This window comes from Microcaecilia unicolor, chromosome 5 (genome assembly GCF_901765095.1).
Source record: "Microcaecilia unicolor chromosome 5, aMicUni1.1, whole genome shotgun sequence".
Lineage (NCBI taxonomy): Eukaryota > Metazoa > Chordata > Amphibia > Gymnophiona > Siphonopidae > Microcaecilia > Microcaecilia unicolor.
Genome location: NC_044035.1, coordinates 110,890,067 through 111,011,962, shown reverse-complemented (window position 1 = coordinate 111,011,962; position 121,896 = coordinate 110,890,067). Strand labels below are relative to the sequence as shown.

Sequence of the window (121,896 nt, the reverse complement as noted above, 5' to 3'; positions counted from 1 at the left end):
CCCCCCCCCCCCCCGGGTGCAGCACGGCGCCCCCCCCCCTCGGCACGCACCCTCCCCCCTCCGGAGCGCACCCCCCAGAGCACATTCTTACTTCAATTAGGAAGTGAGGGGCGGGCGAGAGGGCCGATCCGCCCCCGAGTGCACGTCGCTGGGAGCTGCATCGGCTCCGCTGGTTCCTTGCTCTCTCTGCCCCGGAACAGGAAGTAACCTGTTCCGGGGCAGAGGGAGCAGGGAACCAACGGAGCCGACACCCCCCCAGTGGCGTGCACCCGGGGCGGACCACCCCACCGCCCCCCCTTCCTACGCCACTGCAATGCAAGAGAAGTTTGACAAGCTGTAGCCAGGTGTGCAGTATCAAGAAAACCAAGATTTCTAGTATACCATAAAAAAAGACAAATTCCCTATAACATGCAGCAATAGGTAGATCATAAGGAAGGTTTCTTCTGTAAAACTAAAAGCTTTGAGATTGACACAGAGGCTACAGTTATGGTCGAGAGAACCTTGTCCTATTACACAGAAGAGCGGGAAGATATAACACTCAGACAGCAGATATTAGGAGCTTTTGACTGGGGTTGTTTTATCATCATTTTAAGCCCAGAACACAACTTCCAGCATGCCCCCCATGCACATCACAAGTTCCATTTTGGCTTTTACATAGTAATGAGCTCCTTTACATGCAGTTACATGCTTGCATCTCATTATGATGTAACCTACGGTGACCTAAATATCACCACAGTAGCTCACGACAAACTGTGTTAGAGCTCTTTAAGTCACATTAAAGGGTAAATAAGATGACTTTGAGGGGCATAATCGAACGCGAATGCCCATCTCCATTGCTGTCTATCTCCAAGAACGGGTAAGTGAAGGGGCGGGACAAACTGTATTTTAAAAAAAAATGGGAGTCCATCTTTTTTCCGATAATACGGTTTGTGCCAGCCAAATGCATCGGATTTGTGCGGATTTGAGCTATCGTTGTTCAGCGATAATGGAAACTGAAGGCGCCCAGCTCAAAAACGACCAAATCCAAGGCATTGGGTTGTGGGAGGGGCCAGGATTCGTAGTGCACTGGTCCCCCTCACATGCCAGGACACCAACCGGGCACCCTAGGGGGCACTTGTAACAATTAAAAAAGCAAAGCAAACTGCCTCTGAAGTCCATAGCTCCCTTCCCTTGGGTGCTGAGCCCCCCAAAACCCACTCCCCATAACTCTACGCCATTACCATATCACTTGTGGCTGAAGGTGGCACCTAGATGTGGGTACAGTGGGTTTTGGGGGCAGTTTGGAGGGCTCCCATTTACCACCACAAGTGTAACAGGTAGGGGGGGGGGGGTGGGCCTGGGTCCACCTGCCTGAAGTCCACTGCACCCACTAACAACTGCTCCAGGGACCTGCATACTGCTGTGATGGAGCTGGGTATGACATTTGAGGCTGCCATACAGGCTGTAAAAAAAAAGTTTTTAAAGTTGTTTTTTTTGGGTGGGAGGGGGTTAGTGACCACTGGGGGAGTCAGGGGTGGTCATCCCCAATTCCCTCCGGTGGTCATCTGGTCATTTAGGGCACTTTTTTGGGACTTGTTCGTGAAAAAAAAGGGTCCAAATAAAGTGACCCAAATTCGCGCTAAAAACGCCTTTCTTTTTTCGATTATCGGTCGAGGACGCCCATCTCTCCTCGGCCGATAAACACGCCCCAGTCCTGCCTTCACCACGCCTCCGACATGCCCCTATCAACTTTGCCGTTTCCGCGACAGATTGCAGTTGAAGACGCCCCAAATCGGCTTTCGATTATACCGATTTGGATGCCCACGGGAGAAAGATGCCCATCTCCCGATTTGGGTCGAAATATGGGCGTCTTTCTCTTTCGAAAATGGTAAAATTATGTATCATACCTGATAATTTTCTTTCCATTAATCATAGCTGATCAATCCATAGACTGGTGGGTTGTGTCCATCTACCAGCAGGTGGAGATAGAGAGCAAACTTTGCCTCCCTATATGTGGTCATGTGCTGCCGGAAACTCCTCAGTATGTCGATATCAAAGCTCCATCCGCAGGACTCAGCACTTAGAGAATTACACCCACAAAGGGACACTCTGCCCAGCTCACCACCGCCGAAACGGGGGAGGGGAATTAACCCAACTCATCCCCACACAAGTGGGGGAGGGGAATCCGTCCAGCTCATCCCCGCGGAGCGGGGGAGGGACACCACTCCGCCGATGCGGGGGGATCTGGCTTATCCTGCAACCGCAACCGCGGGAGGAGCTGACTGACCCTAACACCGCCGAAGCGGGAGGGGTACAAAGCTGCCCTACAGCCGCACGAAGCGGAAGGGAGTGCCGGCAGAATTTAAGTCTCAATCCAGCCCCGTAAAACGGAGGGGAGAGGAATGCAGCAGCTCACTGTAACACAAACTCGTCTCAACTCTTGAAGAATCCAAGTGAAAAAACTTGAACACGAAGTCCTCCTGAAGTAACTGAAGACTAAACTTGAACCTAAAATTCAACCAGAATATAAACAGTACAGATATCTGGGAGGGGCTATGGATTGATCAGCTATGATTAATGGAAAGAAAATTATCAGGTATGATACATAATTTTACCTTCCATATCATCATGCTGATCAATCCATAGACTGGTGGGATGTACCGAAGCAGTACTCACCCAGGGCGGGACATTGAAATCCCTGAACTCAACACTGAAGCTCCAAACCGGGCCTCCGCCCGAGCAGCCACAGTCAAGCGGTAATGTCTGGAGAAGGTATGGGCCGACGCCCAAGTTGCCGCCTTGCAAATCTCTTCCAAGGAGACGGACCCGGCCTCTGCCATCGAGGCCGCCTGAGCTCTAGTGGAGTGAGCCTTCAGCTGGATAGGCGGCACCTTCCCCGCGGCCACATAAGCCGCTGCAATGGCTTCCTTGACCCATCTTGCCACTGTAGGCTTAGCAGCCTGCAGACCCTTACGAGGACCTGCAAACAGGACAAACAGATGATCCGACTTCCGGAAATCATTGGTCACTTCCAAGTATCTGATGATGACCCGTCTCACATCCAGATATTTGAGAGCAGAATACTCTTCTGGGTAGTCCTCCCTACGAAAGGAAGGGAGACAGAGCTGCTGACTCACATGGAAGCGAGAAACAATCTTGGGTAGGAAGGAAGGCACTGTGCGAATAGTCACTCCTGCCTCAGTGAACTGCAGAAAAAGCTCTCGACAAGAGAGTGCCTGGAGCTCGGAAACTCTTCTGGCTGAAGTGATAGCCACCAAAAAGACTGCTTTCAACGTCAGGTCTTTCAGAGATGCCCTCGACAAGGGTTCAAAAGGCGGCTTTGTAAGGCTCTTAGCACCAGGTTGAGATTCCACGCAGGCACCACTGAGTGCAGAGGAGGGCGCAGGTGATTAACTCCCTTGAGGAAACGCACCACATCTGGCTGCAAAGCCAGGGAAGCACCCTTCAGGCGGCCCCTGAAGCAAGCCAGGGCCACTACCTGGACTTTCAGGGAACTGAGCGACAGGCCTATCTCCAGACCTTCTTGCAGGAACGCCAGCACTGAAGAAATTGGAGCAGTAAATGGAGAAAGTGAACCTGCTTCACACCACGCTGCAAAGGTATGCCAAACCCTGGCGTAAGCAGTAGAAGTAGAGCGCTTCCTCGCTCTCAGCAGAGTGGTGATGACCTTGTCTGAGAAGCCCTTCTTCCTCAGACTCTGCCGCTCAATAGCCAGGCCGTAAGACCAAAGGGGGAGGGATCCTCCATCACCACGGGACCCTGATGTAACAGGCCCTGCTCCACTGGCAGCCGCAGAGGATCGTCCACTGAGAGCCTGATCAAGTCCGCATACCAGGGATGCCTGGGCCAATCCGGACCCACCAGGATTATCCGGCCCGGATGCTTTGCCACCCGGTCTAGCACCCTGCCCAACATGGGCCAGGGCGGGAACACATAGAGAAGCTCTTGTGTCGGCCACTGTTGGAGAAGAGCATCTACACTCCCAGGGATCGAGGGTCCCGTCCTCTGCTGAAAAAGCGCGGCACTTGGCAATTGGCCGATGACGCCATCAGATCTAGGCTCGGCTGGCCCCAGCGCTTCGTGATGTCCAAGAACGCCTGAGCAGATAGCTGCCACTCTCCGGGCTCCAAGGTATGGCGACTGAGAAAGTCCGCCTTGACATTCATGACTCCGGCAATGTGGGCCGCTGACAGCTGTTCCAGGTTCGCTTCCGCCCACTGGCATAGATTCATGGCCTCCTTGGCTAGAGGGGCGCTCTTGGTACCTCCCTGGCAGTTGACATAGGCCACAGCCGTGGCATTGTCTGACAGGACCCGTATAGGCTTCAACGCCAGTACCGGGATGAACTCCAAAAGCGCCAACCGAATGGCTCTGAGTTCCAGGAGGTTGATAGACCACTTTACCTCTGCAGGAGACCAGAGCCCCTGCGCTGTCCTTCCCAAGCAGTGGGCTCCCCAGCCCGACAAAGAGGCGTCCGTCGTGACGACAATCCACTCCGGGGTCACCAGAGGCATTCCTGCAGACAACTTGTCTGTCTGCGTCCACCAGCTCAGCGCCTTGCGCACTGCTGGGTCCAAGGGAAGGCGCACAGCATAATCCTCCGACATCGGAGTCCAGCGCTGTAGCAGAGAGTGTTGTAGTGGTCTCATATGAGCCCTGGCCCAGGGCACTACTTCCATCGTGGCCGTCATAGAGCCCAACAGCTGCACATAGTCCCAAGCCCGAAGAGGAGAGGCTACTAGGAACTGGTCCATCTGAGCCTGAAGCTTGACAATCCGATTGTCTGGCAGGAACACTCTGCCCACTTGGGTGTCGAATCGAACCCCCAGATACTCCAGGGACTGAGTTGGGCGCAGCTGGCTTTCCTCCCAGTTGATGATCCACCCCAGGGAGCTCAAAAGAGCAACCACCCGGTTCACAGCTTTGCCGCACTCTGCATAAGAGGGGGCTCGGATCAACCAGTTGTCCAGATAAGGATGGACTTGTACTCCTTCCTTCCTCAGGAAGGCCGCGATGACCACCATTACTTTGGAGAAGGTCCGCGGAGCAGTAGCCAACCCGAACGGGAGGGCTCTGAACTGGAAGTGTCGGCCCAGTACTGCAAAACGCAGAAAGCGTTGATGAGGAGGCCAGATGGGAATATGCAAGTACGCTTCCTTGATGTCCAAGGATGCCAGGAACTCTCCTGCCTTCACTGCCGCTATAACAGAGCGGAGGGTCTCCATGCGAAAGTGCCTGATTGAACCCTTTGAGGTCGAGGATAGGCCGTACAGAATCTCCTTTCTTTGGTACCACAAAGTAAATGGAGTAACGTCCCTTGCCAAGCTGATTTTCTGGCACCGGAACGACCGCACCCAGGCGGATCAGATTGTCCAAGGTCTGCTGCACTGCCACAGCTTTGACCGGAGACTTGCAGGGAGAGAGTACAAACCCGTCTCTTAAGGGTCGGCAGAACTCTAGCTTGTAGCCGTCTCTGATGACTTCCAGCACCCAAGCGTCTGAAGTTATTGTGATCCACTCGCCCAGAAACGAGGACAGCCGTCCTCCAATCTGCACTGGGGCGTGGACCAAGGCCCCGTCATTGGGTACGAGACCCTAGGGGAGGACCGGAGGGAGCACCTCCGGGACGGCGGTCTCTGCGAAAGGAATGCTGCTTGGGGGAGAAGTTCCTCTTGAAGGAAGAGGGGGCAGAGGAGCCCGACCTGCTCGGGCGGTACCGACGGGCTTCCTGAAACCGTCCTCTGGAGGTACCGGGGCGAGCACTAGCCCGAGCCCTGACCTCTGGTAACCTCTTGCCCTTAGACGTGCCGAGATCGGTCACGATTTTGTCCAGCTCGACCCCAAAGAGCAGCTTGCCTTTAAAAGGCAATCTAGCCAGGCGGGATTTAGAGGCGTGGTCAGCAGACCTTTGCTTCAGCCAAAGCCACCGCCGCGCAGAGATTGTCTGAGCCATGCCTTTAGCTGAGGCCCTCAAAACATCATACAGCAAGTCTGCCAAATAGGCTAAGCCCGATTCCAGGGCCGGCCAATCAGCCCTCAAGGAATGATCCGAGGGGGAAGCCCGCTGCACCATAGTCAGGCACGCCCTGGCCACATAGGAGCCGCAAACTGAGGCCTGCAAACTTAAAGCAGCCGCCTCAAAGGACGACCTTAAGGCCGCCTCCAATCTTCTGTCTTGGGCGTCCTATAGGGCCGTGCCACCTTCCACCGGCAACGCCGTTTTCTTAGTCACCGCAGTGATTAAAGAAACCACGGTAGGCCACAGATAGGCCTCACGTTCACTTTCAGGCAAAGGATAGAGGTGGGACATAGCCCTAACCACTTTAAGGCTCGCTTCCGGGACATCCCACTGAGCCGAAATTAAGGTGTGCATGGCATCATGCACGTGGAAGGTTCTATGCGGGCGCTTCGTCCCCAGCATAATGGCAGAGCCAACAGGGGCTGAGGGAGAGACGTCCTCCGGAGAGGAAAACTTCAAAATGCCCATGGCCTGCATTAACAGGTTGGGCAAATCCTCTGAGCTAAAGCCGCGCTGCAGAGGGGTCATCCGCTCCATCCGAGCGGGGATCCGTCTCCTCCAAGGAATCCGCAAAGGACCGTTGGGAGAACTCAGAAACGCTGCCCTCATCTACATCGGAGGAGACAAAGTCCTCCAAGGCCTGGGAATCAACCCGAGGGCGTTTACCTCCGGGGACCTCAACCTCTTTACCAGACGAGGGAGCAGGGGCAGCGTTTTGCATAAGGAAGGCCTGATGCAGCAGCAAAACAAACTCGGGGGAGAAACCCCGCATACTGTGCACTTCCGCAGCCTGGGCTACAGCCCTAGACGCACCCTCAACCGGCGCTCGCAAGAGCGGGGGAGAGACATGCTGCGCATCCAAGATGGCGTCCGGCGCGACACTCCGCGAAGGAGCCGCGCGGGAAGAACGGCGCTTAACTTTAGCCGCTTTTGTGCCGTCGCCCAAATTAAGGGCGTTCATGGCATCAATGTCTCCCACCTCAAGGGCGGCCCAAGAAGAAGCCGTCCAAGCCGCGTGGCCAGCCAATATGGCGGAGGCGAGCCGCGGGGGATGGGCGTTTATGGCGGGAAAAACCGCCACACCGGAGGAAGGACCGGGACACTCATCGGTCACGAAACTGTCACCCAACAAGGGCGAATCAGACTTTAAGAACCCCGCATCCCCTCTAGAAGCGCCCAAGCGATCAGGGGAGCGACTCTTTGCGCCCTCGCCCTCCGACGCCATAGGCCACGTGGAGATCAATCGGGGAACCCCCTGCCCGCTATAAAAAGGTAAAAATTACCTGCTTTCCGCTCCGAGCTGTAACGACCTGGTGTCCCAGTGAGTAGCTGCAATAAACGTTTAAATAAACATCGAAATAAACGCCTTTAAGGACGTTCAAAATTTTTTTTTTTTTTTTTTTAACGGAGCCAGCGGGAGGGGGGAGAAAAGGAGGGACCTGGCGCCACCAGGTTTGCACTTGCTCAAGAAGAGCCCTCAACCCCAGGCACTCAACAAAACCTAAAAATTAGGCTTGGAGGCCTAGCCAGAGCTGCTGCTGTGTGTGACCACCACCTGCTGAGATAGAGAACATACTGGGGAGTTTCCGGCAGCACATGACCACATATAGGGAGGCAAAGTTTGCTCTCTATCTCCACCTGCTGGTAGATGGACACAACCCACCAGTCTATGGATTGATCAGCATGATGATATGGAAAAGCTGGATACAGTCCTAACACAGCTTAATAATACCCCCCCCCCCCTAGGCATTTTGACCTGAGCCAACACATTTATTTGGTCACCTTGATTATCTACAAAGGCAACAGATAAATAAATGAATACCTGCAGTCTGAGCTAGAATGTGGAGCCAGAGCTAGGACTTGGAGCTGGAACTGGAGATTGGAATGTATGCCTGATTCAACCTGCTTGTCAATTGAAAATGAGCCACTTTGCATGATTTTGCTTCACAGCAGCTCATTACTGGCACATTTTAAAAAGCTTTCACGTGAAAGTTTATTATCGTGAAGTATACTTTTCTTCAGTACATAAAGGCCACAGTCACCCAAATTAATTTCAGTCTTTATGATTTTGTTTGAGAATCAGTGTCAGCTCCTTGGAATCTTGAAGAATAATCACTGGACAGGGAACAATTATATATCTGGATCCTCCTTTTAATGTGGAGCACTTCTTAATTTTGATAATATGTTTTCAAAACAATTGTATCATTTGTTATTTTTTCATTTTTTATTGTTGGAATTATAGGAAAGTCTCTTATATTCCAAAATCTCTTCAATCTCAGGTTAAATCTGTGCATTATTTTGATATGAAGACAATGATGAATCTATGATTAAAGCAGTATCACTTAAAAATTAGGGCTGGTCTTCTGGAGCTATCACACCTTTCTTAAGGATGAGATTTCCATATAATGCAGTTTCTCTGAAAAAAAAACATATAAATCTAATTATGGCTTTTTAAATCCTCACCATTCCAATAATCAGGAAAACAATATTTAACCTTACCTTCTTTATTAGGAGCTCTGATTCTCTATTTTCCTTCCTTTTATTTCCAAGTTACTTAAGATTTATTATTTGCATGGCAATGTTAACTATTAAGATTAAATGATTATTGTAACTCTCTTTATGCCAGCACCCCTCTTCAATCTTTTACACACCTTCAGCTCATTCAATCTACATCAGTCAAGATGCTCTACATTGCAAACTGTTTTGACCATGTTACCCCTCTGCTTAAGCTTGAACATTGGCTTCCATTCACTGCATATGTCACTTTTAAACGTCTCACTTTGGTTTACAAATTGCCCTCTGCTCCTGCTTATCTCAAACTTCTCATCCCCTACATTCCCCTCCGCTTCCTCCGCTCCGCTTTTCATAATGTTCTCTGGTTGCTGTCACCCTTAGAACTTCATCTAACTTCTTTGCGCTCTACTGTCTTCCACTTTATTGGCCCAAAACTGTGGAATGACCTCCCACTTCATATCAGGAACCAATCAACTCTCTGAGCATTTAAGGGATTGCTCAAATGTCATCTGTTTACTCAAATATTTGGTCCAGATAGCAACTAGTTGTGTAGGGCTTTTTTCCTTTCTCTTCTCCTCCATTTCTCCCTTTTTTCTTATTGAATTGTAAACTGCTTTGAAGTCTAATACAGGCCATATAGCAGTATATCACATGGAAACAAATAAATAAATACTTTCTGTAGTTGGGATGGATTGGAATGAATGATCCTTGAGTTTAAGTATACAGAGAATCCCCTTTCTTTAGAAATGGTAGAATGGTGAAAAGAGTATTCATCTTGATTTTCAACTTGTTCAGAAAAATTTGGACTGTGGTCTGGAAAGGAATGGAAAACAAGAGAAACCTCTTGGTTGACATAAGATTTGGGGAGTTGGGTCCAGTGCAAAAGGTTGATCTGGGTGCCGCCTGAGAAGCATGAAGTGGTAACTCTTTTCAATTACACTCTGAAATCAGGAATCTGTAGTAACAGTCTGCCCCACAGGAAAAGCAGGATACATATTCTGGAGGGGTTGTGACTGTTCAGCAAGAAAGTAGACAAATTACTTAGGTTGAGCCCTCTCTCTATGTTGTGGAGAGGCATTTTCGATATGGCGTCTAAGTCCAACTCTGGATGTTTTGCTAAAAAAACAGCCAAAATTCAAGTTGGGAATATAGCCTTTTTCAAAACAGAAAAATGTCTTCTTCTTTTTTTTTTTTGGAAAATGGCTATTTGCTAGATGTCCATTATGGCAGAAAAACATTCAAGTACTGGGAACACCCAGATCCTGCCCTTAACATGCCCGATACGCCCCCTTGTGATTTGAATGCACTTCTAATGGACTTCATAGAAAAACATCTTAAAACTGGTTTCAAAAATACCAATTTGGATGTTTTTGTGGGGAAAACGTCCAAAACAGATTTGTGCCATTTTTGGATTTTTTCTCTTTTGAAAATGAGCCCCAAGGTCTTTTAATGAACAGGTTGCTGACTTAATTGTGGTTGTTTCTGATACAAAAACTTTAAGTTGGTAGAAATCTTTGTTGTACTGGTTGAAAGATCATCATCTGCCTGATGATCCAGAAGAGGAAGGTGTCACAGCCGAAAGATGCTGAAGGATGGAGCAATGATCCATTATAGTATCAAATATCTAGGTGTTTATGTTTATTAAAACATTTGATACTGCATAAACTGTCTGACAGATCTAAGCAATGTACAGTCTAAAATGTTATATACACATAGAGAGAACTCCATAATCAAACTAGGAAAGATGTGCCCTCAAGTCAAACCGACTCCTGATAACTGCATATTGAAGGACTCCCTGCCCTTGGGTTTGCTATTGACTCCTCCCATAAGCATGGAGGAGACTTTTCCCAAGGTCACAAAGAGCTGCCATAAGTGCATAAGTAATGCCACACTGGGAAAAGACCAAGGGTCCATCGAGCCCAGCATCCTGTCCATGACAGCGGCCAATCCAGGCCAAGGGCACCTGGCAAGCTTCCCAAACGTACAAACATTCTATACATGTTATTTTTGGAATTGTGGATTTTTCCCAAGTCCATTTAGTAGTGGTTTATGGACTTGTCCTTTAGGAAACAGTCTAACCCCTTTTTAAACTCTGCCAAGCTAACTGCCTTCACCACGTTCTCCAGCAATGAATTCCAGAGTTTAATTATGCATTGGGTGAAGAAAGATTTTCTCCGATTTGTTTTAAATTTACTACACTGTAGTTTCATCGCATGCCCCAGGGGCGTAGCTACGGGTGGGCCTGGGTGGGCCCAGGCCCGCCCAATCACAAACATCGCGAGTTCGCGACAGCAGCAGCACGGCAGGGACGGCACCCGCACGGCGCACCCGCTAGCTGATCTCGGGCTCCGACGGACAGAGTCTCCAGCCGCACGGCAGCCCGATTCATCTCACTCAGGCCCGCCAGTCCCGCCCACACCACCCAAGCGCACACACGCGTCGCGGCCTAGCGCTCAGCTGATCAGGCTCACTGCAACATCAGCCCGGCCCGCCTACTAGGCGCCCTACCTTCGGGAGTGCAATGCAGCGCGCCAGTACCACTCACTGACTGGAGGAATCTGGACATTGCTGTGCGCGGCCTTGCTCTCGCCTCTCCTTCCGCTCGTGGTCATGGCATCTGAGGGCACACAGGGCAGGCAGGCTAAAAAAAAAATTGCTGCACGTGCACGCACGCACGTAGGTGCGAGGCGAGCCTCAGCTGGCCCTACCTGCATGTGGGGGAAAGAAAAGTTCAGAAGATCATTCCAGAAGGCAAGGCAGAAAGTTCCAGTGTCTCCTCCTCCTCTCTTACTGCCAGTGCCAAGAGGTAAGCAGCAGCCCAGCCCAGCCCAGCCCAGCAGGAGCAGGTAATAAAATTGAAAATGCTTTCTTTTTCATCATAAAAATCATCATGTATATTTTTTTTAATTAAGCTGGGGCCTGGGCACTATTAAAATTTATTGTTGTGGAATTTCTGGGTGGGGTAACCACTTCACTGCCTAGGGCAAAAAATGTATATATTTAATGATTAAAATATACCTTTTTTTGCCCTGCAGTGAAGAGCCCACCCCGAAGCCCACCACCATGACCTGCCAGCATTTTGATTATTCTTTTGTAATCAAAATGATGGCTGTGGTCTGGTAGTGGGCTTCTGGATTGGGGGGGTAGACATTTCACTGCCGGTGCCTAGGGCAATGAGGAGCCCATCCCCACCCAAAAATTCCCCAACAATAAATTTTAATAGTGCCAAGCTAGCTTAATTTTTAAAAAGTTGTCTTTCTCTCATTTTGGTGGGTTTTTGGGTGGGGATGGTCTCTGCAGTGCCTAGTTTAAAATTAAAATTTAAAAAAAAAGTGTAGGCATCGGCGGTTTTCTCTGGGTGGACCGGTGCGTGCAGAAAAATTCCATAGGGGGTGGGTAGGGAGTAGGACAGGGCTGATGCTAGGCTACAGGGAGGAGTGGGGTGAAGGATAGAGCTGATGTTTCGCTATGGGATGGATGGTGGGGAAGGGAAGGATTGATACTGGGCTACAGGGATGGATGGGGAGGGGGGGTAAGGTAGAGAAGGGAAGGGCTGATGCTGAGCTATGGGGATGGATAGAGATTATTGAAGGGAAATGCTGATGCCAGGTTGCTGGGATGAATCTGGTAGGGTAGGGAAGGTCTTTATGTTTTTGTAATATGTTTTAAAATTAATGTGTGTTGAATTGTGATCTGTTTAGTACTGCAGAGATAATGTGGCATAAAAATTTAGTAAATAAATCAATACATTTATAATTTTTGCTCCTTTATTCTGTAATTGATGAGGGTTAGTCTGTGGTCTGCATGTGACCACGAGCAGATGAGAGTTTCTGCTGGCATGTGGCTTTTTCCCACTCATGGCAGGCTCAATGCGGCAGGCAATGGAGGGTTAAGTGACTTGCCCAGAATCACAAGGAGCTGTGCCTGAAGTGGTGTCTAGCTTTTCCAATGGGATGTGTATTGCTGTTGTGTTTGTTGTGTATATTCACTGCTGCCTTTTTAAAGGTACTGTTATTGGAACTGGTGCTATCGTTTGCAATATAGGCTCTAAGAAGCCTCTTTGCAGGATCACAAAGTACTTGGCAACAAAGTGATTTTGTGTTACTATTATTGAGGTGCTACTACAATTTGAATACATTGTTCCAGGATTGTGGGGGTGCTAAGCTTTAGTAAAAGGGCAACTTTATTATGCTTCTGCTACCTATGTTGTTGGATGTGTTATTATTATTTGTTACATTTGTATCCCACAGTTTTGCAGGCTCAATGTGGCTTACATGTAACCGTCAATGGTGTTAACCAATTCTGGTCTGAACAAATACATGGTATGAATGAATACAAAGTGATACTGTTGTAGAATGAGATGCATGTATGGTAGGTACAATTGGGAGAACTTAGAGAGGGAAGGGGGGAAGAAGAGTCAGGTAATGTCTGTTACGGTCTTTGGTTACATTGTGTTGCAAGTGTCCAGGTATTTTTATGTTGGGTCGGTGGGGTATGCTCTTCTGAACAGGTCTGTCTTTAGTGCTTTCTGAAAATTTAGGTGGTCAAGCGTAGTTTTTACTGCTTTTGGCAATGCGTTCCATAGTTGTGCGCTTAGGTAGGAAAAGCTGGATGCATATGTGGATTTGTATTTCAGTCCTTTATGTAAATGTAAACTCAGAAGATCCTTATCACAAAACTTACTGAAGTTATTATGATTTTAGCTTCGAGGAGAGAAAAATCCCGGAAGTGTTCCAGAGATAAATATATTTCCTGATAGTGTTCCTTATTCTGCCCCCATGGCAAAACAGAGTTCATTACTATACTACTTCAAAAAACCACGTATAGAGGAGCATGGTGAGGATGCAGATAGAATTGAAAGACCACATCTAGAGGAGCATGGTGAGGATGCTGTTCCCTCAACAAGTTCTACTTTATGCTCACAGATCAGTAAACCTGGTGTGCAACCAATGGAATTACTTTCAGATTTATCTGACATTGATGAACCACCAAAACAGCCAAAGTTACAGGCTTTCCCAGTTTGTACAATTAGTGGCAAGTCCCGAAGTTTTTCATCTCACTGGTATGATAAATTTTGCTGGCTGGAATACAGTGCAAGCCAGGATGCAGTGTTTTGCAAAGCATGCAGACATTTTTCTGATACCCGGGCTGAAGAAACTTTCACAAGAACTGGCTTTAGAGATTGGAAGCACATGAATCAGAGCTGCTCAAAACATGAATCCAGCAAGGCACACTGTCTTGCACTAGGAAAATTTGAAGACTACAGACAAAATCACTTACCAGGAGGTCGGGGAAACATTTTCAATCAACTAAACCAAGATGCCATGAACCTTTCTTTAGTTGAAAGGAATCGTGAACACATCAAAGTAGTACTTGATATTGTGATATTCTGTGCCAAGCAAGAAATCCCATTACGCGGACACAGAGAGACAGAAGAAGCCTTAAATAAAGGAAACTTTTTGGAAATGTTCAAACTCCTTAGCAAATATGACGACAGTATCAAAAGTCGTCTTGAAAAACTTCCAAAGAATGCAACTCTAATGAGCCCAGATATTCAGAATGAACTGTTAGAATCTGCCACTATACTACTGTTACGCAAAATCAAATCCGAAATACATGAAACCGATAATACATACTATGCAATCCTGGGTGATGAATGCAAAGATCTCTCTAAACGTGAGCTTGTTGCAGTATGTGTCAGGTACCTACACAAAGGGATAATAAAGGAAAGGGCAGTTGGATTTCTTGATACTGCAGACATGACAGCAAATGGGATTTCTGATAAAATCATAAAAGTGATTGACGTGCTTGAACTAGATCCAGAGTTATGTGTTGGCTTCAGCTTTGATGGAGCATCTTTGATGTCTGGAAACAAAGGAGGTGTTCATGTCATTTTGAAACGCACGTTTCGGCGGGCTGTTTATGTGCACTGTAATTCTCATCGCCTCAATCTGGTTCTCTGCACAGCATCTAAAGCATGTCCCTCTGTTAGCACATTTTTTGAAATTCTGAACTCCTTGCATAGTTTTATGACAGGTACATATAGGCATGCTCGTTTTTTGGAAGTACAGAAACAACTGCATCCTGATAGACCATGTCTTGAACTTGAACGATCAACAGACACAAGATGGAGCTCAAAATCTGGCTCTGTGAAAAAATTATTGATACTTTTTGATGTTATTCTTGAAGTACTTGCTGAATTTTCAAATGCTGCTGGACAGACAAAACTAGATTCCTTATCACTTCTACAGCATATAGAGACAAAGAAATTCTTATTTCTGGCAGTTACATTTGGGAAATTATTTGAAAGCAGTGATTTTGCCACAAAAGGACTACAGAGTGCCACGTTGTCTGTTACAGATTGCATAAATCTTATAGAGTGTCTAAAAGAAACTTTTGTTCAGTTTAGGGAGAACACATCAAATGACTTTGATAAAGTTCTTAAATTAACAGAGGATCACATGGAGAAATATGATATTGAAAAGTGGGATGTTTCTTCCTCTCGAAAGACAAAGCTACCTATAAAGTTTGGTGATTCATTGTTTTTTTCCACTTTGGGTAAATCTTCTTCTGTGCAAAGCAATGAAGATTTGAGACATCTGTGGAATGAGATTATTGACTGCCAGCTAAGTGAACTGAATAATCGTTTTCAAGATGATGCTTATGGAATGATGACTGCTTCTGCTGCCTGTATGCCAACATCTGAGGCCTTTGGCCGAAGAGAGAGTCTACTGCCCCCGTCTACATTATATGGCATTACCATAGAGGAGGCTGAATTAACAGTGTTTGATCAGCATCTAAAACGCAAAGTAGTAGAAGGTATAAATTTTCCATCTTTAATTGAAGTACTAGACAGCTGCAATGTGGACATTTTCCCAAATGTCAGTGCCCTTTTAAGAGTACTTATCACTCTGCCGATGTCAACTTGCACTGTGGAATGATTGTTTTCAACTGTAAACAGGATCAAAACGGCATCAAGAGCCTCAATGCTTACCAGTCGCCTCCATAATCTGTCACTGTTATCATTTGAAAGAGAACTGTGTGATTCATTGGACTATGACAGAATTATTGATATATTCAACACCAAAAGACGGCGCCTCATTCTTTAGTGAGCATAGTTTCATTCTTTAGTGAGCATAGGTTCTCAACTTAATTTGCTACATACTATTATACAGCTTTGGAATTGTACGTTTATGCACTTACTGTTTTTATATTAAAGCACACTACACTGTTCTATTTAAATAGTTACACTTCTTGAATATATATAACCACACCTGTACTTTGTTCTTGGTTTTTATTTTAAACTGTTTGTTTTTACAAATGTCCCTAGCCTTCAGGCGAAACATGGTCATGTTGGATCATTTTCAATAAAGTATTTTTGGTTTGTTCTTCGTCTGTGATTCGTTCTGTCCTTTGATATACATTTCTTTTATAAAGCAAAGTTGAAGGATATGTGCCAAACTGGCAATTTTATTTTGTCAGCATCAGAATAGAGAGAGAAAGCAGTAGAGCCAAAGGAAGGGAAAAAGTCTTCCAAGGTTTTCTTCCTGTTTTGCTTAATCAGGCATTTACATTTGTTAAGCAAAGTATATGCCATTGCTGTGATTATACTGTTATGTGTGTTGACATATTTGCCATTATAGTAGACATATCTGATCAACTTTGATATGGCATAATGTAACTATATTTAAAACTATTGTTTTTTCCCCACATTAAGTAAGTGGTTTATGTTGATGCAGGGCAGCTGTTGGGCAGAATACTTAGAAATCCATCATCAAGTGCATTCTAAGACATTATTTTGTAGTATCCCAAGAAACATTACTCATGTCTCTCTCTCTCTCTCTCTCTCTCTCTCTCTCTCTTTATATATATATATATATATATATATATATATATATATAGTGCCCACCCATATTAGCTCTGGGCCCACCCAAAATCTCAGGTCTGGCTACGCCACTGGCATGCCCCCTAGTCCTAGTATTTTTGGAAAGCGTGAACAGATGCTTCACATCCACCTGTTCCACTCCACTCATTATTTTATATACCTCTATCAAAGCAATGAAGATTTGAGACATCTGTGGAATGAGATTATTGACTGCCAGCTAAGTGCCAGCCATCTCTTCTCCAAGCTGAAAAGCCCTAGCCTCCTTAGTCTTTCTTCATAGGGAAGTCGTCTCATCCCCGCTATCATGAGATTTGAACATGGACTTTCCATTTCCCAGTCCGCTGCACTTCTCCACTCCAGGATCAAATATCTCTTTTACTTTATCTTCAAAGAGGGAATCTCCCATACAAGGAGCATCTACCAAATTAGAATGTGCATTCTCACACAACCTGGAGGCACGCAGCCAAGTGTCTGACCGCAACTGCAAAACTGGAAATCCTGGACGAAGTCTCAAACATACTGAGGTGGTATGTGTAAGGTGAGTACTATACTCATTCACCTCTGCCAGTATGACACCAACATCTGTTTGAGACTGCAAACAAAGGCTCAGTGAGAAAAGCTAGATTTCAGGAAGACAGTATGTATGTACCTGACCATATAGATTTAATGCACTGTTATACAGACTGATAACATCGCCCCATGAAAAACTTTCCTGCCAAAGTGATCTAACATTCATAGATCTCTTTCAAGCAGAATGTTGAAGAAATTCCTGTACTCCTTGGCTTTCCTCACAGCTGTCTTAACTATGACAGATGCATGAGAGAGTTGGATCTTATTGAAACCTGGAGCTGTTTGGACTTTATACTTCATATCAAACTAGCTGAATAGTGAATGGATTCTGCCACTTATGGAATCACTGGTCCAGCAATAAGCCAGGGATAGGAACAACAACAGTTGCTTTTGGTGCCTCGATGTATTTTAAAAACCAAATACGTCCACTCTTGGCTCAACATCTTGAAGTAGAGGAAAAGGTACTTCCTTAGCCATCTTCTGAACGAACTGTGGATAAGAAATATCCTCATATAGAGATTTGTTCCAGGCCAGCAGGTCAAATGAAATTCCTGTAGAATCTTTTTCAGTACCACTGAACAAAGGTGGGCGAGTATCAGTCATCTAAAAACTTTTTGATTGAAAATCAATGGAGTCTGGAAAGGACAACAGTAGTAAATATGCTGGTCCCTGCTCCAAATCACATGTAGATTGCAAAGATTGTGAGGGAGTGAGTGGGTATAGCAGCAGGTGTCCCTAAGAACACTCCCTCACTGAGGTTGAGGCTTAGCCTCCTTACAGCAGGTGGTGCTAAGTCAGCCATGCCAAATAAATCCTAATAAATAATAATAAAGGTTGAAGCTGTTCAAGTGAGCATAGGGTCTGGCCAGGAGGATGGGGCTCAACAATGAGCAGGAAGTAAAAGCTCTCTGGCAGAACAGAACAGAGAGGTCCTAGGAAGAGAGAAGCCACCCTGTAGTGTAAGAACTCCCCTGCTGATGTGTACACTACCAGAACCTGGCTGAGGTAAGTCAAGTTTTAACTCTAGAATCCTATTCTTGAGGGCTGGCTGGAGCCAGACCTGTGTTTGTGCAATCCTGCAAGTAGCTGTATGTACTGTGGGTTTGGGACCTGTCAGCTACAGACATGGATGAAGTTTGCTTTTGAAACTGAAAAAGACCTTATTCATTATTTACTGTACCTGTGATGTAACAGGGGTCAGTATTTGTTTAATAAAGAGGGTTTGCTTTACTTTTATTGTTGTCTGGTTGTATTTTGTGAAAGCCCCCTGTTCCAATCACACTCACACTATCACAAGGATCTTGGGAAGGCCTATCCTCTTTCTGTATAAGGGTAACTCCCAGTTGAATGTAAAGGTATTTCCAAGGGCTCCTGTTGGCTGATGCTTCCTTTCAGTACCCCTTAACAAATTCAATGAATATTTTTTGCAGGAACAATAAAATTGTTACAGAGGAAGGAAGCAAAACAGATGACTTATTAGCCAATGAAACCAGCACCAGAATAGAAGTTGTCAATTGCACAGAGGTTTGAGCAGGAGATGAATAGAGCTCTTGCACTTTATGTGGGAGTTCTACACACAGGTCAGAAGTGAACTGCACTCGGGCTGCAGCTCTGTGGAAAAATCTAAGTGTTGCTTTTTAGCCTGAGGTGAGACTGTGCTGATACGATTACATTCCTCTTAGGTAGTTTCTTCCACCCATTCCTCACTCTACCTTTCAGGCTTTGGCAGATGCTCTGATGATGGCTGCACTACAGAGACCTGGCAGACTTCAGGGTCAGCCTTTCTCTGCTTAGATTCATTCAGCAATCCCCTTTGACAGCAGGAGTATGCAGATCACATTGCCAAGAGGTTGACAGTCGATCCACAGAAATTGACTTGTATGCACAAGGGTTATGGCTAGCTGCACAAAACTGACACTTTTCTGGTTTTTCTCTTGAAGGAGATCTTTTTCAGCCTTTAAATGGTCATGGAATTGCTTCAGAAAACATTCAAGTATAATGCTTGCAGTCTTCTTCAGCATGATTCAGATCCAAACAGAGAAGACATCTGGAATGAGTGTTGACGTTCTGGATTTTTCTGCTGCACTTTCGGCAAGGTCAAAACCTCAACTTTGACAACAGAAATTTTTTCCTTTCAAAGAAAACAAAAAAGAATTCATTTGTGAGCAGAAAAAGAGTGCTAAACAATTGGAATAGAGCAAAGAATTTTAAATGGAGGAAGAGTTTCAAAAAGGAAACTGAAGAGCTGAGGATATCTCTACATGTGGGATGGGCCATGCATGCTCAGAACTCTGAACTGTAGTTCTGAGCTATGGGAGAGAAGTTCTGTCCATGCACAGTCAGATGACATCACAACATGTGCTTAACTCAATCCTGCTTATCGAGTGAAAAACCCCACTACTTATGCACACCATACAAATAAGACTAGATTCAGTAAATGGCACTCAAAAATGGCGCCCCAAAAATCCGCATGGAGCACTATTCTATAAATGGTGCTCCAAGTCGGGCGCCGTTTATAGCATAGTGCTTACAGCCAATATCTGCACCAAATTTTGGGTGCAAGTTTTTATACCAACTGAAACCTAGTGTAAATCTTGGCACATAATTTAAGCGCAGATCCCTGGTATCCAGTAATACTGTGTATATCTTTAGTGAATGCCCCAAACTCACCCATGGTCATGTCCCCTTTTGAGTTGCATGTTATCATTTGACCACGGATCTTAATAGGATAGAGCTTAGCAAGATGCACACACAATCCAAATTGTTGCCAATTAACGCCAATAATTGATTGTTAGCACCCAATTATAGGCCCCAACTGGCTCATTAGCCAATTTTGTTGCACATGCATCTCAGCATAGTGCGTAATTTTCTGTATGGAAATTTACATGCCATTTATAGAATCCAGGGATTAGTGAATAGTCTTCTTAATTAATAAGTCCAACTTTTTAGAATCATTTCTACCTTAGATACAATTGCATTCTGCCTTTTATAATTTAAACACATTTTTATTTTATTATAAGACTCCTAAAAATGAAGATATAGAATGCCGAGACAGAACAAAGGTCCATTGAACCCAGCATCCTCTCTCTGACATTGGCAGACCCCAAAGAGTAGATTCATTTCTAGTTTCTCATACTCAGGAATAGGCAGAGGCTTTCCCAAATCTATCTCAATAAAATGAGGCTATTCATACCTGTTAATTTCCTTTCCTGAGTCTTGTTAGTTGAGTCTAGACTAGTAGGTTATGTCACCTTACCAGCACATGGAGGCAGAGACTCTAAATCTTCCAGTGACATCATTGATATAATGAGTGGTGTAGCCTGGAACAACTCAGTATGTCAACGTCAAAGCTGAAATTACTCAGACCAATCAGCAACCATAACAATCAGCCAGAACTACAAACCTACCATAGGAACTTTTTGCTAGAGGCCTAATCTCTTAGATATGCACATTAATATGCACAGTCAGAATTAAGAGCAAGGATACCCTTGAACAACCATCCTGAGGCCGCAGTCTTGCCTGGAGCAGTGCTGGACTGGTTTAGCAGGACTTAAGAAAAAGAAATTAACAGATACAAATAATTTCACCTTCCTTATTTTTCTCCTAGGCCAGTCCAGACAAGTGAGATGTACCAAAGTTTTACCTTCAGGGCAGGAGGAAACTAAGAACCCCTCCAATACTGCCCTGCCAAAGGAAGAATCCTCCCTGGTCAACATATTGTTCCTGTTGTAATGACAATCATGTTTACCCTCCAGACTGACCACTCTGGACTCTGCCCGGAACACCACTTGTGACCTGGAGGAATGCACGCAGAGTCCTTCCAGTACTACTTTGTGGTTGAGAATGTATGTAGACTCAATTGCTGCTTTGATCCAGAACACAATAGTAGGCAGATGCTGCTTCTCTTCTGTGAAGCCCATGGGCTGAATATCGGGCCCTTTGTTTTTCATTACCACAGCACATTGAGCTACATAGTAACATAGCAGATGACAGTAGATAAAGACCTGCACAGGCCATCCAGTCTGCCCAATAAGATAAACTCATAGTATGTGCTACAATATAATACAAATATACTTGATCTTGATCTGTCCTTGCGATTTCCAGGGCACAGACTGTAGAAATCTACCCAGCACTGGACATACTTCCCAAATACTGAAGTTGCCATCAAAGCCCACTCCATCTCATCCAGATTTGTCTAGCCATAATTAGGGCACAGACCATAGAAGTCTGCCTGGCACTGACCTTATTTCCTAAGTTTTGTTCTGCTTCCATTCTCTTTCTAGATAGAAATCCTTTGTGTTTATCCCACACATTTTTGAATTCTGTTACCATTTTTGTCTGCAGCACTTCCTGCGGGAGGGCATTCCAGGGATCCATCACCCTTTCCATGAAAAGTACTTCCTGACATACTCCTAAGTCGATCCTCTACAACCTCAATTGATGATTTTAACCTGTTTTTGTTCAAATTTTTATTTTTACACTAGATTTTGGAAAACTGAGCAAAAACGTTCAATGACTCCACAGTGACTCCAAAGTGACTCCAAAACTCCTTTTCCTAGGAGGTGACTCCAAACACGAAAACTAGCATTAGGATTATTTTTTCCCTATAGTTTGGATTATTTTTCCCTATGTGCATCACTGTGCACTTGTATATATTAACTTTCATCTGCCATTTATATGCTCAGTTCCTCCTTTTTACCATATCATTTATGTAAGTGTTAAACAGTGCTGATCCCAGTACGGATTCCTACAGCTGATATCCTCTCTTCTTTCATCTGAAAATCTATAGAGAAACACTGCTGTTTGCTGAAAGTGCCAGTGATTTTACTTAACTCAATGACAGCAAGAAATTACATCACCAACATAATTTAAAATGTGTTATTTTACTCGAATAAATGTCAAACCGTGTGATTATGCATATCCTACCATCTGCAGGATAAGTACATAAGTAATGCCACACTGGGAAAAGACCAAGGGTCCATCGAGTCCAGCATCCTGTCCACGACAGCAGCCAATCCAGGCCAAGGGCACCTTGCAAGCTTCCCAAACGTACAAACATTCTATACACGTTATTCCTGGAATTGTGGATTTTTCCCAAGTCCATTTAGTTGTGGTTTATGGACTTGTCCTTTAGGAAACAGTTTAACCGCTTTTTAAACTCTGCCAAGCTAACCGCCTTCACCATGTTCTCCGGCAACAAATTCCAGAGTTTAATTACGCGTTGGGTGAAAAAACATTTCTCCGATTTGTTTTAAATTTACTACACTGTAATTTCATCGCATGCCCCCTAGTCCTAGTATTTTTGGAAAGCGTGAACAGACGCTTCACATCCACCTGTTCCACTCCACTCATTATTTTATATACCTCTATCATGTCTCCCCTCAGCCGTCTTTCCTTTCCTGAGTCTTGTTAGTTGAGTCCAGACTAGTAGGTTATAGTCACCTTACCAGCAGATGGAGGCAGAGACTCTAAATCTTCCAGTGACATCATTGATATAATGAGTGGTGTAGCCTGGAACAACTCAGTATGTCAACGTCAAAGCTGAAATTACTCAGACCAATCAGCAACCATAACAATCAGCCAGAACTACAAACCTACCATAGGAACTTTTTGCTAGAGGCCTAATCTCTTAGATATGCACATTAATATGCACAGTCAGAATTAAGAGCAAGGATACCCTTGAACAACCATCCTGAGGCTGCAGTCTTGCCTGGAGCAGTGCTGGACTGGTTTAGCAGGACTTAAGAAAAAGAAATTAACAGATACAAATAATTTCACCTTCCTTATTATTCTCCTAGACCAGTCCAGACAAGTGAGATGTACCAAAGTTTTACCTTCAGGGCAGGAGGAAACTAAGAACCCCTCCAATACTGCCCTGCCAAAGGAAGAATCCTCCCTGGTCAACATATTGTTCCTGTAGTAATGACAATCATGTTTACCCTCCAGACTGACCACTCTGGACTCTGCCCAGAACACCACTTGTGACCTGGTGGTATACAGGTGGAATACAGAAATATAGAATCCTCGCAAACTCCATAAAGATTCACTAATAATAATTTAATTTGAGGAAAACTATTTCAGTATCTTCTCTTTTCAGTAGTCTGGAAGAACAGTGGTGATACTATTAATGCTTTCTCCCTTCCATCAGGACCCAGCGTCTCCTGTGCCTGCTGGGAACATGGGAATGAGAGAGAGAGAGATGGGATGCTACTTTTTGTATAGAGAAAAGTGATGTGGACAAGTGCAAAGTGATGCGCATTGGAAAGAATGACCCAAATTATAGCTATATAATACTCGGTTTCACATTAGGAGTCGTCAACAAGGAAAAGGATTTAGGTGTCATTGTGGACAATACATTTAAATCTTTTACTCAGTGTGCAGCAGTGGCCAAAAAAGCAAACAGAATGTTAGGAATTATTAGGAAAGGAACAGAGAATAAAACAAATATCATAATGTTTCTATATTACCGCCCTTGAGCACTGCATGCAATTCTATTCACCACTTCTCAAAAACGGTAAGTTGGAATTGAAAAAGGTACAGAAAACGGCAACCAAAGTGACCGAAAGGATAGAACAACTTTCACATGAGGAACGGCTAAAGAAGTTAGGTCTCTTCAGCTGTACAAAGACTAGGGGACACTCCGTGAAGTTACAGATTTAAAACAAATAGGAGAATTTTTTTTTCATTCAGCATATAGTTAAGCAGTTAAGCTCTGAAACTCACTGTCGGAACACGTGGTAAAAGAAGTTAATCTAGCTGGGTTTAAAAAAGGTTTGGAATCTTGCTATTTTTTGGGACTCTGCCAGGAACTTGATACCTGAACTGGCCACTGTTGGAAACAGAATACTGGGCTAGATGGACCCTTAGTTTGACCCAATTGGGCAACTCTTATGTTCTTATACTGAGCCTAGGAGAAAGAGAGAGTGTCAGAAGGTACAATATACTGATGCTGGGAAAAGGGTTGAGAGGAGATAGAGAGCAGGCAAATTAGTGTGAGGTGGAGTGAGAAGTGTTATATTAGAGCCACTGAGGCCCTCATGATCCAAAGCCCCGCGCTGTTCCAAACAGCGCTCTAAAAATAGCACTGGAACAGCGCAGGGCTTTACTGCATAGATGATCAAAGATAATGCATGCAAATCTAAGCAGCGAAATTATCTTTGATTATCATGTAGAAGTGCGGGCGAATTGTGCCGAGCATGCGCTCAGCACAATCCTCCTGCACTAGTTTGACAGGTCTGGGCTGTCAAAAGCCCAAACCTGTCAAATAGCCTGCCCCAAGGCCCGAACAACGGGGGCTGGAGGTCCAGTGGGTCTCCAGCCCCCCCCCCCAAACCCCCAGAAAACGTCGTGGCCACCGCCGCCGCCGCCAGCCAAACCCTCTCCCACCCAGTGATGGGGGTGGGGCCGCCCCCCCCCCCAAACCCCCAGAAATTGTGAAGTGGCCGCCTCCAGCCAAACGCTCTCCCACCCTCCCATCCAGCAACGGGGAAGACAGTTGTTAAATTAGGGCTGAGATTACAAAGGTAGAAAAAGTAATTCTACCTTTGGTTTAGTGATTCAAATATGTCAGCTTACAGAATGTAAATATGAAGCACAGTAAATGCATTTCTGTTTTTATTTCCCCAGTATTGCACTGCATCCAGAGGTTGGTTTCTTAGGGTTTTAAATTCACTTTTATATATCTGCATATTTCTATTCCTAATTTATGATCCCATATTCTGAATTGGTAAGGCTCTGTCCATATTCTGTTTGTGATTGAACTGATGAATTCTATTAGCATGTAGTTTCTGTGTAGGGATTTACAGAAACTGTGTATATTTTGATATATGTTCTATTTTCCCCACAGCAAGTATGTTATTCTAGGGACCAGTATAAGATTCACGATACTGCTAGGGGACAGGGTACCTAAGGGGGCAGGACTATGCGTGGAAGGAGTCCTGAATGTAAGTACCAGCATCTTCTTTTCTTAAGAAAAGCATTGGGTTTATTTGAGGACATGTTACAATAAGCTTTTTCGCTTCTAGGTTGTGCTGGCCTCAATCAATTTTCCTATCTACAGATAAAAAAGATGGTTCAGTACTGCACAAAGCCACTCAACTCCTATGAAATAGTTACTGATACAAGCAAACTAAGAACCTGTGAGTTCTGTTTTTCCTGTATTTCACACAAATCCTGCCTAGAAACAAATAATCTTTCTGCATCAGCACACCTATGCAAGACTCAGTGTTAACATAAATCAAAATCATTATCACTTACCCTGTTGCCACCACAGCAAAAGCCTTTTTTGACCGTTCATAAAAAGCAAATCTTTCCACTTTTTCTAGAATTGTCTGAAAAATAAATAGCACTGAGTCTGTATCTGTCAGTATCTACACAAAAGTCAAGAACAGAGATGTAAAATTGTTAAAATGTTTATCGGCATAGATTAGACAATGGGACATGAAGCATAAAAACAAGAATCATGAGGATCCCAGGAACTTACTACCCAGTACATCAATCTGTTTGGTTCTTTCTTTTTTTCTTTTCACCTTTTTGTACTGTTCTTATCTCAGAGGTGGCTTCAAGCATGCTTCTCAAATGGTATAAATGAGCCAGCTCCAAATTTTAGCTGCCAGAATAGGAATCAATACCTACCCTCCTGATTTGCTCCACCCCCACCTCACTACACTTCCCATACCCCAAATGAAATCAACCATTCCTATCTTCTTAACACATTATGTCCCCAGTTTCCCCAAAACACTCACCTTTCCACCTCTCTCCATATCCATTCACCCACTTCAATTCCCTAATGCACTCACCTGCCCCAATGCCTCTCTGATGCACTCACTACTCCCTCCCCCACCCCACACACACACACAATATCATGTACTCACCCATTCCCCAACTCCCCCATTCACTTACCTAATCCTGTCACCTCCCTGGTGCATTTTCTGTCCTCCATATCTGCTGATACATTCCCCCACCCACCCACCCATCATCCAAAGCACTCTCCCCGATTATTCCCTTCTGAGGTACTCAGGATTCACCCAACCACATCACCCTCTCACCTCCTTCCTGATTCACTCCCCACTCCCTTCCCCCAACCTTTCTCCCCACAGATGGCTCCCTTTATGTGTGACAACCAGCCTTTTCAGCCTCTGGGACCACCAATACTGTGATGTGCCAACCTCCACAGCATCAAGTACGCTATCACTCATTTTCCCTCTGCTCCCTCCCTTGCAGATTTGAAGATTACAGAGGCTATCCTCTCAAGACCTAGCTGATGCTGGAAGTCCCAGTAGCCATTTTATGATTGGAGTCAGCATAGGTGGCTACTCATACTGGCTGCAATCCCAAAATGGCTGCCATGACCTCCAGCGGCAATCTAGCAAGACTGCCACTGGAAGTCATGGCAGCCATTTTCACTAAGGAGATGGCATGGCCAGGAACAAGTGGGGATTGCTCTTGTCCTTCCCTACTCACCATTAGATCAACCAAGGTGGTACGGTAGGCCCGGGGAGGGGGGCTACAGGAGGTATGGGATGGGGGCATCTTATGCTCAAGAGGAAGAAGGATGTGGGAGCTCTTTTGGTTCTAGGGGCGGCAGCAGAGCAGGAGAGACACTATGGAGGGGACAGAAGAAGCAAAGAGAAGGAATGTAAGACATCACGGCGGACGGAGGGAAGGGGAGGAAGGCCAGACACCAGAAGGGGAAGGGGGAAGGCTCGAATATAAACCAAGATGCAATTTTTGATGGGTTTTTTGGGGGCTCAAAAAATATCTGTTTATATTTGAGTATATACTTGGCGATTGCCTTTATGGTACTATGTAAGCCACATTGAGCCTGCAAATAGGTGGGAAAATGTGGGATACAAATGTAACAAATAAATAAATAATCTATTTCTATAAGGCCCATTACTCCTCCATTTCTAGGAATCTAGTATCTTGGCATAAACTGATATATATAAATTACCTCATGGGCATGAAGGAGTATTTTTTCTTTGTACAACCAGTTTTTCAAGATGTTTAAAAGGTTAGTCTACAACTTCAAAGCTCTATGAGAGTTCAGGAACTGCAAACTGACTGATGGCTTGTATTTTATTCAGTGATGTTACAGCAGTTTTCGATATCAAAAGGATAATTGGTGCTCTTTCCTCTACTACTAGATATTTATGCACACCTTCCTGTCAAAGTTCATTTAATGTTTTTTTCTAATACTCATTTTCACAACAAGTTCGCAGTACGTAAAGCTATCACAATATTTTCAGCGGAGTACAAAAATAATCAAGGGAAAAAAGCCTCAGAACCCTTCTTCCACTTCTGTATTTCAGAAGAAATATGGTAGGAATAATCAGAGTTACTTCACAGACAAAAAAAAACACCTTGAAATTATTCCACTAGAATATTCCACTAGAACCAGCTTTCAGGAAAAGAACACTATCTGAATCCTCACCCCTACTCCCCGGAAACTGTGATGGAAGCTGCACAAAGAAAATAGCATCGTGGAGCCTATTTGGAACTCATGCGCATGCTCAGTCAATGTCTGCCAGTCCAACCTCCCTCTGACCTCACAAACTGCGTCAGAGTGGGCAGGACTGAAGGAGGCCTAGCATGCACTGGAGCTCCGAGGCCCCGCGCTGCCATTTTCAATCAGACCAGCATAGAAAAGGGAAGATTGGGGGGACATGCTGCATAAAGAGGCAAGATGCATAGGGAGATCGGGGGGAATCACAATGAGCATGGAGTAAGGTGAGAGGGGGGATACACTAGCACTGAGGAAGGTGGGAGGGGACATCAAAGGGGCGTGCTGGGCATAAGGAGCGTACAAGGGGACATCAGGGAACATGCTGGGCATAGAGGAAGGTGAGAAGGGACATTAGATTAGAGGGACACACTGGGCAAAGAGGATGGTGGGAAAGGGAGATCAGGGTGTCATTAGGGACATGGAGGAAGGTGGGAGGAGAGATTGAGGAGAAGGAAGATGGGAGAGGAGATCAAGGAAACATGTTGGGCACAGAGGAAGGTGGGGGCAGCATGCTGAATATGGTAGAAGGGCAGATTGGGTACAGGCTGGGCATAGAGGAATGTGGGAGAGGAAATGGGGGCTCATGCTGGGCATGGAGGAGGGTGGAAAGAGATTGGGTTGACATGCTGGGCACAGAGGAGTGAAGGTGGAAAGAAAGATTGGGAGGTGCTGGAGGGGAGGAAGGTGGAAGGAGAGATCAGAGGGAGATGTTGGAAAGGAGGGAAGGTGGAAGGAGAGATAGGGGGAGATGCTGGAGAGGAGGAAAGGTGGAACTGGAGACCAGGGGGAGATACTGCACAGGAGGGAAGGTGAAGGGAAAACCCGGGAGAGATGCTAGGCAAGAAGGAAGGGAAGACAGGAGAGATGCCTGGCATCAATGGAAAGGAAAGAGAAGAGAGGGGGAGATGTTAGAAATGGGTGGGGGAAGGAGGGAGGGCACAGGCTGGATGAAAGTGGGGAGAGAGGGAGGGCAGACACTGGATGGAAAGAAGGAAGAAAAAGAGGGCATGTGTGAGAATGCTGGCTTTGGTGACTGAAACATGTCACCAATTTGCTTGCTGAACAAGCAAAGGCCTGAGGCAGTGGACTCCTTCAGTTGGCGGGGCTTGGGCATGGTGTTGGGGGCAGAGCAGGGCGGAGGAGACCTGAGAGGAAATGTGGCACCTAGGGACGTCGTGTCCCAAAAAGGTTTGGGAACCACTGTATTATAGCATTTAAGTTTATCATTGCTCATTCACTTTTTAAATCTGCTTTTATGGCTCATCCTACAGTATTTTATAAATTTGTATTATAGCAGATTATTACATTTTAGGTCGACATCCTGTGTTTTTCTATAGCATAAATTGATATTATGTCAAGTTCCGATATGTTTAATGTATATTTATACTCACAGTATTATTCTGATTTGATATAGATAGACTAGCCGTTAAGCCCGTAACAACGGGCTAGATTTTTGTTTTCCTATGCCCCCCCCCCCCCGGTCCACCAACCCTGCTCTCTCCCCTGCCCTCCCCCCCCAGCGTGTTTCCCTCAGTTCCGCCCCCTCCTTCCCTCCCTGCTCCCTCCTCCTCCGATTTCCACGCCCATGTCCAAGCCCTCCTCCGTATTGGACTGTATTGCTGGTGGAGGTGGGGCTTGGACTTCTACACTCTTAGCGTTCTGAGTGACTTTACTGCGTATTTGCAGGTGAGTTGGTTGCTTGCCGTTTATCTGTTTGATTGGGTGCGTGTGTTTTTGGGTCAGAGAGTGAGTGAGAAAAAAAGTGTTTCTCTCTGATAAAGAGACAGACAGCGTGAGAGTGAGCTCTCATAGTGTTGGTGGTCAGTGGCTCTGTATATCCATTTGTTATAGCTGCAAATCAGGGTTTTTTTTGTTGTCCCCCTCCCCTTCTTAGAATATTGTGTGTGGGTCTGTGTGTGAGAGTGAGTGAGAAATGAAGTGTGTTTCTGTGAAAAAGAGACAGTGAGTGTGAGAGTGAGCAGCTAGTGTGTATGTGCATGTGTGTCTCTGTGTGTGTGAGTGAGAGAGAGTGCTGGTGAGCTGTTAGTACTCCCTGTCTCATTGAAGGTTCAGTGTCACCTTGTAGTCAGTTGTTGGAGCTGTGTGTCAGTGGAGGTTCAGTGTCTCCTTTGTAGTCGGTTATTGGAGCTGTGTGGCAGTGGAGGTTCAGTGTCTCCTTGTAGTCGGTTGTTGGAGCTGTGTGGCAGTGGAGGTTCAGTGTCTCCTTGTAGTCAGTTGTTGGAGCTGTGTGTCAGTGGAGGTTCAGTGTCTCCTTGTAGGCAGTTGTTGGAGCTGTGTGGCAGTGGAGATTCAGTGTCTCCTTGTAGTCAGTTGTTGGAGCTGTGTGGCAGTGGAGGTTCAGTGTCTCCTTTTAGGCAGTTGTTAGAGCAGTTTGAAAGGCAGGCTCGTTTTTCAGTCGCATGCCGGTCTCCCTCCCCCCCTCCCCGCATACATGTTGTTGTTGTTGTTCCGCCCCTTCTGCTGACTCGTGCTGTTCAGTGAGGCAAAGGGGTGGGACAGCTATGTCTTTGCTTCATGCTGCAAAGCAGGACTTGTGTGTGTGTGTGTGCTGCGAGTGAATGCACCTGTTTACCTTTTTCTGTTGGCCCCAGAACGTTTTTTGATCCCTGCTTGGTTTCTGCTGCGGGTTTTTTTGTTGCCTCGGCCACTTCATCGTTCCTGCTGTGCCCTTACATCCTGGTTTTCTTCTCCATCCTCCCTCCCTCCCCCACCGATGTCCACGCCCCCTCCTTCCCTCCCTATTGGCTGCATTACGTCCTCCTTCAATTTCCACGCCCCCTCCTTCCCTCCCTATTGGCTGCATTACGTCCTCCTCCGATTTCCACGCCCCCTCCTTCTCTCCCTATTGGCTGCATTACGTCCTCCTCCGATTTCCACGCCCCCTCCTTCCCTCCCTATTGGCTGCATTACGTCCACCTCCAATTTCCACGCCCCCTCCCCTCCCTATTGGCTGCATTACGTTTGGTACAGGAACAGGAGCTGCTGGTGGAGGCGGGGTTTGGAGTGTTGCTCCTTGAACGTTCGGTCTCTACTGCGCATTTGCGGGTGAGTACAGTCACTCGCAATTTATATGTTAGATAGATAGATAGATAGACAGACAGACAGACACATAGACACATATCTTTTTCGTCTATTTTAGGGAGATTGTGTCCAACCGTGTGTTCATTATGTTTCCTACTGAAAAATCTGATGTTTTTTATTCTTATATATTGATCTCATGTGGTGTATGATTTTAATTTTAACATTTTGTTATGTATTTGTAGACTGATGAATTCTATTGTAGAAAGTTGGCAAAGTTGGGTCCTTCTCCAATAAAATATTACACTTGCATCATTAGTTGTTCCTCCTTCCTGGACTACCTTTGCTGTTTTTGTGTCTCTTGTAGGTTCTGTCTCCTGTTTAGCACTATCCTACCATCACTTTTAGCCTAGTGTATAAGCTCTGAGTGGACATTTTCTTTTATCTGAGTGACATCTGAGCAGTATGTATTCTTATTTTTTCTTTCTACCATACTTTTACTGTTGTGTCACTTTGCTATGATTTGGTATCTGTTGGGCTATCACCATCAGGTGTTTCAACTCAAGTCCCCTTCCTCCTTTCCAATTAACTGTGTACCTCTAACAGGCTCATTTTCGAAAGAGATGGACGTCCATCTTTCAACATAAATCGGAACAGGGACGTCCAAATCGGTATAATCGAAACCCGATTTTGGACGTCTCCAACTGAAGTCCGTTGCAAGGACGTCCAAAGTTCACGGGGGGGGGGGGTGTCAGAAGCATAGCGAAGGCGGGACTGGGGCGTGCCTAACACATGGGCGTCCTCAACCGATAATGGAAAAAAAGAAGGGCATCCCTGATGAGCACTTGGGTGACTTTACTTGGTCCATTTTTTTTTAAGACCAAGCCTCAAAATGTTGCCCGAACTGACCACATGACCACCGGAGGGAATCGGGGATGACCTCCCCTTACTCCCCCAGTTGTCACCAACCCCCTCCCACTCCAGCCTCAAATGTCATACCCAGCTCCTGGAGCAGTTTTAGTGGGTGCAGTGCACTTCAGGCAGGCGGACCCAGGCCCATCCCCCACCCCCACCTGTTACTCTTTTGGTGGTAAATGTGAGCCCTCCAAAACCCACTAGAAACCCACTGTACCCACATGTAGGTGCCCCCTTCATCCCTTAGGGCTATAGTAGTGATGTACAGTTGTGGGGAGTGGGTTTGGGGGGGGGGTTTGGGGGGCTCAGCACACAAGGTAAGGGAGCTATGCAACTGGGAGCAATTTGTGAAGTCCACTGCAGTGCCCTCTAGGGTGCCTGGTTGGTGTCCTGGCATGTCAGGGGGACCAGTGCACTACAAAAGCTGGCTCCTCCCATGACCAAATGGCTTGGATTTGGTCGTTTCTGAGATGGGCGTCCTCGGTTTCCCTTATGGCCAAAAACGGGCACGGCCATCTCTAAGGTCAACCTACATTTTGCGATTTGGGCGTCCCCGACCGTATTATCGAAACGAAAGATGGACGCCCGTCTTGTTTCGATAATATGGGTTTCCCCGCCCCTTTGCTGTGACATCCTGCGAGGACGTCCTCAGGAAAACTTGGGCGCCCCTTTCGATTATGGCCCTCCACGCGAAGGAAGTCACTGGAAAATATTAGCATTTCCAAGAGACCTTTACAAAGCACACATTTATGTGATGTATTCACATCAATAATGAATTTTCTTTATTGTTTAACTGGGAAGGCCTGTAACCAATTTGTCATGAGACAAATTTGGAATTTCTCTACATCATGGAATGATTGCTCTTAGCAAACATGATAGATAGCATTTTAGCTCCATCCTGAAAGGAAAACATTGCCAACATAAAATCAAGACTTGTTTCTATTTAGCTGATGGACTTTAATAGTTTGTTTCTAGAAAACATATGTTCTTTGTGTTATTTATTTAGAAAATATTCAACAGTTTCTATTGTAATTTGTAAATGTCATCTCTGCAGATTTTTTAAATCATTTACCAAGTGCAGATTCTTAAAGTAAGTGGTAAATTTGGGAAAAGTAGAAAAACCTTAATTTCCCACTGGAATAGACCAGAGACATACAAATGGGAAAGCAGTAAAAGTGTTAGGAGCCTCCATGCTTATGCAGGATAGTTGTCAACTCTATATGTTCAATTAAATTAGAAACCTTTAGCAACCTTGTAATAAACTATCTTATCTATGTACATGGCTAATACACGTGGAGGTTAATTTTTATAAAAAGATACCTGTGTATGCAAGGCAAAAAAAGGAGTCTTTTTGTGACCTATTTTATAAAAGCACATAGGCACCTATGAGTCTTTATAAAATACTAGCACAAATCCTGAAAAAATGCATATAATGAAGACACAGATTTTACACTTGCTTGAAAGCAGGTGTTGGCATGTGTATATGCATGTACAATAAATCATGACTCTGTCCAAACTCCTCCCATGAATATGCCCACTCTAAAGTCATTACAAGTACACAATTAATTTTACCATGAATACATAATCTTTTTTTTTTCCTGGATGAGTATCAGGTGGGTTACTCTAGTAAAACATAAAAGTTTGTAGGGAGATCAGGGCTAGGACCAGCTTTCATTGGCAGGTCACTGACACATAAAATCTACTCACTCTACATACCTCTGGCAGAGAAGAACTCAGACAAGCAAGACAAAAAGAAAAGTGAAAGTGACCACAGTAAGGGCCCTGTTTACTAAGGTGCATTAGTGTTTTTAGCGCACCTACACTTAGCGCGCGCTAACCATGGAAGGCGCCTATAGGGATAATTTAGGAATGTACGTGGTTAACGCGTGTTTAAAACGTTAATGCACCTATAACGTTGCTTCAGTGCCGTAGCAAGGTCAGCTTCCACCCGGGGCGGATCGCCGCTGCGCACCCCCCCCCCCCCCCCGGGTGCAGCACGACACCCCCCGGTGCAATGACACCCCCCTCCCCAGGTGCATTCTTGGCTGTTGGAGGGTACAGAGAGCAGCCACGTGCCTGTTGGCTCTGCTGGCTCCCTGCTCCCTCTGCCCCAGAACAGGAAGTAACCTGTTCTGGGGCAGAGGGAGCAGGGAACCAGCGGAGCCGACAGGCGCGCGGCTGCTCTCTGTACCCTCCAGCAGCGTGCACCCGGGGCGGACCGCCCCCACCGCCCTGCCCTTCCTACGCCACTGCGTTGCTTAGTAAACAGGGCCCTAAGTCTGTTCCAGGTAGAGATACAATAAAAGTTTATTCACAAGTAAAAAAAATGAGTTAATTAATTATAGATGTATAAGATACACCTATGGTACATATAATCATCAAGAGAATGCCAGTCTCAATATTATAGACCATATGTTGTACAGATGGACCCTAAATAGGCCATGTTTCGGCAATTGTGGCTTCCTCAGGAGTCCTATTCATATACAGCACACAATATGGAGTGGAGGAGTGGCCTAGTGGTTAGGGTGGTGGACTTTGGTCCTGGGGAACTGAGGAACTGAGTTTGATTCCCACTTCAAGCACAGGCAGCTCCTTGTGACTCTGGGCAAGTCACTTAACCCTCTATTGCCCCATGTAAGCCGCATTGAGCCTGCCATGAGTGGGAAAAGCGCGGGGTACAAATGTAACAAAAAAAAATGTTTGCAGAACAATTTGTAGCATCATTTGTGATAAGTAATAGTAGTAGTAGTTAACCATGTCATTGGATCTTTGTGACGCTTCAGGGAAGTTGCTTAGTTTGTCTACTTCCTCCTCTATGCCCCTGCTCCTCAAAGGTAAGGCTCTCAGTTTTATGGCTTTTGGTATTTAGGCATTGATGGATAAGTGAGTTGTAATCCAGTTAATAAACAAATTCAGAAATATAGTCCACAGCTGACTTGGTAAGCAAAATATGACTAGGTCTGAGTCAATATATATTTCCTCACACATCCGAAGCCGGAATCATATTGTGTGACTTTTTCATCACAAACTACACTTACAACTACACCGACAAAAAACAACCTCATCCGTTAAACTGCCACTTTTTCCATCTAAGAACAATTTATCTCCTCGTTTACAATCAACCGTCTGATTCTTCTCAACATCTTTAAAAAAAAAAATTTTTGTTAGGGCAGCTGACTAAAATTAAAAGCAAAAAATTCACCCTGGAGCTATGTGCCTGCCACTATAAAGCCACAAATTACAGAAAACCATCTGCTAGAAGACTTAATTAAAATTAAACACAGTACATAAAAAAATCATATGAACTAGCTTTAAGAGCAAGTACTTTGTGCACTCCTTTCACCAAGACCACCATAATTAAAAGGGGTCCCGTGAATATAATATACAAGTGCTCCACGTATGCAGAGGACAGGGAATTATCATGAAAAGATTAGAATAAGTCTGTTAAGATTTTTACCTTTATAACAAAATTCTGTTACAGTAGTTGCTACTCTTATTGCTCCCAATTTCTCCTTGCTGTGTCTGTCCCAATCAGATAACCTATTCCATTCCTACTTGGTACCTGGTGATTCTTCTAATGCACTCACTCTTCAGCTACAGGAAATACTCTAATAGTGTACAGAAAGAGGAGTCAAAACTCAATATAGGTCACCTGCATAAAAAGTTGGAAACTAATCCTGGGTCACTGAAGTGCTTTTATAATTCATAAATTACATATTAGAACTTTGAAAATAAGGATTTAATCTGAATTGTATCTGTTATGAAACGATTAGCCACCCACCTGGGGTTACTCCACGGACACTTAGAGGGTCTATCCCTAGTATGATTCAGGTCCACCTGCACCTGCTGCTTGTGCTCTACACTAGCACCCTCCTCCTACCGACTGGGTCACAACCCCTCTGGGCGAGTCTCCCACTCTCAAATTATCCCCAGTGATTTCTAGGTTGCTGGGGCCACACTCCCAGTAGTCCCACAGTTCCCAGAACCCAACACACAAACCACCAGGATTCTTTATCAGTTCAGACAGAGAGGCAATAAGCTAAATATTGTTTATTGTCTTTTAAAAATCGAACAGTGGAACAAAATAGTGCAATCAGCAAACAATAACAGGTAACTGAAATACGGATCAACTGTAACACTAACTAAACATTTGCATACTTTCTATAAAGCACATGGGGAGATCAAGGCATATATCTGTTCACAGAGCTTCCATAAAGAGATCTCTCTTGCTCTCTCTTCTCCCAGGCTGAAACTGAAGCAACAGCCAGCAACATCTGTTGGGTAATTTCAAACTCCAGGTCCATCAGAGCCCAATCAACAAGTCTTAAAAGTATACTGCTCAGAGTACTGCAGATTCACTTCTTCACTAAGTGAAACTAAAAGAGGGAATGCACTTTTTTATAACAGCTTTAACATAAAACATGCACCATCTGCTGGCCAAACTAGAGAAATGCACTTCAAGAGATAATAAAGGCAATTTTACAGGTTTAAAACACACTGTTTCTTCACACCTCCCCCCCTTAAGAAAGAGACCCCGGCCTGCGGCCTCTACAGACTTCTGATCGGGTGTCGATAGTCCAGTGTCAGGGCAGTTCTGGCTTTTCCTTCTTGGAGAGGCCATCAGCTTGGCCATGTTCATTGCCTTCCGGTACTTATAACAGATGTTTTTACCACATTCAATACATGCTAACAGTTTTAATCCTGTATGCTTCACTTTGTGAATAATGAGGAGTACCTTCTGACAGAAGTTTTTACCATACTCAGCACATGTGAATGGTTTTACTCTTGTGTATATTATCTGGTGCTTCATTACCTGTGATTTATGAATAAAGCTTTTTCTACATTAAGTGCATGTAAACAGTTTCTTCCCTCAATGGATTCTTTGCTACTTTGACAATAATTTCCGGCAACTGAAACTTTTCTTACACTTCATACTTGAAATTGGTCTCCCTTCAGTGTCAGATCCCTCTGGTAGTGTCTCTGCTAGGAGGTCAGGTATGGGCTCACTATCCTGGTAGGCTGCACACAGCCAGCACCATAGCTGTGCGATTTGCACAGGCCTTTAACATATTTATATGAAAAGTACGCTGCTTTCTGTCTTGAGAGTCCATAGATAAAACATAGTTAGTTTGTATCATTCAGGTGCCTTATGACCTTGTAAGCTCCCACCCAATTAGCTTGAAGTTTATTCTGATGAACTGGGACTAAAACAAGTATCTGCTGGCCCTCATAAAACTCTCTATTTCAGACCTTACGATCATACCAGGTCTTTTGCTTAGTTTGGGCTGCCTGCAAGTTATCTCTGACAAAGCCCACAAGTTCTTCTAATCTCTGCCGCATATTAACTACATATTCAACTACAGGGGTGTCAGAGGTATCAACTTTCCCTCCAAATGTGCTCTTATTAGGTCAAGGGGCCCTCTCACCCTCCAGCCATAAAGCAGCTCAAATTGGGAGAACCCTGTAGACTCCTGAGGTACTTCTCTGAAACAGTAGGTAGGGCAAGTATTTCTCCCTGCCATGGTCTCCCGTTTCCACAAAAGTCTTTAGCATATGCTTTAATGTTCCATTAAATCTCTCCACCAACCCATTAGTTTCAGGGTGATATGGTGTGGTATTTACAGATTTCACTCTACAGTGTGCCCACAGATTTTGGATCAGCTCAGACACAAACTGTGTCCCTTGGTCTGAGAGTATTTCTCGTGGATATCCTACCTGGGAAAATATTTCTAGCAGGGCAGTGGCAATTTTCTCTGATTCTATGGAGAATAAGGCTACCGCTTCAGGATATCTGGTAGCAAAGTCCAACAATGTCAATATATATCTTTTCCCAGTCCGGCAAGTTACAGCTAGAGGCCCCACTATAGCCATAGCTATTCTCTCAAAGGGCTCACTGATAATAAGTAAAGGTTTCAGGGGTGCTCAGAGGTGATCTTGGGTCTTACCCACTCTCTGGCACGCATCACAGGTTCAACAATAGTCAGCTACAGCTCGAGATGCTCCCGGCCAATAGAAGTTCTTTGTCACGATTGTGGTCGTGACCCCTCTCAGACTCACCTTATTTCCGGTGGTCAGCTTCTGAGCTGGCTTCTGTCTGTCTGTTCTTCCTGAGTTAGTTCTGTCTCTGTGTGCTGGCTACTTCCAGCATGGCTCTGATTACTCCACTATACTGCACCTGTGTGTGTTAAGCCTCTCTGTGCTTCAGTATGCTTTCTGCCTGTGTCTTGGTTTGTGTTCCTCTTGCCCTCTGGTGGCCAGAACCGGTGGCTGCCATAGACTTTCCAGACTTTCTTTCTGGTCCAGTCCGGTCCAGATAGACCAGTCCTCCAGACTTGGTTTGAAGTTTGGCAGCTAGCCTCACCTGTAGCTGCCTCATGATTCCTGCAGTGAGTTTCAGCTGCTGATGGGTTTATTACCACCTGGAACCTTCTGAGTTTGCCTTTGCATCATCTAAGGTCCCTGGTTTGTTGGTGCTTTGTTGCACTTCTGCCTAGTCTGGGTTCTTGTATAGTTTCTTGTCTGTTTCTAGTTAGTCTGTGTGTAGTTTAGCTTAGGTTTATTGCTTGTTTCCTAGTCTTGTTTCTTGTTTGTATTTCTGTGTCTAGTTCTTGGTTGTCTGGGTCTCTTGCTTAGTGGCTGCTCTGCAGCTTTCAGTCCTGTCTCTTGTCTATATTTGTACCCTGTTTCAGTGGCTGCGTGGCAGCTTTCAGTTCCTGTCCTTTAGCTTGCCCATTTTCCTGCTTTGTGTAGTATTGTCTGTCTGTGAGTCCTAGCCCAGTTTCCTTTCCCCTCTGACCCTCAGTCCCTGTTTAGACTAGTTGGTATCCAGTGCCTGCCCTGTCCGGTAAGTCCTGCCGACCGCCTGCACCCAGGGGCTCAACTCCTGGGGAAGGGTGGTCAAGCGTAGGTGAAGTCTGGGCAATCTGCTTTAAAATGTCCTGTACACACCCATATTGGAAACAAGGACATTCATGTCTAAAGTCTTTATGTTTTGGGGGAACACTGGAGGGTTTGCTGACAGTCTCTTAGAGTGCAGGATATTGTGAAGAAACAGTGTATTTTAAGCCTGTAAAATGTATTAGATTATTATCCTGTTTTAATTATATCCTGAAGTGTATTTCTCCTATTTGGCCAGCAGATGGTGAATGTTTATGTTTAAAGCTGTTACACAGGACTGACTTCTCTTACTTTTAGTCAGCACACAGATAACAGGAAGTGCCTGTAGTGATGTAACCAGTTTTTACTTGAATCTTCACTGTTCTGGACTCTGATTGGCCTGGAGTTTGAAATTACCCAGCAGCTGTTGCTAGTTGTTGCTTCAGGAAATCTAGACTGCCCCAATTTGACTGCCCCAACTTGACTGACTGTACATTTGTCCTTTAGATTGTAAGCTCTTTGAGCAGGGACTGTCTTTCTATGTTACATTGTACAGTGCTGCGTAACCCTAGTAGCGCTTTAGAAATGTTAAATAGTAGTAGTAGAGCTCTTTGCTGAAGCCCTGTAAAAAACAGTTATATTTGATAACTAGTGAACAGCTATATATGCCCTGATCTCCCCAGTACTTTTTAGGAAGTATGCAAATGTTTAGTTAGTTTACTAATTGATCCATTTTTCAGTTACTTGTTACTGTTTGCTATTTGCACATTTTATTATCCACTGTTCCAAGTTCTGAGAATAAACATGTTTGTTTTATTTATTTGTTTGTTCTCCCTGTCTGGACTGATAAAGAATCCTGATGGTTTGTGTGTTGGGTCTGTGAGTGCTTTCTGGGAACTGTGGGCCCACTGGGAGTGTGGCTCCAGTAACCTAGAAATCACTGGAGATAACTGGAGAGCCAAAGACTCACCCAGAGGCGGTTGTGACTCAGTCGGTGGAAGAAGGGTGCTAGTGTAGAGCATGAGAAGCGGGTGCAGGTGGACCTGAGCTATGCTGAGGTTAGACCCTCTAAGTGGCAATGCGGTAACCCCAGGCCGGTGGCTAGGTGTTTCTTGACACCTAAAGTCTTTAGGTTTTTGGGGAACACTGGAGGGTTTGCTGATCTTCTGTGAGGGTGCATGAATATTTGGCTTAGGGCCCTGGCTGCCCTGGCTATGGACTGCTTCTCTTTGCTAACCAGGGATGGTTAGCCATAAAAATGTCAGCGAACTCAGCCACTTTCTCTGGAGTATGGGACTGGTGATTTTGAACATATTCTCTCACCTCTGGATGACAATGCTGAAGAAACTGCTCCGGGTCCATCAGGTTTTGGCAGTCCTCCAGGGTTTTAACTTCAGCTCCACTGAGCCACGGCTGGTGCTGGTATCTTAACTGAATTACAAACTCACTGTATCATCCGCTCCCTTTTGCGAAGTCCGGACTTTAGTCTGTATGTCTCGGGGGAAATGGCATAATGGTTCAACAGATCTTTGCGCACCTCCTCAAAATGGGAGCACATCTCCATGGATAATTCTTGAAATGCCTCAAGTGCTGTACCAGTGAGCTTTCTTCCCAGATAGTGCACCCAATCTTTCTGAGGAATCTCACTCAGGCGGCAAATTTTTTTCAAAGGCAGTGAAATATCCATCTATGTCACCTCCAGTATCACCAAACTGCGAAAACAAGTGGGGCCTGATCCAGGCTGTGGATCCTGCCTCAGACCTTGGCACAGGGGTTGGGCTGGAGCTTTAAATGCAAGCCATTTCCATCTTCATCTTTAATTTCTGCAGCAGGAACTCCTGCTCTCAAATTATCCCCAGTGATTTCTAGGTTACTGGGGCCACACTCCCAGTGGTCCCACAGTTCCTAGAAAGCACTCACAGACCCAACACACAAACCACCAGGATTCTTTATCAGTCCAGAAAGGCAATACACTAAATATTGTTTATTGTCTTTTAAAAATCAAACAGTGGAACTAAATAGTTCAAATAGCAAACAATAACAGGTAAGTAAAATATGGATCAATTATAACACTAACTAAACAATGGCATACTTCCTAGAAAGTACCTGGGGAGAGCAAGGCATATATCTGTTCACAGAGCTTCAGCAAAGAGATCTCTCTCTCTCTCTCTCTCTCTCTTCTCCCGGGCTGAATCTGTCAGCAACACCTGCTGGGTAATTTCAAATTCCAGGCCCATCAGAGCACAATCAACAAGTTTTAAAAGTATACTGCTCACAGTACTGTAGATTCACTTCTTCACTAAGTGAAACTAAAAGAGGGTATGCACTTTTTAATAACAACTTTAACATAAAAGCATACACCACCTGCTGGCCAAACTAGAGAAATGCACTTCAAGAATTAATAAAGGCAATTTTACAGGTTTAAAACACACTGTTTCTTCACAGTATCCATTAATGTTTCACTAATGTACACATAGATGCCACAATGTTACAAAGCATTTTCATGTTTTTGAATCTAGTGTTATAGTGCTCAGTTTATCAAGTCTTTTCAATGTTTCACTTGCAGCATCTTGTTATTGTTTCTTGCCTAATATTAAGGCTCATTTTGAAAGCACATAGACTTACAAAGTTACACATGTTACTATGGAACTTTGTAAGTCTATGTGTTTGAAAATGAGCACCTTTGTATAAGATAGGTGTAAGTTAATTTATTCATGGGAACTTGTTGATGGTATTGGGCTTCCAGGATTGTATTTTTGAATAGCATCCATGCCTGCTATAAATTTTTGACCTTTATAGCTGCTCCTCTATGATTTGTTTTTACCCTTCTCTTCATTTTATATCATTTCCTTTTTGAAAGTTAAATGCCTAGCGTATTGGATTTCCTGTGTGTACTTACTCCAGAGATTATATCAAATCTGATCATGTTATGATTACTGTTATCAAGTGTCCCCAGCACCCTTACCTCCTGCACCAGATCATGCACTCCACTAAGGACTAGGTCTAGAATTGTTCCCTCTCTTGTTGGAACCAGCTGCTCCATAAAGGAGTCCTTGAATTCATCAAGGAATTTTACCTCCCTAGCATGGCCTGATGTTACATTTACCCAGTCAATATCAGGGTTATTGAAATCACCCATTATTATGTGTTACCAAGTTTGTCAGCCTCCCTATTTTCTGATTACATTTCTGCATCTGTCTGTTCATCCTGGCCAGGTGGACAGTAGTACACTCCTATCACTATCCTTTTCCCCTTTACATGAGCCTGCGTTCGCTGGTTCTCTGTCCATTGCTCTAATCATTAGGCTACCCCTCCACCCCTCTAAGAGACTTAAGCTAACCTCTCTACTCTACTCCAAGAAAACAGTCTAGATATGATCTGGCATTCCCCTCATTTACTTTAGGTCACCTCGAAGCTCTGCAGCAGAGGACTCCAAAAAGTCAACCTAAAAATTAGCATATGGATTTAAGAACTCAGTGGGTTGCAGGCCTAAACTAAATAGATATGGATAGTGGCAGTGATTGTACAAAATGCTTTTTCAGCATTTAAATTAAACACAGTCACTACTACTACTGAACATTGGGCCCTACATTTATAAAGTGAGTGGGGGACCCAGAGAGAAATCACTACTTTGGATCTGCAGCAGTCCACCTTAGCCAAAAAAACAAGCAAACAAGCAGTGTAACACTGAATAGAGAAAGCAAGATACTCCAGGATGAAACATCTCTAGAAATGTACCCTGATGTCAGTGGCTAGCTTAGCAAAAAAAGCAGGAGGTGCTGACCTATGGGAAGGAACAGCATGACAAGGTGAATGCTGAAAGGCCTAGCTTGAAATAATGTTACTCACCTTCAGGAATTTGACTTATCAGTCATCTAGCTTAGATGGTTGCAGCAGATGGCACATCATACGTAGAAAGAACAAGACTGGCTCAGGTGGCAGGTTGGCAATCATGTACCCCCCCCCCCCCTTTTTTTTTTGTGTGTGTGTTCAATAAAGCTGTCGCTGTTATTCACACTCACAGTATTATCATGTGTTTTCATTCCAGTCTAGAATGAATTATGTTTATGTAGCCATTCTGCTCATGTTCCAATTTTGTTTTGTTTGTTTGTTTGCTTCATTACTGGGATAATTCCATTAATAATACATATCAAAAATGCAGTGATACTTACTGGTGAGCCAGCGCTGGATAACAATAGCTCATATTCTGACCACACTGGAGTTTGAAGCTCTTTCTTCTTATCATCATCTACAAGATCCATGACAGCAGCCTAATGTGTAAAGTATAAAGTCAATCACAAGATTCCTGTATGCCATTGTTTTCATTGAACTGCATTGTAAATTTAAATGTGATATATACAGGGAATTATTTTTTAAATGATTTCTGATAGGTGTTTGCAGCCCACAACCTTTCATTTTAAATTTCCCATATCACTCATGGGAAAATTTTATTTAGTTTGGGAGGTGAGGGGGGTTGCTATTTTTTTACATTTTGAAGATAATATCAGGAAAGAGTGTAAACTATGACACAGGAAGAAAACAACTACTTTGGGTTTTTTCCTTTCATTTCAGGGTAAAAATGATATTGGAAATGTCGACATTTCCCATGTCAATTCAAACAAATGAAGATCCCTAATTTCTGCAGATAAAACAGTACTTTACCCATAGAAATAGATTATTTGAGAATTGCCTCCCGTGCACTGTTCCATAGCACGTATTCTTCTATCTGCACGGTGTGGAGATGTCACTGGAAGGTGCAGTTAGAGTGGGGACTACACCAGTGTACCTAGGTGCCTATTTACTAAGCTGCATAAGAGTTTTGCAGTTAACCCTCTGTGGCTGCAAAACTTCCTGGGTAATTGTAAAGGTGTTCACAGCACTTGGTGCATGTTAATGGTGTGGCCAGCAATGCAGAAAGCAGCCATATAGTTAACTGTTCCATGTCCTCTGCAACATTTGCAAATAAAACACATTAATGACAACAAAATTAACTACAAGGTACAGTCCTTGCCCCTTAACACTAACCTAAGCGATTTCTCCTCTCTCCCCTGCCCTCCCCTCCATGTCCCGCGATTCTTCCCTCCCCTCCGTGTCCCGTGATTCTGACCTCCCCTCCATGTGCAGCGATTCTCCTCTGCCCTGCTGACCCGTCCATGTGCCGCAATTGTGGCCTCCCCTCCATGTCTAGGGATTCTCCTCTGCCCTGCCGTCCCCTCCGTGTCCCGCGATTCTGGCCTCCCCTCCATGTCCAGCAATTCTCCTCTGCCCTTCCCTCCCATCTGTGTCTTGCAATTCTCCCCTTGCCTCCCATCCCCTCCATGTCCAGCGATTCTCCTCTGCTTTGCCCTCCCATCCGTGTCCCGTGATTCTCTCCTCTCCTCCCATCCCATCCATGTCCATCGATTCTCCTCTGCCCTGCCCTCCCCTCGATTCTGTCCTCCCCTCCATGTCCAGCGATTGTCCTGTGCCCTGCCCTCCCATCCATGTCCCGCGATTCTCCCCTCCCCTCCATGTCCCGTGATTCTCCCCTCGCCTCCCATCCCCTCCATGTCCAGCGATTCTCCTCTGCCCTCCCATCTGTGTCCCACGATTCTCTCCTCTCTTCCCCTCCCATCCATCGATTCTCCTCTGCCCTACCCTCCCTTCGATGTCCAGCAATTCTGTCCTCCCCTCCATGTCCAGCGATTATCCTGTGCCCTACCCTCCCAACCGTGTCCCATGATTCTCCCCTCCCCTCCCCTCCATGTCCTGCGATTTTGGCCCCCCTCCATGTCCAGCGATTCTCCTCTGCCCTACCCTCCCCTCCATGTCCCGCGATTCTATCCTCCCCTCCATGTCCGATTGTCTTGTGCCCTGCCCTCCCATCCATGTCCTGTGATTCTCCCCTCCCCTCCATGTCCAGCGATTCTCCTCTGCGTCACCTCCAGTGTTCCGTTGCCTTCACTTGGATTCGTAAAATCCTGACGTCAGCTCGCCTCCAGCGTTCCCTTCCTTCTCAGTGTCCCACCCTCCTCTGACGTCATTTCATCTTTACGTGAGGGCAGGACAGTGAGAAGGAAGGGAATGCTGGAGGCGAGCTGACGTCAGGATGTTAGGAACCCAGCCAGCCAGCCAGAGAACCTTGAGGTACAAATTATTATATACATGAACTGCATTATTTGTTCGGTTACAGTACAGCTGAGTTTATAAATCCCGAAGAAGTATCTTCTGAAACACTTTAGCAACTGTAAGTCTGAATAGATTTATGTAAGAATGACGAGTAGCTATCTGAAAGGGAAAGGGAAATAGGACTTGATATACCACCTTTCTGAGGTTTTTGCAACTACATTCAAAGCGGTTTACATATATTCAGGTACTTATTTTGTACCAGGGGCAATGGAGTGTTAAGTGACTTGCCCAGAGTCACAAGGATCTGCAGTGGGAATCAAACTCAGTTCCCCAGGATCAAAGTCCACTGCACTAACCACTAGGCTACTCCTCCACTCACACGTGCTGGAACATAAATTTAATATAAAAATACATAAACTAAATGAAACATTAGTTGAGCACTGTATAGCTTTTATACATAAATTCAATGAGTTAAAATGTTTTGTGAATGACCTTGAACCCCTGTGGAACTGCGGTGGAGGGGGGATCGTCTCAACAGGCTAAAAAGGAGATAGGCACAGTGGATCTACAAGCTCAACTCATTGGAGAAGCCGAAGTGACTGAATCAGGCTATTGAATGGAATGTGTTTCTTTAAGAGACTAGATTTTTAAGAACACGGTAAGAATGTGCTGATGACTGTTTGTGGCATAGAAGATATCTGTTTAAAATCTTAAATATGAACCTTTAGATCAAATACTGTCTTTCACGAGTATAGAGAAAACTATAATATTAACCTGAATTTTGGATTCAGGTTATCGTAATGGGGGTGGTTCAGTTTGGCTTTCTATTGAATTTTGTATTAATAGAGCATGTGCTGGTATTTTAGTATTTTAAGCACGGTGGAGATTTAGTTGATCCAGTTTTAAGGTTGATAAATACGTAAGTTTTTCATTCATTAAAAATATGCTTTAGTGCAATTAGAATGTTACAGAGTAATGGGAAATATCTATGTAGTGAATATGAAGGTGGTCTGATTATAGGTTTGAAGATTTAAAAGTGCATGCGCCAGCGTTTTAGTTAGAGCAGCGTCATTTTCAATGTTGCAGCCTGCCGCAAAGCTGTATTCAGCAGACACTATGGGGCTCATTTTCGAAAGTGTCATAAAGCAGCATTTGGATGAAAATCTTCTCAAAATGTCCAAATTGGCATTTTCAAAGCATGTTTTGCAAACATCTATCTATGCAATTCGTCTGCAATGCATCCAAATCACAAAGGGAGCATGTGGGTGACATTTTGAAGGTGAGATTAGGGAAGCTTAGGGTGTGGCTAACACTTGGATGTTTTACAGCCATAAAGGAACAAAATGAAAATGATGAGAGCAAAAATCTAAATGCTTTGTTCTAGACCTTTTAGAATGAAAAAGGCACAAAAAGGTGCCCTAAATGGCCAGATGACCATTGGAGGGAATCAGGGATGAACCCCCCTTACTCCCCCAGCAGTCACTGACCACTTCCCACCCCCCAAAGATGTGAATAAAAATAGTACTTAACAGTCTCTATGACATCCACACAAAGAGCCACTCTTAACAAAATAAACATATCATTTCTCCTAAATCTTATGCCCTGAAGGCCAGTATGTCCTGCTAGTATATTCTATTCAAATGTTCTAATTCAACATCAAAAGCCTGTTTAAAAAATAACATTTTTAACAAAACCTTAAACTTATTAAAATTTGCTTCAGCATGTGCAAAATGTGGAAGATTATTCGTACATTAAAAAAAAAAGGCCTTAGACTGCACAGATGCCCATCTTGCTCTTTTCAGATCTGGTATAATCATTCTATTATTTTGCAAATATCATAGGCTTCTGGTTGGAGTATAGGGGAGAGTCAGAGTGCAGATACCCTGGACATTCTCCATAATATGCTTTATGGGCTAGGATCAACAATATAAAATTTTACCCTATATGATATGAGCAACCAATGGTACAAAAGTACAGAGGGATATGATCATTCTTTCTGCCATTGCCTAACAATCTTAACACCACATTTTGCAATGTTTACAGCCACTTCAGGTTCGAACTTGAGCTTCCAGCATACACTACTACTACTACTAATTTCTATAGTGCTACTAGATGTACATAACGCTGTACACAATATATTCAGGTACTTTCTCTGTTCCTAGAGGGCTCACAATCTAAGTTTTTTGTACCTGGGACAATGGAGGTTTAAGTGATTTGCCCAAGGTCACAAGGAGCTGCAGTGGCAATTGAACCCAGGTTGCCAGGATCAAAGCCCACTGGACTAACCATTAGGCTACTCCTCCACTCACTATATTATATTAGCATAACCTAGTCAGACACAAATAGTGTATGCCATAAAGTATGTAGTGTTTTTCCATCAAAATCATGTTTTAGCAAATATACCCTCCTGTTTACTAAGCCGTGTTAGCGGCTGCAATGCGCTAATGCCAACACAGCCTATTCTCTTTGAATGGGCTGTGTCAGCATTGCCACACGGCTTAGTAAACAAGGGGGATAGTAACCTGAATATATAAAAAACATTTATATCCCGCACAATCTACAATCCTCAGTGGGGTACAAATTAACTCCCACAATAAAAATAAAGCAAACATCGCAATACAATTAAAACAAAATAGAAAGACCGTTAGATAAAACCACCACTTCAGTTCAAGTCAACATCAAAGGTTTTTAAAATAAAAACATTTTCAAATTCCTGTTGAAAGCTTGCAGATTACACTCCAGATGCAAAGAGAGAGATAATGAGGGGCATAATCGAACGGAAATGCCTATCTCCATGGGCGTTTATCTCCAAGAATGGGTCCGTGAAGGGGCGGGCCGAACCGTATTTTCGAAAAAATGGACGTTTTTGAGCTGGGCGTTTGTTTTTTTTAGCGATAATGGAAACTAAAAACGCCCAGCTCAAAAACGTCCTAATCCGAGCCATTTGGTCGTGGGAGGGGCCAGGATTGGTAGTACACTGGCCCCCCTGATATGCCAGGACACCAACAGGGCATCCTAGATCAGTGTGGTGGACTTCAGGAAAAAGCTCCCACATGCATAGCTCCCTTACCACGGGTGCTGAGCTCCCAACCCCCCTCCCCCAAAACCCACTACCCACAAATGTACAACACTACCATAGCTCTTAGGGGTGAAAGGGGCACCTACATGTGGGTACAGTGGGTTTTGGAGGCCTCCCATTTACCAGCACAAGTGTTACAGGTGGGGGGGGGATGGGCCTGGGGCCACCTGGCTGAAGTGCACTGCGGTACCCACTAAAAGTGCTCCAGGGACCTGCATACACGCAGGCCTCTAGGACTGGTTGCTGCTATATAACATTGGCACACCAGTTGACACCTGAAGACTAATCTCTCCAAAAACGTCCTTTATTGGAATAACCGCCTTTACTCACAGTTAACTGCAGATCAGAGGTTGTGCCCCACTGGCAACGAGTCTCCCTGGTACTGAGATGAGCAGTAGGTCAGAGCTGGCAGAATGCTGTACAATGCCCTCTTTCAGCCACATTCAAGGGAAGAACTAAGTTCTCTAACGTGGCTAACACAGGAAAGGGAACTAAAACTGGCTTTAAAAAATGGCCACTACCGCATGGACTACAACAGGAAACACAACAGGGCACACTCTGACCTAGTAGGCAGGGGGAAAAGCACCATGGGAGAAGAGCCTACCAACTACCAACATCGTGAGACTGTAACACAAGCTAATGAAATCACGGAGCCCAATACTCTACACCCACCACAATGCAATGCTGATGTGACCCTGTACTGCACCCGAGAGCCACATCTGACCCAGGGAAAGGCTATGAGAGGATCGAACACATTCTGCTGTCATGGAGGTGGGTACGGCATTTAAGGCTGGCATACAGGCTGGAAAAAAAGTTTTTAAAGTGGGTTTTTTTTTGGTGGGAGGGGGTTAGTGACCACTGGGGGAGTCCAGGGAGGTTATCCCCGATTCCCTCCAGTGGTCATCTGGGCAGTTGGAGCACTTTTTTGGGACTTGTTCATGAAAAAAAAGGGTCCAAAAAAAGTGACCCAAAATCACGGTAAAAACGCCTTTTTTGTTCGATTATCAGCTAAAGACGCCCCTCTCTCCTCGGCTAATAGCCACGCCCCAGTTCCGCCTCCACCACGCCTCTGACATGCCCCTGTCAACTTTATTCGTTTCCGCGACGGAGTGCAGTTGGAAACGCCCAAAATCAGCTTTCGATTATACCGATTTGGGCGCCTTTGCGAGACAAACGTCTATCTCCCGATTTAGGTCGCACTATAGGCGTTTTTCTCTTTCGAAAATAAGATGGAATGTAATCCATAATTTAGGGCCGTTCACATAAAAGATTGAGGAACTGTAATCTGGCTTGCTTAGTTTTCCAAGTAGGTGTGTTGATGTTCTACAGCCTTCTTCAAAATGGTAGGGGGGGACCTTCAAGCTGCCATATAAGAGCTATTTTCTTTTATGACAACTTGAACCCTTTAACAGCACCATTTTGAAGAAGGAACCACAAATGCAAGAATAAGCAAGGCTCAATCCTGCCCCAGTCATCCACAGGACCCCTAGGGTTATAGGGATGAGCTGGCTAGCTAGAAGGCAGCTGATGTGAAGGAGCGCTGAGGTGGTGGTGGGGGCGCCAAAGTAAAAGTTGACTCAGGGTGACACAGTCCCTTCAGTCGGCCCTGGTTTAGAGTTAGGCCTAATATTTAGCAGGCCTAATTTTAAATGCATAACATCTATTTGTTGAATATTGCTGCTAAACATGTAAGTACCAGCACTACCTTTGCCGCTTCTCAACGTTTGCTCCTTTTTCTGCGGATAAAATTTGACCATTCAGCATGATAATCATTTCCTTTATCTGCATACTTAGTTGGTTAGTGGAATGAATATCTCTGCTAACTGGTTAAATAATGGCTCCATCTGAATTCTACTCCCGGACTGCCCCTAAACTAGCAACACTATCCTGCCTGATTAAACCCCCTTGAATATTGACCCCTTTATTAGGTGGACTACAACCATCTACATATGACTTTCCAAGTTGTTTTTTCTCTCTGTTGCTGTTCCTTCCTAGTAATTATTGAACAGTCTATTCGGCATTGTTCTATATGGCATGGAAAGCAGCTTTGCCTTCTTTATTCTTCCTTCTTCAATTTAGATATGTGGCATGAGTTTTTATGAATGAGAGGACGCATTATGTAATTACTGGGGCTGTTTTCAGTTCTGCTGCTATGTAAGAACATAAAAACATAAGCATTGCCATAATGGGAAAGACTGAAGGTCTATCAAGTCCAGTATCCTGTTTCTAACTGGCCAATCCAGATCATAAATACCTGGCAAGATCCCAAAAGAGTAAAACAGATTTTATGCTGCTTGTCCTAGAATTAAGCAGTGGATTTTCCCATCTCAGTAATGACTTATGGACTTTTAGGAAATTATCCAAACTTTTTTAAAACTCTTCTAAGCTAGCTGCTTTTACCACATTCTCTGGTAATGAATTCCAGAGTTTAATTACATGTAGAGTTTGTTTTAAACTTACTACTTAGTAGCTTTTTTGCATACCCCCTAGTCCTAGTGTTTTTGGAAAGAATAAACAAGCGATTCATGTCTACCCATTCCATTCCACTCAGTATTTTATAGACCACTATTACATTTCCCCTCAGCCATCTCTTCTCCAAGCAGAAGAGCCCTAGTGGCTTTAGCCTTTCCTCATTTTTTATTTTAGTTACATTTGTACCCTGCGCTTTCCCACTCATGGTAGGCTCAATGCGGTGGGCAATGGAGGGTTAAGAGACTTGCCCAGAGTCACAAGGAGCTGCCTGTGCTGGGAATTGAACTCAGTTCCTCAGGACCAAAGTCTACCACCCTAACCACTAGGCCACTCCACTCCACTCGCATAAAGAAGTCATCTCATCCTCTTTATTATTTTCGTTGCCCTTTTCTAATTCCACTATATCTTGTTTGAGATGTGGTGACCAGAATTGCACACCGTATTCGAGCAATACAAAGAACATAAAAATAACCATACTGGGTCAGAGCAATAGTCCATCTAGCCCAGTATCCTGTTTCCAGCAGTGGCCAATCCAGATCACAAGTAACTGGCAGAAACCCACATAGTAGCAACATTCCATGCTACCAATCCCAGGGCAAGCAGTGGATTCTCCATGTCTGTCTCAGTAACAGACTATGGACTTTTCAAAACCCAGATACTCTAACCATGGTTACTACATCCTCTGGTATTATAACATTCTCACATTTTTGTTTTTCATTCCTTTCCTAATAATTCCTAACATTCTATTTGTTTTCTTCGCCACTGATGCACACTATAGATTGGTGAGGCAGGATTTCCATTGACTAAATCCATTTTACATAGAAACATGATGGCAGATAACAGCCAAATGGCCCATCCAGTCTGCCCATCCTCTATAACCCCTAACTCTTCCTTTTCCTAAGCAATCTCACATGCTTACCCCATGCCTTTTTAAATTCTGACACAGTCCTCGACTCCACAACCTCCACCAGGAGGCCATTCCACGCTTCCACCACCCTTTCTGTGAAATAATGCTTTCTTAGATTACTCCTAAGCCTATTCCCTCTTAACTTCATCATATGCCCCCCTCATCCCAAAGCTTTCCTTCAGTTGAAAAAGGTCACTTCCTGTACATTAATGCCCTTGAGAAATGTACATGTGTCTATCATATCTCCTCTCTCCCAGCGTATACATGTTGAGGTTCATAAGCCTGTCCCTATATTTTTTGTGTTCAAAGACTGCTTACTAATTTTGTAAGCAGTCTTGAACACAAAAAATCTTTTTGTAGGTGCAGACTCCAGAACTGCACACAGTACTCTAAATGGGGCCTCACAAGAGACTTATACAATGGCACTATCACCTTCTTTTTCCTGCTGGTCATCCCTCTTTTTATGCATCCAAGCATCCTTCTTGATTTGACCATCGCTTTTTCTACCTATTTGGAAGCTTTAAGGTCATCAAACACAATCACCCCCAAGTCCCGCTCTTTCTTCATACACTGAAGCACTTCACCCCCTATACTGTACCATTCCCTCAGATTCTTGCGACCCAAGTTCATGACCCTACATTTTTTGGGATTAAATCTTAGTTGCCAAAATTAATCCATTTCTCCAGCTTCACTGGGTCCTTCCTCATGTCATTCACACCCTCCAGGGGGTCCACCTTGTTGCAGAGTTTGGTATCATCCACAAAGAGACAAACCTTACCAGATAGCCCTTCCGCAATATCATTCACAAAGACATTAAAAAGAGCCGGCTCATTAATCCATGCTTATGCATATGCTCTGTAATTTTGTTCTAATAGTCTCTACCATTTTGCCCGGCACCAACGTCAGGCTCACCAGTCTATAATTTCCTGGCTCATCTCTGGAACCCTTTTTAAAAACTGGCGTTACATTGTCCACCCTCCAGTCTTCCAGTACCATGCTAATGTGTGGTTGTCATGCATTGATCAGCAGTTTTAGGTCTTTCCTTAGGTCTTGAATGATACCTTTGTAATGCTTATGTAAGGGCTGTGTAAAACAGAGAGATGTCTAGTAAGAATGAATTGAAATCTACAGTTTGTTTCCTCATTTCATGTCATCTGAGACTTCAGTGGGGACTAGGGATGTGCATTCATTTGATTTAGTGCAACTTGAAAGATTTAGGAGTATGCCTATTAAGTTCATTAGTAAATGGGTTTAGCACGTGCACTAAGCCCATTTCTAGCACACCCAAGAACTATAGCATTTTCAGGTATTTCTTTTCCAGGTCATACACTAAAGTTTGCATTAGTGTGCATAACCTGAAAAAAATAACACAGGGCTCCTGCATTATAGATGCACTAACCAGTTAGTGTATGCAAATGTTGATGTACTAGCTGAATAGCACATTTACATCCATTACACTACTGAAATGCCCCCTCCACAAATAAATACAAAAATATAAATAACACAGACTTACTCCTCTGTTTACTAAGCCTCGCTAGCAGATGCCGCACAGCAATGCCAACACAGCCCATTCACTTTGAATGGGCTGTGTCGGCATTAGTGCACAGCAGCCCCTAGTGTGCAGTTTAGTAATCAAGGGGGTTAGTGTATACAAAAAGGTTACTTACTGAAAAGCACTTTAACATACTTTGCAGTAAGAATTTTCATGTGCAGTAAGCTTAACACCCTTTAGTAGACATACCCCTCAAGGCTAAACTGATTCAATGTGTGATAACCTACAAATTAATATGTGCTAAATCAATTAGTACACGTGTTAGAAGTTCTAACACACTTTAAAAATATTTTTAACACAAATGTCTGAAACAAATTGATAAAATACCTGAAGATAGGGAAAGATGTCTGAAAATAACCTATAAACAGACCAAAAACATTTTATTTTTTGTGCCCATCCATAGAGGGGACTTTTTTTTTTTTTTGTTGCTCCTGAGAAGTGAACAGCAAGAAATTGTTATGAGCTTTGCCTCAGTTTTTCTATTTTAATAAGCTGCAATAATTTAGAATTTTTAAACATGTTAATACTGAAGAAAAATACTTAAAACATCAGTTGTGATTTTTTCACCAGAAGTTTTTAATTAGCAAATATCAGAAAATAAGCACTGATAGTTTTGTTATGGCTATGCTGATTTGTTTACCTACACAGTATACATTGTAGTTTTTCAATTACTCTATTATTTCATTTCTTTTTGTAGGTCGTAAGGTATCCAAGTCTTCTGTTCTTGCTTTTAGTGATAATGGGTAGCTGCTTCTCCTGCAGTATTTAGTGCAACAGAAGGAATCAGTGCTTAATATTACAAAGATGTTTAATTATTAATGTCTCAGTGTCTCTGTGCTAAACCTATAATTTATATTCCATAGAGTTGTGCATGGTAATTAAAAGGGAGAATGTTCCTTGATTAATATTGTAGATTAAGTACATTCCATTAAGCAAAAAAAAATTCATTAGTTAGAGACATTATTTTGTCAAGGTCCCTTAGGGCCCTATTCACTAAAGGTCTCTTTATGAGTTGTGCTTATGAGAAGAGGAATAGCAGCCCCATTACTGGTAAGAGCAGAAGTGTGAATAACACCCTAGCATCTGCTTCATGGAGTTCTACTGCATTTGCTACCAACACCATGCAAGACTGTAGAAAAGGCTAGTAGTTTTCTTGTGTTTCTGAAGTTTTGCAGTCATAGAACTTGCCTGTTGCTTGGGGATTCAAGATGTGCTAAGCAGATGTTAATGATTGGTGAGGACTCCATGGATACTTTTTCCTTGATTGTTACTTTTTGGCTGTGGGAAACAGGAAGGGGAAGGTACAGGTTTATCCCCCAGAACCAGCTAGATTCTCAATTCAATCCACTAGATGGCTTCTTTCACTGAGCGGTGGAAAACTGTAGATCATGGAGCAACACTTGATTGGGAGCCTTGGCCACAGAGAGAGTAGATGTCTTACTTGCTGTGATGCACACAGGCTTCCGATGTGTCACAGAGTAAAAATACCAGAGGCACTGGAGGAGCAGTCATGATGTTGTCTCAGAAAGGAATTTGTTAGTGGATGAGGACACTCTGGTGCACACATGTAAGATTTGTCTCTGATTCACTGGCACTGTGTGCTAAGAGGTCACCACATGTACATGTCAGTAGGTCATGTGACATCTGATGCTCGTGCTTGAGTCAGAGCTGAGGTCTGCGCATCAGCCTGGGAGCAAAGAGGATTAATAGTAACATAGAAAGTGATGGCAAATAAAGACCTGAGCGGTCCATTCAGTCTGCCCAATAGTCACACTCATTATCTATTCATGATTAAATCAATGAGTGTGATAATATATATTTGATTATGTTCTTTCTTTGGTGTTTCTGGGCCATAGACCAAAGAAGTCTATCTGGCTCTATCCTTATGTTCCAACTGCTGGAGCTGCTGTCGAAGCCCACTCCAGTCTATTCGTCTTATTTGTGGGACACAGAACGTAAAAGTCTGTCCAGAGCTGTCCTCATGTTCCAGCAGCTGAAGTTGCTGTCTAAGCCATTTCCAGCCCATCCTAAACCAGATTGCCATATATTAGACACAGAACATACAAGTCTGCCCTAGTTAATCACAGCCAGAGTCGCCATCTAAGCGTCACTCGACACATGCAGCCATTTAAGTTTAGGTTTTTTATAACTTCCATTTTCTAATTAGAGATCCTCTGTGTTATCCCATGCCTTTTTGCATTCCTTCATTTGTGTCTCTACCACCTCCTTAATGGAAGACTTTCCACATTTGTGCTGTTAAAGCAAGGAGAAGGAGGAGGAGACAGCACTCAAAAGAACTTGGTACTTGGTAGATGAGAGGCTGACACAAGTGTAGCTTGCACTTTCATGGGAACCCCACAGGAATTGTTTGTATCCCCACGGGAATTCCACAGAAACTGCTTCCATCCCCGCAGGTTCCACAGATTCCTGCAAACCCCATTCCCGTGCAGGTCTCTAGTAAGGAGTCAGTTCCTGTGAAACTTCCCATCCTTTGCAAGAAGGGACAGTCACATCCTCCCTAGGATCCATCCCTTAGGGAATCATGTAGGTGGCAGATTTCTTTGTTCCTAGATCCAAATCACATCAGACCAGTAGGTTTTAGACGCACTAAGTCAAAGATACAAGGTGGAATTTGCTTGTCCTCTTTCAGACTTTTTTTTTTTTAATTTCTCCTTGCAAGGCTCCAATCAAAATGGCAGCAGTTCAAACTATTCTTCACAGTCTCTTAGATCTCAGAGCAGTGGTTCCACTGCCAGTCCAAGAGCGGGGGACTGGAAGATATTTCATTTATTTTGTGTTTCCAAATAAAGAAGGCACATTTCAACCAATCCTGGATCTCAAAGGGGTGAACAAAGCCTTAAGGATAAAACGTTTCAAGATGGAGAGATTAAGATCTGTGATAGCAGTGGTTCCTCCAGGAGTATTTTTAACATTGTTGGATCTCAAATAAACTTATTTTCACTTTCTGATTTGGCCACCACATCAAAAAATACTTGAGGCTTATGATTTCTGGCAATCATTTTGAGTTCTGGGCCATGCCTTTGAGACTAGCCACAGCACTGAAACCCTTTTCTAATGTGACAGTGGTAATAGCAGCCTATCTTTGTTAGAAAGGAATCAGAGTTCATCCTTACATAGACGTGGTAATCCAGGCCCCCACATTTCAGGAATGCAAAGAGGCTATAGCAAAAGTGATTCAACTTCTTCAATGTCTCAGACTGATTCCTTCCCAAGAACTCGAGTACTTAAGAGGGAATTTCAAGACCAAGTAGGGATTAGTGTCCTTTCTGGAACACAGAGTTGTCAAGCTGCACGGGATTACATGCATGTGTTGGGATAGACCTAGGACCATGGGCACAGGCTCATATGTGCAACTGCAAAGTCTCTCTATCCTGTTCCGGAATGAGATAAAGAAGGATCATAGACTTCGCAATTCGGAAGACAGCATCTGGAGAATCCCACTGTGCCTGAATGATATCCCTGATGCATGGGGAAAGACTGAGAAGATATCCTAACACCCTTGATAAAACGGATCCACCGTCTGTGGTTCCCCCCTAGGCATCTCCCTCAAATTTCAAAACCAACACCTGCAGAATGAGCTCTTGCAGCTCCTCACGATGAAAAACACAACTACTGCTGCCAAGCATTGTACCCCGAAGGCTGCTCCTGGTTCATTGCATCCTCATTCCTGGACCAGCCTGGTAAAGCCCTAGACACAGAGGAACCACACTCCAAAAAGGTCCTCCTCCTCTTTCCAGTCCCCTCTCTCTTGACGCCGTTTAAAAGGAGGCAAGGAAAAGGACCCCTCTGCAGTGCAGCCCCCTGTTGCAGTTCAGCTAAAGCCCCAACCTGTTTTAAACAAAAGGCTATGTACATGGCCAGGACAATTCCTCAGGGAAATCCTCCCCCGAAGGACCCGGCAGAGCCAGATCAACCTGCAGGGCCCTGTGTGATAAGATCAGCTCCAAATGCGGAGGCTGATCGGGCCCTGACATGCCATGCAAGATGGCGGCAGTTCCCACCGAAATTGGAGCTGCCTCCTGAACCTGCTCACCAGAAAAACTTAGCCCCACCAACGGGAGCTGACACAACTCTTGCAGCATCCAGCACAAAAGGCACAGTGTCCTGCTGCATCAACACTCCGGTGCTGGCAAACTGCACAGTGCTTCAGCCGCTACGAGGCCATCTCCCACTGGGTCTGCGGTAACCCCGAGGAAACCCCACTGAGCAGCACATGTAAAGAACCAACACAAACAGTTGGGGGGGGGGACAATTGCTGGAGCAGCAAAAGGCAAGAGTAATAACTGCTTCAACACCGTTTTTTGTTTTTTTTTGTGACTAAGGCACACCCCTCAGGCTCTCTAAGCTGCCGGTCTGCCACCAGACAGAGTCAGACAGCCGAGGCTTTCCAAGCAAGGGTATTCCAAGAGGTCCCAGAAGGGGGAAGGGGGAGGGATCCAGCCACCTAGGTATGACACCCCCAGGGTACAAGAGACCTCCACAAGCCTCAATCCCAGTCCAGCAGTCAGATGTTGAAACTTTTGCTTCTTTTTTATTTAGTTATTTATTTTTTTTATTGAGTGGGAGATCTTGTTTTTTCTTCCGAGATTGGTTTAAAGTTAAAAAAAAAAAGAAAAGAAAGAAAGACCATCCCCAAGGGAACAAACCTGACCCCTCCCCCCGGGCCCACAGCTATCAGGACTGTGCTGGCTGTTACCATCTGCTGAGACTGAGAACAAACTAGCTTCCTGGGGTCTGCACAGCTTACTTAAAGCTCATTTTTTCTCAGTCTCCATCTAATGGTAGGAGTACATAACCCATCTGTGCCGGTCTAGAGGGACGCTATGGAAAATCCTATTGCATCAAGCACACTTCTTAAAGCCACCTGGCACTTGATGACAAGGAGGAAAAAAACAACCAATGTGAGGTCAAAAGGCTCTATGGCTCGAGGAGCTCAAGTGATTCCATATCTGGAAAAGGTTGATGGTTCCCAGGTAGAAAAAAGGGATCAGAGGCCCCTCGGGCTGAAAAATGAATCAAAAAATTATAAAAAATGATTAAACTAAACAAATTATGACAGAAAAAGATAATATATGAAAAAAAAATGTCCCAAAAAGAGAAGGCACCAAAAAGGCAAAGGATTTCGCACTGGGAGAGATCAAACACACAACATCTCTGTTCTGTGGAAAATGAAAGAATGATGTCCCGCACTCGCGCATCGGGCGGGAAGGCACCCACACATATGTTGTGGGGGGCACTGCCTCAAACATTTAGAATGACACTGCACTTGGCAGTGTCTATACTGGACTCCATTTGACCATGTCACCCATATGTGAGAATATTATGCCTGCTTATCCTCGGAGAACTTGTTTTTTGAACCTTGGTTCTAAGTGTGTAAGTGCCATTCCTGCCCTATGGAATGCCTCCACATATTATCATGTAAAAGTAGATGTTAGGTTGCTGTGCGCCTACTTTATATGTGAGTATACCACAGGCAATTTTATAAAAACCTATTTGAGCACATAAAATAGTTCTCTACATAGAGAGACAGCTCTGTGGGTGCCAGTGAGTGTTAAGCACTCCCAATATTGAGCAAGCTCCATCTTTTTGTCCATGGACAGGTAATTTGTATTGTGTTTGGAACTCCAATTATTCTGAAATGTTGGTGCCTATGGTTCTATACCTTCATGTCCCTTTCTTGACTCTAACCAGGATTGTTTGTCATTCAGTTGCATGAATTCTTCAATTTTAAAAATAAATATTAACATATAAGAGTAGTTACCGGGCTCTTGACATACGAATCCAATGGAAAGAGCTTTAAGATGGCTTTCAACAGCTCAGGAATACCTAATCCTAAAAAGAACAACATGAGAGACAGGACAATAAAATTGCTATACAATTTTTGTATATAACATCTGTAATGTAAATTAATGTCCATGTACATTACAGAGGAGCCCTTTTACTAAGCTGCAATAAAAAGGGCTCTGCGCTAGCGGCGGGGGCCATTTTTACTGCAGCGGGTAAAAAAGGCTGAAAATAGCCATGGCCATGCGGTAAGATTGCTCTTACCACGTGGCCATGTGAGGGGGATCACTTACTGCCACCCATTGAGGTGGCAGTAAGGGCTCCCACGCTAACTTGGCACTAACTGGGTAGTGTGTGGCGCTGCTCAATTGCCACCGGGTTAGTGCCATACTAAAAATAAAGCCTTATTTTCCCCAGCACGGGAAATGGCACGTGCTGGGGCTGGAACCACCACCGATGCCCACGATGGGCCATCAGTAGCTCCAGATTAGTGTATGTTAAGCCTGCATTGGGCTTACCGCCGCTTTGAAAAATGACCCCCAAGTTTCTTCTACCATGTGTTAAAAATGAAATATTCAGCAGAAGTCATGCACAGCTGAGTAAAAGCACAGTAGAAAAATATCAGTTGATCTACTCAGAATTCTTTAATCCATGTCACCCCTCCTTTTGGAAAATATGAAAAGGAAATTAAGCAATGTCAAAAAAGAGATTAGCAGAGAATAGCTACGAGCATGGAACCAAGCAAACTTTTCTTGGATTGAGTCCCTTATTTGCCTTACTTTGACACTGCTTTAAAGCTTTCCTCAACCCCTCTACTAAGGATATATGAACTATAAAAATGTCCGTATCTATCTGACTTCTGTCACATATTAAAGATAATAGAAGAAAAAACATGATTTATTGTCCATTATGCTCTCTAGCAATGTCTGTAATATTTTTTTAATATGGAATTAAATTTGGACAGACTAAGAACAGTTTTAAAAAAAAGAGAACAACAGAAGATAGCAAAAAGAATCAAAGACAGAGTTCTATAGAACTCAGGGACAAGAACAGTTCTTGTAGAAATCTTCAGTCTTGCATACTTTTCACATTCTGCTATCTAAAAAAACAGAATTCAAATTGCATTAAAGTATGAGTTTGTTTCACTGATCTACGATCTACACAATGAGAGGCATTTTCGAATGGGGACGCCCATCTCTAAGGGCGCCCATCTCTGAAGACGTCCCCGCAAGGGGGCGGGGCATCCCATATATTATCGAAACAAGATGGGCGTCCATCTTTTGTTTCGATAATACGGTCGGGGACGCCCAAATCTCAACATTTAGGTCAACCGAAGAGATGGTCGACCTAAATGTTGAGATGGTCGACCTTAGATTTCGCCAATAATGGAAACTGAGGACGCCCATCTCAAAAACGACCAAATGCAAGCCCTTTGGTCATGGGAGGAGCCAGCATTCGTAGTGCACTGGTTCCCCCTCACATGCCAGGACACCAGCTGGGCACCCAAGGGGGCACTGCAGTGGACTTCACAAATTGCTCCCAGGTGCATAGCTCCCTTACCTTGGGTGCTGAGCCCCCCAAAACCCACTCCCCACAACTGTACACCACTACCATAGCCCTAAGGGGTGAAGGGGGGCACCTAGATGTGGGTACAGTGGGTTTCGAGTGGGTTTTGGAGGGCTCACATTTACCACCACAAGTGTAACAGGTGGGGGGGGGGGATGGGCCTAGGTCCACCTACCTGAAGTGCACTGCACTCACTAAAAACTGCTCCAGGAACCTGCATATTGCTGTGATGGAGCTGGGTATGACATTTGAGGCTGGCATAGAGGCTGGAAAAATGTTTTTTAATTTTTTTTTAGGGTGGGAGGGGGTTGGTGACCACTGGGGGAATAAGGGGAGGTCATCCCTGATTCCCTCCAGTGGTCATCTGGTCAGTTTGGGCACCTTTTTGAGGCTTGGTCGTAAAAAAAAATTGGACCAAATGCTTTTCTTGGATTGTCGGCCAAATGCTCGTCAGGGACGCCCTTCTTTTTTCCATTATTGGCCGAGGATGCCCATCTCTTAACCACACCCCCGTCTCGCCTTCGGTACACTGCCGACACACCCCCGTAAACTTTGGTCGTCCCCGCGACAATTAGGTATATTTTGAAATAATCCGTTAACTTTTGGGGGTCATCTAGGGAAGCCCTGTTCAAATCCTGCCACTACTCCATAAATGGTGTGGGGTAAATCCAAATAAATAAATAAAATATAGTAAAAAAAATCTTTGGGTTTTTTTTTTTATTTTGTAAAAAAAATCTTTGTTTTAATAACAATTTGCTTGTTAAGACTATCTTGGACACAAGGCAATATGAATACTTTTTCATGTCTGGGTTTCCAATCACTTGGCTTACTGTAATGCTTTTCCTATGGGACTCAAGATGTTAAGCTGAAACATTTATAGCTCATTCAGAATATGGTAATTAAGTACATTTATGGACCCCAGCGTTGTATAATCAGCATTGGTTACCTATTAGTGAAAGGATTAGATTTAAAATTTTGCTACTTATTCATCAATTGTTCTATTCTGGCATCCCAGTTTATCTTAGTTCTTTCATCATACTTTATTAACACACTCATTCGTTAAGATCTTCACAGGGCAATCTTCTAACAGCTCCTTCTCTAGCAAAGATGAGACTAGAATGTACCTATCAGTTTGCGTATGTCTATGTAGGTACAGCATACTAAAAATGTTTACCTTTGGTACTTAGTAAGGAGAATAATTACAATCCCCCCCAAAATTCAGTGCTATTTAACCGGTCAGAACAGCTGCTGACCAGTTAAATAGCAATTAACCTGTTATCTGCCAATATTCGGTGGGGGATAACCGGTTATTCCCCGCTGAATATCCCCGGTTAGCAGCTAATGGATAGCCAGTTACATCGGCCAATATAATCAATTTTTAAATAGGGTTTCACGGCTACGTTTGGCCACATGAAAACCTGGTATATCTTTGGCCGGTTTAAAGATAACCGGCTAAGACTAAATAATGATGTAGTCAGTTGTCTTTAAACTGGCCAAAAATAAACCAGATATTCTATGCTGGTCACCGAAAACAGTCCAGCATTGAATATCCGGGCTTAGCGCAGACCGAGTGAGTTAGCCAGTCTAACTCCCATGGTCTGAATATCGATCGCAATATGGTTTTTTTTTTTTTAAATCATTTATTTATAATTTTTCATTTTACAAGGGTCCCTTGCAAACAGTAATACAGAGATGACTGCACATTAATACAAGATAAGAAGAAAACAATCCCAACTAGATATATGGATTATATACAATCTTTCTCTTTCTTAGACCACAAAGTGAAGAAAAATAGGGAGAGTGAGATAAGACAAGGAGATCAATTAAACAGTAAACAGAAAAAAGAAAACATGGTATTAACCTGATTATCCCCAGATATTACTCATCTAATTCATTATTCCACATTGATCATCTATCTGGTTGGCTTCTTCAAGACCAAATACGGTGTATAGTCAATTCATTTCATTGAGAACATACTTATTGTCCAGATTTTAGTTAGAAATAATACATCTGATTACATTCTCTCTCTTTTAAGAACCAGAAATTATTTAACAATACATATACTTAAGTCTCTAATTCAAATCCCACTGATTAAAGCAATCCCAGTTTTCACAGGCTTCGCTCCTTTCGAAGTAATAATTATGGAAATATTTCTGAGGAAAACTTTAGGAGTCATACCTGGAACTCTGGGAAAAACAATAATCTTGACATTAATCATCCACAATAACATCCACCTTATCATTCAAAATGTTTGTGGTCCATTATCATTTTCAGGATCATAACCACATCTAGCTTGTGTAAACCTTCATTTATTATATCAATTTTTCACTCTCAAAGAGTTCAGTCAAATTGTCCATGTAACTCTCCAATAAGATTATATCTGAAACAAAGTTATTTACTACCGCCATCAGGTCCCGAAGCGCCTTCCAGATGGCATTCAATGTAACCTCCACGGAAGCCAAAAACTCCAAGGTGATTTCTCTTGAGGTGTTTAGGAGTGGTTCCGCCAATTCTGGTTCTGCTGTAAACGTCCTCCGTTTCAGCATATGCCTCTAACTCACTCCTCCACTCCTTTGGACATGGTGGTTGAATAAATTCGGGAGCGATGGAGTTGTTTTTCCAGGTCCAAGAGAGTCAACGCTCCTTCACCGGCGTTAATCAAAGGACTCGCCAACCCTTTCATCTGTGGGCAGTTCGACGCACAGCGGTCCTACACTTGCTGCTCAGGGGACAAAATGCTGGCCATCAGCGGCTGACCGACGGTTGTTCCCTTCCTCTCAGTTAAGGAAAGTGCAATTGCAGAGAGGGAATTTACATAAAGAAGACAAAACTTCAGAGGGCAGCTGGGCCGCTGGGCATACGAACTTCAGGTCACCATCTTACTACTCTCCCAGTTTGGGACACTCTTTGTCTGGTTTCTCCTTAGAGGCCTGTCTGATATGGGTAACCCTTCAGAATAGCCCTCTGAGTCATTGAAACACGGAAGCCCCTCCACCACTACAAGGTGGTGTCCCTTCGGAGGGGTCAGCCCCAATATGTTTAAAAAGGAACTAAAAACATGGCTTTTCACTGGTACTTTGCAAGCCAAATGTGTTTGGTTTGCTACTTTCTCAAGCAGATAAGCAGATTAACTAGAAGCTGCAGATTTTAACCTCATGCTGTCCCCTTTAGGAAACATTTAGCAGGCTTTATTTATTTATTTATTTATTTATTTATTTATTAGGATTTATTTACCATCTTTTTGAAGGAATTCACTCAAGGCGGTGTACAGCATAATATTTTCTAACATAACATAGTAAATGACGGCATTTAAAGACCTTCACGATCCATTCAGTCTGCCCAACAAAGCAGCCAGGGCCACATCACTCTGTGCAGATTACATTCCATGATTGAACAAATAGGGCAGTCTGCAATTTGTCACCATGTTAACCATATATGGTGCTATCACATGAGTTAACCAACAATCTACTCTTTAATTTCATCCTTAAGATGTCTACTACTACTACTTATCATTTCTATAGCGCTATTAGATGTACGCAGCGCTGTACACTTGAACATGAAGAGACAGTCCCTGCTCGACAGAGCTTACAATCTAATTAGGACAGACAAACAGGACAAACAAGAGATAAGGGAATATTAAAGTGAGGATGATAAAATAAGGGTTCTGAACAAGTCCATTGAAATATACAACACTAATACTCAATACGATATAAATTACACATATTTGATCTTGACTCATCTTTGCCATATTCGGGGTACAAACTGTAGATGTTTGTCCAGTACTGGCCTTACTTCTCAACTACTGAAGTTGACATCAAAGCCCTCTCCAGTCCATCCTAATCTATATTTGCCATTTCCAGGGTACAGTCCATAGAAATCTGCCCAGCACTGGCTTAAATTCCCAAGTACAGGAGTTGCTATCTAAGCACCAACGCACTCAGTTTTAATTCCATCCTCTTTCTGTATAGGGATCTTTTGTGTTTATCCCATGTATTCCTGAAATTCCATCACTGTTTTTGTCTCCAACACCTCCAATAGGAGGTCATTCTAGGCATCCACCATTTACTCAGTGAAAAATTATTTTCGGATGTTGAACTTGTCGATCTGGCTTATTACATCCTACAGGTTCACAGAGATTTCTTTCAGTTCGTCTATTTCGTCACTCTTAAAAACCAATTCTGAAACAGGTAGCTCCCTTACATCTTCCTCAGTAAAGACTGAAGCAAAGAATTAATTCTCTCTGCTATGGCCTTGTGCTCCCTGAGTGCTCCTTTTACTCCTTGATGGTCTAACAGTCCAACTGATTCCCTTAACTGCAAAGGTTTTTGCTATGTATTTTTGCCTATGTTTTTTCTTTTCAAATTTCCTTTTAGCCTTCTTTTTTTTTTATTTCACCAACTTTTATAAAAGTAAATAAAAATAAAACCCCAGGCGGTAATTCCAAATTTGGTGTATGCCGAAAACATGCAGTAGAAAATAATTTTCTTTTTTCTACTGCAGGGGTGTTCCCGGCAGTAATCAGCAGTTGGCGCGCACTGGACAGTTACCGCATGGGTAACATGTGAGCCCTTAAGTCAATGGGTAGTGTTAAGTGCTCAGGCCATAAATAGACACGCGCTGGTTTTCATTTTGCCGCACATCCATTTCCCGGCCCCCCAAAAAAACGCGGTGGAGAAATGGTCCAGCGCATATCCAATACACATGCCCACACTACCGCAGGACACCTTTTGGCACGTCTTCGTAAAAGGGACCCACAGTGCCAACAAATATTATATGCATGGAGCCTAGCACAATGTAATTTATTGAGGGTCCATATAGCCTTGTGGATTAAAAGGTACATTGACTGGGTCAGACTAGTGGAGTACGTTAGTCTATTAATATTGCTTTAAAAAAATAGACCAGTCTTCATCAGTACTCCTCCAGTGAGTATCAGAAAACCATGCAAGTTTAATACTATGTCTAAATTTATGTATTCTAGAACATAATTCTTTGTAAACTGAAGAAGTAATATACCCTGAACAGAACCCAGTTTACAAAGTTTTTCCCACTCAAAATCATGAGGCGCCACTTTCCAGCTTTCAGATAATGACAAATCTGTAACCAATGAAAATGTTCAGAACCAGGGAGACCATACTTTTCTATGAGATGAAAAAATGTCATCAGATAAGTAGTAGTAGAACACCATTATCAATAATACAATTAAATTCCAAATCTCTTTTTTTGTCATATTGACCAGGAAACAATCTGTTTATTAGTATTTCTGAATTATACCACAGAAGAGAACCCAAAGATTGTCAACGACTTTTTGGAAATACTAAGTCCAGTACTTGGACAGTGGAAAGAATAACATCGAAGTAAGAGAGCAAAAGAGATATAGGAGCATAAGGTATACGATGAAATGGAACAGGAAAAATTAAAACTCTCGCCATTTTCAGTCATGCAGGAAAATCAGTTATTGATTCTGAACAAGTAATTCAAACCACCATACCAAAGAATAGCAGAAGTATGATATAAACAAAAATTCAGGAAACACATACCGCAATCAGCCTTAAAGTAAAAAAAAAAAAGTACATAGAGCAATATGAGGTGGTTTATTACACCATAAGTATCTAGAAAGTCTTCGATCTAGGTCTTTATATAAAGTATGTGGTGCTAATTTTGGAAGTATATTTAAATAGTAATTTATTGCAGGCATAATAGACATTTCAAGTCACTTCAATTCAGCCTTTTACCCTTCTTTATCACTACCTTGCATCAACTTGCCAGTACTTATGCTGCTTCCTCTTTTCTTCATTTGGATCTTTTTTCCATTTTTTTTTGAAAGATGATCTTTTGGCTGTAATAGCTTCCTTCACCTCACCTTTTAACCATGCAGGCTGTTTGGCCTTTCTTCCACCTTTTTTGATACATGGAATACATCTGGTCTGGGCTTCCAATTTGGTATTTTTAAACAATGACCATGCCTGATTTAAACTCTTAACCTTTGCAGCTGCTCCTTTTAGCTTTTTTTTTTTTTAACCATTTTCCTCATTTATCATAGCTGCCCTCTCAAAAGATAAATGCTGTTGCAGTAGATTTCTTTAGTATCCTCACTCCAGTTATTACCTCAGATGTGATCACATTATGATCACTATTACTAAGAAGCCCTAAAACTAATACATCTCTCACCATCTCTCATCCTTATATTTTTCTATTTGTTTTTCTCTGCTATCTTGTCAGTTGGTTTCTTTTTCCCACCATTTCTACTGGATTTGCAGAATAAAGTTCAGGAAATTCACAAAATTGAATCTGGACCTCAATCAAGAAACAGGTGATACCAATAATTGATGGAAAAGCATCTATGATGGTTTCTCTGTACGTTATTGATAACTGGTTTAGATTTTATCCATGTTATTGTAAACCAGTTGAAAGAAGGAGCAGTAAACAATTGTAAACAGCTTGAAAGCAGAGCTAAAGAAAAGTTTACTGCACAAATTTCAAGATATATTATTTGATAATTTATATAGTTTAAGCAGCTTCCTAGATCCGCAATTTATTATTATTATTATTATTATGTTACATTTGTATCCCACATTTTCCCACTTATTTGCAGGCTCAATGTGGCTTCATAGTGCCGATTTAAATCAACCTATGGTGAAATATCAGATGTCATTGCAGTTGCAACTCAAGAGATCCTAAGAATGCAAACCACTGATGTACACCATTGTCAGTCAGCAGCAGCACAGCCATAGATATCACTCACACATTATCGGCTGTTCCAGAGTTTGGAACACAGGATGTGGATAAGCCTCGACAGAAATGCAGTTGCTGGGAAACAGTGGAATATACCAATGTTTCAGCTAAGAAAGCCAGACTTCCATCACAATCAGACTATGACAGTGATATTCAAATCAGATGCAGTGCGAAACTTGCCTGCTATAAACACAAAGATCGTTCAGAAACTGGCTGTGATGTTTTTAGTTTCTGGCTGCAAAATCAAGTGAGATTGCCACTACTGAACCGGCTTGCACAGAAGTTTCTGCGTACACCGCCACCTCTGTGCCATCAGAAAGAAATATTTTCTGCTGCTGGACAAATTATAGCTGTAAGATGCAGTTGTCTGAAGCCAGCCAAAGTGGACAAAATGATTTTTCTCAATAAAAACAGGAAGATGTTGGATCCAACCTAACTTTATTTATATTATCACATTTATACCCCACATTTTCCCACATGTTTGTAGGCTCAATGTGGCTCACATTAAACCGAGAAGGCAATCGCCAACCCGGTTATTAATCAATTACAATATATTGTGGTAAACAGACAGGAGGGGAAAGGGAAAGGAAAACATAGTAGATGACAGCAGAAAAAGACCTGCACAGTCCACCCAGTCTGCCCAACAAGATAAACTCACATGTGCCATTTTTTGTGTATACCTTACCTTGATTTGTACCTGTCTTTTTCAGGGCACAGACCGTATAAGTCTGCCCAGCACTATCCCCACCTCCCAACCACCCACCACCGGCTCTGGCACAGACCGTATAAGTCTGCCCAGCACTATTCCCACCTCCCAACCACCGCCCTGCCTCCCACCGCTGGCTAAGCTTCTGGGGATCCCGTCCTTCTGAGAAGGATTCCTTTATGTTTATCCCATGCATGTTTGAATTCCGTTACCGTTTTCCTCTCCACCACCTCCCGCGGGAGGGCATTCCAAGCATCCACCACTCTCTCTATGAAAAAATACTTCCTGACATTTTTCTTGAGTCTGCCCCCCTTCAATCTCATTTCATGTCCTCTCGTTCTACCGCCTTTCCCTCTCCGGAAAAGGTTCGTTTGCAGATTAATACCTTTCAAATATTTGAACGCCTGTATCATATCACCCCTGTTTCTCCTTTCCTCCAGGGTATACATGTTCAGGTCAACAAGAGTCCAAAATAGTCCATTAATGTATTGCTTTGGAGGACTTTAGGATTTATGTTGGATCCTGAGAGTAGGCTTTCTTGAATAAGCTGGTCTTGAGTAATTTCCTAGTTAAGATGATTTTGGGTAGTTTTGACAGCTTTTGGTAAACCATTCCATAATTGGGTGCTGATAAAGGAAAAGGAGGTAGCGTAAGTAGATTTATACTTGAGGCTGTTGCAGGTAGGATAATGGAGGTTTAGAAAAGAACGGGATGTTCTTGATGTATTCCTAGAAAGAAGGTTGATTAGGTTATTCATGTATCCTGGGACTTCTCCATAAAGAATTTTGTGGACTAGGGCACAAATTTTGAAGTTAATTCTTTCCTTTATTGGGAGCCAGTGTAATTTTTCTCGAAGGGGCTTAGAATTTTCAAATTTGGATTTACCAAAACTTAATCTGGCTGCTGTATTTTGGGCTGTCTGGAGTCTCTTAACAAGTTGTTCTTTGCATCCAGCATATATTCCATTACAGTAGTCTAGGTGACTTCCCTTTTGACATTATATAACACTGCTCACACTAAGAGTTGTTCATATCTTTGTTCAAATGCTGCTAACTGTTTGTGTTACCCCATCTTTTATAATATTAGCATAGGCCTGAGGGTGTTGGCCTCTCTGTCAATTAAGCTGAATCAAATCAAATCGAATAAAAAAAAACAATTTGTTTGAAACTGCAAACCGCTTAGGTCTAAGCGGTATATAAATACTCAAATAAATGAATGAATGAATGAATGAATGAACATCAGGCCATAGACTATGTCCCAGAGAGACAGGCCAAAAGTAAGGGAAAATCAACTGCTGTACCAGTCCACACTGCAACCATCTGATGAAGACGGAAAATACTGGCACGTTCCAGAGTTGACCACTCTTTATGCTGAGATGATATCACTGGAAATGTCCATGGTCTCTGCCTCCATCTGCTAGGGTGATGCAATTCATTAGTCTGGGTTGGAATCTGTTTTCTGCCACCTAAATATTATGTGGTTTTAATTTTTTTAGCTTGGATGCTTATATTTGAACGCAGGAAACAGACGCCAGCCAATGTGTGCTTTTACTTTTGGATCTGCCGCGGCTCGGCATATTTATTTCTCATGACCAGCGCTTAAGGACTCACACAGCTTCCTTCTGCCTCCAAAAGCAATCTACAGCAGCAGATTTTGAAGAAAGAATCATGGGAAATCCTCTCTTCCAACACCCTAATGCCTGCTCTGACCTGGCGTTATTTTTTACAGCGGTAAGACAGCTTTGTTTTGGGCGCTCTTTTCTGAGCATTGGGGAGGAATACAAAATGACCTCATTTACATGAGCGTGACTACATTAGCATGATACTTGCACTGCTCATCTGCGCGCTCGTTTGTTCCCGTGCTCTAGGCCTCTAAACATTCTGCGCAGGTAAGTGCAGGTGCTAGTCCAGCGCTAATGGCCTCTAGTGCCTACGTTTATTTTTCAGCATCGGGGCCTTAGTGCCAAGCAGCAGAGGAGGAAGTTCTGGCTTGACTTACAGCCGTTCTTCTTTATTTCCACTTCTGACTAGCACCGGGCCCTGGCTGCAGGTAGGAGAGGGGATGAGAGGTGACAGCTGGATTTCTTTGTGCCATGGGCGGAGAAAGCGGAAGTTGTAAGCCACTATTTATAAATATGCATATATAAATAAAAAATTCCTTTCGTTCCAAGTTTGGCGCCTAGATTTTTGGGCTGGCCCCTAGATTAAGAAACTTTGTTGAGCAGTCTTAAAATCTCTTTTTATTTTTTTTTTTTATTTATTCATTTTATATTACATTTATGTCCAATACATAAATGGGAAAGAAAAGAGAAAATATCAATTAAAACAAACATTAAGGAAAAATATCATCTTTGTTAGTCCACAATTGGGGGATCCAAGATCAGGAAAACAATCTCAAAGAAAATAAGAAAAACACGGAATGGTACCACTCTTCTATCAGCAGGAACTGTTACAGTAATGGCAGCTACCCTTACATATTCCTTGTCCCCACTCCTCTGGGTTTCAATCTATAACTGGATGCCATTCATTTCTCACTTCATATCATGCTCTTCTTTTTTATTCTTATAATGGAATGCCAACACTATTCTTTGCAAGAGAAAATAAATAGGTCAATCTATTCCTCCAGCAAACACAGATTGCACCTCTTGACATAACAGTCCCATAATTAACTGGATCTGAGAATATCAAACAATGATTGCATCGATTCTACATGACACAGATGCTGGCCCCTTGGGTGTAAAATGGCCTTTTCACAATAATTTGACCATTTTTATCTCCATTAAGCTCAAAGTTCTAACAATGTAATTTCTCTTTGTATTTCAGAAACCAAATGAAAACACAAGCCTGCATGATTATCAAAAGTCTTAAACAAGAACTTACCATCTGCTCTTACATGCACTGGTCCACAACGGCACACAGAAAAAGCTGGAAAATTGGCATCAGCGAGTACTGTAGGTTAGAGAATACACCAAGATAATCTGAATCAAATGATGCAGCATCATATGCAGCAAATTCAAAAGAAATGGAACTTGAAATACAAATACACATTTTTATGCTTACTTGTCCAGTAGTGTTCCATAACCCAGGCATAAAAAGGGAGGGGGAGCTTTAAAGATGACATGATCAAATTATGTTCCAAAGCAACAACAATACTTTGGTAAATGGCTTTTGAAAACTACCCAAGAAAAATTTGCTCTCTGCCTGTCTTTAACTAGCTAAATGTATGATTGGGGTTCTACATCATATGTATTTTCGTTCATATTAAGAGAAGGCATTATGGGGGTATGTTACTTTCCACTGTAAAATGTACTCACAGGAATACTTCATAAAAAGTAGCAATTTTCAAAAGGAAAAGTATGGACCAACGTTTCCTTTGAAAATTTGTACGACATGCAAGTGCAAAGTATCAGCAGACTATGTACCTGGACAAGCTATTCTAAAAACTGCCCCCCTGAATGATTTTGCCGTCTTATCACTCATTTAAGGATTGCTCCATTTTCACATTTTTATTGGCCAAGAAAAAAGTTCTCAGAACCTATCAGTACCACACTTCTATCAGCAGGAAATGTTACAGTAATGGCAGCTATCCTTACATATTCCTTGTCCCCACTCCTCTGGGGACCACAAACCTGAATCTCCTGTGTCACAGAACACAGCAATGTTGCCCAGCCACGAGGCAGGCCCATTGCTGTAGAATTTTAACAATAAAAAAGCTACATAAATGGTGTGGTTCAATATTAGGTATGGAGAGAGTTCATTCAAAAGTGAAGGTTCTAGACCAAAAAAACTAACTGTTGAGATATGGGAATTACCTCATTGAGTTATTAAGTTGGATAGGAACATCTAAAAGAAGTAGGAAAGCAGTGACAAAAACTGATAGGAGCTATTTTAAGAGCAACAAACCTTTTTGCAAGTGGGAAGAAAGGAAGGCCATTTTGGTTCTCCAAAGTAGTAGCTGAAAAGGTGAGGAAAAAGAGGTTGCAAAAAAAGGAGACAGGTGACAATATCTGGAAAAATTAAGACAAGCTGGAAAAGTAGTCAAGAAAGTATGGTAAAATGGAAGGGAAACATTTTTTTTTAGATAAGTTACTGATAGGAAGAAGTGCAAAAGTGGCATTTTAAGACTCAAAGGTAAAGGGGAGGAATACATAGAAGCTGACAGGTATAAGGCGGAATTGCCTAACAAATATTTCTGTTCCCTGTTCACAGATGAAGGGTTGAGAGTTGGACCGCAAACAAAAACAAATAGGAATGGAAGTGTGGAAGACCTAAACGATTTTCAGAGTACTGTCTGAGGAGCTAGCTATGGGACAAGATGGCATACATCTGAGGGTACTGAAGGAACTTAGGGAAGTTCTAATGGCACTGCTGGCTGACCTTTACAATGCTTCTCTAGAGTCAGTAGTCCCAGAAGACTGCAGAAGAGCAGATGTGGTCCCTCTCCACAAAAGTGGAAGTAAGGAGGAACTTGGGAACTACAGGCTGGTTAGTCTGACCTCTGTGGTAAGTAAATGCTTCTAAAAACAGAGTAGTGGATTCCAGGACCCAAGGCTGCATGGTTTCATTAGAACAGTGATTAACAAACCTGTTCTGAGGGAACCCAAGCCAGTCAGGCTTTCAGGATATCCACAATAAATATTCATGAGATTGATTAGCATGCACTACTTTCTTGATAAGCCAACCGATCTCATGAATGTTTATTGTGGATATCCTGAAAACCTGGCTGACTGGGGTTTCCCCAGGACAGGTTTGAGAGTCACTGCACTGGAAGCAGGCGTGGTCAGACAAATCTAATTATTTTCTTTGCCTGGGTGACCACAGAGTTGGATCATGAAAGAGTGTTAAATATGGTGTACTTAGATTTTAGCAAAACCTTTGGCATGGGTCCCCATGGATGACTTAAAAATAAACTGAGTGCCCTCAGTATGGGCCCTCAAGTGACTGACTAGGTTAGGAACTGGTTGAGTGAAAGGCAACAGAGGGTAGTGGTGAATTGAGCTTCACTCTGAGGAAAGGGATATTAACAGTGCTATGCCACAAGGATTGGTTCATGGTTCTTTTTAACATTTTTGTAAGCAATATTGTAGAAGGGGCTGTCTGGTAAGGTTTGCCTTTTTGCAGATGATACTAAAATCTGCAATAGGGTAGATATCCCAATAGTGATGAGGCGCATTGTGGATAGTGTTATGTTCCCCTAAAATGAAAGGGAAATAAAAAAGTGAAGAGAGGAATTAAAACTTTTCAGCAAAGCCCAGCACCTTCAGTGATGACTGCAGTTTGGAGAAATGAGAAGAACAGACTGAAGTGGACAGAGGAAAAACAAAACTCCAGATCTGCATTAATTGTTCAAAATTATGCCAGGAAAGGACAGGAATATTAAATCCTTAAATTGTGAGTAAATAGTTAACTTTGTATTGATAATCTTTATAGATATATGGCTCAGTATTCAGCCTGTGGCAGTTGGCATTCATCTAGACACCGACCACTACGGACTTTAATAACTGGATACCAGTGCTGAATATCTGAGTACTGGTGACAATTAGACCACTACCCAGATATCTACCCAAATAATGTTAAGACCACCTTTTTGCTGTGCTAACTTTATCCAAATAGTTACCCGAATAGCAGACTATTGACACTGTAATTCCCAGCCGCCTCAGTGCTGCCTAGGTACTGCTGAAAAGACCTACTGGATATTCAGAGGCACTAGAACCGAAGATAGAGGCAAAGTCCAACAAACCAATGGATGCAAAGTGGAATTGGACCAAAGAAGAAAAAGCGATCCAGCATAGGAATAAGTTGCAGAGAGAAACTGTTAGCAGTTTGTGAATGACATGGGAGGGGGAGGTGTTTGAAAGGTAATAAATGTAAGTGTTGTACAAGGCATGGGGTCTTTGGTTACCTGTACCCCCGTCAGGACCCTTGGAGGACAGGGGGGGGGTCCTTGGATAGGCAGTATAAACCAACACTGAATAAAGGAGTAGTTGCTGTCCCTAACCTTAGCAACTGAGGAGTGCGGTGTTCCAGGTGGGTTGGGGAACCCAGCCTGGAAGCAAGAACCAGAGCAACGGAAGCCTGTTCAAGGCCAGGGTGCAGCTCTGAGAAGTGCATCGCTGGAAGGAGGACAGCCAAAACTGAACTGTGATCAGGATTATTAGGAGCAGACTTGGAATACTGATTGCCCAAAGGGGTGGCTAATGGATAGTAGGAGCTATAAATATGTACACAATTAAGATTCCTATTGGAATGTTTCGCGAAGTGGCTGAGACGGTGGTACATGGTCTCGATTGCAAGGAAGAATCACTTAAAGGAAATGCCTGATGTAAATAAGGAGTTACAAAGTAGTTTACCTGCCTGCTGCAGAGAGTTCAGTAAAGTTGAATTTGCATAAAATCAAATCCTTGGAATACAGTCAGGCTTATTTTCGAAAGAGAAGGGCATCCATCTTCCGACACAAATCTGGAGATGGGCGTCCTTCTCTCAGGGCCAATTTTGGACGCCCTCAACTGCTTCCCGTCGTGGGGACGACCAAAGTTCACGGGAAGGCAGGACTGGGGCGTGATTAAGAGATGGGCGTCCTCGGCCAATAATGGAAAAAAGAAGGGTGTCTCTGACGAGCACTTGGCTGACTTTACTTGGTCCATTTTTTCTTGCGACCAAGCCATGAAAAGGTGCCCGAACTGACCAAATGACCACCGGAGGGTATCGGGGATGACCTCCCCTTACTCCCCCAGTGGTCACTAACCCCCTCCCACCCTAAAAAAAACTTTAAAAATATTTTTTGCCAGCCTCAAATGTCATACCCAGCTCCATCACAGCAGTATGCAGGTCCCTGGAGCAGTTTTAGTGGGTGCAGTGCACTTCAGGCAGGTGGACCCAGGCCCATCCCCCCTACCTGTTACAGTTGTAGTGGTAAATGTGAGCCCTCCAAAACCCACCCGAAACCCACTGTACCCACATCTAGGTGCCCCCTTCAACCCTTAGGGCTATGATAGTGGTGTACAGTTGTGGGGAGTGGGTTTTGGGGGGGGGTTGGGGGGGCTCAGTACCCAAGGTAAGGGAGCTATGCACCTGGGAGCAATTTGTGAAGTCCACTGCAGTGCCCCCTAGGGTGCCCAGTTGGTCTCCTGGCATGTCAGGGGGATCAGTGCACTACGAATTCTGGCTCCTCCCACGACCAAAGGGCTTGGATTTGGTCGTTTTTGAAATGGGCGTCCTCGGTTTCCATTATGGCTGAAAACCGGGGACGCCCATCTCTAAGGTTGACCATCTCAACATTTAGGTCGACCATCTCTAAGGTTGACCTAAATGTTGAGATTTGGGCGTCCCCGACCATATTATCAAAACGAAAGATGGACGCCCATCCTGTTTCGATAATACGGGTTTCCCCGCCCCTTCGAGGGGCCGTCCTGCAAGGACACCCTCATGAAAACTCGGGTGCCCCATTCGATTATGCCCCTCAGTGTGGTCTTTGGAGTGGAAGTGTGGATGCTTGCTCCCAGACTGGCACCGTACCCTTGAGAAGCTCTTCTTGATTCCCCATCGCCTTCCGGATCCAGGGCCGCCGAGAGACAAAGCTGGGACTATGGCAAACACCCCCCTGGACCTCCTTACTTAATACTTGTCTCTTGCTCCTATGTGCCGAGACCCTCTTAACTCTGCTCTGCTTCCACAGGTCTTTCTTCCTGCCACGTTGAAACAGGAAGTACTTCACACAGGAAGTGGGACAAGGCAGGAAGAAAGACTTGTGACCAGCAGAGCAGAGTTAATGTGATAACCCAGCACTGCAATACACAGGAGCAGGTGACCAATCAGCCTTGTCGGCACCAGGTGAACCCCCCTTGCAGCCCTGTTACTCCGATTTTTAAGAAGGGTTCCAGAGGAGATCCGGGAAATTATAGACCGGTGAGTCTGACGTCGGTGCCGGGCAAGATGGTGGAGGCTATTATTAAGAATAAAATTGCAGAGCATATACAAAAACATGGACTGATGAGACAAAGTCAGCACGGATTTAGTGAAGGGAAGTCTTGCCTCACCAATCTAATGCATTTTTTTGAGGGGGTAAGCAAACATGTGGACAATGGGGAGCCGGTTGATATTGTATATCTGGATTTTCAGAAGGCGTTTGACAAAGTGCCGCACGAAAGACTCCTGAAGAAATTGCAGAGTCATGGAATCGGAGGTAGGGTATTATTATGGATTAAGAACTGGTTGAAAGATAGGAAGCAGAGAGTAGGATTGCGTGGCCAGTATTCTCAGTGGAGGAGGGTAGTTAGTGGGGTCCCGCAGGGGTCTGTGCTGGGTCCGTTGCTTTTTAATGTATTTATAAATGACCTAGAGATGGGAATAACTAGTGAGGTAATTAAATTCGCCGATGACACAAAATTATTCAGGGTCGTCAAGTCGCAGGAGGAATGTGAACGATTACAGGAGGACCTTGCGAGACTGGGAGAATGGGCGTGCAAGTGGCAGATGAAGTTCAATGTTGACAAGTGCAAAGTGATGCATGTGGGTAAGAGGAACCCGAATTATAGCTACGTCTTGCAAGGTTCCGCGTTAGGAGTTACGGATCAAGAAAGGGATCTGGGTGTCGTCGTCGATGATACGCTGAAACCTTCTGCTCAGTGTGCTGCTGCGGCTAGGAAAGCGAATAGAATGTTGGGTGTTATTAGGAAGGGTATGGAGTCCAGGTGTGCGGATGTTATAATGCCGTTGTATCGCTCCATGGTGCGACCGCACCTGGAGTATTGTGTTCAGTACTGGTCTCCGTATCTCAAAAAAGATATAGTAGAATTGGAAAAGGTACAGCGAAGGGCGACGAAAATGATAGTGGGGATGGGACGACTTTCCTATGAAGAGAGGCTGAGAAGGCTAGGGCTTTTCAGCTTGGAGAAGAGACGGCTGAGGGGAGATATGATAGAAGTGTATAAAATAATGAGTGGAATGGATCGGGTGGATGTGAAGCGACTGTTCACGCTATCCAAAAATACTAGGACTAGAGGGCATGAGTTGAAGCTACAGTGTGGTAAATTTAAAACGAATCGGAGAAAAGTTTTCTTCACCCAACGTGTAATTAGACTCTGGAATTCGTTGCCGGAGAACGTGGTACGGGCGGTTAGCTTGACGGAGTTTAAAAAGGGGTTAGATAGATTCCTAAAGGACAAGTCCATAGACCGCTATTAAATGGACTTGGAAAAATTCCGCATTTTTAGGTATAACTTGTCTGGAATGTTACGTTTGGGGAGCGTGCCAGGTGCCCTTGACCTGGATTGGCCACTGTCGGTGACAGGATGCTGGGCTAGATGGACCTTTGGTCTTTCCCAGTATGGCACTACTTATGTACTTATGTACTTATGTACTCTATTCCAGCTCTGCCCTACGCCCAAGCTTGGACAGGGACACAGAGGACTGTGTAAGTTGGAGACAGATTAAGAAAGATAAAGCATGTTATCCCTGTGATCTGGGTCTGCAAGGAGGTGTCCAAGCCCCCTGAAGGAACTGAGCTAGGGGTGGATGGACCTGGGTTACATGTACTAATTTTTAAACAAAACCAAATAATCTATCACAATGGCTAGTCTCTGCTCAAGTGAAGTCTATGCCAATAGTCAGTGTTCAAGTACACTGGCACAGCTTTGTAGAGAAACCTGTATTATAGTTGTCTTTAGCTGCATAAAGTCTTTACACCTTCAAATACATCTCTCCTTCTAAATTGTTCCAAAGGTTACATTAGACTTTACATGCTTCATTGTGCACAAAGATGGATTTTGCATGTATTTTTCAGTGCCGCTTTTAGTTCATTTTCTCAGGCTGGGGAAAAAAATTTGTTCACTTGAATACTATACCTCTTCATAATAGCTTCCAATTTGCCTGTCATTTAAAAGCAGACAGTTTTTCTCTGAAGTTCTAGAATTATTTATAACATAAATGTAATTGCGTACCCGAGCTGATAAAATTCTATACTGCCAAACTCTGATGTCTGCAGGTGGCAGCTCATATTCAGCTTATTGTATTTTACAATGAGAAGAGCAGGGAATAAATAAGAGACAAGAGTAGAATGGTGGGGAAATATGCATAAGCAGAGGAAAAGAATTAAGATAGTATAGCATCACAGCAATTATAAATATATCTGATTATATGAGAACAATTATAAGTTGCCCTACTGGGTCAGACCAAGGGTCCATCTAGCCCAGTATCCTCTTTCCAACAGTGGCCAGTCCAGGTCACAAGTACTTGGAGGAATTTTGCACATCTGTACAATGCAAAATTTGCAAAGAAAAATCTCAGCCTGTACAGAATTCTGTGCAATGGCTCAAAAGCTCAGCTTAGCCTCCATCTGTCTCTCCCTCCCTATCACAACAAAAGTAATGGAAGGCTGGGTCACAGATCAATTGGATAATTATTTGAAAAAGTTTGATGTTGTACACCCCATATAAATGGGGATTTAGAAAAACAATTATAGTACTGAAACAGTTGTGGGCTCTATAATCACACATGCAAGATCTTTATTAAGCCAGGGTAAACAGGCTGTTCTCATCTAATCTGATATTTCTAGTGTATTCAATTTTGTCAATCACACAATATTGATCCAGATTTTAAGTGATATAGGGATCACAGGAAAAGTGTTGAAATGGCCATCTTCCATGTTTTATCAGGCTCCTTCAGTATGGAATTCACTGTGTTTCTCTCAGAACAATGCAAGATTATATGTTGTTTAGGAAAGCTCTGAAAACTTATTTAAAAAATTAGTTTTACAGCGTTTAATTATTATATTGTTAAATACTGGTTTATTGAGATTTTAATGTGTAAGCTCTTAGGAATGCCTATCTCTGTTTGTTGTTATCCGCAATGAACTGCATAGGTATTTGCAGAATATAAGTACTTTTAATGTAATGTAAAGAAGAAGCTGTCTCCTCCTCTGCCATCTTGGTCTCGACTGTTTCTTTAAACCAAATGCCTGAATGGAGGCCTGTGCAGTTGAAAGGAACTGTCAGGCCCAGTACAACAAAGAAGGCAGATGCAGCCCGATGTGTAGCTGTGTACTCTCCTCTTACAACGCTATTAGGGAGAAGGGTTGAATGGCCTGGAGAAAGGTGGATATGGTGTGTGTGCCAAGGGGTACAGGCCTGGAGAAAGATGGATGGGGTATGTGTGCCATGGGAGGGGAGTTGGAGAATGGTGGATGGGGTGTGTGCCTGAAGACCACGTCACAGCCTTGCAAATCTCCTCTATGGAGGCTGATCTCAAGTGGGCTACTGACGCAGCCTTGGCTACTACTACTACCACTTATTTCTATAGCACTACTAGACGTACGCAGCGCTGTACACTTGAACATGAAGAGACAGTCCCTTAGGAGGAGACTTATAGCCCAGGACAGATAACATTTCCACCCTAGGCTCCTCCTCCGTCTCTAACTTAAATGGGACGGCCTCAGCCATCTCCCCCATAAAACTAGTGAAAGAGTGCCTCTGGTAGAGATTTTCGTCTCTCTTGAGGAGAGGGATTAGATGGTATACCTCCTCCGAGAAGTAACGTGGGTCCTCACCTGACTCTCAAGAGTGGTCCCAATCAGACACTTCCGCAGACTCAGAGACAGCTGAATGAGTCTGCACTGACCTCGGCCTGCTGGAGTGAGGTCCATTCCCTGAAGAGCCCTGAGGTACGGATCTACTCTCAGACTATGGGGAAGCTTCCTCCAACAATATCGAGAGCAGTACTACATGTCCAGGATGTCGACACCCTGCAAGGCACCAACATCAAAGATCTAGGCACTGGCACCAACAGAGCCTCAGAGAGGGCCTGGGGCTGTTCCGCTGGTGGCACATATGCCTCCGATGCCTCAGCAAGATACCCCTGCAGCAACTGTGCCAACTTCTCTCAGAGCATACCCTGGAACTGCTCATCAAAATTGAGCATCAACAAAGACATGGGAGCCAGACAACAGGCAGTCTGAGAAGACATCAGTGCTGAACCAGTGGCGGAGGCCAGGCCACTCGATGACTTGCTCACTAGCACCTCTTCTAAGGAGAAGCACTCCTCCCAGCACAGGCGCTTCTTGGACATCGGGGAATCTGATGTCCTGGTGCTCCCAGCACCGGGAACACCATATGTTGAGGAAGACCAGTGCTTAAGCTTCTTGGGCTTCCACCAATGCATACAGCCTAGATCCCCCGGTACTGATGAGGATGACACCAAACCCATGTGCGTCGTTGGTGTCAGGTCCAATGCTGACCGGTCCCGAGGCCTGCTATCAGTGCCAGTCTTGAGGCAGGTGGAGACCCACTTGATGCCAGTGCACTCCCCGTCGATACCAGAGTCTAAGCAGCCATGGAGGTCAATGCAGACAATGCCAAAGTTGATAATCCAGCCTTTGAAGGGTCAAAAGGTTGCTCTCTTTGAGCCAGTCGCACCTGCTGAGTTCTCACATTTTTAAACAGAGATCACAATCAGAGGGGACACGATCTGGCCCAAGACCACCCGACATACCAACTGTGTGTGTCTGTGGCAGAAATTACACATCTACACTTGGCGCACCTCTTTAAGCCACTGGTGATCTTCTGGGACATCAAAAAAAAAAAAAAAGAATCTCAGCCAAATTAAACTCCTCAATCTTGAACTCTCAAAAGACCACATCAAAACTGACCGTGTCGCTTAGCTGCAAGCTATTAATGATTTCTATGAGATGGGCAGAATATCTGATGTTTGAGGCTATGTCACCTGTTAAAGTTCTTAGCTTTCAGGCCAGATAGAATGCTAGGGGGTGGGTTGGAGAATTAATAGCACTTACCATGGGTCATAAAATGTCCAATTTATGGATCTTGGGTAAGCCATAAAATCTGGGGGTCAAGTGGTTACCTCACTTCAGACTAGATTTTATCTCTGTCTCAATGAAAGTGGCATTGTTTATCTGGCTTGTTACTTCTCTATGAATTTTCTGGAGTGGGTTGCTAGGTAGCCATAGGTACGTGTCCTCTGCTAGGAGGCTGAGTGTCTTTTGGCATTAATCTTTGGCAAGCAAAAACAAAAAGGGGTGGAAGTCACCAATTCTACAAGTTCAAAGACCACAAGTTTCCAGGGAGTGTTGTTAAAATATTCCAAAATCTTTATTCACCAGTAACGGATATAGGCAAAACCCAACAAGGGCCATGTTTTGGCACACAGGCCTTCGTCAGGGGTCTTCATAAAAAACATAAACACAAATATATATTAATGGAAAAAACCCTATACATATAGTACAGGAAAGTATAAATAATGGACATAAATATACTTGAAATGATAAAACTTGTAGCCAATCTAAACTAATATGATAATTTGTGAAAATAAATAAAGAAAAATAGAATGATGTCAAATACAACACAAATGTGAAATGTTAATAAGTGAAGGGTGATAAGTAATGGACAAATAAATTTTAAGTGTGAGCAATGAATTTGTGCAAAGAAACCCATATTAGACACCGAATGATAATACTAGAAGAAAAAAGAAGAAAATGAACATGAATATAACCAGAGAAGGTTACATAGATATGTATTTTTAAAACAAATTTTAGATCTTTTTTCGCTCACAATAGTGAGAGCGCTTATGTTCAGAACTCAGTATCCATACAGGTACCTTTGTGTCCCTCTCTGGTTATATTCATGTTAATTTTCTTCTTTTTTACTTCCGTAGGACATTTGTTAAACTTGTATTATTAGTCGGTATCTAATATGGGTTTCTTCACACAATTCATTGTTCAGTCCCTGCTGGAACCTTGTGGTCTTTAAACTTATGGCATTGGTTACTTCCACCCCTTTTTGTTTTTGCTTGCTGCCTTTTTGTGGAAGATTTGGGATTCTTCTTTTGCTTGCTTGTTTGTAATCTTTGGCATCCATTACTATGGCTGCTTTCCTTTTGTCTGCAGAAGAATCACTAGGTCTTGTCATTCTCATAAAGATCAAAGTGCAAGTTGTTCCTCACATGGTAGGTTGTGGCAAGGTGTTTTTGTTTGAAGTAATGTCCTGGTGGTTTCTCTGTGGGTGTGATCTGCTTGATCTTCAGATAATCCTTTGAGAGCAGTTTGTATTCCAGAAATGATGTCTGTGTTGTAAACTGGAGAATGATACTAGGACAAAGTCTGTCCCCATCCCCGTGGGCTCAATCCCCATCTGCACAAGCCTCAAACAAGTATTATTTTATATCTTTTTATTAATGTATAAAAAGGAACAATATTATGTACAACTGTTGTTTATAAATCACAAAGAGAAAACAATAATACAGAGCAACTTAAAACACCCCCCCCCACACACACACACACACCATCACCCTCTACCCTTCCAACTCCAACAATATCTGACTTCCACTACCCCAAGGACCCTAATCCACCCTGCTAAACTGTCCAGAGGGACAAAATACAACCGGCTCTGTATGCCCTAGCGGGGGAGAAATATGCCCTATGAAGCACTGTTATATTTTAATCTTTGGATGAATAATAAGTCTTCAACAATCTCAGGATTCAGTATAGCTCTCCTGTCTTCCACAGTCCTTCCTGCAAATGCTAGTAGCAAGAATGCACAGGATCCCCTGTGCAAGTTTTGTCAGTTTTGACCAGCACTGTTGCTTATTTTTCCAAAAAAATCAAAGCATTGTCATCTGCATCACTCAAACATAAATAACTGTCCAATTCATTAACAACAGCCCTCAAAGGAGGCATTATTCCATAAAAGTCGCTCATAAAACTGCTAACATCGATTTTCATGCTTTCTGGTAACGTGGCTTGTGGAAGATCCTGAGTTGTTGATGTTGATGGACTTGAGCCTTCCATTTTGATCTGGTTTTGGTACAACCTTCTCAAAGATTCAGTTGCCTGTGTTTTTTATATCATCTGGGAAGATAACTGGATTGTCTTTCAGACATGAGTGTAGAAGAGTACCAACACTGCGTAGTGGATGAGCAGGAAAATAAGTGTCAGTTAAGTGTTGGAAAAGCTCCTTGATACCAGTAACAACAGATGAATCTGTTGCAATAACAGTGCAACTAAGCACGTGATGGAAGGGCGCTGCAAATGATAGGAATCTGACAGCAAACAAGACTCTTGTTGCCATATCAAAGGCAGACAAGGAATAAATGACATCATTTAACAATGCTTCATTTAAATCCAAAGCAGCTTCTACAGTTTTTCATCATTGAATTCAGTTGCCAGTTGTCTAAGATGTGTTAAGTTTTAACACATTAATACTAGCATTTTATAGATGCTGTTCCATCTAGATGGAACAGCCAATTTAAGGCTAGTGTAAAAAAAAAAAAACATTGAAAATGTTCACAGGTTGAAAACCAGAACATAATATGTCAACATCTTTGCCATTTTAGAAATCTAAATGTGTATTTTCCCACTGCTGTCACAGTGAATGATATCCCTTCTCAGTTTGGCTTGGGGGTGGAGCTGAAAGGGACAAAAACCACTGGGGGGTTAAGGGGATAATGTCCCCTAATCCCTCCAGTGGAGTGCTGCTTAACAGGAGCAGTTTACTAAAACCTAAACATTCTTGCTAGCAAATATAACTCCCAGGACTGCGAAGTCTGAGCCCGAAGCAATTTTGGTTGGAGTTTGAGTTTGTGAAAATGAACACAAGATATGGTAAATTCATCCTCATTATATATATATATTTTTGTCCTGGATCTAAAGTACTAGTTGGTAAAGGTAAGTTATATTTACCAGTACTTTAGATCCAAAACAAAAAATTTAAAGCCTAATATCAGTAGCAATCAGAGTCAGAGATGGAGCTGGAGTCAGAGTCAGAAAGTAGAAAAATAGAATCAGAGTTGGAGTTGAAGGTTTGGTGTATTGACTCCACAGACCTGGTAACTCCCGACTTCGATCTTTTAGAACAAACATTTAGTGCCTTCTAAAATGGTGAATAAACATAACTTGCCATACCCCTATCCTGTCCAAAAACACTCCCAAACTACACTCCCTTTCCATTTGCACACACTTCCGTGCATATGCCAGCTTTGTAAAATGGGGACTTAGACATATATGCCATATATGCACAATAAAAGCTTAAGTGCCAGTTTATGAACATCTCAAACAGCCCTTCTAAAATGAATGCCTAAATGTCACTGTCAACACATTTGAAAGGATGTATTTTACAGTTTAACTACCTGGTGCAACTTTCCCATGACAACACATATTGCTGTCGTGCTTCTCCATAACTAGGAGGTATACATATAGCAACCAGTAGCAAACTGCATAGTTCAATCAATAAGTGCCATCATACACAGCAGCCATTATAAAAAATATGTGGTTCCATTGCTGGGTTTCACAGTACAATTTATAACAAAGAAAATACAACATCTGGGGCAGGGGTGTAAGCACTGTGGGGCTGAATGGTGGAAAAAGCATGTAAAGCATGCCTCAGAAAATTATTTCCAATCCCTGTATGCGTGTGTGTATTTATTGATTTACTTTGACTTATCACCTCTATCACTAAACCTGAAGCAATTTACAACAAAATAATAAAACAATTAAAATTTAAAATAATTAAAAAAGCATACAAAAGCCCACAGATTTCCACCAACTCACTAACACAAACATCACCAACTACTCCCTTCCCTACTCTCCCATATATCCCTCCTACAAAGCCTGGTTCCATGTCCACTATTTCACTGCCTTACAAAAATGCAAATAATTGTTTTCTTGGCACAATAATTTTGGTAATGTATACCTAAAGATTAGTGCAACCACAGAAAGGCTCAAGTCTTTGCAAATTGCAGATGAACATCCTTCACTGAAGGTAAAACCAAATGATTTCCTGAACAAAGGTCAAAGCCAGAAACACAAAACACGAAGCAATCTTTCAAATAACCAGGACCCATTCCATGCAAGACCTTAAATACCAGTATTAACTGTTGAAAAATACCCAGCTGCTCAACTGGGAGCTACAACTGGATCCTCAGTAATGCTTTCTTAGGAAGCCCCATATACAGTGTATTTACATAATCCAGTCTCGTTAATATCAACACCTGAACCACCATTTGCAACTTATCAGGAAACAAAAGCCCCCTTAGTAGTCTAATCAACTTCAGTTGCAAAATAACCTCTGTCTCAATCTATTAATCTGTGAAGCATGTCTAAGCAGTAAATCCATCCACACCTCTAAGAGGCAGATGCATCAACCAAACATTAAAAAATCTAAATCGTTAAAGTCCCTAACGATTTTTAAAAAACAAAGAATGCACCAAAAAAAAAAGTCACAAATGCTCAGATCGGTATTGAAACGTACAATGTATCAAAGAATCACAATACACGTCGGTAATCGGCCCCTAAATCATGCGCAGAGCAGCCAAGCGTTTTGCTGGCTGCTCTGCGCATGCTGCAAATGTCAAAACAAACAAAAAAAAAGCCACAACACATACACGTGGCTACCCGGTCAGCAAAATACAAAAACAAAGGATCAGGAGGGGGCAAGGGTGCTCGTCCAGAGCGTCCTGTATGGACGGCCTTGCCCCCCCCCCCCCGCTGCTCCCCACTTTCCGCCGCTTCCCCCCCCCCCCCCCCACGAAAAAGCAAAATTCTAGGCCTGCCTCCTTCTGACGTAGGTTACTTACGTCAGAAGGAGGCGGGGCCTAGGCCAGGGAAGAAGAGACGTCATGGAGACTCTGCGACCAACACAACAGATCTTCCTGCCCGTGCAGCGCTTCAGAAAGAGGTGAGAGGCGCTGCTCGGGTCGGTAATAGGGAGGGGGGTCTCAGTGGAGGGGGGAGCGGCGTAGTCAACCTCAGGGGGGGCAGCGGGGGCGGGGCACGGGGCGGAAGAATGACGGGAGGCGGAGTTAGCTTTTGCAAAGCAGAAGAACAGGAAGGGAGGGGGACCGGGGCTGCTAGAATTTCGCTTTCTCGTGTGTGGGGGGGGGGGAGTGGCAGACAGTGGGGAGCAGCGGGGGGGCACGGGGCAGAAGAATGACGGGAGGCGGAGTTAGCTTTTGCAAAGCAGAAGAACAGGAAGGGAGAGGGACCGGGGCTGCTAGAATTGCGCTTTCTCGTGTGGGGGGGGGGGGGAAGTGGCGGACAGTGGGGAGCAGCGGGGGGGGGGCATGGCCGTCCATACAGGACACTCCTGATGAGCGCCCTTGCCCCCTCCCGATCCTTTTTTTATTTGATGTGTTTTCTGACACGTTTTCTTTAAGCTTAAACACAGCTCTTTTGGACATATGTAATGCTACGTCCTTTGGACCAATCACAGCGCTTTTAGCTCTGCTAATGCGCTGGGATTGGCTCAAAGTTTGTTTATTTTTTCACTTTACAATTTTTCCTGGCACAGAGCTGTCCTAACGAGAGGTCCAGACCTCTCGTTAGATTTCCTGCCTTTTTCCTGCGTAAAGGCAATCGGAAAAGGTTAGTGCATCTCGTTTCAATGGGGTTTTTACACTAATTGCTCATCTCCATTCCGTTTTCGTTAGCTGCTAGCTTCCTCGGTAAAAGCCCTTTGATGCATGCAACGGATCAAAATTTCCTCATTGGAGGGTCATTAAAGGCTCATTAAGCTTTAGTGCATCTGCCTCTAAGAGTCCTAACAACCTTAAGAGACACCTGTTGCTCTTCTCTTCCCCAACCCAGGGCAAGATGCACTAAAGACTCATTAAGATTCCCTTAGCGAATTGGTAAGGAACAGACATGCATCAAGGAATAGGAATGCAAATGAGCTGCTCGTAGTAGCTCACTTGCATTCTCTATTCCGTCATTAAACAGTCGGCTGGTCGAGCATGTGCAGAGCAGCCAAGCGTTATACTAGCTGCTCTGCGCATGCAAGGGACATCCAAGATCGCTGCCCCCCCCCCCGAGATCGCCGCCGCTTCCCCCTCCCCCCTGCATTGAAATGACAGCTTCCCGAAGCCCCAGCCTCCCCACCACCCCCCAATCAAAAAAAACGTCCTATTTGGCCATCATTCCCCCCCGGCAATAATAAAAATGTCTTTTTGAGCAGTGCTTCACTCAGCTGAGAGACCTGGAAGTCCCTGAGCCAATCACAACTCATACAGACACATTAAATAGGCTCATATTGGATTCTGTAAAAAAACAGCTATCAAATCCAACAGCATAACCACCATACAAACCCCTTTATCCCATACCCTAAATATCACATAAAAAAGGGGGTTTCTATACTATGAAAACGGCGGATTCCTGACTGAAAATCACTTAATACCACACAGCTCTCGAAAAGCTCTCTCAGCTAGGAATGTACAAACATATCTACCACTTTACCTAGGAATGGGAGAAGTGATGCCAGACTATAATTTTCCACCCCATTAATATCTAACACTAGATTTTTCAATAGTGATTTAATAACTGACTGCTTAAGAACATCCAGAAAAATGCCACAACCTTGGGGTTATCTTTGACTCTTCTCTCTCCTCTGCTCATATCCAGCAGATCGCCAAGACCTGTCGTTACTTTCTTTACAACATCCGTAAAATCCGCCCCTTTCTTTCCGAGCACTCTAACAAAACCCTCATCCACGTCCTTGTCACCTCTCGTTTGGACTACTGCAATCTGCTTCTTGCTGGCCTCCCACTTAGTCACCTCTCCCCTCTCCAGTCAGTTCAAAACTCTGCTGCCCGTCTCGTCTTCCGCCAGCGTCGCTTTACTCATACTACCCCTCTCCTCAAGTCGCTTCACTGGCTCCCTATCCGTTTTCGCATCCTGTTCAAACTTCTTCTACTAACCTATAAATGTACTCATTCTGCTGCTCCCCAGTATCTCTCCACACTCGTCCTTCCCTACACCCCTTCCCGTGCACTCCGCTCCATGGATAAATCCTTCTTATCTGTTCCCTTCCCCACTACTGCCAACTCCAGACTTCGCTCCTTCTGTCTTGGTGCGCCCTACGCCTGAGCCACTTCGGCTTGCCCCATCCTTGACCATCTTTAAATCTAGATTGAAAGCCCACCTCTTTAACATTGCTTTTGACTTGTAACCACTTGTATCCACTTGCCTCCACCAACCCTCCTCTCCTCTTTCCTCTACACATTAATTGATTTGTTTGCTTTATTTTTTGTCTACTAGATTGTAAGCTCTTTGAGCAGGGACTGTCTTTCTTCTATGTTTGTGCAGCGCTGCGTACACTTTGTAGCGCTATACAAATGCTAAACAGTAGTAGAGTCAATAATGTGTTCATAATCACCATCAGTCTGTCTACTTTTGCTTCTTTTGGCATCTTTATTAATGCAGGCCAGGGATCCAAGTAAAATCAAGCAAATGTATTGCCGCAACCATAAGTCACCCAAGAATCCCCAAGCTGAACAGCCACCAACTCCTCTACACTAGAAAATTATGGGTCCTCTAACAGCGCACACCTCCACCAGCAAGCCAACAGCTTGCAAGCTGACGCTGATACCAACCACCATCTCCTGAAAGAACTATATCAAATCTTGGCATGACAGACTTGCTGACATAGCTTGCTCAATCCTGTTATGAGGCGTGGTTCTGAATTTTACAGCCCCTAACTCCTACGCTTTATTCCAAACTTTCTCAATTTGCAAATCCAAAGCTTGCTGCTTGATTTTCTTTACCTCTTCTCCATACTACTGAAAAGCACTTCTACTTCTCCCAATCTTCCACTCTGTCACTTCCTCTATTTTCTCTCTAACCTTAACCCCCGATTAGCATTCCTCAGAGTCTGTACACCTTAGTGAACCTTTCTTAACCCCAATTCTCAGTCACTTCACAAGGACTATATAATCTATTCCTCCTCTCAAATCCCTATGCCAATCCAAAACAGTAGTTGTAGCATCATCCTTTGCTACATTATCTGATGTATTCCACAGCACCTCCATAAATTTCACTACTGCCATAGCCCTTCATGAACACACCTAAATATATTCATCTGAGCATTCTCCTCCCACCCTCTGCATCTTCAAAGCAAAGGAAACCAACTGATGATCTGACCAACATGGCAACACTGTTTCTATCTCATCAACCAAAACCATCACAGATTTGCACTGTTCGGGAACATCAAATCTAATGTTCTGCCTTCTTAATGCAGGTCTTGAACCCACTGAACAAAACCCAATTGTTTTAAATTAATAGAGACTGGGCTAGGACATTCCATTAAATTTTCAGGAAGTTAGTGTGCCCCCAGACAGCAAGGTGTAGCCAAGGATGGGCTTGAGCTAGCCTGGAACCATCCACTTTTGCCTCAGGCTCACTTGGCAGCCAGGCGCAGAATCCGTTTAGCTAGTGACGTCCTCAAGCCTCGCCAGGTGAAGAAATCAGAAGATTATCCCCCCCCCCCCCCCCCCAGTCAGTAAAGTTGGCAGTCAGTAGAACCAAGGGTGCTCATGGTGCATCAACCACTTAAAGTGCTGCCACTGACTACTGAGCTTTATTGACGTGCACAGGCTCTGAATTTATTCAGCTAGTTAGACTTTGGGATCCCTGCCAGCTAAGTCACTTTTTATTTTAATTTTAATGGAGGAGCCAAGTGTCCACTCATCTAAGATATTTTTTTTGGGATGGGGAACTGGTCAAACCTGGGCATACCATGTTACTAATAACATGCTCGCAGAGAGAAGACAGCAACCAGAGTTAGACAATGAGTGGTGCTTAAAGGACAATTCTACAACAGGGAAGGTAAAATTATGTATCATATCTGATAATTTTCTTTCCCTTAATCATAGCCGATCAATCCATAGACTGGTGGGTTGTGTCCATCTACCAGCAGGTGGAGATAGAGAGCAATGTTTTGCCTCCCTTTATGTGGTCATGTGCTGCCGGAAATTCCCCAGTATGTCGATATCAAAGCTCCATCCGCAGGACTCAGCACTTAGAGAATTACACCCACAAAGGGACACTCTGCCCAGCTCACCACCGCCGAAGCGGGGGAGGGGAAATATTCCAGCGCACCACCGCCGGGGCGGTGGGCGGGAAACCACACCCGCCGACGCGGGGGGAACTGGCTTATCCTGCTACCGCAACCGCGGGAGGAGCTGGCTTACCCTAACACCGCCGAAGCGGGAGGGATACAAAGCTACCCTACAGCCGCATGAAGTGGGAGGGAGCGCCGGCATAATTTAGTTATCAATCCAGCCACCGCCGAAACGGGGGGAGAGGAAGCAGCAGCTCACTGTAACACAAAATCGTCTCAACTCGAAGAGACTTCAATTGGAAGAACTTGAACACGAAGTCCTCGTGAACAGGAAATGAAGACTGAACTTGAACCTGAAATATAACCAGAACACAAACAATACAGATATCTGGGAGGGGCTATGGATTGATCGGCTATGATTAAGGGAAAGAAAATTATCAGGTATGATACATAATTTTACCTTCCCTATCATCAAGCCGATCAATTCCTAGACTGGTGGGATGTACCAAAGCAGTACTCACCCAGGGCGGGACATGGAAATCCCTGAACGCAACACTGAAGCCCCAAACTGGGCCTCGGCCCGAGCAGCCACATCCAAGCGGTAATGTTGTGAGAAGGTATGAGCCCGACGACAAAGTAGCCGCTCTGCAAATCTCTTCCAAGGAGACAGACCTGGACTCCGCCATCGAGGCTGCTTGTGCTCTAGTAGAGTGTGCCTTCAGCTGAATAGGCGGAATCTTCCCGCCGCTACATAAGCTGAAGCGATCGTCTCCTTGACCCAACATGCCACTGTAGGCTTAGATGCCTGCAGACCCTTACGAGGGCCTGCGAACAGCACGAACAGATGATCCGACTTCCGGAAATCATTGGTCACTTCCAAGTATCTGATGATGACCGGTCTAACATCCAGGTATTTGAGCGCAGGGTACTCCTCTGGGTAATCCTCCCTACGAAAGGAGGGTAGGTAAAGCTGCTGATTCACATGGAATCGAGAAACAATCTTGGGCAGGAAGGAAGGCACTGGGCGAATCGATACTCCTGCCTCAGTGAATCGCAGGAACGGTTCTCTACACAAGAGCGCCTGGAGCTCGGAAACTCTTCTGGCTGATGTGATAGCCACCAGGAAGACTGCTTTCAACATCAGGTCCTTCAGCGATGCCCTTGGCAAGGGCTCGAAGGGCGGCTTCTGCAAGGTCCGCAGTACCAGATTGAGATTCCACGTAGGCACTATCGAGTGCAGAGGGGGGCGCAGGTGATTAACTCCTTTGAGAAAGCGTACCACATCCGGCAGTGAAGCCAGGGAAGCCCCCTTCAGACGACCCCTGAAGCAAGCTAGAGCCACCACCTGGACTTTCAGCGAACTGAGCGACAGGCCTTTCTCCAGCCCCTCTTGCAGGAACGCCAACACTAAAGATATTGGAGCAGTGAAGGGCGATATAGAGCCTGCCTCGCACCACGACGCAAAGGTACGCCAAACCCTGGCGTAAGTGGTGGAAGTAGAGCGCTTCCTCGCTCTCAGCATAGTGGCGATGACCTTGTCTGAGAAGCCCTTCTTCCGCAGCCGCTTCCGCTCAAGAGCCAGGCCGTAAGACCAAAGGGGGAGGGATCCTCCATCACCACGGGACCCTGATGTAAGAGGCCCCGCTCCGCTGGCAGCCGCAGAGGCCCGTCCACCAAGAGTCTGACTAAGTCCGCATACCAGGGACGTCTGGGCCAATCCGGACCCACCAGGATCACCCGGCCCAGATGCTCTGCCACCCGGCCTAGCACCCTGCCCATCATGGGCCAGGGCAGGAACACGTAGAGAAGCTCCTGTGCCGGCCACTGCTGGAGAAGGACATCGACTCCCAGAGATCGAGGGTCCCGTCCTCTGCTGAAAAAACGCGGCACTTGGCAATTGGCTGAGGACGCCATCAGATCCAGGCTCGGCCGGCCCCAGCATTTCATGATGTCCAAGAACGCCCGAGCAGACAGTTGCCACTCTCCCGGATCCAAGGTATGGCGACTGAGAAAGTCCGCCTTGACATTCATGACTCCCGCAATGTGGGCCGCCGACAGCTGTTCCAGATTCGCTTCCGCCCACAGGCATAGCTTCATGGCCTCCTTGGCTAGAGGGGCGCTCCTGGTACCTCCCTGGTGATTGACATAGGCCACAGCCGTGGCATTGTCCGACAGGACCCGTACAGACCTCAGCACCAGTAACGGGAGAAACTCTAGAAGCGCCAACCGAATGGCTCGGAGCTCCAGGAGGTTGATGGACCATTTCGTCTCTGCAGGAGACCAGAGCCCCTGCGCTGTCCGTCCCAGGCAGTGGGCTCCCCAGCCCGTCAAGCAGGCATCCGTCGTGACGACAACCCATTCCGGGGTCGTAAGAGGCATTCCTGCGGACAGCTTGCCTGGTCTCAGCCACCAGCTCAGCGCCTTTCGCACCGCTGGGTCCAAAGGAAGGCGTACGGCGTAATCCTCCGAGACTGGAGTCCACCGCCGCAGAAGAGAGTGCTGTAGTGGTCTTATATGAGCCCTGGCCCAGGGCACTACCTCCATCGTGGCCGTCATGGAGCCCAACAGCTGCACATAGTCCCAAGCCCGAAGAGTAGAGGAGGCTAGGAACTGGCCCACCTGGGTCTGAAGCTTGACGCTCCGGTTGTCCGGCAGGAACACTCTGCCCACTTGGGTGTCGAAGCGAACTCCCAGATACTCCAGGGACTGAGTCGGGCGCAGCTGGCTTTTCTCACAGTTAATGATCCATCCCAGGGAGCTCAGAAGAGCAGTGACCCTGTCTGTAGCTCTCCCGCACTCCGCATGGGAAGGGGCTCGGATCAGCCAGTCGTCCAGATAGGGATGGACTTGCATTCCCTCCTTGCGGAGGAAGGCTGCGATGACCACCATTACTTTGGAGAAGGTCCGCGGAGCCGTAGCCAACCCGAACGGGAGGGCTCTGAACTGGAAGTGTCGGCCCAGCACTGCAAAGCGCAGAAAGCGCTGATGAGGCGGCCAGATGGGAATATGTAGGTAAGCTTCCTTGATGTCCAGGGAGGCCAGGAATTCTCCCTTTTTCACCACAGCTATTACGGAGCGGAGGGTCTCCATCCGGAAGTGCCGAACTTTCAAGGCCTGATTGACTCCCTTGAGGTCGAGAATAGGCCGAGCAGATCCTTCTTTCTTTGGCACCACAAAGTAAATGGAGTAGCGCCCCTTGCCAAGCTGATCTACTGGCACCGGGACCACCGCGCCCAGGCGGATCAGGTTGCTCAAAGTCTGCTGCACGGCAGCTGCTTTGACCTGAGACTTGCAAGGAGAGTTTACAAACCCGTCTCTTAGGGGTCGGCAGAACTCTAGCTTGTAGCCGTCTCTGATGACTTCCAGAACCCAAGCGTCTGAAGTTACCCTGGTCCACTCGCCCAGAAACGAGGACAACCTTCCTCCTATCAGCAATGGGCCATGGACCAGGTCCCCGTCATTGGGTACACGACCCTGGGGGCGGGCCGGAGGATGAGCCTCCGGGACGGCGGTCCCTACGAAAGGAATGCTGCTTGGGGGAGAGGTTCCGTTTGAAGGAAGCGGAGGCAGAGGAGGCCGACTTGCCCGGGCGATACCGACGGGCTTCCTGGAATCGGCCCTTAGAGGAACCAGGACGGGCACTGCCGGCCCGAGTCCTGACCTCCGGCAACCTCTTGCCCTTGGACATGCCGAGCTCCGTCACGATCTTGTCCAGCTCGTCCCCAAAGAGCAGCTTGCCTTTAAAAGGCAACTTGGCTAGGCGAGATTTAGAGGCATGGTCAGCAAACCAGTGCTTAAGCCAGAGCCACCGCCGCGCAGAGACTGTCTGAGCCATGCCCTTGGCCGAGGCTCTCAAAACATCATACAGCAAGTCTGCCAAGTAGGCCAAACCCGACTCCAAGGTCGGCCATTCCGCCCTCCAGGAAGGGTCCGAGGGGGAAGCCCACTGCAAAACAGTCAGGCACGCCCTAGCCACGTAGGAGCCGCAAACCGAGGCTTGCAAACTCAGAGCGGCCGCCTCAAAGGACGACTTTAAGGCCGCCTCCATTCTCCTGTCTTGGGCGTCCTTCAGGACAGTGCCACCTTCCACCGGCAGCGCCGTTTTCTTAGTCACGGCAGTGATTAAGGAATCTGCCGTGGGCCAGACAAAAGCTTCCCGTTCCCCCTCAGGAAAGGGGTACAGACGGGACATAGCCCTGGCTACTTTCAGGCTCGCCTCAGGGGCATCCCATTGCGCTGAAATTAAGGTCTGCATGGCTTCATGAACGCGGAAGGTTCTAGGCGGGCGCTTCGTTCCCAGCATAATGGCGGAGCCAGTAGAGGCTGAGAGAGAGCCTTCCTCCGGAGACGCAATCTTCAAAATGCTCATGGCCTGCACAAGCAAGTTGGGCAAATCCTCTGAGCGAAAAAGCCGCGCTGCAGAGGGGTCGTCCGCTCCATCCGAGCGAGGATCAGTCTCTTCCATCAATTCCGCTAAGGATCTCTGGGAGAACTCAGACACGCTGCCGTCATCCACATCAGAGGAGACCGAGTCCCCCGAGGGTGGAAGATCCACCCGAGGGTGCTTAAGCATAGAGGCCTCATCACCCCGATCAGAGAGGTGGGCAGGGGCAGTGTTCTGCATTATAAAGGCTTGATGCAGCAGCAAAATGGAAACCCCCCTGTGCATTTCTGCAGCCTGTGCCGTGGCCCTAGAGGCGCCCTCCATCTGCGCTCCCAGTAGCGGGGGAGAGGCGTGTTGCGTGTCCAAAATGGCATCCGGCGCAAAACTCCGAGAAGGAGCCGCGCGGGAAGAAGGGCGTTTTAATTTCGCCGACTTCTTACTGTCACCCGATTCAAGGGCAACCAAGCTGTTAACGTCTCCCATCTTGAGAGCGGCCCAAGAAGCCGACCGAGCTGCGTGGCCGGTCACAACCGGAAGGGCGGCCAGCGGGGGATGGGCGCCTAAGGCGGGAAAGGCCGCCGCGCCGGAGGAAAAACCGGTGAACTCTCCCGGTTCCGAAAGGGCGCCCAAAAAGGGCGACTCTACCTTCGATCCCCCCGCTTCCCCGCTAGGCGCGCGAACGCGTTCCGGGGAGCGTCTTTTCGCGCCCTTGCCATCCGAGGCCATAGCCATGTGGAGACCGTTCGGGGAACCCCCTGCCCGCTAGTAAAAGGTAAAAATTACCTGCTTCTTGCTCCGAGCAGCGACAACTTTTTCCAGTGAGCAGCTGCAAATGGACGTCCTTTTTGAACGTTTAAAAATTTTTTTTTTTTTTTTAACGGAGCCAGCGGGAGGGGGGAGAAAAGGAGGGACCTGGCACCACCAGATTTGCACTTGCTCACGAAGAGCCCTCAACCCCAGGTACTCAACAAAACCTTATCAATTAGGCTTGGAGACCTAGCCAGAGCTGCTGCTGTGTGACCACACACCTGCTGAGATAGAGAACATACTGGGGAATTTCCGGCAGCACATGACCACATATAGGGAGGCAAAAGATTGCTCTCTATCTCCACCTGCTGGTAGATGGACACAACCCACCAGTCTATGGATTGATCGGCTTGATGATAGGGAACCTCCATTTAGTAAGGTGAGAGCCTATTCTATATGGACACTTGGGCACCTGGCGTAAATGGGGGCACCTAAATGTAGTAGGCACAAAGGCAACAACCCCATCTAAAGCCTGCTGATGTCTCCTTCCATGTGCAAGCTCCCCTTACAAATGCATGCTGTGCCATTTGAGTGCCTATTTGTGGAATACCACTTAGGCTTTCAAATGACGTTTGTGGGTAAGTGAACACTTAGGTGCCTAATTGTAAGTATCCTAAATATTTAGGTGAACAGTTGATGCATAAATATAAGCAACTTGTTATAGAATTGCCTTTTTATTGTATATCTCTGAACAAAGCTCCCTACAGCAAGACTAGGAAGGGGCCCATCAGACATAGAAGGCAAGGGGAAAAAGGGAAAGGGAAATGGGACTTGATATACCGCCTTTCTGAGGTTTTTGCAACTACATTCAAAGCGGTTTACATATATTCAGGTACTTATTTTGTACCAGGGGCAATGGAGGGTTAAGTGACTTGCCCAGAGTCACAAGGAGCTGCAGTGGGAATCGAACTCAGTTCCCTGGGATCAAAGTCCACTGTACTAACCACTAGGCTACTCCTCCAAAATAAACTTTAAAAAGGTATGAGAACATTTTATTATTTTACGGAAAATATATAAAATGATTACAAATTCTCAGAACTTCCAAAGGGTCTTAATTACATAATAACTTAGTCTTCATGGATATGGGCTCTTAGAGGTCCGCCCCAGCCACTAGGAGGGCTAGGCCTCTGCATAAGGGGGGGGGGGAGGCCACATTTTGGGGGGCAGCAGCGCAACTGTAGTATGCGTTAGAGCCTTCCCCCACTTCACTTGTAGCAGCAAGGTCTGCTGTTGCTGCTGCTACCCGTCCTGGGCCAGCCAGAGGATCAAAGAAGCATCAGCACATATACATGCTGATGCATCACTTTATCCTTATCCTCCTCCATGCAGACTTCCTGCAGAAGGAGGGCAGGACAAAGCAGGGCTTCGGTGAAAGCCTGCACTGGACTGATACTTCTTTAATCTTTGGGCCATCATTGGGGGTAAGGAGGTTGTAGTGGCAGGCCTGGCAGTGGGAAAGGAAGGGGGTAGATGCTTGACATGAGGTAGAGGAAGGGTAGATGAGAAGCTAGGCAATGGAGAAGGGGAGATGAGGTAGGGGAAGGGGAGATGAGAAGCTAGCCAATGGAGATGGGGAGATGGGGAGATGCTGCCCACTTCTCATCTCCTTTCCCTATTTCCTGTCCAGCACCTACCCCTTTCCTTTCTTGCTGCCGGGCCTGCCACTGCAGCCTCCCTACCCCTTATGGAGGAGAGGGAGGAGATGGAGAAGAGTATTATGGCAAGAGCGCAGGGGTAGCAGACGCCTTAGGTAAACCTTCAACCATAACCCCCTGCTATGGTCAAGCATCTCCCTTTTCCTCTCTCTCCTCCCTCCCAGCTGCCACACGGGGGTGGCCAGCATCACCCTTTCCCCTCTCTATGCCACTGGGTGTAGCAGCTGGGGGAGAGGGAGAGCACAGAAGGGGGTACAGGTGAAGGTTCACCCAAGGTGTATGCTATCCCTGGGCTCTTGCCATAATAGTCCCCTCCCACCATTGTCCTCTAAGCAAGCAACTTGCCATTTTCTTGGCCAATATTTGAGAGTACATTGTGAAGGTCGCAAAAAAATCTGCAATTATTATTTTGTACCTTCAATAAACTCACGGGGCGCAAATAACACCAAGAAACTGACTTTTTCCTTCTATGAGAAATTACAGCTTTCAAAATCAGTAACCATAACAAAATGAGGCACAGGATGGTAACCAAAACTGTTTTTAAATAGAAAAAAAGCACTTCAAAACTATTTTTTTAACATCTGAGTTTAATTTTCTGCAGTGCAGCCCGAATATTAAAAAATTTTGAGGCGCAAAGAAAACAAAACCTAGTTAGAGAAATAATGTATGCTAAGTGCAGCACAGTACACCAGCAAGATTGGGCTGAATACACGAATCGTACCGAGAACCATAAAACAAAAGAAATTCAGTGTTTTTACATTAAATGATCTGACAAGCAGCGCCAAAACAGCCTTGCAACATTGTTGTCCACTCCAGTTTACAGGAAGCAGAAAAGCTCCCGTCAGTGCGACGCCATCTTGTCTTTGTACTTCCTTCCCAGACGGACAAAAAAAAAAAAAAAAACACAGGCAATACGCGACATTTCCTTCTCCTCTGGCTTTCTCTTACCAATTTCATCCCCGTGTCCCATCTGAGCCAGAGCGAGCAGGAGCTCAGGGGATAAGATGGCGGGAATTCCTTTTAGCATGACCATGATGGCGCCACCGCTGAAAAGCAGGAAGAGCCTGAGGGACGTACTTGTCGCTAAAGCTCAGCCAAAGCCTCGCCCATCAGTTACGGTGTCAGTGACTCACACTGTTCAGCTGGGACGGTGTAAAAACCTGATACAGCGCGGTCAGCTCAGCTGGCGCGCGCGCTCGCTCGCTCAGGTACAGCAACAGCAGTGCTATATTTACCTGAGCGCTGTCTTAAGATGGGCCAGAAGAAGCGACCACTTTTTTTTTTTTTTTTGCCTCTTCCCTGAATTTGAGTTTGAGCTCGAAGTCGACCTCTGTCAGGAAGCTTTCTCAACTTTTCTTTAATGTCTTCTTGTTCTCCGGTTCTGGATACCAAGCAAGTAGGAGGCTTTCTTGCCCTAGCTGGTGTATTTCAAATTCTGTGCGGTATTTGCTAGATGTGAAACAAATATTATATTACATTCAGAAAATTATTGTGTGGTAGGCTGCAATATGGAGTGGGGGAGTAGGCTAATAGAGTAGCGGGCTGGGAAACGGAAGGCCCGGGTTCAGATCCCACAATTACAATTTATATAACGGGAGTACCAAAAACAAAAATGGTTCAAAGCGGTTTACAATAAGATAAGAATCAATACAGTGTATGGGCCGTGTTTACTAAGATGCGCTAGCGTTTTAGCGCGTGTACAAAATTAGCACATGCTAACTGTGTAGGCACCCATAGGAATATTGTGGGTGCCTACACTTCGTGCTAAAAGTACTAATGCGCCTCTAGCGCGGCTTAGTAAATAGGGCCCTATATGAACAATAAAAGAAGGCAAATGCTGAATATTGAAACAATAAGGATGCCACACTGAACTCACTCCTCAACGTGCCTTCACCTCCAGCTCCCCCTTCACTTTCTCCCCAGACTCTAGCTGAGTACTTTCATGATAAGGTTTACAAGATTAAACTTGAATTCTCAACCAAGTCACCTACACCTCTCCTTCCTTTAGTCCATTCTCTAAATCCTCCTTCAACCCCTGCCTCCTTTTCTTCCTTTTCTGAAATCACTGAAGAGGAAATTGCACATTTTCTTTCCTCCTCAAAACTAACTACCCATTCCTATACCCACCCATCTACTTAGCATTGTCTCTCCTACTGTCATCTCTTTTATCTGTCATATTGTCAAACTTTCACTTTCCACTGCGACTTCCTGATGCCTTCAAACATGCCATAGTCACACCACTCCTCAAAAAACCTTCATTGGACCCTACTTGTCCTTCCAACTATAGCCCCATCTTCCTCCCCCCTTTCCTGTGCAAGATACTTGAACGTTCTGTTCACCGCCATTGTCTTGACTTTCATCTCAAGCTATTCTTTCATTCAACTGAAACAGCTCTTGCTAAAGTTTCCAATGACTGACTATTCTTCCAGATCCAGAGGTCTCTATCCTCATCGACCTCTATCCTCATCCTTCTCAATCTATCTGCTGCTTTCACACTGTTGATCACCACCTACTCCTTGATACACTGTTCTCACTTGGATTTCAGGGCTCTGTTCTTTCCTGGTTTTCTTCTTATCTATCCCATTGTACTTTTAGTGTGTACTCTGGTGGATCCTCCTCCACTTCTATCCCACTATCAATTGTAACATATGTTAAGTAGTAGTAGTAGTAGTAATAGTAGCTTACGGCAGGAAAAGACCTGCATGGTCCATCCAGTCTGCCAAACAAGATAAACTCATATGTGTATACCTTACCTTGATTTGTACCTGCCTTTTTCAGGGCACAGACCTGCCCAGCAGTATTTCCTGCCTCACAACCACCAGTCCCGCCTCCCATCACTGGCTCTGGCACAGACCGTATAAGTCTGCCCTCCACTATCCTCGCCTCCCAACCCCTCTTCCCCCACCTCAACTTCCTGTTTTCTGAAGGGTGGGATGGTTCAGAGAGAAAGCCCCTGTGCAGGTCACAGGCAGCTTATAAGTGAAGAATGGAGGTGATTTTAAGGTACGGGGGAGTGGCATCCTGTTTAAAGTTCCTGGCTACACCAATGTTAAAATGGTATTTGAATGAATGTAAATAGGGTCAGTATTTCCTCCCTTTTCCAAGCAGAAACACCTCAATGCATAGAAGCAAATGCTGGTCTTAGTGCTGAAAACTTAAATGTCAGCTCAGGGGTGGCATTGAGGGTTTACAGGAGAAAACTTCTCAGTTTGGTACATTAAACTGCGGGTTTTGTCCTCTTTTGAAAGGGGAAGGAAGTCCATGCAAGGTTTAAGTGCTGTAGTGAGAAACAAACGTGCATGCGTCCAAGTAAAACTGAAAAGTTAAAGCACACATCAACGCCTGATGTCCTGTGCTTAAATATGAGCCTTTCAAAAATTTAAGTGAAAACAGTTTTTGAAAGGCTAATATTTACAGGTAAAGAAGAATCGCCAATGTGTGCTTGCACTTTAATTTTTTGTCAAAACATGTGCACAAGAGCTGCGCTTACTGTAAAACCTTTGTGCACATGTGCCAGGCACATTCCTCCCCCTACTTTTGGTTTAGTAGCACAAATTAAGTGCTCATATCATTTGCATAGAGTCAGCGGAGGTCATCCCCGATTCCCTCCGGTGGTCATCTGGTCAGTTCGGGCAACTTTTTGAGGCTTGGTCGTAACAAAAAATGGACCAAGTAGTCAGCCAAGTGCTCATCAGGGACGCCCTTCTTTTTTCCATTATCGCTCGAGGACGCCCATCTGTTAGGCACGCCTCAGTCCTGCCTTCACTACGCCTCCGACACGCCCCCGGGAACTTTGGTCGTCCCCGCAACGGAAAGCAGTTAGGGACGCCCAAAATCGGCTTTTGATTATGCCGATTTGGACGACCCTGAGAGAAGGACGCCCATCTCCCAATTTGTGTCGAAAGATGGGCGCCCTTCTCTTTCGAAAATAAGCCTGTTAGTGTGTCCCAAACAAATCTCTTACTGCAGAGGTATATCTATACGCTACTTAAAAGAAAACACCCCAGCGCTTAAATGTTCTTAATGCTTAAACAGCAGAATACGTTATGTGCGATACTGAACTGTGGAAGGAAACCTCATCAGTGACTCATTTCACGCTGGAACCACTGCCCAGTGGCTCACTTGACTCATCATTGGGCCCACCTAATTCCACAATGCTGACAAATTATTAGATATTTCATCATTTAAATATGTCGATTGGAAACAGATCTCACAACAACGCTTGAGATTGAAGTTGCATTTATTTGGAACACATTGAGGGGCATAATCGAACGGGGCGCCCAAGTTTTCCTGGGTCCGCGACGAAAAGCAGTTGAGGGCGCCCAAAATCAGCTTTCGATTATGCCAATTTGGGCGACCCTGAGAGAAGGACGCCCATCTCCCGATTTGTGTTGGAAGATGGGCGCCCTTCTCTTTCGAAAATAAGCCTGATAACCAACTGAATTATGTATGATAACATCAAAGCTCCAATTCAGAAAATATTTGAAAGCGCTCTTTTTCTCTCAGGCCTTTTCAGATTAATTGTGCAAAGGTTGCTCACAGTATGACAAATTTACTACTACTACTACTTATCATTTCTATAGCGCTACTAGACGTACACAGCATTGTACACTTGAACATGAAGAGACAGTCCCTGCGCGACAGAGCTTACAATCTAATTTGGACAGACAAATAGGACAAATAGATAAGGGAATTTCTAAGGTGGGAATGATAAAATATGGGTACTGAACAAGTGAGTAAGGGTAGGAGTTAAGAGCAGCATCAAAAAGGTGGGCTTTTAGCCTAGATTTGAAGACAGATAGAGATGGAGCTTGTCGTACCGGCTCAGGAAGTCTATTCCAGGCATATGGTGCAGCAAGATAAAAGGAGCAAAGTCTGGAGTTAGCGATAGAGGAGAAGGGTGCAGATAAGACAGATTTACCCAGTGAACGGAGTTCCCGGGGAGGAGTGTAGGGAGAGATGAGAGTGGAGGGGTACTGAGGAGCTGCAGTGAATGCACTTGTAAGTCAATAAGAGGATTTTGAACTGTATGCGGAAACGGATAGGGAGCCAGTGAAGTGACTTGAGGAGAGGGCTAATATGAGCATAGTAACACTGGTGGAATATAAGTCGTGCAGCAGAATTTTGAAAAAAGATGGCTAAGTAACATAGTAGATGTCGGTAGAAAAAGACCTGCACGGTCCATCCAGTCTGCCCAACAAGATAAACTCACATGTTCCATTTTTTGTGTATACATTACCTTGATTTGTTCCTGTCTTTTTCAGGGCACAGACCGTATAAGTCTGCCCAGCACTATCCCCGCCCCCAACCAACGGCGCCACCTCCCACCACCGGCTCTGGCACAGACCGTATAAGTCTGCCCAGCACTATCCCCACCTCCCAACCACCAGCCCTGCCTCCCACCACCGGCTAAGCTTCTGGGGATCCCTTCCTTCTGAGGAGGATTCCTTTATGTTTATCCCACGCATGTTTGAATTCCATTACCGTTTTCCTCTCCACCACCTCCCGCGGGAGGGCATTCCAAGCATCCACCACGCTCTCCGTGAAAAAATACTTCCTGACATTTTTCTTGAGTCTGCCCCCCTTCAATCTCATTTCATGTCCTCTAGTTCTACCTCCTTCCCATCTCCGTAAAAGGTTCGTTTGCAGATTAATACCTTTCAAATATTTGAACGTCTGTATCATATCACCCCTGTTTCTCCTTTCCTCCAGGGTATACATGTTCAGGTCAACAAGTCTCTCCTCATACGTCTTGCAGCGCAAATCCCATACCATTCTCGTAGCTTTTCTTTGCACTGCTTCCATTTTTTTAACATCCTTCGCAAGATACGGCCTCCAAAATTGAACACAATACTCCAGGTAGGGCCTCACCAACATCTTATACAGGGGTATTAAAACCTCTTTTCTTCTGCTGGTCACACCTCTCTCTATACAGCCTAGCAATCTTCTAGCTACGGCCACCACCTTCTCACACTGTTTCGTCGCCTTCAGGTCCTCAGATACTATCACCCCAAGATCCCTCTCCCCGTCCGTACCTATCAGATTCTCACCACCTAACACATACGTCTCCCGTGGATTTCTACTCCCTAAGTGCATCACTATTTGCATTTCTTCGCATTGAATTTTAATTGCCAAACGTTAGATCATTCTTCTAGCTTCCGCAGATCTTTTTTCATGCTTTCCACTCCCTCCGGGGTGTCCACTCTGTTGCAAATCTTGGTGTCATCCGCAAAAAGGCAAACTTTACCTTGTAAGCCTTCAGCAATGTCACTCACAAATATATTGAATAGAATCAGCCCCAACACCGATCCCTGAGGCACTCCACTACTCACCTTTCCCTCCTCCGAGCGAACTCCATTTACCACCACCCTCTGGCGTCTGCCCGTCAACCAGTTCCTAATCCAGTTCACTACTTCGGGTCCTATTTTCAGCACGTCTAGTTTATTCAAGAGCCTCCTGTGGGGAACCGTGTCTAAAGCTTTGCTGAAATCTAAGTAGATTCTTTCCACTGTGGATCAGTTGATGTTTTTTCAAGTATGATGAACAAGTGAAACTTTTACTACACTCAGAGTATGTAAAAGGTTTCTTTCCACTGTGGATCAGTTGTGGGAGACCTGCGAAAAGCAAGTTGAAATAGTCTAAGCGAGAGGTGATAAGAGTGTGGATAAAGGTTCTGGTAGTTTGCTCAGAAAGGAAAGGGTGAATTTTGGTGATACTGTTGAGAAAGAAACGACAGGTTTTAGCAGTCTACTGAATATGTGCAGAGAAGGAAAGAGAGGAGTTGAAGATTACCCCAAGGTTAGGAGTTGATAAGACAGGGAGGGTGAGCATGTTATCTACAGAAATAGAGAATGGGGGAAGAGGAGAGGTTGATTTAGGGGGAAAGATAAGAAGCTCAGTCTTGGTTATGTTTAGTTCAGATGGCGGTGAGACATCCAGGCAGCAATGTCAGACAGGCAGGCTGATATTTTGGCCTGGGTTTCAGCTGAGATTTCTGGTGTGGAGAGGTAGATCTGGGAGTCATCAGCGTAAAGGTGATACTGAAAACCATGGGATGAGATCAGAGTATCAAGGGAAGAAGTATAGATGGAGAAAAGAAGAGGTCCCAAGACAGATCCCTGAGGTACACCAACTGTCTTAAGATTAAGACATTTTTATAGTTGTTTTACCATGTCTGTTGTTATGTTTTTATGTGATTATGGGGCTCACTTTCAAAAGAGAAAAACGTCCAAAAAAAGTGGCATTTGGACGTTTTTCTCACAAAAACATCCACATTGGCATTTTTTTAAAATTATTTATTTATAATTTCACTTTATACATCTTATCAAAGAGCATACAGAAATAGGAAATAATCAAATCATAATCATGAGTCAAGGATCATGAGTCAAGGATCTTGTCCCAATTAAGAAAACATAATAAAATCATCGTCCACTAAACAGGAAATCCTTAATATGAACCAAGTTACAAATATGTATTTAACTATATAAGATTAAACATCAAAACAATACTGACTCCAGGTACATTCTCAATCTATCATACAGTGTCCATATGAGTATCTAAACCTTCACTACTGCATTCTCAACTTCCTTAGAAATAAAAAAATCCTCGAGTTGTTTTGGATCAAAAAATTGGTAACTATGTTGTTGATAGAGGAAATGACAAATGCAAGGAAATTTAAGGGTGAATGTTGCACCCAAATTTAAAGTTCTTTGACGAAGTGCCAAAAAGGCCTTTCGTCTATACTGGGTCTCTCTTGCGAGAGCCGGAAAAATTCTAACTTTAGAGCCAAAAAACATCGAGTCTAAATGTGTAAAGAATAACTTCAATACCATTTCCCTATCTATCTCAAGTGCAAATGTTACCACTGCTGTTGTCCTTTGGATAACTATCTCCAAAGAGGATTCTAAAAAGGACATCAAGTTCAATCCTCCCTCCTTAATTCCAGGGTCACTTCCAGATTTAGATGGTGTAAAAGTCTGGAGATAAATCACCCTTGTTATGGGTGGAAGGGTCTCACTCGGCATCTGTAAGACTTCCTTCAGGTATTTTTTAAACATTTCAATGGCTGAAATAATTGGAGACCTGGGGAAATTAATAAGGCACAAATTAAGTCTTCTCTGTTGATTTTCGAGATGTTCCATCTTTCGTTTAACAAAAATACTCTCCTTAATTGTAGCTTTATTCAAGTTCTCCAGTTTTTGAATATTACCCTGAAGCGCTTGTATATCAGACAACTGTCGGGCATTAATCTGCTCCTGGGATAGTAGGGCGTCTGATAGAAATTTTATTTCACCAGCATTTTTAAGCAGCACTGATTGTAGTGAAGAATGCATCGAAAAGGTTAGGCCCCACAGTGACTCTATAATCACTACGGCAGGTTTTATAACCTCAACTTTCATATCAGGAAGGGGGGCATTGGAGATCTGTTTTAATCCAGCACTCACAACTGAAGGAAAAGTCTGTAAAGATTGTCCTACCAGATCTCCTTCGCCATTGCGAGCGGGTAGGCTCCCTTCTTCGGAGTTCCTCACCATTACAGGGATAGGTCCAACCGAATCACAAACCGCTCGCTCACTTCCTGGTTGGGGAGGTGCCGCACGGGCGTCGGGGCTGAGAGAAGCCATGTCTACACTGCTGACTGAATCGATGGAAGCCGGTCTGATAGCAGGAGAAGAGGTTGCCTGGGGTCCCAGAGTTACTCCGAAGTTTTCGAGGGTCGGTTGCCTTGAGAGGGAGATAGCGGTCGAGGTAATGGGAGCCTCCCTCACCTTTCCTCTCCGTTTCCCCATAGTAGGGAATTCGGACTCCTCTCGTGGTTCCTCAGACGAAAAACTCTAAGCGCGTCTGGTGTAGCGTTTCATCTCAGCGCCATCTTGGTTCCCTGCTGTCCATGACCGTCATTGGAGCAGGAACTCCACATTGGCATTTTCAAAACCAATTTTTAGATATTTTTCTATGAAGTGCATTCAGATTACAAGGGGGCATGTCTGGGGCGTGTTAAGGGTAGGATCTTGGGTGTTCCTAACACTTAGGATGTTTTTCAGCCATAATTGAACAAAACAAAACCATCCAGGACTAAAACTAAGACATTTTGAGCTAGACCTGTTTTTAGAACAAATAAGGCACAAAAAGGTGCCCTAAATGACCAGATAACCACTGGAAGGAATCAGGGATGATCTCCCCTTACTCCCCAGTGGTTATAATCAGGTCCATTAGAGCAGTATGCAGGTCCCTGGAGTAGTCTAGTCGTGAGTGCAGTGCACTGCAGACAGGTGAACCCGGGCCCATACCTCCCCTTACCGTTTACACTTGTGGTGGAAACTGTGAACCCTCCAAAACTCATCAGAAACCCACTGTACCCACTTATAAGTGCCCCTTTCACCATAAGGGCTATTGTAGTGGTGTACATTGGGGATAGTGGGTTTTGGGGGGGCTCAGCAGACAAGATAAGGGAGCAACAGTGAGGTGTGTACCTGGGAGCATTTATTTGAAGTCCAGTGCAGCCTCCTAGGATGCCCCATGGCTCTCCTAGGATGTCTGTGTGACCAGTCTACTAAGAATACTGGCCCTTCCTATACCCTATTGGCTTGATTTTGTGTGTTTTTCACTTGGACATATTTTTTTTCGACAATGGACCAAAAAGTTAAATGCACAGAGCACAAAAACATGTAGCCAATAGCCATTTTCAAAAAAAAAAAAAGACATTTTTCTGTTTGAAAATGGCTATATTCCCCACTTGAATTTTGGGTGTTTTTAGCAAAACGTCCAAAGTTGGACTTAGATGTAATTTTGAAAATGCCCCTCCTCGTATCTTTAACTTATACACCACCTAGGACTATTGGATAGAGCGGTTTATAAATATTGTATATGAAATAAATAAATAAATACAATGGTGCATAGTTTGAATGTGGCATACACATGGGTGGAGTCTGGACAGAGCATGAGTGGGACATGTGGAGGGGCATAATCGAAAGGGGCGCCCAAGTTTTCCTGAGGACGTCCTCGCAGGACGTCACGGTGAAGGGGTGGGGAAACCCGTATTGAAACAAGATGGGCATCCATCTTTCGTTTCGATAATATGGTCGGGGACGCCCAAATCGCGAAATTTAGGTCGATCTTAGAGATGGTCGCCCTTAGAGATGGTCATCCCCGATTTTCGGCCATAATGGAAACCGAGGACGCCCATCTCAGAAAAGACCAAATCCAAGCCATTTGGTCGTGGAAGGAGCCAGCATTCGTAGTGCACTGGTCCCCCTCATATGCCCGGGCACCCTAGGGGGCACTGCAGTGGACTTCAGAAATTGCTCCCAGGTGCATAGCTCCCTTACCTTGTGTCCTGAGCCCCCCAAAACCCACTCCCCACAACTGTACACCACTACCATAGCCCTAAGGGCTGAATGGGGGCACCTAGATGTGGGTACAGTGGGTTTCTGGTGGGTTTTGAAGGGCTCACATTTACCACCACAAGTGTAACAGGTAGAGGGGGATGGGCCTGGGTCCGCCTGCCTAAAGTGCACTGCACCCACTAAAACTGCTCCAGGGACCTGCATACTGCTGAGATGGAGCTTGGTATGACATTTGAGGCTGGCATAGAGGCTGGCAAAAAATATTTAAAAAGTTTTTTTTAGGGTGGGAGGGGATTGTTGACCACTGGGGGAGTAAGGGGAGATCATCCCCGATTCCCTCCGGTGGTCATCAGTTTGGGCACCTTTTTGTGGCTTGGTCATAAAATAAAATGGACCAAGTAAAGTCGCCCAAGTGCTCATCAGGGACGCCCTTCTTTTTTCCATTATCGGTTGAGGACACCCATGTGTTAGGCACGCCCCAGTCCCACCTTCGCTATGCTTCCGAAACGCCCCCACGAACTTTGGTTGTCCCCGTGACAGAAAGCAGTTGAGGACGCCCAAAATCGGCTTTCGATTATGCCAATTTGGGTGACCCTGGGAGAAGGATGCCCATCTCCCAATATGTGTCGAAAGATGGGCGCCCTTCTCTTTTGAAAATAAGCCTGATAGTTACCTAAATTATAGAATACAATAATTTACACATGTTTCAGCAAGTTAGGTACAAGCATTTACACCAGCTCTATAGTTATAGTTTATTTCATTTGCTATACTGCTTAGCAAAATAGGATAGAACCACTCACACTTTAAAAGAACATAAATCTAGCAGCAATCAAGTTAACAAATAAACAAACAGACCTCTAATCATCTGGAAGGGTGGTATTAAATGCAGACTGAAAAAAATGTGCCTTCAATAAGCACTTAAAAAGTACCACAGACTGAGTTCCCCTCAAAGTCAATGGAAGAGAATTCCATAATAAAGGTGTTAAATAAAAAAAGGCCTTTCATCTCGTATACATAAGCCAGGTATCTTTCACTGCAGGAACGACCAACAAAAGAGATTCTGCTGAGCACAAGGTTCATGAGGGAATATATTTTAACAACAAACCTGCTAGAGCTGTCAATTCTTGCTCATAGTAAGCTTGAGTCAATACTAGCAGTTTAAAAATGAATTCAGTAAAAAACCGGTAACCAATGATAATGCAAATACAAAGGTGTAACATGATTAAACCTAGCAGATTTTCCCAAAACCCGTATTGCAACATTCTGAAGCGTTTGAAGTTTCTTTAAATTCTCAGCTGAAATTTATTTATTTATTTATTGCCCACATTTTCACACCTATCTGTAGGCTCAATGTGGCTTACATTCCCAGCAATATCCTATTTGCATAATCAAACAATGACATAAAAAGAGAATGAATCAATGTCTGAAAAGATTTTTCAACCACATATATTCACACCGCATGTAGTTTACAAAGCACCATAAAACCCTGCCTGACCAGAGAGTCAACCTGAGCCGCAAAAGTTGGGAGTCAATAATAACTCCCAAATAGCAAAATGACGCCACCAAACAGAGTTCATTATCCAAGAACTGAATAGATTTTTCAGGCCTTGCATAAAGCGAAGATACTTACCTGTATCAGGTATTCTCTGAGGACAGCAGGCTGATTATTCTCACAGTTGGGTTGGCGATTTGCGCTGGCCCGGGAACCAGCATTCAAAATAGCAAAAAACTTTGCTGGAGCCTTCTAGCGCACCATGCATCCGACTTTGCATGCGCCGAGTGCCTTCCCGCCTGCCATGCGGCCACGCTCCTCAGGTCAGTCAAGAGCAAAAGATAGAGAAGACAACTCCAAGGGGAGGTGGGCAGGTTTGTAACAATAATCAGCCTGCTGTCCTCAGAGAATACCTGCTAAACGTAAGTATCTTCTCTTTCTCAGAGGACAAGCAGGCTGTATTATTCTCACAGTTGGGGTATCCCTAGCATCCAGGCTCACCCAAAACAATAAACATTGGGCAATTGGGCCACGCAATGGTGAGGACATAACAGAGATTAACCTGAAAACTATATTCAAACTAGCTGAGAGTGCAGCCTGGAACAGAACAAAACGGGCTTAACCGACTGTTGCATCAGGTGTCCTTCTCAAGGCAGTAATGTAATGTGAATGTGTGGACTGATGACCATGTTGCAGCTTTGCAAATCTCTTCAATGGAGGCTGACTTTAAGTGAGCCACCAACGCAGCCATGGCTCTGACATTATGAGCCGTGACATGGCACTCTATTTGAAGAACCCACCGGTCGGAGGTTATGAGAGGCCACCTTTGGTGAAAAAACATTAACCTCCCCCCAACCGGCAAGTCAACTGGCATGGACACTTTTATGGCAGCTATGCTCTGCTGGAGCCAGTCAAAAACCTGTCCCTGGTTTTTGCTGGGGAGTAGCAGGGGCCTTGGTCGCACACTGCTGACGAGAACAAGCGAGCTGGGGCTGAGCCTGAGTTGGCTGGCGAGATACCGGAGTGTACCTACGCCTAGAATAAGAATAGGGACCACTCTGGGACCCACCAAAATACCTCCTAGTTGAGGAGGCCATAGCATAAGGCGCCCGGCGGGAGAGAGAAGCCATAGCATCAGTATGCTTCTTGATCTGGTCAACCAGATCCTTCGCCTTCTCTCCAAAAAGATTATCCCCCCCACCCCACCCCCTGGCAAGGAACACACAGCCATGAGAGTCTGCGCATTGCTATACCTTGAGCAGAGATCCTAGATGCAACATCAAAAGTGTCGTAAGTGCCCCTGGCCAAACATTTATGACATGACTTCTGCTTGACCAGCTGGCGAAAGGGTTCAGCCTGCTCCGGAGGGAGGGCATTGACCAAAGTATAGGATAGGAGGTAGTGTTCTATTGTGGTTTAAAAACTGGCTAAAAGATAGAAAACAGAGAGTAGGGTTAAATGGTCAGTATTCTCAATGGAGAAGGGTAGTTAGTGGGGTTCCCCAGGGGTCTGTGCTGTGACCGCTGCTTTTTAACATTTATAAATGACCTAAAGATGGGAGTAATTGGTGAGGTAATTAGACTGGGCGTCTAAATGGCAGATGACGTTTAATGTGAGTAAGTGCAAAGTGACGCAAGTGGGAAAGAGGAACCTGAATTATAGCTACGTCATGCAAGGTTCCACATTAGGAGTCACGGACCAAGAAAGGGATCTAGGTGTCATCATTGATGATACGTTGAAACCTTCTGCTTAGTATGCTGCTGCAGCTAAGAAAGCAAATAGAATGTTAGGTATTATTATGAAAGGAATGGAAAACAAAAATGAGGCTGTTATAATGCCTTTGTATCGCTCCATGGTGCGACCGCACCTTGAATATTGTGTTCAATTCTGGTTGCCATATCTCAAAAAAGATATAGTGGAATTAGAAAAGGTGCAGAGAAGGGCGACGAAAATGATAAAAGGGATGGGACGACTTCCCTATGAGGAAAGGCTAAAGTGGCTAGGGCTCTTCAGCTTGGAGAAAAAGCGGTCTTTTGCACGCCGGTTAGCAAATCCAGCCATGGCTTCCGCTTAGCCATGTGCTTGCAAGCCTCCAGCAGCATCCTGTTTTCAGCTCTCCCAACCTTTTTGTTGCTAGGAATGGGAAGCTTACTGCCTGACTCGAGAGTAGAGTCTTCAAGGCTCATGCTGCATCACGATTCATTGCGGCTGCACTAATGCCACTGCTGCAGTGCTCTGGCTGCTGCTTTTACCAGCACCTGCCCTGCCCCCCACCCCCCCAACGTGCCGCACACAACAGTGAAAAATCTGCCGTCCTCACGGCTCGGCTGGGTGGTCTCCTCTACTGCACCTGTGTGTGAGCTCAAATCTGGACTCCCTGCTGCCTGGGCTCAGCTGAAGAACAGTTGGGCCCTCAGTGATCAGCCTTCAGTACAGCCACAGGCCTCAGCACTCCACCGCAGCCACAAAACAGGCACAGGAACCAGCACATTCTCTGCATACTGAAGCCCAGGTAAAATAAAGGTTTTAAACATGTGTAATGCTGGTGGACATCTAGGTATAGGTGGGCTGTTCACTGCCTAGGGAAAAAAAAGGCTATTACTATATTTAATGTTGGTGGGTTTCTAGGTGGGGGTGGGCTCAGTGCTCAAGGATAAAACAATTTTTAAAAAATTATTTAATGTTGGTGGGTTTCTGGGTGGGGATGGGCTCAGTGGTTGTATATTTCATATTTATGGGGTTTTGGCTGGGGATGGTCTCTGTAGTGGCCAGGTTAAAATGTAAAATAAAAAGTTATATTTAATGTAGGCGGGATTTTGGGTGGGGGTGGGCTTTGAAGTGCTCAGGACATTAAAAAGCAAAAGGTTTTATATTTAGTGCTTCAGGGTGGGTGTGGGAGATTGGGAAGAGCAGGGGAGATGCCAGACTATGGAGGTAGGACAGGGCTGAGGCTAGGCTACAGGGAGGGGTAGGGTAAGGCTGATGCCTAGCTACGGGATAGATGATAGGGAAGGGAAGGGCTGATGTCAGGCTACGGAGATGGATGGGGGTGGATAGGGAAGGGAAAGGAAAAGAAGGGCTGATGCCAAGCTACGAAGATAGATGGGGGTAGGAAAGAGAAAGGAAGGGCTGATACCAGGCTACAGGGATGGATGGAAGGGAAAAAAAACTTCAATGGTATTTACCCGTTTTTTGAATACAGTTTAATCAGGCATTTACATTTGTTATAAAGTAAAATTTGAAGTATATGCCATTGCTGTAATTATATTGCAGGATCCTGTCATATGTGTTGAGATGTTTGCCATTATAGTAGACTTATGTCTGGTCAAGTTTAAAATATGGGATAACGTAACTCTCTTTAAAAATATTAGTTTTTCCATTAAATATGTATATGGTTTATGCTGATGCAGGGCAGCTGTTGGGCAGACTAATTAGAAATCCATCATCCAGTGCAATCTAAGCATTATTTTGTAGTATCCCAAGAAACACTACTCATACCTATATACATAGTGCCCACCCATATTAGCTCTGGGCCCACCCAAAATGTCAGGTCTGGCTACGCCACTGTCAGGTGTCTACTGCCACTTTGATTGCTTCCTTTGCCTTGGAGCCAGATCGTAACTGGCTCCTTAGATTGTATTTTCGTTAAAAAGACATTGAGTTTATGGGTTATAAAGTTCAAATATTTCCTGAACTTATCCAAGGCCACACACCTCAGGAGAAAGGCTTTTTTTAGCCATGAAACCTGAACTCTTGGTACTGAGCGGAACGTTTTTCCTTCAATTTCCTTGTAAATGTTTGGTTAAGTTTCAGTCTAAGGAATATGTTTTTCTAGATCCAGATCAGTTTAAGAATTTCCTGGCTGCAAAGAAGCCCCCTCAACCCATTTTGGTTTCCACTCCCTCCTCTAATCTGGTTTGAATTGAATATGTAGTCACTATACAATCTTTAAAAAATTTTCCTGAGTTTTCCTGATAATACCAGTTTTCTGTTCTCCTGCTAACCGGAGTATTTTCTATTCTCTCTCCCCCTCTTTGTGCTTGTTATTTTCCTTATATTCTAAGTATATTGATGTATCATTCCTTAATCTGTTTAGTTAGGCAATGGTGACGTTTGCCTCTTTATTTTATTTCAATTAAGGTCTGATTTTCTATGTATCAAGAGTTATCTTTGTTGTATTTTAAAATTTTAAATTAAAAAAATGTGAATACAATAAAAAGTAAAAAATAAGGAAACAAATTACAACTGAAAAAATGTCATAATATGACCACTAGCCCACATTAAAGAGGACATCAACCCAACACTATCAGGCAGAGAATGTAATTGAGACCCACAGTGTACTCATATAACCCCAAACCTCATCTAGACAAAGAAACCTCATAATCATATAAACAAAGAAAAAAATCCTATAGAATTTCAGTCAGCCTTATAAATGAGGGAGTTTTCCCAGAAAAAAATTTTCCAGTTGAATAGGATCAAAAGAAAACATAGCAATTTCCCTTAAATAAGACCAGACTCTTACAAGGAATTTTTTTTTAAATAGTGGCTCACGACATTAAAACTCAGGGTTTCAGCTGGAGAAAAGTTACCAACTCTAAACTGTCAGCTGACATTAGTGACATAACTCCCCTTCCCCACTAAAATCACTTTCTAGAATTCCTTGGTAAATAATGCAGATTGGAAAACAACATTGAGTCTGCCTGCGGATAATTCAAAACTTCTCTCTTCCTCAGTAATTCCAGAGGTGATAATAGACGATGAACCGGAAAGTTCATTAACCATAAATTTCTTTATTCTTCATTTTCCTACCACTCCATCTTGGAGTATATTGCTAAACTATCTTTAGTATGTGCCTAAAGGTGGGTGTGGAATAACCCTTAAGTGGAGAGGTCGCGCGTAAATTTCAGCGCCGCCATTTGCACCAATGAAAACATGGTGCAAATATTCATGCCTAGATTTATGCACAAAGCATGTTATTCTATGATTACATGCATAACTCAAAACCACACCCCCATTCTTCTCCAAAACACCCATGACCCTCCCATTTCTGTGACTCCTTTTTCAGGCCGTGCGTAAATTATAGGCGCAGACCCGTGCCTAAATTTATGCATGTAAGCCCCAATTAAATCTAATTAGTGCTAATAATTGCTTGTTAAAACGCCAGTTATTGGCACTAATTGCCTTTTTATTCTGTTAAATTGCACATGCAAATCAGGGGCACACCTACATTTGCAGCATGCAATTTTTGGCGACTTTTATAGAATCAGGGAGATCATCTCTGGCACTTATATATGGAAGCTACAGCATAGCTGCTCTTTGTTTCTACATGTATTTTTTTTTTCTAAAATCATGGCTCTTGACGAACCTGACAGCAAATATAGGCGTATTAGCTACAACCTTACACATATTTTGAAAGATTGTGTTCAGCAGGGCCTTTTGTAAAATACCAGGGAAATGTGAATATCCCAACCTGTACATCCTTTTTCCCCACATAGAATCCCCCATATAAAATAGTACTTTAAGGGACCCTTTTACTAAACTGCACTAGTGAATTGTCTCAGCACGCACTTACGTGGGTCTTTCCTATGCACTAAGCCCATTTGTAGCATGACTGTAAAAAAGCTTTTTTTTCCATTTGTTTCATTTCTGGCCATGCACTAATATTACCATTAGTGCGCAGTCATTTGAAAAAAAAATTAAGACTGTAAGGGCTCCCAGTTTTAAGTCTGTTTTACCCAGTTAGCACACAGTAATGGCAGCGCATTAGCTGGTTAACACTTCCATGCCCACTCTCCCCAAAAAATAAATACTTCATGTTTTGCATGTGCCTATAGCAAAAATAATGCAGAATACTTAACACATCCCTCGTTAGCCCATGTTAGCGCCTAATGCAGCATAATAAAAGGGTCCCTAAATTTGTTCCCTATTTTCAGCCAAACACAGTAGCCTAGCAGATTGGTATTTAAACACCACAGTCAGTGTTGTTGTTTTTTTAACTCAGGATATGTTGTTTAAATCATTCATATATATTAAGCCATAATGTACATATATACACTCATCAGTACTGAATATACATATGTCTGCTGAGCTATATGTATGACAGTGACAGTCGGCCACAATCCATATAGCTAAGGAGGTAGCCTTTAGCTATCCTAACTGGACCATTTATCTATACGGATAGGGTCAGATTCTGTAAACGGTGTCTAAAATGTAGTTGCATCCAATTAACGCACCTAAAGTTAGGCATAGTGTATAGGATAGCACATAGAATCAGGCAACATGCCTACATTTAGGTGTAGCCATTTACGACACTGAAAACCTGGTGTAAATACCCACACCTAAATGTAGGCACGTTTCCCCCTAATATAACACCATGCACAAATTTGCGTGTAGCCCCCAACACGCCCACAGTCCTCCCATGGATTAACCCCCTTTTCAGCTACGTGCATTAGAATTTACATTCAACTCTTTTTAAAATACATCAAAAAAGAAGCTTGTGTAAATTCAGTCAATTAGTGATGATAATTGGTTGCTAATGGGCAATTATCATCACTGATTGGCTCATTCCTCAATTGAGTAGCATGCGTAAATTGGCCACATACACAATCTAATGCGTGCTACTTGCCACACCTTATATAGAATCCGGGGGGGAGGGGGGGGGGGATAGTGACTGAATTTCACTGGCTCTGTACTGTTGGGCTGAATGCCCACCCTCAGCCCTCAATCCACCCTGGCACTATTCGTATAATCAGTCATAACAAAAGGAGAAGTACATGCAGATAAAAAAAGAACAGAGTGGCAACTTTAGAAAGCTCAAATGGAGTTTTATTCAAGTTTGCCAGAATAAAAGGTGGTACCAGGTATATAATATCCAGACTTCCACAAAAAGTTATAACTTAGCAAGACATATTTCAACAACCACAGCTCCTGCATCAGGGGCAAATCATATATTAATTGTGAGTTAGATAATATATCCACCTTTCAAAGTATACCACTTCAAAGAGAAAACAGAGCCCTTTGCAATACTGCAATATTACTGAAATAAAGCTTTCCCAGCTACTGGCAATATGCCCAAGTGACTGTTCGGAAAATGTCAGGGCAGTGTGTAGGAATTTGCAGTGGCACTATGTTTACAGTGCCATTGAGAATTCATAGAGTGATTATTCGTTAAAAGGGCAATTGTGTAACTGGGCTGTTGCTTAGATATCCAATCCCACCTATATGCATATGATTTGCAATTCTTTTCTCCAATTACTACCACTGTGGATAAAGCTTTTCAGTTTTTTTTAGTGCCCATTATTGCTTGTTAAGTGCTGGTAACAATGCTGAATGGCTTTTTAAGCCAATTAAGTTACATGTGTTGTTACAGAATATACTTGGATTTCAGCGTGGAACAATAGCGTGCTATATAGAATCCGGGGATTAAGGGCCAATATTCATCCCTTAAGCGGCCAGGTTTGCCACATCAAATGGGATTGCATAAAATTCTGTCTTATTTTTATACGGTAACCCATGGCCGCTTAAGTGCTGAATATCGACTTAAGTGGATTTGATTTAGCTGGGTTAAAAATAACTATTAAAAGCTGAAGCCCGCACAGGTCCCGGCTTTGAATATCTGGGAATAACTCCATTGGCAGTGAGCAAAACACTTACTACTGTCTGCTGAATATCAGACCCAGAATTTACAAAATACTGTAAGTTATGGAAACAGAGAAAACTGAAGGCAGATAAATTTATTTATTAGGATTTATTTACCGCCTTTTTGATGGAATTCATAAGAATAGATCAAACATGAGCAATAGGCAATTACAGCAGTAAAAATATTCAAATAAGTATGGCATAGTATACTACTTACAGTGTCAACACAATACGTAATAGAACATTTTAATTGATAGTGAATGGTAAAGCAAAGATGTAACATATAAATAGGTAAGAGAGTAAAAAGAGTTTATCAGTCACCTTACTTTCTAACTTAGAGTTAGAAAGTAAGGTGAATGATTTAAAGAAAGTTGGACTTGGGGTTAAATATTATCTTAGCTAGGGTAGGAGTGGATAAACATGTCCTGCTGCAGCATGTGCAGCCCAAGTCACTCCTTGTATGTGTGAGTGAGACTAACCAGTTAGTTACTTCTTCCATTAAAGGCCTGGCTGAAGATCCAAGCTTTCATATGGCCTATCCAGTCTGACCATCCATACCACCTATTCTCCCTTTCACTCCCTTGGAGATCCTATGTGCTTGTCCCAAGCTTTCTTTAATTCAGATACAGTTTTCATCTCCACCACTTCCACTGGAAGGCCATTCCACGAATTCACCACCTTTTCCACGAAGAAGTATTTCCTCAGGTTACTTCTGAATCTATCCCCTTTCACAGGGTTATAAGTACCCATCAGAACAAAACATAACATAACCACAAGACAGAGTGTAGACCTTGTTTAGGTTTCCCATAATTCAATGGTGGACTTTTGTGCTAGTAGAGTTGCCCCCGTATTAATTTATAGCTTACCTTCACTGAAGGTTGTTCCCCTGTCACATGGACATCGTGGGTAGCAGTACAAATCTGCAGTGGCATACATGCCACCCAAATAGCCCCTGCAATGCAGAAGGGTCCACTTATAGCTGCTCCCATATTTTCTGAGATGGATCCCCACTGCACTGTAAGCTCTTTTTAGTGTGTTCTTTGGGGGTCTTAACTTTAATTTCTGCCACTGGAACACAATCCTTGTTAATTATGCAGACTTATTTCATAGCTTTGGATCACTGTTCCCAACACCTGTTCAAAAGCAAATATTCAGATTTAAGTAGGATTTATGATCACTGTCCAGAATTATTTTCAGTGTAGCTTTGTCGTAAATTACCAACCTTATTCGGACTTAAAGAGATAGTGCATCTTCACTAATTAGAAGAAAAATGATGAATTGCACTATCCAGATGGCTAAATCAGTGTATTCACTTCCATTCCTTGAGGGCCACAAATGGATGAAGTTTTCAGGATATTCCTAAGAAATGGACAGAATATAGATTTATATACAGCGGCTTGGAATGCATGCAATTCAGTTTCATGCATATGCATCTGACATGTCTGTGGACCTCTAGCAGGGCCAGCTCAACCTTAGGCAAGACTAGGCAGTTGTCTAGGGTGGCAACTTCTTGGGGGCATCTGCAGTCAAAGCAAAACAATAGATCTTGACTGCTAAACAAACTCAAAGAACCATCAGCACACACTTTAACTTGCATTTTTATAGAATGTGTGACGGTTGTTGAGTTTATCAAAATCTTGGAGGAGGTGGCCACAGTCTAGGAGCCTGAAAGTTAATTGAGTGGATTATAAGGCTGTTCACGCTTTCCAAAAATACTAGGACGAGGGGGCATGCGATGAAGCTACAATGTAGTAAATTTAAAATGAATTGGAGAAAATATTTCTTCGCTCAACGTGTAATTAAACTCTGGAATTCGTTGCCAGAGAATGTGGTAAAGGCAGTTAGCTTAGCGGAGTTTTAAAAAGGTTTGGACGGCTTCCTAAAGGAAAAATCCATAGACCATTATTAAATGAACTTGGGGAAAATCCACTATTTCTGGGATAAGCAGTATAAAATGTTTTGTACATTTTTGGGATCTTGCCAGGTATTTGTGACCTGGATTGGCCACTGTTGGAAACAGGATGCTGGGCTCGATGGACCTTTGGTCTTTCCCAGTATGGCAATACTTATGTGCTTATGTAAGGCTAAAGGTGTGCCTAAGGGTACCCACCACCCTTGCACCAGTTCTGTCATTGAGAACCATCAGGAAATATCATAGGGCTAAACCACTCTTCATTTTGGCATGGGGAGAGGACAAGCAGTTTCCCCCTACTCTATTCAAGTTTAATCTCTAGAACCAGCATTTACTGCAGCAATTCCCAAAATGCAAGTCATGACCACAAATGAATTTGAGCAGTGAATAGGGATTAGGGAGCTCTTGAACCTCCTGAGTTGAAATGCTGCTCATCAATTGAATGTGAATCTCTGTACCTCAGCTAATTCAACTCTACTTGTGAAACAAAAATATCAGTATCTGTGCCCTTTCCCCATAGGGAACAGCCACACAGATGAAGGACCAAATATGGTAATAAGCCTTTCCATCCCAGCAGTGACTGAATGCTTCTGAAATGTAAATTGATAGGATCCCATTTGGATAAAAGATGCCTCATAAATGTAGAATATTTTAGTAACAAGAGAGGACCCCCATCCTATCTTAATTCATTCCAAAATAGCATCCCATGTAAAGGTCTAAAAACAGTGCCAGCTTCTATTTAGATGGTTTTGAAACTGGGATTCGGATTTTTAGATATTTTCTAGCCAATACCCACAGTTCAGAAAAGAATGAGACGTCTTTTGGAAAGAGAGCACACCCTCCTGAATGTGAGCAAACTCTCAGCAAAATGTGCTGCTGTTGTAATAAAAAAAAATTGAAGAAAAAAAACAAAAGTTCACATAAACTACATGGAAAATGACAATAATAAAACATTTTTATCCTACACAACCCTAATAAAAATGGAACATATTAAGGGGTTCTTTTACTAAGCCATGGTAAACATTAGTACATTCTTACCACAGCTTAAAAGGGCTTACCACAGGACACGCTGCGATAAGTTCTGAACGTGTGCATGCAAACCACACGCTAAAAATTCTTTAAAAAATTTTCACTGAGGTGTTGTGTCTGGGGATGTAGAGTGGGTGTTTCTATGCTAATCAGTTAGGGCATCTACATTGCTATGCACAAACTGATTAACGGGAGATTAGTTCATGAGCCCTTACTGCCTTCAAAATAGGTGGCGGTAAGGGCTCACACTCTAATTTTTTATAATGGCAACATTAGCACATGTTTTAAATTGACTGTAAGAGACAAAATTGCCAGACATATGTTCACAATTAACAAAATAATACCTCAACTGTCCGAGGATGGCTGCCAATGCTGATACCTCGATGTTGGCTTCTGGTTTTCAAAAGCCCAGAACCCCAGAGCAATGGAAAACAATGGAGAAAAAAAACATTTCTCCCCCAAATCTGGGCAATAAATCGTCACATAGCATGTAATAGTCAATACAAATTGAAGGCAAAAAACTTGATTATCAGAACTCTAGTTAATAACACTATGCACAGTAAAAAATAATTGGCTTATCTGTATCGTAACGTCCAAGAGTTCCAGAGAATCATAATATTTCTGTTCCAGAAAAATCCAAATCCATGTGTCAAAGTTTGAAGAAATCCTCAAAAAGGCCCCCTTGTTTCGCTGTGTTGCATCAGGAAGATATCCGAGTTCAGTATTAGCTAATATTGTACATGGTAGCATGAAATGTTCTTACTATTTGGGTTTCTGCCGGGACTTGTGATTAACCACTGTTGGAAGCAGGATAATGAGTTAGATGGACCATTGGTGTGACCCATATGTACATAAGTACACAAGTATTGCCATACTAGGAAAGACCAAAGGTCCATCAAGCCCAGCATCCTGTTTCCAACAGTGGCCAATCCAGGTCACAAATAACCTGGCAAAATCCAAAAAAAGTAAAAAAACATTTTATACTGCTTATCCTAGAAATAGTGGATTTTCCCCAAGTCCATTTAATAATGGTCTATGGACTTTTCCTTTAGGAAGCCGTCCAAACCTTTTTAAAACTCCGCTAAGCTAACCACCTTTACCATATTCTAAGGCAACAAATTCCAGAGTTTAATTACACGTTGAGTGAAGAAAACTTTTCTCCGATTTGTTTTAATTTTACTACATTGTAGCTTCATCACATGCCCCCTAGTCCTAGTATTTTTGGAAAGCGTAAACAGACGCTTCACATCTACCCGTTCCACTCCACTCATTATTTTATAGACCTCTATCATATCTCCCCTCAGCCGCCTTTTCTCCAAGATGAAGAGCCCTAGCCACTTTAGCCTTTCCTCATAGGGAAGTCGTCCCATCCCCTTTATCATTTTCGTCGCCCTTCTCTGCAGCTTTTCTAATTCCACTATATCTTTTTAGAGATGCGGCAACCAGAATTGAACACAATATTCGAGGTGCGGTCGCACCATGGAGCGATACAAAGGCATTATAACAGCCTCATTTTTGTTTTCCATTCCTTTTCTAATAATACCTAACATTCTATTTGCTTTCTTAGCCGCAGCAGCACACTGAGCAGAAGGTTTCAACGTATCATCAACGAAGATATCTAGATCCCTTTCTTGGTGCGTGACTCCTAACGTGGAACCTTGCATGACGTAGCTATAATTCAGGTTCCTCTTTCCCACATGCATCACTTTGCACTTGCTCACATTAAACGTCATCTGCCATTTAGACTCCCAGTCTCGTAAGGTCCTCTTGTAATTTTTCACAATCTTCCCGCGATTTAACGACTTTGAATAACTTTGTGTTGTCAGCAAATTTAATTACCTCACTAGTTACTCCCATCTCTAGGTCATTTATAAATCTGTTAAAAAACAGCGGTCCCAGCACAGACCACGGGGGAACCCCACTAACTACCCTTCTCCATTGAGAATACTGACCATTTAACCCTACTCTCTGTTTTCTATCTTTTAACCAGTTTTTAATCCACAATAGAACACTACCTCCTATCCCATGACTCTCCAATTTCCTTTGGAGTCTTTCATGAGGTACTTTGTCAAACGCCTTCTGAAAATCCAGATACACAATATCAACCGGCTCACGTTTATCCACATGTTTGTTCACCCCTTCAAAGAAATGTAGTAGATTGGTGAGGCAAGATTTCCCTTCACTAAATCCATGTTGACTTTGTCTCATTAATCCATGCTTTTGAATATGCTCTGTAATTTTGTTCTTAATAATAGTCTTTACCATTTTGCCCAGCACCGACGTCAGGCTCACTGGTCTATAATTTCCCGGATCTCCTCTGGAACCTTTTTTTTAAATCTGCGTTACATTGGCCACCCCTCCAATCTTCCGGTACCACGCTCGATTTTAAGGATAAATTACATATTGCTAACAATAGCTCTGCAAGCTCATTTTTCAGTTCTATCAGTACCCTCGGTCATCTAGCGGTCCAACCGATTCTTTTGCCGGCTTCCTTCTTTTAATATACCTAAAAAAAATTTTACTATGAGATTTTGCCTCCAACGCAATCTTTTTTTCAAAGTCCCTCTTAACCTTCCTTATCAGCGCTTTGTATTTGACTTGACATTCCTTATGCTTTTTCTTATTATTTTCAGTTGGTTCCTTCTTCCATTTTCTGAAGGATTATCTCTTAGCTGTAATAGCTTCCTTCGCCTCACTTTTTAACCACACCGGCTGTCTTTTGGTCTTCCGTCGTCCTTTTTTAATACACGGAATATATTTGGCCTGGGCTTCCAGGATGGTGTTTTTGAACAGCATCCACACCTGATGTAAATTTTTGATCCTCGCAGCCGCTCCTCTAAGTTTTTTTTTTCACCGTTCTCATTTTATCATAGTCTCCTTTTTTTAAAATTAAACGCTAACGTATTTGATTTCCTATGTATACTTACTTCAAAGCTAATATCAAATCCGATCATATTATGATCACTGTTATCAAGTGGCCCCAGCACCATTACCTCCCGCACCAGATCATGCGCTCCACTAAGGACTAGGTCTAGAATTTTTCCTTCTCTCGTCAGCTCCTGTACCAGCTGCCCCATAAAGCTGTCCTTGATTTCATCAAGGAATTTTACCTCCCTAGCATGCCCCGATGTTACATTTACCCAGTCAATATCGAGGTAATTGAAATCACCCATTATTATTGTGTTGTGTCCCTAATTTTCTTTAACATTTCTGCATCCGTCTGTTCATCCTGGCCAGGCGGACAGTAGTACACTCCTATCACTATCCTTTTCCCCTTTACACATGGAATTTCAATCCACAGTGATTCCAAGAAGTGTTTTGTTTCCTGCAGAATTTTCAATCTATTAGATTCAAAGCTCTTGTTAATATACAATGCTACCCCTCCACCAATTCGATCCACCCTATCACTATGATATAATTTGTACCCCGGTATGACAGTGTCCCACTGGTTTTCCTCCTTCCACCAGGTCTCAGAGATGCCTATTATATCTAATTTTTCATTTAGTGCAATATATTCTAACTCTCCCATCTTATTTCTTAGGCTCCTGGCAT

General features: G+C 44.0%; 1 protein-coding gene across 2 annotated transcripts; it reads right to left on the bottom strand.

Annotated features, from left to right (window-relative positions):
• Nucleotides 1-361: 361 nt before the first annotated feature.
• On the bottom strand, nt 362-97,017 carry FUOM (fucose mutarotase). Of its 2 annotated transcripts, XM_030203192.1 has the most exons (8): nt 96,876-97,014; nt 70,129-70,197; nt 58,223-58,293; nt 42,495-42,593; nt 25,245-25,318; nt 7,728-8,435; nt 4,399-4,403; nt 362-795 (listed from the first exon to the last, which is right to left on the bottom strand). In XM_030203192.1, the coding sequence occupies exons 1-6, from the start codon at nt 96,958-96,960 to the stop codon at nt 8,369-8,371; spliced, it is 465 nt and encodes a 154-aa protein (XP_030059052.1). In that variant the 5' UTR covers nt 96,961-97,014; the 3' UTR covers nt 362-795; nt 4,399-4,403; nt 7,728-8,368. The 2 variants fall into 2 exon arrangements, with proteins under 2 accessions (XP_030059052.1, XP_030059053.1); XM_030203193.1 differs by lacking the exons at nt 362-795; nt 4,399-4,403; nt 7,728-8,435 and having other exon boundaries at nt 25,241-25,318; nt 96,876-97,017.
• Nucleotides 97,018-121,896: the final 24,879 nt, after the last annotated feature.

What these genes read in the sequence shown, in the direction of transcription:
- FUOM (XM_030203192.1), bottom strand. Translation starts at nt 96,960, where the DNA reads ATGGTCATGCTAAAAGGAATTCCCGCCATCTTATCCCCTGAGCTCCTG. An exon ending in TATCCAGCGCTGGCTCACCA is followed by an intron (nt 25,319 to 42,494) that starts GTAAGTATCACT and finishes TTTATTTTTCAG; the next exon opens with ACAATTCTAGAAAAAGTGGA. An exon ending in TTTGCTGTGGTGGCAACAGG is followed by an intron (nt 8,436 to 25,244) that starts GTAAGTGATAAT and finishes TTTTTTTTTCAG; the next exon opens with AGAAACTGCATTATATGGAA.